Source organism: Grampus griseus (assembly GCF_964374135.1).
Source record: "Grampus griseus genome assembly, chromosome: 15".
Classification (NCBI taxonomy): domain Eukaryota; kingdom Metazoa; phylum Chordata; class Mammalia; order Artiodactyla; family Delphinidae; genus Grampus; species Grampus griseus.
This window is the reverse complement of record NC_139009.1, coordinates 7,535,123-7,679,301: the sequence shown is the minus strand read 5'-3', so window position 1 is coordinate 7,679,301 and position 144,179 is coordinate 7,535,123. Positions and strand designations below refer to the sequence as shown.

At 49.4% G+C, this 144,179-nt stretch overlaps 1 protein-coding gene across 1 annotated transcript; it reads right to left on the bottom strand.

Annotated features, from left to right (window-relative positions):
* Positions 1-130,291: 130,291 nt before the first annotated feature.
* KCNF1 (potassium voltage-gated channel modifier subfamily F member 1) lies at positions 130,292-131,976 on the bottom strand (the record flags this gene model as incomplete). The annotated part of the gene is made up of 1 exon (XM_082672655.1): positions 130,292-131,976. One exon carries the CDS (start codon positions 131,974-131,976, stop codon positions 130,492-130,494), a length of 1,485 nt encoding a protein of 494 aa, XP_082528781.1. The 3' UTR covers positions 130,292-130,491.
* Positions 131,977-144,179: the final 12,203 nt, after the last annotated feature.

The window sequence follows — 144,179 nt, the reverse complement described above, 5'->3', positions numbered from 1 at the left end:
TGAAAATAAACAAAGGATTCAGGGCCACGGTTCACACCTTTCCAACTGCTCCTACCAAGTCCCCAGAAAGTTTCTTAGTTTCCTAGGACAGCATCATGAAAGGTAATTTAGCTGCAGCTAAATCGACACCCCTTTGTCATCCAACCCAGCCCAACCACTTTCACTTTTGAAAACACTTTCCATCTTACTGCTTGTTATATACTTGCTGTCAATGTCCCCACCATTTTGTATGCAGCTTAAAAAAAAAAAAAAAAAAGTGAGCCTATTGGAAACATCTTTTCGTGTTTCTCTTTTCATACCTCTCACTTTAATCCGTTTCTTAGAGTTGATATACCTTAATTTACTTAGCCATTTTTTCTGTTCTTGGGCATTTATTTTGTTTTCAGGTGTGGCATTAGCTGTGATGAATATCTTCCTGCCTCTGTTCCTTTCTGTTGAATTGTTTCAACAGGACACATTCCCAGAATGGGATTGTGGGTCAAAGCACACAGACATTTTAATGACTTTCAGTGTATAGATTCAGTGTATAGATTCAACGTTGCTCTCCAGCAAGGCCTGATTGTGTCAGCTCTACTGGTCTTGCCAGAACTGGGAGCCGGGTGGTGTGTCGGGATCTCCAAGACCACCCCAGGTTGATGATCCGCTAGGAGGGCTCCCAGGACTCAGCCTATGGTGATACTCACGGCTGTGATTTATTATGGCAAAAGGAAACAAAGCAAAATCAGCAAAGGGAAACGGCACGTGATTTGAAGTCCAGAGGAAACCAGGCGCAAGCTTCCAGAACCCTCGTCCGGTGGAGCCACACGGATGAGCTCAATTCCCCAGCAGCGAGTCGTGACAACGCATGTGAAACGTTGTCCACCAGAGGGGCCCCTTGGAGACTCAGCTCCCAGGGGGCTGTCACGTAGGCACCCTCTGCCTAGCACATACCCAAATCCCAGACTCCCGGGAGGAAAGCAAGGGCTCAGCTTAAATCATATTGGGGCGCAAACTGGTTATGCACGGTGAGCCGTTCTTTTCAGGGGATGGAGGGAACCCTCCCGAAATCCAGGGTCCCAGACACCAGCGAAGGGCCAGTCTTATGAGCAGGCTTTCTGAGGACAGCAGTCTCAGGCCTGCTGTATCAAGTCTTCTGTGCTCGTGCCACATGGCTGCCTAACACTAACTACCCCCGTTTTCCCCAGGAGCGTCCTTGAAAATTTCCAGCAATTAGGCGCTCTACATTTTCAATACCAATCTAGGCTCTGGGATATCATTTAAATATTCCCTGATAGATAATTACATTAAAAATAGCATATGTATAGCACTTCAGGACTGAGAGTGTGCTCACCTGCATTTCTCCCTGACGCATCGTGACAGCCTTGTGCGGAGGGCTGATCACGTCTGGATTAGGGTGCAGAGCCTGGGGGCTCAGAAAAATCACCACTCTCACTGCTTACACGGGCAGGAGATGCGGTGCCGGGACCAGAGCCCCTGCTGACGGCCATTTTGGGTCTCGTCTTAAATTGTTATTTGCAGGGAACAGCATCCCTCATAAACAGTCTTACTTTGTGCAGAAAAGAAACTCAGTGGTTGCCACTCTGGAGGCTCTGGATTCCTGGAAGTTGGGAGCAGTGGAAAAACTATTCTGGGCTATTGTCTTTATTTTCTTTATTGTTTTCTATATTCTGTAACTTCCCACTAAGAGGCAGCCGAGTGCGTTTCAGGAGAAAGAAGTCGAATTGGGGATGATTGCAATACTCGTCTGGAGCAGCAGGGGGCAGTCTGTAGCTTTGCATCCTCTGTCGGGCCTAGAAACACCAGGTACCTCTCCAACAGTCTTCCCAGGGCTCCTGAAAGAAGCCAGGCGTCTTTCAGGTTTGAGGCACTGTGAGAATGAGTGTGATAAGGTGTCCGTGATGGAACCCAGCAGCGGGCCCTCGGTGAACAGTGGCTCAGGGCTGGGGTGAGGCTCTAACAACAGGTAGGGCCCTGGCCCGGCCGGTCGGAAAGGACTGGAGGCCTCCCGCATGCAGGTGTGCAGAGGTGAGGGGTGGAGGAGAAGGGGCAGCTCTTTTCCAGTTGCTCTGGGTGGATATCAGTATTTTAACAACTGCACCAGTACTTACAGTCTGAATATTAGCCCAGGTGCCTTCCAGCCCAAGGGCCGTGGTGTCAGTGGCCCATAGGATTGGTTTTTTTCCCAAGACAAGGGGACAAGCTACACTCTAATAGTGGACCAGACCGCCTTGGCTCTGGCCTTCCGAGCCCCCATCTGAGTCCACATGCCTTATCCCCTTGCCCCCCACTGACTCACGCAGGTCCGTGTCCCCAGGAGCCCGGGCTGGCAGACCTCACGCCTGCTCCAGGCTTGGCTCCCACGTGGTCTCTGACCTGGGCTGTGCTGGAGCTGGGAGCGCTTGGGCAGGTTGGGGGAGGGGCTGTGGAAGAGAGCATCTGGTCCGGTACAGAGCGCAGGATTTGTGTCAGGCCGACTCCATCCTAGCTCCGGCCTCACCCTCAGTGTGACCCTGGCTGAGCCACTTCATCTGTCTGCCTCCCCTGTAGTCCCTGTGCTGGGTGGCTTCATGCTGGTGTCTGATTTGTCTTCACCCCAGCTTACAGATGAAGAAACAGAGGCTCTGACAGCTTGCCTGCGCTCCTGAAGCCAGAAAGTTGGGCAGCTTGGGATCAACCCCGCATCAGCTCCTCCCGGGACCCATGTTCTCTGACCTCTCTTTACTCCCTCTCCAAGAGGGAATCTTCTGTCCTTTTCTAAAGGAAGGAGTCAGGGAAGCCTTGTTAGAGGAAAACATCTGACAGTGATTTTTGAGGACGAAGGAATATTTGAAACAAATGCTGGGGGATACAAGAGTTAGCTTTCGGGCTGCACAACCCAATTGGGTGGAAAAATATTTTGTTTACTGATACAACGTTCACGATTTCCTGCTTATTATTTTGCCAATATTAGCCTTGTTTTAATTACTGCAAAGGCCAACAGCTGCCTCAGACACGTTGGTTCTACAAATTAGCGGGGAATCTGTGAATCACAAGGGGTCCCCGGAAGACTTCACAAACTGAGCCCGGGCCTGGGAAAGGCCCCTTAAAATGCTGCAGCTGCTCGTGGAAGAAAGGTGCTTTGCTCCAGGTTATCGACTCTCATGACGTCTGAATTATGGGTGATTAGTGCCCTCCGGGGAGAGAGGATGCGTTTGCATTTGCATCTCGTAAATTCTCCCGGGAACAAGGGCACTAGAATGGGATGCCTCCTGCATTTTGCATCAGGTCTGAAATTCACTTAGTGACTTTACCTGCAGAAAGGTGGTACAATAATGGTGGTTATGAGCAAGCACTTAGCGGTCAGACCTGGATGCGAGCGCTAGCTCCTGCCCTCGCCAGCACTCAGAATGCTGAGAGCAGCTTTGCTGGTGAATCAGGCCCTGGTTTGCAGATAGCTGTCGGGCAAGCTTCTTTATGGGGCAGACTCTGCCTCAATCCCCTTTGCGCTACTTATAGTTTTCCTGTCTCGATCCCGATCTTACCCCCTCGGAGGAAGGTGGTAAGAACAGCAGTCACCCCAGAGGGTCACGGCAACCTGCAGTGTCCCAAAGTATGTGTAAAGCTCTTAGCAAACTTCCTGGCAGCTGTTGAGAGTGATGCTGGCTCATACTGTCGTGATTCCGTGGCAGCCTCCACGTAGAGCAGCCCCGAGAGCATTCCTGCAGCCCCAGTGCTGGGCTTACGGGGCTCGCTGCAGCCAGGAGCCCAAGGCCGTCTTGGAAAGGAGCCTCGTGATGGGCCTTGTGCTCCGGGATTCTAGGGAGTGTGTTAGTCATTTTGCGGCTGCAGGATGGCCTTGCCTGGGTTTCTTTGTTTTGTTGTTGTTGTTCGGTTAGCTTCGTCCATGTCCTGTTGGAAACCTCGCTTACCTCGGTTTGCCTGCCAGCAGGGCGAATTTTCACTTTCTCAATGATTATACGGATCTTAGCTATCAACGCCTTGGGTCTCATTGAAGCTAACACGTGATCATTTCTTCTAGAAAGTGGAACGAGACCTTCCCACAGCCTTATGACTGCAGCTGGGCTCCAGCTGCACCAGGCTGGCCCTACGCTACATCTCCGTGCTTCTTGCACCCTGGGACTCTCTCTGTGGTTGGCTCTTACTTGACATTCAGGTCTCAGCTCGAACCCCATCCCTTTCATGACTTCCTAATAACGAGCTCCCATCCGGCTCTCTGCCAGTCTGTCTCATCACTATTTTCTTCTTAGCATTATTATCTCAAATTATTTTGTTCACTGTCTGTTTCCTTCACTAGAGACAAAACACCATAAATGCATCTCTAGCTAGAATGGTGCCTGGCATGTAGTAGGTGCTCAGTAAACAGTTGTGGAAGGAAGGGAGGGGGAAGGAATATCCCTACGCATGATCCTTCCCTGTTTGATCCGTAGGATTCTAAGGGGTTGGAAGAGGGGCTTGACATCTCGGGTCTGGCATCCCTCTCAAGCCAGGGGTCCCTTTTGCAGCATGCTTCCTGTGCCTCTGTTGAACCGTATCCATTGCAGAGAGCTTTCCATTATGACATGCCTGGTGCTCTCCCGTTAGAAATGGCTTTCTTAGAGAGGGTCTGAACTTCTCCATTCTGCCCCTAGAACTGCTGAGAACAAGATTCACGATGGCCTTCTAAGTAACTGAGGGTGTCTCTCAAACCTCCAGTGGGTCAGCTGTTCTCCAAGCCAAGCCCCCAGTCTCTTCAAACATTCGTCCTATGACATGGGTGCTTCTAAGTGCTTCCACATCATCTCTATCAGGGACCCTGAAAAATTTGAAGGATGTCCTTCAGAGGTACAATAATGAGGAAAATACCTACCATCAAAAGGATGTTGTGAGCGTTAAGTGGGATAATACACGCAAAGGATTTAAGTATAAGGTAAGTCCTCAGTAAAGGTTAATCTTATGACACATGGCTGGGAGCTATCTTGAAAATCCCATATACTTTGGGCTGAGGGCATGTCACTCCAAAGAGAATTTGCTCTCGTTTCTGCACGTGGGGAACCATCAACACAAGGCCACTCATAGATACTTTCTTGACTTTGGTTTCCAGGCCAAACAGTGTCAATTCAAACCCCAAACCCAATGAGGGCAGGTAAGTAGATATGGATTCTCATGGGGGCCTCTCTTTCCCCCTTAGCAAGCGGGAGTTGAGACATAGGTTTCCTTGTCATCTCGTTTTGTTAATTCTTTCATTACACCTTGTCACTGAGGGTACGGGCTCCAAGGATCCTGCATTTCGAAGGAGTCTCATTTCGAAGTCCCTGCCTCGTGCAGGTCCGCCGTTTTGTTCTGGTTTCTAGAGAGCGTGAACATCAAGCCTCCTTGTTTCCGAACTTGGCAAATGTCCCCAAAGGGCAGGCGCCTGAGTTCTCAGCTTTGCCTCTGTTTTTGGCTCCCGGGGATTTCTTTTACCTGATTGTATGCGTGGCTATGCGTTTAAGAGGAGATTTATCATATATTACCCGGGATTTGTAGGTGTTTTGTGGCAATAGGCTTTTCAGATAATGGAGATTTCCATGTCGCTGGAGATAAAAAGATCTAGATCGACTTTATGACTAACTCAAACCCACGCGGTCTGAACAGAGCCAGACCGCACCCCCACCTCTGTTACACCCTGCTAACATGCAGGCTGACCTGTGGGTAAAAGCATGCTTCCCATTAGGCCTTCGGAGATACGACATCGGGCTCAGAGACCCTACCAGCACCTTCGTGGGCCTGTAGGTATGTGGACAACTTGGGCTGGGAAGTGCGGTTTGGTGACACCAGCCTCCCTTATTGTCACACTGAGGCCACCAATTGCCATCTGTCATTGTTCATCTCTAGATTCTGCTGCTGCTTCTTTTGTTTTTACAAAGAATTGTGGAATGAGGTGGACAATTTTTCTTGCTAAAATAAAGAAGATTTAGCTCCTTGGCCTTCCCCGGGGCTGTCATCCTAACAACCTCATTAAAGTGAAATGAGATTGGTTCCCAGTGACTGTTCACCAGCTCCCAGCAATTAGCTCTTTTTTTCCCACTAATCATTTAAAAAGTACACCATTCTGCAGGAAGAAGTATTTGCAAATGATGCAACAGTCAAGGGCTTAATCTCCGAAATATACAAACAGCTCATACAACTCAACAACAAAAAAACAAACAACCCAATCGAAAAATGGGCAGAAGACCTTAACAGACATTTCTCCAAAGAAGACATACAGATAGCCAGCAGGCACAAGAAAAGATGCTGAACATCACTAATTATTAGAGGAATGCAAATCAAAACTACAATGAGGTACCTCCCACACCAGTCAGAACGGCCATCATTAAAAAGTCTACAAATAACAAACACTGGAGAGGGTGTGGAGAAAAGGGAGCCCTCCTACACTGTTGGTGGGAATGTAAGTTGGTGCAACCACTGCGGAAAACAGTACGGAGGTTCCTTAGAAAACTAAAAGTAGAATTACCATATGACCCAGCCATCCCACTCCTGGGCATATATCCAGAAGAAACTATAATTCAGAAAGATAAAAGCACCCCTACATTCATAGCAGCACTATTCACAATAGCCAAGACATGGAAGCAACCTAAATGTCCATAGACAGATGAATGGATAAAGAAGATGTGGTACATATATATACAATGGAATACTACTCAGCCATAAAAAAGAACAAAATAATGCCATTTGCAGCAACACGGATGCAACTAGAGATTATCATACTAAGTGAAGTAAGTCAGAAAGAGAAAGACAAATACCATATGGTATCACTTAGATGTGGAATCTATAATATGGCACAAATGAACCTATCTATGAAACGGGAACAGACTCACAGACACAGAGAACAGACCTGTGGTTATCAAGGCAGGGGAGGGAGAGGGAAGGATTGGGAGTTTGGGGTGAGTAGATGCAAACTATTACATTTAGAATGGATAAACAACAAGGTCCTACTGTATAGCACAGGGAACTATATTCAATATCCTGGGATAAACCATAATGGAAGAGAATATGAAAAAGGAAGGTTTGTGTGTGTATAACTGAGTCACTTTGCTGTATAGCAGAAATTAGCACATTGTAAATCAACTATACTTCAATAAAAAACTAAAACTGAAAAAATTTTTAAAAAATTACATCATTCTGGAATTTTGCTCAGAACTAGTCAGTCTTGCTAGTTTGTTTCTAGATTGCACCGTTTCTCCATTCTTGAAAACTGGATCACATTTTCCTGTCCTCAGTCTACCGCCCCCTTTCTTCCTCTCTTGATTTGTCACGTGTTCTTGCATTTGATCTGTAAGGAGGGCTCAAGCTCTTTCAATTTCCTGCTATGAACTGTCTAGTTCTGAAACTGTGAAATTAATGTGACCAGAAACATTTATTTTTTTACCATCTCTCTCTTATCTGGAATGATGATAATGCAATGTCTACGACGTGAGAAGTCTGGTAACAGAGCGTGTGGATCAGAGTTGAAGTTGCATCAGTAGGCCAGATTAAGGACTAAGCTATTAAAAAAAAAAAAGCCCCCCATGTGGAACGAGTAGGATTCAGGTTAAACCTCAGGACTGGAAAGGGAAGGGGGTGGAGACTAACAGTTACTATTTAACTCCTTTCTTTCCCAGGCCACATGCCAGACCCTTCCACAAATCCTACAGCCACCGGAAGCCTCAGACATTGCAGTGTGGCCTGACTAGGATGGTGGAGAGCTGCCTACAGCTGGTTTTGTAACCTGTGGAATTTAATTATTTGTTCATTGTACATTCATATATGAACCCATCAATCTTTTAAATATATTTTATTTTATTTTTATTTCTTGGTATATACAAAGTAACTGCCCCCTCTAGTATGGGTTTCCAATCTGTGCCGAGGTGAAGGGGTGAGCTAAATAGTATCTTGGGGACCTTCTAACTCCAAGTTTTAACTCCAGCTACCGCAATGTGGAAAAACTAAGGTCGTAGAGAAAGGGGGCCCAGGTCAGCAAGAGGTCTGACTTCTGTCCTCAGCGGAGACAGGGCAAGCACTGGTGCTGATTTTCCACACTGTCATGTCTGTGTTGGGCTCGTGTGCACTTTTTCTTTTAACCTGGGAAGGTGATTTTAGGACGGCAGAGGTGAGCGGACAGGTCGCTTGGTTGTTGGTGTGTAAATCAGCAGCGCTGCCCTGGTCCTTCCCTCCCCTCTCTTTCTGTGCTGTTCCTTAGCCTTCCAAGGAGCCCAGAAAATCATTACAAATGTACAGCAAGATTCTAGCAAAGCAGAGAAGTTCTGTTAACAAAAATATTTCTTTTAATATTTTAGCTGGGAGTGCAGGCAGCTGTTAGAGGCTCTGAAGCTGAATTCCAAAAGTAAGGCAGAGCGACTGACAATCTGGGCACATTTTGACATGGAATTTCCCTTCACTGTTCACAGATGGCCATTGGCTCAGGGGCGGGGTGGTGACCATGAAACAATGTGATGCATCGGAGGGTCCCCGTAAAGCAGCGTGGTCCCCCCAGGAGCTCACGCCCAGGCTGTTCTTCCCTGCAAGGGACACGAGGGCTGCATGAGGACCATCCTCAGAGCTGGGCCAAGTTTGGAGGCACACCTTCTTCTGCGTGACCCCATAATGTCCATTACTATCCGCATCCCGTTCATCCACTCCCTGCCCACTGTGCCCAGAGAGCCGCCCAGCTGCCGCCAACCTGAACAGCGCACTCAGCTTCTAAGAGTCACTCCTCTGCCCGTACTTCAAGCCCTTTCGAGACCTGGCCCCTGCCCTCCCTCTCCACCCCCTACTGCTTCTCCATCGTCCTCCCTTTGCTCCAGACACACTAAACCGCTTGTCATTCCCAAGATACGTCAGGAACACCTGCAGTGTCATCTTCCCAGAAGCATCCTCCCACAGGACTCACCGTCTGGTACGCCAGCCCCAAGCTGGGTCCCATCCTCGCTTCTGGACAGCCCCTCTCCCCCGCAGACTGGGACTTCCCCTGCCACACGCCCCCCTGTATTCCAGGCACTTGCTCGTCTCTCCCTCCCCACCTGGGTTTGAGCAGCTTGAGGGCAGGGAGCTGCAATCCTGAGCTCCTGGGTGTCCCTGGCATGTAGCATGAGCCTGGCCTATAGCAGAGGTCCAACGAATCTCTCTCAAGTGGAGGAATGAATAAAAACTGAAAATAGCTAAAAGTCACCCAGACCAAGGCTTATACACCAGGAGATCACCAAAGTGGGATGAGGTATCAACGGGAGGAAGTTCCCACATCTGCTCATAAAAGGAATCGGGGCAGTTTCTGGAAGCTTCTGAGCAAGGGCATCACCCTTGGAGCAAGTGTGTCCTTTCACTATGCGACTGTAGGGGGGACCCTCCTTTGGCTGCCGTGTGTGGTGCGTTGGGGGCCCGTCTCCCCACGCAGGGTGGGTCCCCCAGGAAGCTCGTCCTGAGACAGAGAATGAGTTCAGGCAGGTTAGCGAGGGCAGTGCTCTGGGATCACCGTCTGTGGGAGGAAAGAGGGCCGCCCTGCTGGCCAGACGATGCCTAACAGTGGGCTTGGGGGATCTCAGCTACTCCCAGGGTTGCTCTGCAGCCCTTCCAAGTTCCCTAAGTTGGAGCAGGGGGCCAGGCCTTTACGCCCCCATGATGACCATCATGGGATGCAGGCTGCCCCCACCCCCAAGGAGGGGCATGTTATGGGTTCAGCTGTGTCCCTCCAAAAAGATGTGTTGAATTCCTAAGGCCCCGGCACCTCTGAATATGCAAGAAAATAGGGCTCACCGGGATCTCATGACTGTGGGGCAGTGTAGGTAAGAGACGTGCTGTCAGAAATGAAATCCAAAGTAGGCTGAGTGCTTTTCATTCATTAATTCATTTATTCACACAGTTCCGTCATTTTACAAATATTTATTGAGCACCTGCTATTTGCTGTATTAGCGGCACACCAGGGGCACACAAAGGAGGTGTCATGAGCCCCTCAGCCAGTCGCTAAATGGCTTTTCTGGGGTTACCAGCCAGTCAGGGCAGGGCAAGGACCAGAACTGGGGTCTCCCGGCTCCTGCCTTTCTATGCTTCTAGGGATGAACCTGCTTTCTTTCCCCATGGGATCTAGACTAGCAGCTTCATTCCCCACGTGCCTGCCGTGGCCCTGGCCACACGCACTAGGTGTAATGTGATGGCATAATGATAGAAATGGATAACACCCCGAGCTTCCTTAACCCCCCTGCTCTAATTATACACAACCCCAGAACACATTGTAATAATTTGTCATCCATTTTCCAAGGTAGAAGGCACTAACTCTTCATTAGAAGCCAAGGCTAGAGATGAGTAAATACATGTGCATGCCAGTCTGAATGCTATAATTAGAACTACCATTTGACTAAAGACAAATGGAGACGTTTTAATTCCAGGCCTCTGCTTGAATGTTGAGTTGCTGCTGGGGAATAGCCCATGTGTGTTAACACTTTAAGTTCCGAGCAGGCGGTAGCACAGTAAAAAGGCAGCTTCTTGTAAGTGGGGCTGGGATGTACCCTACATGGAACTAGGTATTTCGCTTCTGTGTTTATTTCCCAAAGCCAGGTTAACGTGATGATTAGTATTTTTCAGACATTTCTGACAGATATTTTGAACGATAATTTTGCATAAAAGTGTCTAACACTATTTGTATAACAGGTTGGCATCTTTCATTGGCAACAATGAGTTGGATGAGAACGGGGTGGACATACGAAATCTATTCATTTAATATTTTTTCTCAAGTACCCACTCTATGCCAGACACTGTTCTAGGCAGTGATGAACACAGATGACTTGGACCTAGAGATTGTCATACTGAGTGAAGTAAGTCAGACAGAGAAAGACAAATAACCTATGATATCACTTATATGTGGAATCTGAAAAAATGGTACAAATGAACCTATTTACAAAACAGAAATTTAGTCACAGATGTAGAAAACAAACTTATGGTTACCAAGGGGGAAAGTGGGGGGAGGGATAAATTGGGAGACTGGGATTGACATACACACGCTACTATATATGAAATAGGTAACTAATAAGAACCTACTGCACAGCTCAGGGAACTCTACTCAGTACTCTGTAATGACCTGTATGGGAAAAGAATCTATAAAAGAGTGGCTATATGTATATGTATAACTGATTCACTTTGCTGTACAGCAGAAACTAACACAACATTGTAAATCAACTAAACTCCAATAAAAATTGATTTAAAAAAACCACAAACGACTTGCTTTCGTGGAGCTTACTTTTTAGTGGATGGAGACATACAAGAACACAATAAACAAGTGTGTAGCTAAGCACATAATACATATAAAATGTTGCCTTTGATGAGTGCTACAAAGAAATATAGGTCAGGAACAGGGGATAGAGAGCGAAGGTGGGTGCTGTCTTAGGTAGGGTGACTGGGGAAGATTCAGATGAAGCGACATTGCAGCGGAGACCTGAATGAAATGAGGGAGCGATGGGGATACACGGAGAAAGAGTGTTCAAGCAGAGGAAACAGCCAGTGCAAAGGCCCTGAGGCAGCTGAGGCAGGAGTCTGCCCGGTGTGTCCCAGGAGCAGCAAGAAGGCCAGCGTGCCTGGAGAAGAGTGAACCAGGGGAGGAGGTCAGGAAATAAGGTCAGACAGGAAGCAGGGGACAGATGAGTAGCCTGAGGGCCACAGGGAGGACGTGGATTTTACTGTGAGCACGATGGGAGACATCGTGGGTTTTGGGCAAAGGAGTGATGATGTGATTCAACTTCAGTTTGAAAAGAATCCTTCTGGCTTTGTGTGGAGAATGGATTGAGGCGGGGAGGCAGGTAAGGAGACAGCCGCCAGGGGAGGCTGCTGCACCTCTTTTTTTTTCTTTTTTCTTCTTTTGTGGTTCGTGGGCCTCTCACTGTTGTGGCCTCTCCCGTTGCGGAGCACAGGCTCCGGATGCGCAGGCTCAGTGGCCATGGCTCACGGGCCCAGCCGTTCCGCCGCACGTGGGATCTTCCCGGACCGGGGCACGAACCCGCGTCCCCTGCATCGGCAGGCGGACCCTCAACCACTGCGCCACCAGGGAAGCCCTGCACCTCTTCTTGTTGGGGTGCTTCAGCACGTAGTTCATGAGCAGGTCAGGAGCCAGGCTGTCGGCCCCAATCACGGCTGTTTGGTCCTGGACAAGCTGCAGAACCTCTCTGTGCCCCATTTACTCACCTGTAAAATGGGGATAGTACTGTCACCTTCCTCAGTGGTTCTCAAAGTGTGGCCCTCAGGCCAGCCACATCATCTTCACCCAGGAAATTACCGGAAGTGCAAATTATCAAGCCCCACCCTAGACCTGCTGTTTCAGAAACCCGGGGGGTGGGATTGCCGAACAAATTACAGGGCATCCAGGTAGACTTGAATTTTAGATAGACGATGGATATTACCCATGCAATGTTTGGGGCATACTTACCTACGTCTGGGGGGACCCAGCAATCAGTGTTTGAAGATGTCCTCAGGTAATTCTGATGGACCCTGACATCGAGCATCGATGTTCCTCACGGTGGTTCTGGAGGTTTCTGGAAGCTTAGCACAGTGCCTGGCACCGGGCTGGCGTGCGGTAGCTGTCACTATCAGCCCCGAGCACTGGCTGATGCCAGGGACTTTGGAGCCTCGAGATGGAGTGACTTGACTGAGGGCACGGCAGGTGGGATCTCTTCCCTAGGAGGACTCTTCTGTGGCTCGGGTGCTGGAACGCGTGGAGACGTGCCAAGTGCCCTCAGCCGGTTGCCTGAAACCGTTCTTCTCCCTCCCTCTGTCGGGCTGATGATGGGATCTGAAGGGGGTGCACACCCACCCCCTAGGCTCAGGGGTTTGGAACTGTGTGGGTTCTCCTTATTTTGCAATGACAGTTTCTCTAATTCAGTGACCAAAAGGTACACAGTCTAAAAGTCAGCTTGCTAATGACACCGCTGGTGAGAATAGCTTTCTCTCTCTAGATTGTTTTGGTCAGCTCTGCCCAGCTCTTAGACTGAGGAGTCAGTGCGGGGCGCCTGAAACAATTACCCTCGTAAATGTTAACTTAAGTGGGTCAGAAAATAGGGGCGGCGTTTGTTCCCAAAGGCAGTGAAGAATACGCACTCCTCGGTCTCACTGGGAATGACAGACGCGTACATCCTGATTAGCTTCTGGGAGAAGGTGTGTCCAGTATGTGATTGATAAATTCCAATTAGGTGGGTTTGGAAAGAAAGATTTCGGTTACGAGGGGTAATCACCTGTTAGTGGAATCGAATTTTCTTTTCTCCTGGCTCCTCAGTGGCTAAGTGCACCATTAGACCCGGTAAGTGCCGCTGTTTGTTCGCGGACTTGCAGCCATCTGAAAATCTGGTGTCATAGCGGCCTGCACAGAGGGTTTGTATGGGGAGGTATTAAGATAGTAATGAGTGCGAAAGCCTCTCCCTGAGCCTGGCACTTAACAAGTACTTAATAAGCATTGTCTTCACAAATCATTAATCGGGACAGCCGTTCATTTGAGAATTGCTTTTCTCTGTAGTGGAAAGAATGGATGCTAGGTTATTGCCTGTGAAGACCTTGTGTTGCCCAGAAGCATTGCTTGTGGTAATACGACACTATGCATTGGAATAAATGGGAAATTAAGGCTTTCTTTTAAATCGCAGGAATATATATGTTTAAGCTTCTCAAACTTTAATGTCCATAGGAATCAGCAGATCTCGGTGGGGCTTGAGATTCTGCCTTTCTAACAAGGTCCAGATGATGCCGGGGCTTCTAGTCTGGACCCACACTTCGAGATGGGGAGATGTCCGGCTACCAGCATCACAAGGGCATGACTGGTGTTAGTACAGCGGTGCGCTCTGGAGGGCGAGGCCTGTCTGAAACGCCGTATGCTCTGGGGTGATGGGGGTGATGGATATGAAGTGACGGGATGAACAAGCTTGATGTCTGGTACCCAGTGTGCGATTAATAATTGTTCATTACTTTACATGACTAAACCAGGAGGAACCGGGTATACCTTAAACCCTATAATAAAAATTGAGTTTTATCCAACAGAAAGATCATAGTTGACTCTGATTTATAACCCAACCTCTTCCACGGTAGGATTCCCTTTAAGTAGTCAGCTCTCCTAAACACATTTCAAGCAGGATGCACTGATTGATTTTTCAGATTTTAGGAATCCACTCATTGCTTACGTGTGCGTGCACCTCCGTGGGCTCGGGAGCGTGTCCTGGTGTTTCCCCCGGGCGTGGGCTCATAGCTCTGCCGATGCGGGTGCTGCTTGTGTCAGGACAACTTGTTCTCTCTCATTTCCCAGGCCCCACGGGTACCTGTCTGCTTGGGCCCCTCCCGTGTTCTGATCCTTTCTCGCAGAGACACTGCTTTGAGGGAACTGCCTGCAGTTTGATGCGCAGCGCTTTCCTGTTCTCTCCTCCTTGGCTCCCCTTTACCAGGACAGCTCTCCCCAGCCTGTGTGAGCAGGCGTGGGGCTGAGGGAGGCAGAAACGGCTGCCTTTTTAAAAAAAATTTAGCTATAATGTACATACCGTAACATTCACACATTCACCCGTTTCAAGTATACAGTTCAGTGGTTTTAAGGATATTGATCAAGTTGGGCAACCATCACCACTGTCTTCTTTCAGGACATTTTCTTCGCCTCCAAAAGAACCCTGTCCTTATTAGCAGTCATTCCCCATCTTCCCTCCCCCCAGCGCCCAGCACCCCCTAGTCTTTCTGTCTGTATGCACTGCCTAGTTTGATCATTGCTTATAACTGGAATTCATACAACATGTGGCTTTTTGTTTCTGGCTTCTCTCCCTTAGCAAAACGTTTACAAGCTCATCCATGTTGCAGCCTATGTCAATACTTCATTATTTTTTTAAAAATAAATAAATTTATTTATTTATTTTTGGCTGCGTTGGGTCTTCGTTGCCGCGCGCGGGCTTTCTCTAGCTGCGGCGAGCAGGGGCTACTCTTCATTGCAGTGCGTGGGCTTCTCATTGCGGTGGCTTCTCTTGTTGTGGAGCACGGGTTCTAGGCACACGGGCTTCAGTAGTTGTGGCTCGCGGGCTCTAGAGCGCAGGCTCAGTAGTTGTGGTGCACGGGCTTAGTTGCTCTGTGGCATGTGGGATCTTCCTGGACTGGGGCTGGAACCTGTGTCCCCTGCACCGGCAGGTGGATTCTTAACCACTGCGCCACCAGGGAAGTCCCCAGTACTTCACTGCTTTTTATGGATGAAAACTCCCCATTATATGGATCGACACCCATGCTCGTAGCGGCATTATTCACAATAGCTAAAACACGGACGCAATCCAAGTATCCACTGACAGATGAACAGATAAACAAAATACGGTCTATACATACAGTGGGATATTATTCAGCCATAAAAGTGAAGGAAATTCTGCCGTATGCTACAACATGGATGGACCTTGAGGACGTGATGCTACATGAAACGTCAGTCACAAAAAGACAAACAACGAATGATTTCATTTATCTGAGGTACTTAAGGTAGTCAAATCATAGCGACAGAAAGTAGAATGGTGGTTGCCAGGGACCACAGGATGAGGGATGGAGAGTTACTGTTAAATAGAGACAGAGTTTCAGTTTTACAAGACAAAAATCTGGAGATGGATGGTGGCGATGGTTGCACAACATCATGAATGTACTCAGTACTGCTGAGCTGTACACTTAAAAATGGCCAAGATGGTAACATTTGTGTTAGGTGTATGTTACCACAATAAAAAAATTTTGAAAAAAAATTGAGGGGGGAAGTTGGCAGAGTTTCCAGGAGTCAAACAAGGAAAAGACATGGTAATGTTGAACTTGTTGGAATTTGCAGTATTACTTTTTTGGCCAAAGTATAGACAACGGATGTTTGAAGGAAGAAAGACAGGGAGGAATGGTGACATCTTGTTTTCTGCATAATTTCTGTTATGAAAACTAAAATGAATCTGCAGAGCTTATCTGTTACAAGTGCAATTTTGCAATCTTTTTCTAAGGGAGAGATTCACACTGTAGTTATACTGGGCGGAATGTGCTTTAAAATTCATTATTATTAATCCTTTGGAATTCATTCTTGCTCCCCTCAAAAGCCAGCATCCTGTTTGCTCTGGCACACCCAGTGCTTTTGTTTTTGCGGTACGCGGGCCTCTCACTGTTGTGGCCTCTCCTGTTGCGGAGCACAGGCTCCGGACACGCAGGCTCAGCGGCCATGGCTACACTACCACTTGGTAGTGTGTATATGTCCATGCACACACTACCACTCTCTCACTTTGTCCCAGCTTACCCTTCTCCCTCTCCTTGTCCTCAAGTCCATTCTCTAGTAGGTCTGCGTCTTTATTCCCGTCTTGCCCCTAGGTTCTTCATGACAATTTTTTTTTTTTTTTTAGATTCCTTATATATGTGTTAGGATACGGTATTTGTTTTTCTCTTTCTGACTTACTGTCTGTATGACAGACTCTAGGTCCATCCACCTCACTACAAATAACTCAGTTTCATTTCTTTTTATGGCTGAGTAATAGTCCATTGTATATATGTGCCACATCTTCCTTATCCATTCATCTGTCGATGGACAGTTAGGTTGCTTCCATGTCCCGGCTATTGTAAATAGAGCTGCAATGAACATTGTGGTACATGACTCTTTTTGAATTATGGTTTTCTCAGGGTATATGCCCAGTAGTGGGAGGCAATCATTCTTTAACTACTTAATTCTTCATTCTTATTCCTTTTGACCCAGGAAAGGAACAAACAGGTTAAGCAAGGCATTGCATACATGTAGTAGAGCAGATGTCAGGAGTCAGGCTAAATGTTACCTAGTGATTTCATTTTTATAATTAAGGTTTAAGGGCAACAGAAAAAGGCAAGCAGGAAAGGGGCAAAAGAGCTGCTTACGGCCCTTTTGGGTTGAGTCTAGCGCAGAGAGGGTACTTCCCAGGCTCATTTGTAGATGGGGTGGCTGTGGACGGAGTTATGGCAGTGTCTAGGTGGTATGTAGTGGGAGTCTCGGGGTGGGACTTCAGGTAAAGCTTCAGGTGAAGAGGGGGTTGACTCTGCTGGCTGACACCATTTGTGACCCATGTCCCCCTTTTTCTACCTGCAAAATACAGACAAGATGCTTGAGTGACAGCAGCCACCTCTCCTGGGACTCCTTGAGGATAGTTGAATGATGATAAGCCCCTAAGAGAAAAGGGCTCTAGGGAATTGATAACCTCGGGGCACTCACTGTGCCGGCCTTGGGCTGCCCCCCACTGGACTTTTCATGAGAGGAAAAGAAAACAGTATTTTGTTTGAGCCACTGTTATCTGGGCTTTTCTGAGAGTGAAGAGAACCAGTGATCTGAGAGCTCCTTCTATCTCTTGGGGTCTCAAATCCCAGGGGAGTCAAGTGGGAAGGCCAGAGGGTAGTTGGCTCTGATACCAGAGTCGGGTGTTATCACATCCTGCATCATAAGTATGGGAGGGACCTCGGAAAGGACGGAACAGAAGCAGATGTTGTTTCCAATGTGCGTGGATGCTTACTAAACAGCTGTATTGTCTATTCCTCCTTCCAGCTGATACGTGATTTGACGAAGATAATCTCTCTTTGTCACCTGGCCACATGCCCTACTAGGCCAGTTACTCTGCTGCCACCTCCTTACAGCAATGGGTTAGGAATGGGCCCATTGTGAACTTCTTCCCAATGAAGGATGGGAGAGGTTGCCTCCCACGGGCCTCAGTGGAAGTCTTACTCATCAAAAGAAATGTATAGAAAGACGTAGTCTTCTTGCCCTGTTCCACGGGACATGCTGGTGTGTCCTTGAGGTACCAGCACTGCATCAGCTATCTTGTCACTTTGAAGGGAGCCGAGCCAATGTGGTGAGTGAGCTGCACACAGCAGAGAGCAGAGCAGGAGCTGGGGAGAAGCTGTGTTAGCCAGCGCTGGAGCAGTCCTATCCTGTATTTATCATTATGTTAGGTCATAAATCTCCCTTACTGCTTAAGCCAGTGGAGTCAGGGTTTTCTATTACTTGTAGTCAAAAATTCCCTGATGAGTGTTTTTTTTTTAATTGAGGTATAGTTGATTTACAGTATTATATTAGTTTCAGGTGTACAACAGAGTGATTCAATATTTTTACAGATTATACTTCTTTTTTTTTTTTGCGGTACGTGGGCCTCTCACTGTTGTGGCCTCTCCCGTTGCGGAGCACAGGCTCCGGACGTGCAGGCTTAGCGGCCATGGCTCACGGACCCAGCCGCTCCGTGGCATGTGGGATCTTCCCGGACCGGGGCACGAACCCGTGTCCCCTGCATCAGCAGGCGGACTCTCACCACTGCGCCACCAGGGAAGCCCCCTATACTTCTTTTAAATTTATAATATTACAAAACAATAGCTATATTTCACTGTGCTGTATAATATATCCTGTTGCTTATCTATTTTACACATAGTGGTTTGAATCGCTTAATCCCATACCCCTAACCTGCCTCTCCCTCCTTTCCTCTCCCCACTGGTAACCACTAGTGTGTTCTCTATATCTGTGAGTCTGTTTTGTTATATACATTTGTTTTCTTTTTTAGAGTCCACATATAAGTGATAACATAGAGTATTTGTCTTTGTCTGACTTGTTTCACTAAGCGTAATGCTCTTTAAATCCATCCACGTTGTTGCAAATGGCAGAATTTCATTCTTTTTTTTTTATGGCTAATAGTCCATTGTGTGTATGTATATATATATACACGTATATCACATCTTTATTCGTTCATCTGTTGATGGGCACTTAGATTGCTTCCATCCCTTGGCTATTGTAAATAACGCTACGGTGAACATCGGGATGCACTGATATGTGTTTTAAAAGAGGGTATGAGAGATTCCCTGGTGGCGCAGTGGTTGAGAGTCCGACTGCCGATGCAGGGGACACGGGTTCGTGCCCCGGTCCGGGAAGATCCCACATGTCGCGGAGCGGCTGGGCCCGTGGGCCATGGCCGCTGGGCCTGTGCGTCCGGAGCCTGTGTTCCGCAATGGGAGAGGCCACAACAGTGAGAGGCCCGTGTACCGCAAAACAAATAAAAATTAAAACAATAAAAAAGGGTATGGTAATAACTGCCATAGACATGTGAAATAAACTTATGTCGAAGATTTTACTTAATTCATTTATTAATGGGGGAATCAGCAAGACGTTACAATAGTTCAAAGGAAAATTCATCGACAAACACAAACGAGTAATGCTAAAATAGAATTTATAGGTAGATTCAAACTTGCTTTTTTACAGGAAAGGGAGGGGGAAAGCCATTGTCCTCTAGATAGAGTTAATTTGCATATCTATGGACGAGAAACATTTGGATTGCTAGTGTTAGTTATAATTCACAGAGCTGTAAAACAGCTTAAATGAAATGAATAGCAAGTTCTTGTCAAACTACATGTATGAGAAAATCCACAGAATGAGAAAATCCAGGATAGACAATGCTTACTTTTCCCTTGAAGACACCCAGTAATCATTTTGGTCTATTTCAAAGTTTTTCACACATGAGTCGTACCTGTCAAATCTAAAAGATGCATTACCCGTGTTCCCCAATCCTTTTTCTTAGTCTGAATGCCCTGATGATTTTAGTTACTTCTCAGGCTGTTTTATGATTTATCTTTTTGTGGCTCTTGGCCTCCAGGAAAGCACTACTACTGTCAGTTCCTCATTTAAGCACAGCTGCATGCCAGTGTCTGAGCTTTACCTGCAGTGTCTGTGAATAAGTCATGATGGACAGTCCTTCCTTCCTCCTCGACGGAGACGATGTTTATGGATTAAAGATGGATTTCTACTTGGCTTCTGTGTTCTGTGTTGGATGCATTTTTGACCATAGATCAATCATTTCTGTTTCTAATATTTTCAAGTAATCACCCAGGCCAATGATTTCCAGATTCTTGCTTGATGTGATACTGAATCATAGATTTAGTTTGACAAGAACTTTCTACCTTATGTCCACACTGCCTCTAATAAAAGTTATGAACAACATCTATCTTTAAAGTGGCTTAAGGTCAGTTTTGCCTCTTTGCAAACATTCCTAATGGTGATGGAGGCCCCGCACAGACCCCCCAAGCGCAGCGATCAGTGGCAGAGAGACTGAATAATCCTGCCACAGCTCCCAGATGGTACTGATTTCCTCTTGGCCTTGACTCCATTGTCCAGACAGACCCAACTGTTACTCTCCTCCACTGACAGATAAAGTATTTATTCTTCCCCAGTCAGGTTTTTAATTCAACAAAGATTTAGGGAGCACCTCCTATGTGACAGGCCAAGTCCCAGGTGTTTATTCACCATGGTGAGTGAGAGAATCATGGTTCCTGTCTTTGTGAAACCTACATTTTATTATAAAAAGAGAAGAAGCTGGGCAGATGATTCAAAGGAGCCTGTCAGGAAGCAGTTCAGGTACAGGAAAGAGGGTTAGGACGGGCTTGTGCCTGGGAGACACAGCGGGATTGGAGAGAAAGGGAAGGATGAGGGTATTTAGGAAGTAGAATTGATAGAATTTTTTATAGCCTTTTTCTAGGAAATTCCATAGTTTATCTTTAGAAAAGATGCTGACATCATGTATTTGTTGGTCTGTAAAGGACTATATGGGCATGGAGGAAAATATGAACGTGTACATGCTAAATTCTTAATTTGGGCTTTGTGGGTATAATATTAGCCTGGGTTCTCAAATCTGTATTAGTTTGGGCTTTCCGGAGAAACAGACCAATAGGATACAGTTGTGGGGGGAGAGGGGAGCCAAAAGCCAAAAAGAGGCAGTGAAACAACAGTGTGGTTCATAGATTGATATGTTCCCACTTAAGCATTTTTGTAAAACTTTGATGTGTATATATGCAAGAGAGAAAGTTAAAAAATAGGTTTAAAAGGACTTTGGGACCACTTGTCTCATCTCGTGACTAGTTTATGTCATTGCTTAGACAAATGGGCAATGGCTTGATAAAGACTGGAAATGACTAACTGGATATCTAGGATGAGTATTTGATTCCCTACTGGTAGGAGTTCAAGAGTACTTAGTCTTCCTGTGTCTGCTCACTTATACCTTTTTTTTTTTTTTGCGGTACGCGGGTCTCTCACTGTTGTGGCCTCTCCCATTGCGGAGCACAGGCTCCGGACGCACAGGCCCAGCGGCCATGGCTCACGGGCCCAGCCGCTCCGCGGCATGTGGGATCTTCCCAGACCGGGCCACGAACCCATGTCTCCTGCATCGGCAGGCGGACTCTCAACCACTGCGCCACCAGGGAAACCCTTCTCATACCTGTTTTATTCCTGATAAGAACCACGTGTTTGTGTCCCTCCCTGCACCCCCATTCCCATTAGAATGAAGGTGGGACCTGCCAATTACTCCTTGGACAAGTAGCACTGGGACTTAAATTAGACTAAAGTGTAAATGACTACTATCAAATCTGTGTATGATTTTGGGTGGAGGAGTGGAAAGAGCACCAGGAATGAAAGGCTTAGAAGAGAGTCTGTGGTTCAAGGGTCAAGAAGAGGGGTTATAGAGAAACTCCTGGCTTTGCCAGCTTTGCTAAGGGAGGTAGCTGCGTGCTGTAAAGAAAACAAGTACCGATGTGGGTTCAAGTCTCACTACGTCACTTATTTGCTGAGTAACCTTGGGCAGGTGACTTAACCTCTCTGGGGATAAAGGTGCCTATCTCACATGGCCATTTAGAGTTAGATGTGATAACACAGAGGAGGTGTTTGGTTGGTGTCATGCAGGACTTTTTCCCGTTCCTCCTGCTCAGGTGCTCTGAGAGTCGATGGCAGCTGCCTCTTTCTCGTTATAGATGAACCCACAGTCAGACGGGTTCACTGGCAGATCTGATCACTTGCTGGCCGCACTTTCCTCACCCTGCAGGAGCCTGATAGGGACCTGTCTGGTGCTGTTTCTGCCTCAAACACCCCAAGCAGCTGGGAGAGGGCGAGCAGAGCTGAGTATCAGAGTGTGTGTGTGTGTGTGTGTGTGTGTGAGAGAGAGAGAGAGAGGGTGCTTGTGAAGCCCTCACCACAGTGCTTAGCCCTGGTAGGTGCTCAGCAAGTGGTAACCGATCATCGTAACGGTGATGATGTGGAAAGGGTCTGGGAGGGGGAGTGAATTTGGATCATCCCTTTGACCACCACCTGTCTGGAGAGGTGCTCAGCAGGCTTTCCTCTACAGGCAGGTCCTCTGCAGAGCTTCGGGACCCTGCGTAATCAGCCCACCTCTCTCAGCAACCACGCCCCCAGCAGCGCCTCTGGTCTGGCCCTGGGTCCCCTCCCAGTCCCAGGGCCGGGCCTCGGTTCTCCTTGCCTGGTCCCTGTTCCCCGGGTCTGGACCGACCTTCCGGCTCCCAGCATTCCGCGCTGTCCTTCCCAGCCCCCGCCAGCACCACTGCCTCCCCTCGTCCGGCATCGCCTATGCTCTTTCCTCCCTCGCAGCTCTATCCTGCCTTCCACGCGTCGCAGGAGATGCTCTGCTCCAGATGAGGATGACCACGAGCTTGCAAACAGGAGGCAGGGAAACAACTTTGCTTCTGAACGGTGGCTCCGTGTCGTTATGATGAAGGACCAACAGTTTAGGGCTTCCCTGGTGGCGCAGTGGTTGAGAGTCTGCCTGCCGATGCAGGGGACACGGGTTCGTGCCCCGGTCCGGGAAGATCCCACATGCCGTGGAGCGGCTGGGCCCGTGAGCCATGGCCGCTGAGCCTGCGCGTCCGGAGCCTGTGCTCCGCAACGGGAGAGGCCACAGCAGTGGGAGGCCCGCGTACGGCCAAAAAAAAAAAAAAAAAAAAAAAAAGACCAACAGTTTAGTGTTGACCTCACCTGCTATTGTGTCCCTGTGGTTGGAGTTGACGGTGGCAGCGACGTGGTTTCATCTGATTTCGAGGAAGAGGAGGGGCGAGGGCGGTCAGCTCCGCGAGCTGCTGCCGCCTCGCTGCAGCTCTGCTTGCCCGCTGCGTTTGTTAACTGTTTTCAATATTTATTGCCTAATGAAATGACAAACTTCATTGGACGCAGCTGTCTTGTCAAGGAGGAAGCAAAGTAATTAAGCGTTAAAATTACATTGCTTCAATCCCCCAGGCTGGGCTCGCTCCTTGTAAATTGAATGACTGTGAAAGATCCCAGAGCCGCCTGATAAACGGCCCGTCGCATCCTACAGGAAGGGGACTCCACGGTCACCAAGACCTTCTGGGCTTCTCACGTCAAAAGTGACAAAGGGACCACGCTTTCCTCCTTAATAATAATCATTTGTCACCCACTGGTGGCAGAGGGTCCGGGTGGGGCTGCTCATTTCCCTAATCTGCTAAAGATGCCTGGGTCAGGGTGGCCGTAAGCTCCTGCGGGGCTTTGGGCGTTTGGGAAACGGCAAAACCCAGGGCACAGCCTCTCCAGGTCTCCTCCAGACCCTGGCCCAGCCCAGGTGTCTGCGCCCTGTTGTGTGACAGGCCAGACTTGACCTTCCCACGCCGGCACCCCTCCCCCAGCACACCCACCCCTCTCCTCATTTCTGACGCCAAAACCCAGCCCATTCCTGGCTCATGAGGTCAGTTTTAGTTCTTGTTTTTGAATGTGGTGCAACACACATAACATGATAGATAGCAGTTTAACCATTTGTCAAGGGCACAATTCAGTGGCGTTGAATATATTCACAGTGTCATGCAGCCATCAGCATTATCTATACCCCAAACTTTATCATCCCAACACGAACCCTGTGCCCAACAAACAGTAACTCTCCCTTCCCCTTCCTCCCAGCCTCTGGCAGCCACCATTGACTCTCTGTCTCTATGATTTGACTGCTCCGAGGACCTCTTATAAGTGGAATCATGCCATATCTGTCTTTCGGTGACTCATGTATTTCACTTAGCGTCGTGTCCTCAAGGTTCGTCCATGTTGTAGCATGGGTCAGAATTGCCTTCATTTTAAGGCTGGCTAATGTCCCACTGTATGTATAGATCACATTTTGCTTGTCCGTCCACCTGTTGCTCAGGCTGTGGGGAGTGGCGCCCTGGCCCGGGGAAGGGGGCTGCAGGGTGGGCTTTGTTTCTTGCCTTTGGGCAGCTGCTGCAGGCACTTAGCCCCCTGCATTGGTTTCCCCTCCTGCCCTTCGCGTCCCCACCTGCTCCGGCTTTCCCTTCAATGCTTCTCCCTTCCTCTGTCTTCCATGTTCGTCCCAGGACTTGCCTGCCCCATCCGTTCCTCTGGAGCTCTCACCTGGCCACCTCTGACGCCATTTCTCACCAACCCCCACACCCTTTCTTCTTCTGGCTGCGTGACCCTGCCCACTCCAGCTCAGTCCCTCGGAGAAGGGAGGTGGATCCTCAAACACATGATCCCGAGTCACCTGCCGGCAGCTGTTCTGGGACTCCAGGCCCAGTCGCTGTGGGCCTCTTACAGGTGAGAAGTCTTACAGGTGAGGCCGCGAGGGGCTGAGTGACCCAGCAGGGCCATGGGCCAGCTCGAGGCAGAGAGGTGGCCACGGCACCTCTGTTCCTGGATAAGACAGCGGGAATTCTTCCCACGGCTCCATGTGCTGTCTCCAAACTATATACTTCCAGGGGCACGATCACCCATTATTGCTGCCATTTTAAATTTTACACCGGGTCAGAGCGAGACGAATGGAAAGGAAAGCAGCTGGGCTATTTATTTGAAAAGAGAGCATGCCAGCTGCAGACAAAAGCCGAGAGCCCCACCGCACACTTCCACTGGCGTGAAGAGCACAGTGGGTGACATAATTAAACCTGCCTGCATCTGACTAGGCTTTTTTTGCTCTCGTTTTGGGAAGGGGTGCTGGCGGGAGTGCTGTCTGAGCTGAACAGCCGCACAGAGAAAGTCACAAGACGATCAGACGGGTCTTATGTTGAACGTCTTGGGCTTCTCTCCACGTGGCGTCTGAAGGAGAAGCAAAGCAGGCCTGAAACTTATCCTTTCTTCCTTTTATTTCTTTTGGCTGTTGAGTCATTGCTAAGAAAGTTCTTCCCACTCCTGAGTATGGAGGAGTTTACCCATATTTTCTTCTAGTACTTGAAGGCTTTTATGTTTCGCATTTACGTCTCTTTTCCATTTGGTGTCTATCCTGGTGTTGATTAATGAGAAAGGGACCCAGTTTTATCATTTTTTCTTGTTTACCCAGTTACTCCTCTTGTTAAAAAGTTCATCTTTTCCCCACTGACTTGGGAGGCTGCCTTTATTTTATACCATGTTTGGATCTATAATTTAATTTTTCTGTTCTGTTTCATGGGTCCATCTTCATTCACTAATATCATACTATTTTGGTTGAAGAGATTATAAATGGTACATATAGAGTGACCCTTGAACAACTTGGAGGTTAAAGGCACTGACTTTTCCCAAAGTCAAAACTCCAAGTCCTGCTTTTTCTGCCTCAAAAACAGAGGGATTGACACATGACTCACCCAAGGGCGGGAAGCTGAAACGGTTTGGATAGACTCAAGATTCAAACTCCAGTTCTTTTGATTCCACTTACTGCAATCTCTAATGGAGCACAAAGTTTTCTCCCCACACTTAATTTAAAGATCTGTCTAATGAAAATACGGGTACTATATTGAAAAAACTCCACGTATAAAGTGGTTCCACACAGTTCAAACTGTGCTGTTCAGGATCAGGTGTGACTCTTTTTTGTTGTTATTCTTTTTAAAAAATTTTCCTGGCTGCTCTCACTTACTTCTTCTTCCAAATGAACTTCAGAATCAAGCCGTGCATTTACATCTATAACTTAATTTAGGGAGAACTAACATCTTTATGAAGCTGAGTTTCCCTGTCAAAGGACATAGGATGTCCTTCTGTTGTTTATGTTTCCCTTTGTTTTCTCAACGGTACATTCTAGTCTTTTTCTCATACAGGTTTTGGACTTTGTGAAGACAGAGAAACTGCTGCTCAGATAGATCTTCAGTTAGGCACAGGTGGTTAGTCGACAGCCTCCAGCAGGTAGCTTTGCCCAGGGTAAGAGTCTGTACCCAGTTCCAATGTGTGTATGGGTTTTCCCACACCATTGGGCAATTCTCCGACACGAGCTGGGTGTCCTATAATTCAACCCAGTTCTGACACTACCTTCCTGGAGAGAGCATCCCATCCCATAGGTTGAGGGCTCAGCCCTACAGACTGCTCCCCCGTCTTCAGCATAGACACAGATGCCAGGCGAGAGTCCAGTTTATCACCTGTGCTTTTGAATGGCTATAGATCGGAGGTTCCAACGACCTTCTCCTAGGGTTGGATTAATGTGCTAGACCAGGTCATAGAACTAAGAGACACATTCTACTTACTAGATTACCAGTTTATTATAAAAGGAAATAGCTCAGGAACAGCCAGATAGAAGAGATGCATGGCGTGAAGGAGAGGGCCCAGAGCTTCCATGCCTTCTCCAGGCGCACCATTCTTCCTGCACCTCCGTATTCACCAACCCGGAAGCTCTCTGAACCCAGTTCTTTCGGGATCTTATGGAGCCGTCATTAAAAAGGCATGATTGATCCAATTATTGGCCACTAGCAATTGATTCAACCTTGAGTCCCTCTCCTCTCCCTGGGGGGCGGGTCATGGGAGGTGGTGTAGGACTGGAAGTCCAGACCCTCTAATGACAGATTCGTTCTCCTGGCAACCAACCCCATCCTTGGGTGTTTTCCAAAAGTGCCTTCGTTGACATAACAAAAGAAACCTTTGTTGCTCTCATCACTTAGGAAATTCCAAGGGTTTTAGGAGCTCTTCCAGAAAGGGGAACTGACGAGACCAAATACATAGTCCTTATTATAAATCACAAAATAGCACACAGGATCCATCCAGCTTTTGTGCCAATTACAGTGTTCTCAGGACACCCCGGGGCAATCAAGGCCAGTATAAGAGCCTGGCCAGTTCTGCCCAACACAGGACAACTCCAATTCCAGGTCTGTGGGTTTTCCGCATCCCATCCTCTGCCTCGTCTGCTTTCAGCTTTTTCTCTTGACTCTATCTTGGCATCTGCTCTCCAGAGAACCCACACTGCAATGAACATTTATTTTTAAATGTTCAAGTTTACACTTGAGTATATCTTCTTTCCTTTTTTATTATGTGAATGGAATACCATTTCAAGTGGACTTTGTTTTAACATATGGAAGTTACTGATTTTTCTCTACAGTATTCATTTTATAACCTACTTTTTCTAAATTCTTATTGTTTGTAATTTTCCCATTGGTGTTTTGGGGTTTTCCACACACACACACACACACACACACACACACACACACACACAAATCATTAGTGGACAGTGAGAGTTTTACCTTTTCCTTTCTAAATCTTATGCCTCTTCTTGTTTCCTCTTGCCTAATTGCATTGGCTAATATCCCAACACAATGCTAAACAGTAATGGTAGTAAAAGGCATCCTTGTCTTCTTCTTAACTTTAGCGAAAATCTTCTAGTGTTTTCCATTTAATGTACTGTTGGATGTTACATATATATTTTCCCATATATATGTATATATAAAATCATATTAAGAAAATATTCTTGAATTTCTATTTTACTGATTATTTCACATGAATGCATTTTGGATTTTGCCAACTGCCTCTTCAGTAATTTTGCTTCTTGGCACTATTAATATTATGGATTATTAATGAATTTCCTAATATTGAATCAACCTTGCATTTCTGGGATAAACTGCATGTGATCATAATGTATCATTTTTTAATAAGCTGTTGGGTTCTGTCTGCTAATATTCTAGTTAAGATTTTTACACTGATGTTCGTGAGCGAGATGGGTCTGTGTGGCTTTTTTTCAACAAGTGCATCAGGTGTATGGCCTAATATTATGCTCATTTTATATCATTTGGAATAATCACTTCTTTTTCTATATTCTAGAGTAATGTAAGGAACATTTAAGAGGTTTGGTAGAATTTGCCCATGAAACCATCTGGGCCTGGTTTGTTTTGAGGGAAAGGGGAGGTGGTGTGGGGCTCATGAACTACTTTGTATTTTCAGAATTGTCTCCACTCCCATCCATTTTGGTAAATTGTAATTTTTGTAGACTATGATCCATTTTATAAAAGTCTTCAAATTTATTTGCATAGAATTTTGTGAAGTAGTCTCACCTTTTGTATCTGTTGTGATGTTTATATCCTTCTTGTCATTTCTGATTTTTCGTATTTGTGTTTTCTTTCCTGATTATGTTACCCAGTGGTTTGTCTATTTTCTTGTCTATTTTTTCCCTAAAATACCAGATTTTTGATTATTATAACTACTGCTTTATTCTAACTCTTTAAATCATGTTTTATCCTTAAGCAATTTCTCCTGTTTTCTTTTAGTTTACTCTGTTTTCAAGACTTTTAAATTTAATTCATTGTCTTTATTTTCCCCATTTATATTATTATTATAACTTAATATATTTTTTTTTCTGACAGTTGCTTTGGCAATATCCCATTGATTCTGATAGATCATGTTTTCATTCCATTATTTTCAAGATATTGTGTAAACTCCTTTTGTAGTTCCCATTAGTCCTAAGAATTGTTTAATACTATGTATTTAATTCCAGGTAGCAGGGCTTTTTTTGTTTATTTTATTACTAATGTTACAACTCTTGTTGTGTTATGATCAGAAGATGTTGTTTGTACAATTTCCATTCTGAGAGAGTCACTAAGATTTTCTTTGTGGCCTAAGGGAGTTAATTTATATAAATGTGCTGTCATGCTATTATTTATCATTGTTGGATAGCTGATGCCAATTAGATGAGAAAGAAAAATGAGGCATACAGATTAGAAGGGCGGCAGTAAAACTGTCATTATTGGGCGATGTTATCATTATTTAGCTGAAAAACCCGAAAGAACCAACAAAAAAACTATATAAATCAATACCCTTCAAATATATATATATAAACATAGTGTAGGACTAGTTATATAGTTTGTAAACATTTGTGTATAAAAAATACGCATCTACCGGATATGTTTAGCCATGCAAAGATTCTCTCTGGAGGGACACCCAAAAGAGGGGAACCACTGGTTGCTTCTGGGGGTAGGAATGGGAGACCCAAAGATGGGGTTTGATTTAGAGCAGGGGTCCCAACCCCCGGGCCGTGGACTGGTACCGGTTGGTGTCCTGTTAGGAACCGGGCCGCACAGCAGGAGGTGAGGGGTGAGCGAGCGAAGCTTTGTCTGTATTTATAGCTGCTCCCCATCACTTGCATTACCGCCTGAGCTCCGCCTCCTGTCAGATCAGCAGTGTCATTAGATTCTTATGAGAGCGTGAACCCTACTGTGAACTGCGCATGCGAGGGATCTAGGTTGCAGGCTCCTCATGAGAATCTGATGCCTGACGATCTGAGGTGGAGCTGAGGTGGTGATGCTAGCACTGGGGAGCGGCTGCAGATACAGATTATCATTAGCAGAGAGGTGTGACTGCACAGAGACCATCATAAATCAACTGCTTGCAGACTCATATCAAAACCCTACCAGTGAGTGGCCAGTGACAATTAAGGGGCAGCTAGCGGCAGGCTTTATGGTGGCAAGTGAGCTGAGGTACTTCAACTGTACAGCTGCATCTGGTGGCAGGCTTTAAGTCAGAATCCTACACTTATTTTATTTTATTTTATTATTTTTGTGTGTGTGTGGTATGCGGGCCTCTCACTGCTGTGGCCTCTCCCGTTGCGGAGCACAGGCTCCGGAGGTGCAGGCTCAGTGGCCACGGCTCATGGGCCCAGCCGCTCCGCGGCATGTGGGATCTTCCCGGACCGGGGCACGAACCCGTGGCCCCTGCATCGGCAGGCGGACTCTCAACCACTGCGCCACCAGGGAAGCCCCCGACACTTATTTTAGTCCCCGTGTGGCCCGCCCATTATTTTATTCACCACTTCCTTCCGTGCCTCTTTCCCACACTGCACACTCGTCTCAGTCACAGTTTTGGTAAGCCCACAAGCTAACCCTAGCCAAATGAGTAAAAAACGTCACTGGAGAGCTTCTGTGAAAAGGCGGAAAGACCCAATGATGAGAAGGCAGAAGACTCTAAGGCTGTCAACAAAATGAAAGCTGCATTTAAAAGAAAATACCAAGAGTCCTCCTTGAATTATGGGTTCATTGCAACAGGCGATTCACATTCTCCAAACCCGCTTTGTGTAATATGTGGCGACCAGCTATCCAACGAAGCCGTGAAATCTTCAAAACTGCTTCACCGCATGGAGACCAAGCGCCCTGCATTAAAAGACAAGCCTTTGGAGTTTTTCAAAAGAAAAAAACGTGAACACGAAGAACAGAAGCAATTACTGAAGGCCACCACTTCATCAAATGCGTCTGCACTGAGAGCATCATTCTTAGTGGCTAACCGCGTTGCTGAAGCTAAGAAGCCCCTCACTATTGGTGAAGAGTTGATCCCGTCTGCTGCTAAGGACATTCGTTGTGAAATTTTAGGAGAGACTGCAGTTCAAAAGGTGGCACGTGTTCCTCTTTCGGCTAGCACCGTAACTAGAGGAGCTGATGAAATAGCAGGGGATATTAAGGCACAATTGTTAGGGAGGATTAATGAGTCACCGTGCTACGCAATCCAGGGTGACAAGTCTATGATGTTGACAACAAGGCAACAATGCTTGTTTTTGTTCGATATATTTTTCAGGAGGATGTGCGTGAGGATATGTTATGTGCACTTTTGTTGCCAGCCAACACCACAGCTGCAGAACTATTCAAGTCTTTGAATGATTACATATCAGGAAAACTGAATTGGTCACTTTGTGTCGGTATGTGCACAGACGGGGCAGCTGCTGTGACTGGACGGCTTTCTGGTTTCACTACTCGGGTCAAAGAGGTCGCTTCTGAATGTGAGTCTATGCACTGTGACATCTATAGAGAAATGCTGGCTAGCCAAAAACCGTCACCTGGACTTAACAACTTTTTGCAGGATGTGATTAAAATTATCAACCACATTAAAGTACATGCCCTTAACTCACATCTGTTTGCGCAGCTCTGTGAGATGGACGCAGAGCCCACACGTCTTCTCTTTTACACAGAAGTGAGACGGCTTCTAGAGGTAGATCACTGGCCAGAGTTTCTGAGTTACGAGAGTCTCTCCAGAGATTTCTTTTAGAAGAACAGTCACCAGGGGACTTCCTTGGTGGCTCAGTGGTTAAGAACCTGCCTGCCAATGCAGGGGACACGGGTTCAAGCCCTGGTCTGGGAAGATCCCACATGCCGCGGAGCAACTAAGCCTGTGGGTCACAACTACTGAGCCTGTGCTCTAGAGCCCGCGAGCCACAACTACTGAAGCCCACGTGCCTAGAGCCTGTGCTCCCTAACAAGAGAAGCCACCGCAACGAGAAGCCCACGTACCACAACAAAGACCCAACATAGCCAAAAATAAAAAAAAATAAATTTATAAAAAAAAAAAAAAAGAAAAGAACAGTCACCACTGGCAGCACATTTCAGTGCCACAGAATGGTCACAAAACTTGCTCACTGGTGTGACATATTCAACCTGCTGAAGGAACTCAATCTGTCACTTCAGGGGAGAATGACAACTGTATTCAAGTCGGCAGAGAAAGTGGCTGCGTTCAAAGCCAAACTGGAATTATGGAGCCACGAGTGAACATTGGGATTTCTGACATCTTTCAAACATTAGCAGAGATTTTGAAAGCGACGGAGCCAGGGCCTTCTTTCTCCCAGCTGGTGCACGATCACCCATCTCAGCTTTCAAAGGAGTTTGAGCATCACTTCCCAGCCACAAAAGACCCCCGAACTGGGAAGGAATGGATCCACCACCCATTCGTGAATAAGTATGTTTGAGACAACTTCAAATCGCCTTACGTCCTGGATTAAAGTCACGGCGCAATATCCTGAGATCGCCACAGAAGCATTGAAAAGCCTGCTTCCGTTTCCAACATCCTATCTTTGTGAAGCAGGGTTTTCTGCAGTGACAGCAACCAAAACGAGATCACGGAGTAGACTGGACATAAAGCAACACACTTCGGGTGTCACTGTCTCCCACCATCCCCAGATGGGACCATCTAGTTGCAGGAAAACAAGCTCAGGGCTCCCACTGGTTCTGCATTATGGTGAGCTGTATAATTATCTCATTATATATTACCATGTAATAATAATAGAAATAAAGTGCACAATAAATGTAATGTGCTTGAATCATCCCGAAACCATGCCCCCGCCGGTCCGTGGAAAAATTGTCTCCCACGAAACCAGTCCCTGATGCCAAAAACGTTGGGGACCTCTGCTTTAGAGCTAAAACCTAGTCATGGTAGCCTTTCCCTGTGGTCCACAGAAATATTAGTGTGACCAGGAAATCCAGGCGTCTAGGAAGAAAAGAGGTCCAAGAAAAATTGTGAAGAATAGGAATGGAGGTGCTCTGTGCTTAGACTGCAGAACAGGGGGCTCTCAGGGTGGGAGGAGAGGCTTCAGGCTTCTGCCCAGGAGAGGAACCCAGGAGATGAGATAGAAGTGGGGTGAGTCCTGAGTTCCTTCTGCTGAAAAGAAGAGGTGACTTGAGATTGGATGACAGCAATCCCTTATAGCAGATTTCAACTCTCCAGTTGTCTTTGAACAGACGGTGTTTGCTCACTTGTTTTCCTGAAGGAACTGTGGAAAACAAGCCGATGTGTTTATGACTGCGGACTTAATGGCAGAAAAACCCCCCACATCATTTGGGGACCATTCTAAGGGCAGAGCTTTTGTTTGGGAACTTTTCTTTTTAAAGAGAGAAAAGTCAGGTGTTTGCTCTTGAAGCTTTGAAAGCTTTTTTATGCTCTTGCTTTAAACAGTGTTGTTAATGGAATGAGGGCTTTTTTTTCCTCCAGTAATGGTCTATTATTGCTTCAGAAACCCACGTCTTTAGAAATGCCATGGTTTCTCTTTGCCAGCCCCGATTCCATCACTGATGGGGCCACCTGAATTTCTGAGCGTTATTGCCAGACTTTCTCTTAAATGTTGAAAATGCACAGCCGCTTGGAATTATCCTGACAAATTATCCTTTCTTTGAAGAGAAAGCCAAGCCATAAGCCTTCCTGGTAGCACTGTGAGAGCTGAAATAATCCCTCAGGCCCGCCATAGGCTGTGCTCTTGTAGAAGGCCACTGGGCTTGGAGCCAGAAGTCTTTTTTTTTTTTTTTTTTGCGGTACGTGGGTCTCTCACTGTTGTGGCCTCTCCCGTTGCGGAGCACAGGCTCCGGACGCGCAGGCTCAGCGGCCATGGCTCACGGGCCCAGCCGCTCCGCGGCATGTGGGATCCTCCTGGACCAGGGCACGAACCCACGTCCCCTGCATCGGCAGGCGGACTCTCAACCACTGCGCCACCAGGGAAGCCCCCAGAAGTCTTTTTATCAAGGCCTGGATTCACCATTAGCTTGTTCTGTGAACCTGAGTGAATCACCCGACCCTCTCTTCTTAGTTTGTTCATCTGTTGAGGAGAATACACATCCTGTCTCATAGGACTGCTGGGAAGTTTGAAGACAAAATTACATGTACAATTAAATGGTACAGTGCTTGGCAGGTGATAAAGGTCCTGTGTCCATTTCTAGTTTCGGGCAAAGGTGTCCACACAAAGACCCGTGGAATCACCTTGGAAACTCAAACCAAAACAAAAACACACAAAATCCCAACCAGCACAGGTCCCTCAGCCTGCCCCGCACTCATTCTCGTGCTTCTGTGCAGTCTCTCCGTGCACTGGCGTTTGAGATCCATGGGCCCAGAGTGTTTAAAGTTACAGAACTGTGACCACCAGACAGGTCTCCAACTGTGCACATTGCCCACGCCAATATTCAGCCCCTAGCCACAGCATCGTCAGAAAAGCCTCCTTGGAATTTATCATGGCAGAATAAATTTCCTCAGAAAGGAATATAATCTCGAAAACGGAAACATCGGTATTCCCAGGAAGTAAAATTCAAACAGGAACAATTGATGTTCAACACCAGACAGGTTGGAACTCACGCTCTGTAACACCTTGTCAACACCTGAAAACGTTCTCCAGAAAACCTTCCTGGGGACGCTTGGTGTCCCTACTCTAACGGTCCCCACGAGGTAATGGTTACCTCGGCCAGTGCCCTGAAGCCTGGAGGGGGACCCACACTAACTCCACTGCGGGACACCAGACACCATGCACACGACTGGACCATCCCCAGACCTGCGCCTAAGCTGGAGCCTGAGTGGAGGCCCACAGTCCCTGGCCTAGTACCAGCTGCTCAATACAACATATCCTAGTCTCCTTCCTCGACACCTGTGCCTGGAAGGCAAGGTTTGCTTTTATATTTCTTGGGCAATTCTCACGGGTTTCATGAGAAAAAGTGGCTGTGCTATGACTGCTGGCCCCAGGCCTCACCTCCCTCTGATGTCTGCCCTTCTCTCCTCTCCCCGCATCAGGAGAGACCAGAGCCTGTGAATGAGAGACCCCAGCTGTCACAGCCTCCCAGGGGCCACCACTAAGCTTCCCCTGGACCTGGCAGTGTGCACCCCCAGGGCCCCCTTCAGGAGGGTGGGCCTGCAGCAGACCCTGGGCACCTGGCACCTGGTCTGGGAGAGGGGAGGCACGGGCTCCAGGTGGGCACAGCGTTGGCCTGAGCCACGGTGAAGGTCAGAGCGGCACCTCTGAAACATGGGGCCAAGGGCAGCATCCGCAGGCCAAGCTCACCTGACCTCAGGTGCAATGAGGGGTCATCCAGGACGTGGCGGGGTCGCCAAGTGCCTCTACACACAGTCGATGGCGGGGGCGGGGCGGGAATTAGGGACCAAAGATGAGTCAAGGCCATCCAGGCCAAGAGGGAGTGTTGATGGGGAGGGTATTTTAGACAGAGGGAAAACCTCCTTCAAAGGAGCAGAGGTGTGAGAAAATATACAATGTTCAGAGAAGCCACATCTGATTCTTGTGAACAAGATGTGAGCTGGGGTGGGCCGTTGAGGGCAGGGGGAGCGATCGCTTCGCAGACATCACCACGAAGGGGACGGGGAACCACTGTATTAAAAGCAACACTGAGAAATAGGAGAAGAGGTCAGAGCATCCCTGGGTAATGTATATTTTCACACACACACAAAGTGCTCTTACAACGTGGGCAGTTGTCACCGTATTTGCAAATTCTGTGAAGCAACATCTTATGCCCGAGCATGGATACTAAAACCATCTGATGCTTAAAGTTTAGATAGCACGTTAATTTTTATGTTAGTGTTTTGTTTTTTTTTAAGCTACAGAGTAACAAAGAAACAGTTCCTGCAAGAATTTTGTTTTTAAGAACTGAGTTTATTAGAAGATTTTATAGCACTGGGAGTTTTCACAGGCTTCATAAGCCACAATGTTTTTCCAAATAAGTAAATCCAAGTCCTGCCCCAGGATATTAAGAACAAATCGAACAGAAATCTTTCTTGTCCTCATTTTCATTTATGTTATTCAACAGGCTTTTAGGAATGCTTATGGGTGGAATGAATCTGAACAGAGGAGGTCACCGGAGGGGAGGAGAATGTGAGTTGTGAATATGACTTTTCTACCAAACAAAATGAAATGGAATTTAAATCCAACATAATAAACTCCACAGGGCACACCTATTGTCTTCGTGCAGCAGAATTCCTCTGTAGTGGCTGTGCTGTTGGCATTCACACTCCTTGCTTATAGTGACTAAAAATGAAATAGTACAGAAGGCCAAAAGAGGTGCTTGGAACCCAGTAGGGGAAAGTGGTCAGCTGGCTCCTGATTCAAAATCCATCTCTCCTTCATCTTGGCTGATTGTGTCTAGATATCCACTTCACCCCGTGGGATTCAGGGAAGGTCATGCTCCTTTTCTGTGACTGGTTTAGGTATGCGATTGAGAAACAACTCTTCTTCTAGCCCTTGTTAGATTTGGATGTGATGGCTAGACAGCTGCAGCCACCTTGCAACCATGAGGAGAACTAGCCCAGAGATAGGTCAACAAAGGAGAAGGTGCAAAGAACTGGGGTCTTTGAAGATGTTACCGAGTCACTGAATTAAACAATCCTGGACCCACCTTGCCTTGGAAAGCTTTATTAGGTAAGATAATACATTTTTTCTGCCTGCAACTGACAGCATCCTCACCAACAGAGAAGGCAATGAGCTTTTCTAATCTCCCCACATCTCTCTTCTTGTATCTTTATGCAGGTAGTAAGTTCAAAAGATTAACGTGAAAGTTCTGGTGGGATCTTTGGAGACTGGTGGAGGTCTTTGCCTTAGAGAGGATGAGGGGAATTCTGTAACTAATGACAACCGAAAAAAGCAAGAGAGGTCAGCTCAGATAGCTTATAATCTCACCCAATATAATGTTTATGTACATACATATATTCTTCATACCAGGAGCTAGAGTGGTCATATAAAAAGAGCACTGGACTTTAAGTCCAAAGACTAAATTCTAGATTCTGCTTTTCACTAGCTCTATGAGTGATCTTGTGAAGGGTGTTTTGCCTTCTCTGGGTCTCAGTCTTCTCTTTCTAGAAAGAGAGGTTTGTATAACACTGTCTCTGGGGTCCCTTCTGGCTCTCACAGTCAGTGACTCTAGAACCCTTTACCCACTTGTGTCTTCTGAGAGTGTGACAGCATCACCTGCCCCCTCTAGAGCAGGGGACAGGTTTTCCCCCTCTATTTGTTGCCGTGCTAATGGAGGCACATGACCTAGAATATTTGGACCAGGATTAAGTCCTAATGATATTCATCCCTTGGATTTTATTTTATTTTTAAAATAATTTTAAATTTTTGTCTGCATTGGGTCTTTGTTGCTGCACGCGGGCTTTCTCTAGTTGCGGCGAGTGGGGCTACTCTTCGTTGCGGTGCATGGGCTTCTCATTGCAGTGACTTGTCTTGCTGTGGAGCATAGGCTCTAGGCACGCAGGCTTCAGTAGTTGCAGCACGCAGGCTCAGTAGGCTAGCGGGCTCTAGAGCACAAGCTCAGTAATTGTGCCGCGCGGGCTTCAGTAGTTGTGGTGTGCGGGCTCTAGAGCCCAGGCTCAGTAGTTGTGGCACACGGGCTTCAGTAGTTATGGCTCACAGACTCTAGAGCGCAGGCTTAGTCGTTGTGGCACACCACGGCAAGTGGGATCTTCCCAGACCAGGGATCGAACCGGTGTGCCCTGCATTGGCAGGTGGATTCTTAACAACTGTGCCACCAGGGAAGTCCCTTCCCTTGGATTTTAAATCTGTGTCTTTCTGGGAGTTTGAGGTAATGCTGACTTGAGAAACTCAAGAGGGCTGAGACGTGCTGTATAAATAATGGCGGGTATATAGAGCGGTGCTCAAAACTATCATTAGTATTAGTCTTTCTCATTTATCTGTGCAAATATTCTGCCTGGTACCTTTACACAGGAATTTCCTACTTCCTGAGCATTTTGAATAAAGGCAGCAAAACCCTTGCGGGCAGGCCCAAATTGATTGATCTCTGTCCATATCTAGCACCTGTACTGTAAGAATTAAATATGTGCTAGTGGAACTGATCAAAATGAGGGGAGCTGAACGGGTTCACTGTCACTTCTTGGTTCTAGAAATGAGAAAAGAGCTTGATGCCCTGAGGCCTTCCTCACCTCATCTCCTCTATCGTCTGCACTTTCCTCTCTGCCTACCAGCCATGCTGAGCTTTCTTCCTTAGCTCAAAATAGTCATTCTCCCTTCTGCCTCAGGACATTTGCATAAGCCTTTGCCTCTTCCCGGACCACTCATCTCCCTGCCCCACATACCCCAGCCCAGTTAACTCCCACTTGTGTTTCAGGACTCAGATCTAACATCCATCCATTCAATATTTATTGTCTTGGTCAGTTTGAGCTGCTATAACAAAGTACCATAGACTGGAGCTTAAACAACAAACACTTTTTTCACACAGTTCCGGAGGCTGGGAGGTCCAAGATCAAAGTACTGGCAAATTAGGTGTCTGGTGAGGACCTGCTTCCTGGTTCATAGATGGTTGTCTTTTTACCCTGGCCTCACATGATGGAAAGAGAGGGTGAGAGAGCTCTCTGGGTTCCCTTTTATAAGGACACTAATCCCATTCATGAAGGTGGAAACTCCCAAAGGCCCCGCCTCCTAATAGCATCACACCAGGGTTAGGATTTCCACACATGTATTTTTTTGAGGGGGACACAAACATTCAGTCCGTTGTGTTTATTGAGCACGTACTATGTGCAAGGCCCAGGGCTCGTGCCCGTGACTCCTCTCTTGCCATCCTCACCTTCATCCTCATGCGAATCCTGGTCCCTTCCTTCACTGACTCCGTCATAGTTTGCAATAAGAACATTTGTGTGATTATTTGATTTCTGTCTGGGTCTGGCAGGCTGGACCGTCACCTCTCTGCTGGCAGCACCCTGTCGCTGTGTTCTGCACTGGGCTGTTGGCACATACGCACATCGTAGGTACTCGACACTTTTTATGAATGAATAAATTTTTGAAGAGATTTTGTCGTAACCTAGTCAATGCACAGGACATGAACGGGCTTGCCTTCCTCAGAACCTCTTTCCACAGGGACTTTTGAGGGTAGAGGGAACCCACGCCGTGTACAGATGTGTGTCTGAGGACTTGTATGTTCTTTCATGGTCCGGGGCAGAGATCCTGGTCTAAAATATCAGGGATCTGTATGTTTTAAATGCAAATTTCTTCAATCTTTCCTCGGTGTTTTGACCTTAAATAAAGCACCGGCCACTGTGGGTGGTCCAGGTTTGAGACCGAACCTGTGTAGTCCCTGTGTGGGAAGAAGCATTCCGGTTGGCTTTGTTCTCCGCAGGTAGATTGTTCTGGAACCTGAAGGGGAGACAGACAGGTATTCGATAGAATAATCACAAAAACGTCTCTGTCACAAAGTTTCTTCCTGTGATTGTTCACAGGAATCTTCCCTGTTTGAAAAGGATGAGTGAAAGAAGACATTCATGTTATTTGATTGAATGGAAACTGTTGGAGCTTCCTGGGTAAAGCAGTTATTGATAACTTTTTTAGATTTTAGGGGGAACATGAGGACATATTTCAATTAAATGGTGATGATCAACAAACTTCCTGGCCAAAGTTACACTGGAGACACCATTTCTTCTTACCTCGCTCAGCCAGGACCATGTGGCTGCCTTTCTCTGTGCGGCACTTTCTTCCTTTCATATTGCCAAGGATGAGTACCTATTTTACAGATGAGGCAATGGAGGTAGAAGGACAAGAGGTGACTTGTCTGAAGTCCCACACCTGCAAAGGGGTACAGCTAAGAATCTAAGCCTCAGACCTCTTTCCGCTGCCTCCAGATGCTTTCACTTGAGACCAGCGTGAGTCACAATGAGAGAGCTGGCAGGAGGGATGGGATGGATAAACCTAGGAGGATAGCTCAGCTCAGGTCGTAGGAAACCAGCGCCCGGGAGAGCAGCTGTTGAGAGCAAACTTCAGGTGATCGGACCCTGACTTTTGGGAAAACAAAACCACCAGCACCTTCGACGTCTATACACGGTTCAGAGCAGGAGGTGGGGTTAACATGGGGACAAAGGTGTTTGCGACTCATCCAGCAGGGGTCAGAGCCTTGCTTTAAATGTGCTTTTGATTGTGAAAGTGTTTCTACAGATTTCAATTTTAACGATTCTTATAGCACAGGGAACTATATCCTATATCCTGTAATAAACCATAATGGAAAAGGATATGAAAAAGAATAGAAATACATATAACTGAATCACTTTGCTGTATAGTAGAAATTAACATTGTAAATCAACTATACTTCAATAAAAATAAATGTGAAAAATTAAAATAAAAATTCTTCTCCTAAAAGCTTTGCATCCTGTCCAGGTGGGCTTTTAGGTATATAATTCATCTTCATCCATTCATTTGGCAAACTCATGTTCTACTATATTCACGCTGCCTTGGTAAACCCTCTAGGACTGAGCCCTGTGGTTAATCTGTATCCCTACTCGACTTCTTCTCCCCAGATGGATACCTCCTCTACCCATTCCACCCAGGAAAGGTCAGCTTTTGGTTTGCAGACTCCATTTAAAATTTTAAGAATAAAAGCTACAGTGAATGACATATTCCATGCACTTTAATGTATTTTGCTTCATTGTCTCCCTTAATTTCATTCTTACAACCCTGTGATTTTCTCTTATTCCCATTCACAGATAAGGAAATCAACACTCGAAAAGACGAAGCCGTTCGCACAAGGTCTCAGGGTCCTCTGAGGGCAGAGGCGGATCGAGAATGCGGGTCAGTCTGCTTTTTTCCAAGCCTGTGCTCTTCGCCACCACACTGTACAGGCAGACCTCACTTTATTGCACTTTGAAGATACTGAGCTTTTTGCACATTGCAGGTTTGTGGCGACCCTGCATCGAGCAAGTCTATGGGAGCCATTTTTCCGAAAGCACTTGCTCACTTCCTGCCTCTCTGTCACATTTTGGTAATTTTTGAAATATTTCAAACCCTCCATCAGCAAAAAGATTATGACTTGCTGAAGGCTCAGGTGTTGGGTAGAATTTTCTTAGCAATAAAGTAGTTTTTAATTAGTGGATGTACATTGTTATTTCAGACATAATGCTATCGTACACTTAATAGACTACAGTATAGTGTAAACATAAATTTTCTATGCACTGGGAAACCAAAAAATTCGTGTGACTCCTTTTATTGCAATATTTGCTTTGTTGTGCTGGTCGGGAACGAAACCTCAATGTCTCCGAGGCTTGTTCTATCTCCCACAGTGACAAAGAGCAGAAGATGAGCCTTCATCAGTATGTGCACCTCACAAAGTTTTAGTTCAATAATGCTAGCAATTCTACATCTCTTAGGCATTTTACAGTTTGCAAAGCAGTTTGAAGTATGTTATGTGGCTGGGTGCTTGTAACGACCCTACAAAATAGGTCTTAGCTTCTCCAGTTTATAAAAGAGGAAATGGGAGGTAATTTTTGCCTGACATCTAGCTAGTGGGTGGCAGGGTGATGGTTTGAACTCAGGTCTTCCAGATGTTGAGCCTGTGGTTCTCCGATACCATAAGCAGAGTCTCCTTGACACCCAATGAGAGCTGGGCATTGGGGAATAAAGACATGGGCACACACACACACACACACACACACACACACACACACGCCCTCAGAGCACCAGGGCCTGTTACTGCATGTTACTGCCTGTCCATGGAGTCCTTTTTCAGACATTTCAGTGTGAAAAGGGAAGATCCTAAGATGTTATGGCATTAAACACTACAAACAGTAAAAGTTGCTAATTATCTGAAAAGTTTAGGTGTGATGGATTTTTAAATCTTATTTAATTAAAGTTCATCTTGTTTTTGGATAGCCAGATAAAGATGCTTTGCTATTCCATCTAAATCTCAAACGCACGCTGAAAAACCTCAAACACACACATTAAGGACCAATACTGCTTCTCCAGGTAACGCAGCAAACATTACAAAATCCACTTGCACAAGAATCTATTGCCCCACGTCTACACACCTCTCCATGGGTCTGCCCATTATGTGGGAAAAAATACCTATTGGCACTTTTTTTTTTTTTTTTTTTTCCCCTACGCGGGCCTCTCACTGCTGTGGCCTCTCCCGTTGAGGAGCACAGGCTCCGGACGCGCAGTCTCAGCGGCCATGGCTCACGGACGCAGCCGCTCTGCGGCATGTGGGATCTTCCTGGACCGGGGCACGAACCCGTGTCCCCTGTATCGGCAGGCAGACTCTCAACCACTGCGCCACCAGGGAAGCCCCTTGGCACTTTTGATGCTTTCCCCCAAAGAACACCTCTAACCAAGCAGAAGCAGTCTGATCCCCCAGCTGGAATGATGTAAGTGGAATTAAATATTTTTAAATGATGTCTTGATAGTTGTCAAAATTCCTGGGCTTCTGCTGTGACTTGACAGCTTGGTAATTGCTAATTCGCTTTTATGCTAATTTAACTCGATCCTATTGGATGGTTTTCCTGTTAAACTCTAAGATTCTTTGATTGAGTCAGGGCTCCTCCCCCAGCCTGACTGGATGGAGGGTGTGGAGGTCAGCGGCTCCTGCAGCACCTGCAGCCCTGGCTCCTCACACAGGAAGATGCTCAGTACGTATGCATTTTGTGGGTAAAGGCTGTAAAAGGGTGTGTGATTTTCCAAAAGGGAAATCGGTGATTCTTCAGTCCTGCTAGCATTCATTTACAGCTGTCACAGGCAGACGATTTAATTGAAGGAATATAAGTTTTAGAGTAAGACAGAGCTGGGTTCAAATCACTTCTCTGCCATTTTACTAGCTGAGTGACTTTGGGAAAATTACTTAACCTCCCTGGGTGTGTTTCCTCATCTACGATATGCAAATAATGTATCTACCTTAGGGTGTGGTGTGTATTTAAAGAATTATGATATTTGGGGACTTCCCTGGTGGTGTAGTGGTTGGGAATCCACCTGCCAATGCAGGGGACACGGGTTCCAGCCCTGGTCCAGGAAGATCCCACATGCTGTGGAGCAACTCAGCCCGCGAGCCACAACTACTGAGCCCACAAGCCACAACTACTGAAGCCCACGCGCCTAGAGCCCGTGCTCCGCAACAAGAGAAGCCACTGCAATGAGAAGCCCGTACACTGCAGCAAAGAGTAGCCCCCGCTCGTTGCAACTAGAGAAAACCCACGTGCAACAGCGAAGACCCGATGCAGCCCCAAATAAATAATTTATAAAGAATTAATACGCTTAAATACCCATGGCAGTGTAACTACGGCACGTGGTATTCAAGAAACACTGGCTTCATTTTTCTTTTCTCCTTTTAAGCAATTGGGATGCTGTTTTCTGCTGTTTTGTTACATTCCTGCCTTTCCCCCAAAACACAAAGAGATGAGCAAGGACAGCCTCCATCCTCAAAGGTCTAATGGGCGATGGGGACACAGAAGTCCCACGGGGGCTCCAGGGGGCAGCGAGGTTGAGTCCAGACTTCCTGCAGAGCCCTTGGCACTTGGGTGGCATGTAGGAGGAGACCAGAAAGCATCAGTGGACCTCCCACCCAACGTGCACCCCTCTTTTATTCTAGAAACAATTCCTCTCCTTAGCTCCAACTCTCAATTCTGGACCCATGAGTGAGGATCTATGTCACCTTCCTTCTTTCCAAGTGTACAGTGAAAACAGTAGGACCTTAGAATAAAAATCTGTTGCATGAAGTGAAGCGTAGCAGAAAATGGTATACAAGAAATAAAGACTTCCTTCTTATTCTGTTATCCATGATTTTTATTTAGAGTTGCCATTCTCCTAAGGTGGTAGAAACTTAATTTTGGTCAACAGGGGTCTCCTCTTTCTCCTTGGGTAGCATCTAGGTACCGAGGGGCTTACGTCAGGTCAAAGCACCATGTGTCCACATGGACGCCCGCTGTCCACTGCTCCTGCGGCCGCTGCCGTGTCCTGCGTCCCTCCCAAGTGTCAGAGCCCATAGGTCTGCTCGTCCATGCTCGCTCAGGCCACGCCTGCCCGGTAATTGTCCCCTCCCCCTGCAGGCTCCCCCCATCAACCGCAGGGCCACGCTACTTTTTGGGGTCATCTATGACTGTGTCATTCTTGACGGCCAGGCAGCTGCCCCTCTCTGGGTCTTCCTGCCTCCTGGACACCCTTGAGGAACCAGCCTCAGGCTTCCTTTGCTTGGGGTCCCGCCTCTCTATCTGGGATTTTGCTCAGATCCTGGCCTCTTTGATTATGCGTACTGGGTTGCACTTTGGATGTCTCCTAACTCGGGACAAAAACAGACTCTAACCCTCTCTGCAAAGCCAGGCTGGAGAATTACTTCGAGACAAAATGTAGAAAACACAGGTCTTCTCTTCAGACCCTCCTCCTTTCACAGCTGGTTCCACCAGCAATACGTGTGTTCTAAATACAAGAGGAGGGCTTTCTGGCCAGTCCCCGAGCTCAAGGTGGGTGTTCCTTGTAGACAGATATGAGCACTGTATCTTGGGTGTGTGGGTTTGGGGCAAGATGAAGGAGAGTCCCCAGAACTTGCCTCCAACCCTCCCTCTGTTCTAAAGCAGGACACACACTGGTTTCACATTTTTACTTCTCTGGCCACTTGTTTCTTCTCGTTTTCTATTTTTAACAGGTTTTAAAAATGCTTGGGATGGTTCTTTTTTTAAGATGGAAATATAAATCTTCTTGACATGACGTGGAATTTTAACCACAGAAAAGAGCACAAGGTCTTCCCAGAACGTATTTTGAGAAGGTGCCTTTGCCTTTTCAATCACCATATTCCTGGGGAGCTCTTCCCTCCAGTCCTTCCTGACCCCCACCTCTCAGCTAAGGCTCTCCTCCTCCAGGGAGCTTTCCCTGGTTGCCCGGTCGGCAGCAGGGGCTCGCGGGTGTGAGTCTGTGCAGCACCTCCTCTATATCACTGTCTTAGTCGGATCAGGCTGCCATAACAAAATACCACAGACTGGGTGGGTGGCTTACACAACAGACCTTTATTTCTCACAGTTCTGGAGGCTGAAGTTGAAGATCGAGATGCTGGTGGATTCTGGTTTCGGTGAGCACGTTCTACCTGGCTTGCAGATGGCGACCTTCTCCCTGAATCTTCACCTGGCTTTTCTTTGGTGCGTGCACAGTGGCAGAAAGAGAGAGAGGGAGTGGGAGAGGGAGAGAGAGGGAAATCTCTCTCCCTTCCTCTTATAAAGCCATCAATCCTTTTGGATTAGGACTCCACCCTTATGACCTCATTTCACCTTAATTACCTCCTAAAAGCCCAATCTCCAAATACAATCACTTTGGGAGTTAGAGCTGCGACACACGAATTTGGGGGGGGACACATCTTGGTCCATAACAATGGCTCTCACATCTCCTCTGCCTTGCGGATCAGGCCTTTCCTGTGAGCTCAGTGGTGTTGGAGGGCCCAGCAGACAAGTGTCTGTCTCGGCCATCTTGACCTCCGTCCCGCATCTGGCCTCTCTGGGGTCTGCCCTCAGTGCTGACCCGGGCTCTTGGGTTGGGCTCAGTCCTCTGGCCCTGGCGCCTCTTCCTGTTTTTGGTAAGGATCCCCCCCATCTCCCCATCAATTGGCTGTGGATAATAAAGCCCATTCTCCTTCCAAACAGCTGGACTCCCCTCTCCTCCAGCCCCCTTCCCCACAGGTGGCATGGAGGGGGTTCTCACAACCTAGCATCTCAATTAGCATTGTGGGCTTGGGGGGCCAGCAGGTCTTCCCCCAGGGCCCGACTGTGAAGCCACTGGCTCAGCACACACCCCACCTGCCCATTCAAGCTGGGTATCCTCTTCAGAAAGTGGGTGATGCCCCCAGCTCACAAGGTCTGGGGACACTGAGCGTGAGGATATACAGCACGTACTCTGGGTGAGGTAACTTTTAACTACCCGTGTACACGTGCTTGCAGACATCCGTGTCCCGCTGCTGAGTCTCCACGGTAGCGGTCTGTCTCTGTCACCTCCTTGCAGGCTCTCCTAAAATGCCCATTTCCTGCAGGCCTTTCATTTTAAGCTTTGATGAGCAGGGAGGTAATCCCATCATCTCTTGACCCCCTTCTGTACTCTCACTGTTTTTACATATTATCTGCAAACAATCTGGAAATTGTTCCAAGTTTATCCATCAGGAGAGGGACGAGATGGCTGCTGGTCCACCTGCAGTGGCGCTGTTAACGTCACAGCTGGTCTCACAGTTTCTGGGCTGCTGTGTTTCCTGCTTGAGCAGGTAACCAGGTCAGGCCCAGCTGCTCGCCCTGCTCCAGGGATTTAATGGAGGCTAAGAAAGAGTGTCAGGTTTCCCCGGTCCCTTGTCACTGGAAGCAGGAACAATACTGGGGTTTCCATCCTGGAGATTTTCCTTGGGAGGTGTGTTCATTTGTGCAAGGCTGAGGATTTACAGACACCTGTTTTTAATTTTTTTTTTACATAAATTTGTTTTGGAATAATTTGGAGATTTACAGAAGAGTTGTCAAGATACAGCACAGAGAGTTTCTGTGTACCCCTCCCTGGTTCCCCTATGAATATCTTACACGACCATGGCTCCTGTGTCGCAGCTAAGAAACTGACATTGGTACATTCCTGTTAATGAACCCCTGCCTTTATTGGATTGCACCAATTTTTCTATTGAAGTTCTCTTTCTGTTCCAGGATCCAATCCCAGACACATGTTGCAGTTTGTTGTCACTCTGTCCCTGTCTTTTCTGCTCTGTGACAATTTCTCAGTCTTTCCTTCTCACTGCCCCCCTCCTCACTTTCCTTTCTTTTTTCTTTTTTGAACTTTAGTAAAATATATATAGCATAAAATTTATCGTTTCAACTATTTTAAGCACACCATTCACTGCCATTAATACATTCACGATGTTGTGCAAACATCACTCTTGTCTATTTCCTGAACTTTTTTTTTTAATCATCCTGAATAGAAACCCTGTACCCATTAAACAATAACCCCAGTTCTCTTCCCCCCACCCTATAACCTCTATTCCACTTTCTGTCTCTGTGAATCTGTCTCTAGGCACCTCATATAAGTGGAATCATAGAACAGTTCTCTTTCTGTGTCTGGCTTATTTCGCTTATCGTAATGTTTTTAAGGTTCATTTACATTGTATCACCCATCAAAAGGAATTTTTAGAGCCGAACAGTATTCCATTGTATGCATATGGCACATTTTGTTTATCTATTCATCTGTTGGTGGACACCTGGGCTATTGTGAATAATGCTACTGTGAACATGGGTGCACAAGCACCCATTTGAGTCCCTGCCCTCAATTCTTTTGGGTTTATACCTAGGAATGGGATTGCTGGATCTTATGATAATTCTACGTTTAACTTTTTGAGAAACCGCCATACCGTTTTCCACGCTTTCCTTCTTTTCTAGGACCTTGATCACCTTGAGTAACTGGCGAGGTATTCTGTAACACATTCCCCCAATCTAGATTTGTGTAACGTTTTCCTCGTGATTAGACTGGGGTTTTGTTATTTTGGAAAGAATACGACAGAGGTGAAGTGCCTTTCTCCTCACAGCACATCTGGGGCTGCATGAGATGCGAGATGCTCGTGACGTCACTGGTGCTATTAGCCTTCATCACGTGGTTGAGATGGTGTCTGCCAGGTTTCTCCACTGTAAAGGTACCATTTTCCTTCCCTTGATCTGTTCTTTAAGGGGGGTCACTAAGTCCAGAGGCTCTCAAGGGGAGGAGGGTAAGTTCCACCTCTTAGATGGGTAGTTTGTACTTATATTACTTGGAATTCTTCCATATGGGAGAGTTTTCTCTTCTCCCATTTATTTACTAACTCAAGTGTTTTTTTTAATACCAGGATGGACCCATGCCTATTTATTTTATTTTATTTTTTTGTTTTTGTTTTTGTTTTTGCGGTACGCGGGCCTCTCACCGCTGTGGCCTCTCCCGTTGTGGAGCATAGGCTCCGGACGCGCAGGCTCAGCGGCCACGGCTCACGGGCCCAGCCGCTCCGCGGCATGTGGGATCTTCCCGAACCGGGGCATGAACCCATGCCCCCTGCATCAGCAGGCGGATTCTCAACCACTGCGCCACCAGGGAAGCCCCATGCCTATTTATTTTACACTTTGGATTGTAATCCAGGGCTACGTTATAAATTTTGTTGCTCAAATGGTTCCAGCTTTGGGCGTTTTAAAGTGGCCTCTGTGTTCCTTGGACATGCCCCATTCTTTTTTTTGTTTTGTTTTTCATTTTTGAACACTGCATTACTTTCTGATACTATAGGATACTTCAGGCTTATCTTGAGTTTTCCCCTGCTTCATCTCTAGAATCAGTGATTTCTCCAAGGAACCCTGTTTCCTTTTTTTTGGAGAATCATATTTAGAAATGAGGCTCTTGGCTCTGGGTGGGAGACACCTGTATTTTGAATGAAGTTTAGTTAATATTTATCGACTGCCCTTATCACCAGCAGATGTAGCCTGAGGCCCCCAAAAACAGAGGTCAGCAATGATGAGCATGGACCAAAACTGTTATTACCTAAAGGAATAGGTGCTGGGTGCAAGGCTTGTCTCATTTCGGGGGATAGGTATCTAAAAGCCCCACTTTTCAAAGCTGTCTTTGCGGGTCAGGGACAGGATGAGGGCTTGGATGTCAGAGCCCACGTTGTAGAGATCTACTGCCAGTTAAGCTGAGTTCTTTCAGCCCGTGTAGGTAGGTCACAAACACCCAAATTTAAGCCATCCTGAGATGTGGGCAGCAGGAAGGTGGAACTTCCCATAACATGTCAGGTCAGGGTGAGAGTACAGAAAGGTAGACAGGCTGGAAGGAGAGATGACCAAACTCAAATCCCAAACAATGACCCTTCAGTGGGCCTCCTTATAGGACTGTGGGTCACACAGAACTGGAAACTGGGATCTTCTCCAAAGATCTATGTTGTTGGGTGTCAGGTCCAAGTGGGACCTGGCAGGTGGGTGGTAGATCAGACCTGGAGTGTCAGCTCAGGTGAGAGAGGTGTGCCATCTGCTCTCGCTAGTGTTTTCTGTCAGGTGTGGACAGAGGCAGGTGAGGCTGCATGAGACGGTGGATCCATGTCCTGCAGGGAAAGCCCTGCAGGAAACAGGTTCCAGATCTCCCGGCAACTCCAATTTTAGTATATGTGCTGCCAAAGCGAGCACTAACTTTACCCAATAATGAGAGATGTGTATGCATAAATTTGGCCGGCTTAAGCCCTAGGAATTTTCTAGTGCAATTGTCAAAGTTTCTTATTACTTCCCTAGAGTCACTGCCTTTATTTCATAAGTCTGGTCAGAAAATGTTTGATATTTGAAAGATTTTTTTCTTGGCCTGAAAAACAGCTTTCGGTACTAGAATGGGGTGGAGTCTCCCTGGCATTGCTCATGCCTGGGCTATAGCACAGCTTCCAGAAGGATTTGTCAATCATTTCTCAGCCGGGCTGGCTGGAGCTTGTGCAGACTGTGCTGTGGGACTGAGATAAGAAAAAACCCTAATTTCTCATAGTTAAAAATATTCCCTCCTTGATTTTCAAATGAGGAAGAAAAAGCAAGTCTTTTGTCCAATACATTTACAGATGCATTCTTAACATCTGACTATAAGGTTAATATTAACCCATTTGTTCAGTCATTCAACAAATATTCCTTTACAGAAAGCCACCCCTGCCTTTTGCACAATAGCTGCTGGAGGCCATGCCCTGTGCTTGGCACTGGGAAAAGAGAACGTCGTTCCTGCCTTCGCTGGCTGAGAGCCTCGTGGGGCAGGTACTACCCAGAGGGAGGAGAGAAGAGAGGAAAGAGGGATGCAGCATGAAAGAAGGGAGACCCATGATGCTATTTCCAATGCGCTCCTTGGATGACTTACTAGACGTTAACAGTATGGTTGGGTTCTGATTCAAAACGGTAAACCTAGCATATATATTCATCTCTCCTGCCTCCGAAATCACCACTGGAATAATATTAAAGAAATGTAAAGTTAACAACAAAGGGGAGAGTGTGTGCAGAAAAGCTACCAGAAGGCAAGAGATTTTTATGGGTTTCAAGAAAATGGATAGCAGACAGCACTGGGTAAAGCAGAATGGAGAAAGTTGCTCTCGGAATAGCCCAGGAAAGGGCTGCAGTGGAAATGGCAGCCGTTCTTGCCCTCCGAGCCTGGGTGGGGATAGAGGGTTAAACGCGGGGCACGTACAGACATACAGACAGTGTGCCAGCTGGGATTAAAAGAAGAGAAACATTTACTAAAAAGCTGAACTATCGACCAGGGCAGGGCTGGATCTTGTAGCCTGAGCTCTGCACACCAGAATAAAAGCGTCCTAGCCTGGGTATGAGAGTGGGCACTGCCACGTTTGTCTGCTTCTCACCCTTGAATCTCAAAATAAAGTCTGCCATACATGTGCTTTGACCCAGATCTCATATATCTAGTGCCCAGGCACCCAGGGAAGACAGCCACACAGAAGAGGAAGCAATTCAGAATAGTGATTTCCATAATTCAACCAAGTCCTTCATTTATAAATATAAGTAGACAAGTAAATATCACTAGGCATTTAAAGAAAACAAACAGTATAAGAGAAGGGCACCAACAGGAACAAATACTAGAGGAAACAGAAGTGAACCAAAGATAACTTCAAAGAAATATTTGGCATCTCAGTGTGATTTAATAAAAATACTGTTTCCCTAAAATAAGAACCAGAGGCCATGAAGAAGAACAGAAAGGAGATGGCTGAACTTCTGGGGAATCCAGACCAAGACCATTCTTTCCCTTTTCCTCTGGGAGAAAACTCCAGAAGAAAGTGTGGCTTATGTGAGGACTCACCAATAGACTCTATTCTGGGATACGCCAACCTCAGCAGCACAAGGATTGAAATCTAACGAGAGAGATTTCAGATTTTTGTTAAATGAGGTATAATCGGCATATTGTAAACTATATACACTGAAGTGTACAATTCAAAAGTTTTTAGCATGTTTATGAAAATGAGCAACGAGCACCGCTTCTAGACGTTTTCATTACTACTGAAAGGAACCCTGTCCCCACTGACTGTCGCTCCCTATTCCCCGGTCCCCTAGTCTCTGACAACAACTGATCTTCACACTGAGTTTAAGCAAAGGGTTTTGATTACAAGATATACTTTAATTTTTAAAAACCTTCATTTCTTCTGCCCCCAGAGAAATTCTATTAACGTAATTCAGCACATTAACAGAGTGAAAGAATACAGTGATCTCAACAGGTGCATTAAAAGCATTTGATAAAATTTAACATCCACTTATAATTTTTTTTAATAAATTTATTTATTTTATTTATTTTTATTTTTGGCTGCTTTGGGCCTTTGCTGCTGTGTGCGGGCTCTCTCCAGCCGCGGTGAGCGGGGGCTACTCCTCACTGCGGTGTGCAGGCCTCTCACTGCAACGGCCTCTCCTATCGCTGAGCACGGGTGGGGGCCTCAGTAGCTGCGGCACGCGGGCCCAGCAGTCATGGCCCGCGAGCTCCAGAGCGCAGGCTCAGCAGTTGTGGCGCACAGTCCCAGTTGCTCCGCGGCATGTGGGATCCTCCTAGGCCAGGGCCCGAACCCATGTCCCCTGCACTGGCAGGCAGATTCCCAACCACTGTGCCACCAGGGAAGCCCCAGGTTTTTATTTATAGCCTTTATTTGGAAAATATCCTTATTAAATTCTTTTTAATTTTCATATAATTATAAAAAGTCACTTTCAGTTTACAGTTATTACAAAATATTGGCCACATTCCCCATATGGTACAATACATCCTTGTAGCCTATCTCACACCCACTAGCTCGCGCCTCTCCCTTCCCCATGCCATATTGCCTCCCACCCCCCTCTGGTCATCACTAGATTGTTCTCTATATCTGTGAGTCTGCTTCTTTTTTGTTATATTCGCTAGTTTGTTGTATTTTTAAGATTCCACATATAAGTGATATCATATAGTATTTGTCTTTCTCTGTCTGGCTTATTTCACCTAGCATAATGCCTTCTAAGTCCATCCATGTTGCTTCAAATGGTAAAATCTCATTTTTTTATGGCTGAGTAGTATTCCATTCTGTGTGTGTGTGTGTGTGTGTGTGTGTGTGTGTGTGTATGCGTGTATATCTGTATATCTATCTATCTATCCTCTATGTATCCATCTATCTATTTATCTATCTATCTATCTCACATCTTTATCCATTCATCTGTTGAAGGACACTTAGGTTGCTTCCATATCTTGGCAATTGTAAATAAGGCTGCTATGAACATTGGGGTGCATGTATTTTTTTGAATTAGTTTTTTGGGTTTTTTTTTTTTTTCAGATATATACCCAGGAGTGAAATTGCTGGGTCATATGGTAGTTCTATTTTTGGTTTTTTGAGAAACCTCCATACTGTTTTCCACAGCGGATACACCAATTTACACTTCCACCAATAGTGCACAAGGGTTCCCTTTTCTCCACAACCTCGCTAACATTTGTTATTTGTGTTCGTTTTGATGATAATCATTTTGACAGGTGTGAGGTGATGTGTCATTGTGGTTTTTGTTTGCATTTCCCTGGCCATCAGCGATGCTGAGCATCTTTTCTGTGCCTGTTGGCCATCTGCATTTCCTCTTTGGAAAAATGTCTATTCGGTTCTTCTGCCCAGTTTTAAATTGGGTTGTTTGGTTTTTTTGATGTTGAGTTGTATGAGCTGTTTATATGTTTTGGATATTAATCTCTTGTCAGTCATGTCATTTCCAAACATTTTCTCCTATTCAGTAGGTTGTCTTTTCATTTTGTCTATGGTTTCCTTTGCTGTGCAAAAGCTTTTAAGTTTGATTAGGTCCCATTTGTTTATTGATTATTTTTGCTTTTATTTCCTTTACTTTAGGAGACAGATTCAAAAAAATATTGTTTCGATTTATGTTGAAGAGTGTTCTGCCTATGTTTTCCTCTAGGAGTTTTAGAGTATCTAGTTTACATTTAGGTCTTTACTCTATTTTGAGCTAATTTTTCTGTATGGTGTTAGAGAATGTTCTAAGTTCATTCTTTCACATGTAGCTGTCCAGTTTTCCCAACACCACTTATTGAAGAGACTGTCTTTTCTCCACTGGATATTCTTGCCTCCTTTGTCGTAGATTAATTGACCTTAAACTTGTGAATTATTTTTTAAATTAAAAAACTGTATTTCCTTAGACCATACATCAGACTGCTATAAAACGTCACTTAAAACAGAATACCATTTAGGATAGCTATAAAAGCAAACAAAAGTAAACCCAGCAACCTAGAAATAAATCTAAAAAAAGATATGCATGATTTTTGTGGAGAAAATGGTAACATTTACTGAGTGACATTTTGGAAAACCTAGAGGTATATCATGTTCATGGATAGAAAGACTCAATATCATAAAGATATGAATTCTCCCAAAACTGATCCATAGATTAAATATAATTTTCATTTTTTAGATTAAAATAATTTAAAACGCCAATAGGATTTTAAAGTTAAACTCAATGAGATTATTCTAAAATCTACACAGAAGAATAATAGACCAAGAACACTCAAGAATTCCTTGGAGGAAAACCAGTTTGGGGCGGGGGTAGTGGGGTGTGGGGCGGAGCTTGCTCTCTGGATTCCCAAGCATGTCACACAGCAAGGGCTACTAAGGCAGCTTTGTGTTGACTCAGAGATGGACAAGCAGAGCTCAGGGAGCAGAACAAAGAGGTTCCAAAAAGTCTTGCCCGTGTGTGGGAACACGATGTTGACAGAGCCGGTACTGAAGGTCAGTGAAGGAAGGATGAACTATCTAATGAATGGAGTTGGGGTAATTCTGACTCCCCAGAACTTTAAGATAATAAATCTGGGCTTCCCTGGTGGCACAGTAGTAGAGAGTCTGCCTGCCGATGTAGGGGACACGGGTTCGTTCCCCGGTCCGGGAAGATCCCACATGCCGCGGAGCGGCTGGGCCAGTGAGCCATGGCCGCTAAGCCTGCGCGTCTGGAGCCTGTGCTCCACAAGGGGAGAGGCTACAACAGTGAGAGGCCCACGTACCACAAAAATAAATAAATAAATAAATAAATAAATAAATAAATAAATAAATCTGTGTTTTTCAAAGCTGCTAGTTTGTGGAGATGTGTTACAGCAGCCACAGGAAAAAAATACTGTGGTCTTGCCCCTCCGTTTGGAATGTGGTATCTGTTTCTTTGGGTCTCAGTCAAAACTTCCATTTCAAATAATTCTGAAACCAGAATTCTATACCCAGCCAAATGATCATGAAGCTTATGGGAAAATGAAGACATTTTCCTACACGGAAGGCGTTAAAAACATTTATCTGCTGTACATTAAGAGAAATACATACAGACACACAGCTACATAAGGATGAACTCCAGCAAACTTAAAAGGGATCTACTAAAATCAAAGCACGGGCTCCAGGAAACTGGATCTAATTCAGGTGTATGAGGGAAATAAATGTCAGGAACACAGTTTTGCAGTGGGACTGGAAAACAGGAAAGAAAGGGAGATTAAAGAATGACTTTGAGAACAAAGCAGTCTCGTGTTGAGGTGTCAAATCATCAAGCAGGGAGCAAGAGGAAGTGTCCATGCCCGGGTTAGGTACTGTCAGGTTGTAGCTATGCAAAGATGGTTAAAGCTGATGTGCTACTGCTCTCCCAGTAGTTGGAGTAAAACATAGGGCCAAGAGGATTTGAAGTAATGCAAAGCCATGTCTGATAAAAATGTTAAATCAGGCGCTTCCCTGGTGGCGCAGTGGTTGGGAGTCCGCCTGCTGATGCAGGGGACGCAGGTTCATGCCCTGGTCCGGGAAGATCCCACATGCCGCGGAGCGGCTGGGCCCGTGAGCCATGGCCGCTGAGCCTGCGCGTCCGGAGCCTGTGCTCTGCAACGGGAGAGGCCACAGCAGTGAGAGGCCCGCGTACCACAAAAAAAAAAAAAAAAAAAAAAAAAGTGTGTCCCATTCTGGAGAGGGTAGTGAACAGTCAAGGAGCGGAGGGTGATCAGCTCGTGGACACTTGTGATTGGTTGGTGATGAGGTAATGGGGAGTCAGCATCATCCACCTTCTGGTTCCAAATGGTCTGGGGTCTACATACTTGTGGGCAGCATGCAGTTCACTCCTCCCACCTAATGCGGGTTTCAGTATCTGCAAAACAGCTCAAAGGAGATGGCTCAGTATATTATCTATAGTCCTTGGGGAGGAACTAAAGGTCCTTGACGTTGTTTAATGGCTAAAGTATTATTATTTTGTCTCGCTTGACTGTTTTCCTTTCTTTCTGCATTTTGTCACTTCTCCGATTAAATTTATTCTTTGAGTAAAGTTTTTCTACAGACAAAAGGCAGGCGGAGGACATGGGTGGGAGTCTATTTTGGGAAAGTCTCATAGGGTCCTGCTCGGTTACAATTTCAGAAATCCACAGGGAACACGCCCATTGCAGTTGGTTGCTGTGGAGTATTAATCATTTGACGTGTCAGATTTGGCCCATGTTATAAGCTTCCTTGCTTCCTTTCAGAAGACAGGGATGGCCTCACAGACAGACATGGGGTGACCATGAACCTGGTGTGCAGGACGGCAAGGGGGACCCAAGGATGCAGGCCTGCCAGAGGTAGCACCACCTCAGGGGGAGGAAGCTTCTAATAACATGGAATTATGTTTCCTTCTCTATGTATTGAATCACCCTTCTTTACCGAAGATAATATTTGTATAATTATAATATCAACTCCATTGACTTTAGTTTTTTAAAATGAACCTATAGGTAATTAAGTTGTTGATACAGGGTTAATTATAGATACATAATTATCTAGAAATAGATAATTAATAAACATAGTAATATTATAAGGCCTGATAAATTAAAAGTAACGACGGTGCTGACAAAACAGGGAGCCTGGAAGATGGAGCAGGGAGAGTAGCGTCGGAGAAACATTTCCTTCACCTTACATAGTAGAAAACTGACAAACGCTGTCTATAGTTGTTGAAACAAGAGATAGAGGTTTCTGTTTATTTTTAGAGTCAAATGCATTAAATTAATCCAACAAAAACTATTGTTATAACTAAGAAAATTCTGGAAGATAAGAGAGGTAAAAGATAGTTGTGAGCTAAATATTTCATCTGTAGACTCAGGAGTCAAATTGCAAAACAGTGATATTTGTATATTGTCAGGGGAACCAAGACTAGGTGATGGGGAAAGATAGGGGACATTTCATCTTTTAAATATCATGCTTGGTTTTTAAATTTTTTTTAACCATGTGTGAATATTTTTTTTCTCTTGCTCTGTCTCTCTCCCTTTTTCTTTCTCTCATAGATCCAAACACTCTGTGAATGTTAAAAAATAAAAAGCAGCTGTTCTCTTTCAAAACTTGGCCTCTTGAAATGTGAAGATGTGTGAATGGAGCCGCAGGGAGACCGGCGGCACAGCAGGTGATAAGGCAAAGGACCCTTCAGGTGGGCGGTGGGTGTGGTCCTGCTGGGGGCTACAGGACATCTCTCACTGAGGATGCATGTGGGATAGACAGCTGGGTCAGGAATCTGTCTCTGGTTCTGTGCACCTGTCTCACCCCGTCTGAGCGCTGAGGGCGGGGTCCCAGCTTGGGGTCACTCACAGCTCATCTGGTGTGGGAGCTTTCTCCCACGCTTTAGAGCCTGCTCTGGAAGCTTCTTCTCCTCCATCAGAGGGGGTGCAGGATCATTAGTCCCGTGTCTGAAAGCTTTGGGGAAAGGTTCACTCTCATCCATCCTGGTTATTTGCTTTGCTCCTGTGCCCCCCACCTCACCCCACCCCTGCCCCAGAAGCCAGGAAGTCATCCCTGGGAGGTCCCAGTGTGACCAGAGGCCTGAGGGGAGGGAGGAGGGAGAAGGGCCAGCTTGCCCCCTCCCAGTGGCACGGGCAGGAGGTGACGGGGCCCGCAGAGGCAGAGCTGTCATGAGGCCGAGGGACGAATCAAGTTTCCCTGGAATGGGGAGGACCGACTTCACCTCCTCCCGGACCCTCACGGCTGCCTTGGGAGAGATGCGTTCACAACTGCGGTTCCGGGGTCAGGTGTAAACGTGGGCTCGTGTACGGCCACGCACACCTTTGTCCAGAGAATAGCGACCGAGGGGTAGTGCGGACGGCAGGACACACCAGGCGCGCGAGATCTTGACTGGGTCCAAAGCTGGAGTCCAGCCCCACCCTCACTGGGTTCTGTGCTCTGACCTCTTGGATGAGTCCCCGCCCCATCACTGGAGATCTTCAGAAGTTAAATTCAAAGTTGCTGGTGGTTTTGAGTCACCTTTTCTTCTTCTTCTTCTTCTTCTTCTTTTTCAATAACGACTGCTGAGTGAAAATTAGGCTGCTGTGTGGGTAGCTGTTATGGGTGCCTCATTTCCACTCCGGAGAGCTGCCCACACAGCAGATTTTAGTAGCACTTGAAGTGGGACCTGATTTTGCCTCTCAGCTGCTGTATTAAAATAAAAAGCCCTTAAGCTGATTATAAGGATACCAATTTAAATGTACGGATACCACTTCCATGAGGGGAGAAATGTCTTCATTGATTCTCTGAGACCTCATGTCCTCTATGGGGACGCACATCACATCCACCTTCTGATACTTTCTGGCACAGAATGGTCTGGGGAGGGGAAGGGCAGCTGTGGAAAAAACACTGGCTGGAGAGTCCGGAGACTGGGGGTCGAGCCCGGCTCTGAGGCTGACTTGCTGTGTGAGTTGTTTTTTTGTGTTTTTTTAAATATTTATTTATTTATATATTTGGCTGCGTGGGGTCTTAGTTGCGGCACGTGGTGGGATCTTTAGTTGAGGCACATATGCGGGATCTAGTTCCCTGACCAGGGATCAAACCCGGGGCCCCTGCATTGGGAGTGTGGTGTCTTAGCTGCTAGACCATCAGGGAAGTCCCAGCTGTGTGATTTAAGGGGCATCCCAGCTCTGTTCTCGTGGGGACGTTCACATCTGCTCGTTACCCTGAGGCCACGTTACCCCGAGGACTGGATGAGTTAACAGAGGACAAAACTTTGTCCCCTCACTGAGCCCCGGTTTATCGCCATTCCTCACCCTGGAGGCCTTTTGTGGGTGGGGGGCTCCTGCTTTTGCCCCATCCCAAGTTTCTTCGGGCTCCTTTGGAAGATTCTATGCCTTCACCTCCTGTCCATCAGCCTGTCGTAACAGCCTCTCAGCTAGTCTTGTTTCTCTTTGGTCCACCTTCAGGTGACGGCCTGAGCGATCTCTAGCATGCAGGTCTGAGAGTACGAATCCCTTGCTTAAAAGAGAAGTCTTCAGGCTACGCTTGGAGCTCCAGTTTGGCGCTCAAGGCTCTCCTTGCTCTTCCAAACTGCCTACAAGCTTCTTCTCACCCTCTGGGTGGAAGTCTTCAAGTCTCCTCCGGGCAACAGAAGCGCTCAGACCTCTCCAGGCAGGTGGAAGTGTGAAGTCCCTCAGCTCCCGGGGGCACCGGGGCACTGCACAGAACCTCCATCTTACTCCCTTTCGTACTGAATAACTCTGACCCACCCTCTCTGCTCCAGGCTGTGAGGCTCGGGGGTGTCAGTGATGGGGCAAACCCTTCGCGGTAGCCTTGTGGGCACACAGAGGCGTTTGTTGAGCGAACGAATGAACGAATGATCTGAGGAGCCCCTTTTGTTGAGAATATTCTTTTCCTTCTGAGCTCTCTAGGTTTAGCTGTGAGCCACACCTTCTGGGGACGATTCCCAGGAACCCCGTCAGGGAGATGTGAGGACCCTCGAGGTCCCTGGGTAGATTCCTGTCTCAGCACTAGCAAGGGTTGATTTCACTGATTTTCTCATATGATCCTGGTGTCTCCCCACCTACTCCCATTCCTGTAGCATAGGGTGAGCCCAGCAGCTTGGTGGGGCAATCATGATGCTGGTCTTTTTATCTCTAGAATCTGGGCTTTAACCAGGGGCTTGGGGGAGTGTCCTCAGCTGCTGCCTGTAGCAGAAAGTCACCCACACAATCTGTAGAGGGCTGGGGGTGGTGGCCAATGCCCCACCAGTCTGTTCTCTGTTAAGGTTGGCAAAGGATGACTGCGCACGGGAGGTGCTCCTTCCTGAGGTCACCTGCCCTCCGCCCTCATCAGCCTGTACCAGACCGGCCCCTCTGGATGGCAAGGTGAGGGCGTGTTCTTCTTTCCAAGGGGGCGAGGCAAAGCGCAGAGGGTATCACAGGGTCAGAGCCCAAACGCTGTGCTGTCCCCATAGCCGCTCCCTTGAACTGCCTCTGGATACAGCTCATTCCACTTCTGACCTGTCTCTCTCGCCTCCAGCTCTTCTGTTCACCTGGAGGCCCAGGTGTGACAGGTGGGGTGATGGACTCTAGGTCCACGTGTAGGAGGAAATGTCAGTGCTAACGTCAGCACACCTTACCCAGGGCGAGCATCTATGTTTCTTAGAGGCATCACGGTCTAACCTCATATTGAGGAAAGGCCATGCCTCCTTTTGCCTCTGGGGTTGCGTCTTTGGGGAATAACATAATAATAATAATGTTATCGTGCCAAGGAGGTCCGGCTCGTTCCTGCCCTCCCTGGCCTGGCTGCCTTTCCAGAGAAATAACATTAGTTGTCCATGCTTTTTCTCCTTGCCTCGTGGATGACATGGTCCCATCTCTGGAGCATCTGTTCTGATGAAATTCTATTGGCTTCCCTTTCTCCTTCTAATGGTGGTGGGAGCGGACAATTGGCTGGTTTACTCTGTACCTAGTTGTTGCCTCTCCTAAACTTGAGGGTTGGTGCGTTGCATACTGGCCCCTCTGTTCCCAGGGACCAACACAGGACTTAATTCCGAGTATGTACTCAGTAGATGTCTGTGGCATGAGTGAACGAATGAAGCAATGAATGCAGGGGAACAGGGCTCAATTATCAGTGAGGAAAAAGAAAACGGAGGTGGGTCTGTGAAGGTGGGATTCCTTGCCCAGCCCAGGCGGCTGGGAAAGGAAGGAGACTGAAAGAGAGCCGGTGTGGCTGCAGAGAGAAGGGAGGGCCAGGTAGATGGAGAGTGCTTCGCAGCCTCCTTGATGTAGACAGGCAGCCTTTTCTGGCCAGCTTCTCCCCTCCCTCTGGCTCTTTCCCGAGGTGGGTGGCAGGCAGCCAGAAGAGCAGCGCCACTGGCTGAGCTGGGGCAGGGCTGCTCCAGGCAGATGCTAAGTGCAGGCTTTAATGCTCCCCGAGGTTTCCCACGGCAGCCAGTTAGCTGCCTTCTCCGCGAGGTGAGAGCTATTCTCCTTCCCCCAGCCAAGGGCAGGGGCTCTCCGAGAATCACTTGTAAATACGAGGGGCACCTGCAAGCAGGGGGGCCGCATTCCACCCCTGGCTGGGGGTCTGCTTGGACAGCGACTGCTGATCTGGTGCGATGCTGGGAGGAGGAGACAAGGAAGTAGGGAGAGCAGCAGGGTGAGACGGGGACGGGGTGACGCGGCCTGTGTCCCCACCACCGGGTAAGGACGCTTGAGCCTCCTGGGAGCTGAGCACACTTGGAGGAAGGTGGCTGGCCCTGATCCATCTGCCAGTGTCCTGCCCAAGAGAGCTGCCTGCTGGGGCATGGGTCCCCCAGCAAGACGGTCCTGGGGGTGGAAAAGGAGGCTGGAGACTGAGCTGGAGCCCCCAGCACCGTGTAGGGTGGGAAGGTCTTCATGGGAACCCAGGCATGTGCTGGCGAGAGTGCCCTTTGGACACCATGGGCACAGAGGGTAACGCTGGGCATTCAGGGTAGGCAGAGAAACTGCGGAGAGGCCACAGCCCTCTGTCCCTCTGTCCCCCCACCTTCCATCCCAGAGAGGTGAGTTGGGTCAGTGGTGGAGGAAGCCTGTGGGACCCTCTGCCCACTCTTCTCTGCCAGAGACCCTAGGACCACCTTGGGGTGGGGTGAGAACCAGGCCAGAGACCAAGGTATAAAATGGACAGGGGGCTTCCCCAGTGGCGCAATGGTTAAGAATCAGCCTGCCAACGCAGGGAACACGGGTTCGAGCCCGGGTCCGGGAAGATCCCACAGGCCACAGAGCAACTAAGCCCGTGCGCCACAGCTACTGAGTCTGCGCTCTAGAGCCTGCGAGCCACAACTACTGAGCTCACGCGCCTAGAGCCCACGCTCCGCAACAAGAGAAACCACCACAATGAGAAGCCCGCGCACTGCAACGAAGAGCAGCCCCCGCTCGCCGTAACTAGAGAAGCCTGTGCGCAGCAACAGAGACCCAACGCAGCCAAAAATAAATAAATAAAATAAATTTTAAAAACGGACAGGATTTGGTCCCTTTAGTGGACTTTTCCATCACTGAGAGTGGCTGAAAAGTTCTGAGATTTGGTCAGGCTGTAACTAAGGGAGCAGGAAAAGGAGGATTTGACCCAACACCGTTGATGGGAGATGATGAAGAAAAGTAGAACCGGTCCATGTTGATTCCTTTCTCTGCACGCGGCTGCACGCTGCTCATCAGAATGCAGAGATGCTGCATCCCCTGGCTGACCTCCCAGGGGCCTCGTGACTTGGAGATTATTGGCCCTATTGTCACAGGGGTAAGCACTGAGGTCCAGAGAGGTGAGGACCTTGGCCAGAACTGCACAGCATGGAAGGAGCCAAACAGAGATTAAACACAGAGCTGTCAGACTCCGGAGCCCAGCACCTGGGAATGTCATTTACTGAGCATCTTTTAGGTACCTATTGCTTTTCCCAGGTTCTCTCCCAACTGGGAGGCCAGCCTTGTTTAATTTTACCAGGAAAGATATTGAGTCTCAGACAGGTAGGTAACCACCCAAGAGTACTGTGCAGGCAAGTATGAGGCTGCAGTTTGCACCCCAGTTGGTCTAACTGCAGATCCAGTTCTTTCCCCAGTATTCCCAGCTGCCCCATCCAGAGTCCTGCAGGACTACTTAGCATTGCCCAGCTTGGAAGCCTCGGTCTAATCCCGATAGCATGATTGCTTTGACCCTCAGGCTCAGCTACTCTTCTGATTTGGGAAATTGCTCTTAACCCCAGAACTTTGTGGTTGGGTCTCACAGGGTACCATGACTGGAGAAAGAGAGCCTGGACCCAATCAGACGACTGCTGACCCTCCAGCACCCATGAGCAAACTCTCTCCGCAGGACCTTCCTGCCTGCCTGCCTTCTGAAGACGGCTCGGGGGTAGCATGGTTAAAAAGAAGAAACATTTAGTCCAAAGAATGCCACTTGAAAGTTGTTCAAAATAAACGCTGAGGCTCTTTCCTTTTGTAATGCCCTCATTTGAAATCTCTGTCACTTTGGGGTGCGGTGCCTCAGCGACACTGCCTCGTCTGGGAAGGGGAGGTGGATGTGTTCCTGGATGGAGGGGAGTGCACGCATGGATACTTGCTCATACGGGCTTTAATCACAAGTCTTCCGACCTAAAATGCTGCTTTTAAAAATTGGAAGCGTGACAGCAAATATATAATATTTGCTTCAAAGTACTAAATTCCCAGAATTAGTCTTCAGTTGTACCTTGGTCGACGTCTGGAGATTCTTGGAGTCCTTCTCGGTCCTCTGAGGTTCTACCTTCACTTCCTGACTTCACCTTTTCCCTGCTTTTAATTTTGAACAGAGTATCTGTGAAGCCAAAGAAACTGTCTCGTATCTGAAGTCAGAAAGGCTGGGTCTGTGTCCCAGCTCCGTCGTTCTCCGACCACGTGACCTTGGGCAAACCTACTCATTGTTTGGAGGCTTGTCCTCGCCCTCTCTAAGGATTCAGGGCAGCTTGGCAGAGTTGTGGGAAGACAAAAAGGCTCAGCTGGCAATCGTGCAGTACTTGGAGCCCATTAAATGCTTGTTCATTCATACAATCTGATTTCCTTTGAATTTTCTTTTGAAGTTCTTCTTCCTTGTTCTATTCCGAGTCTTTGTTATCTGTTGGGGATGTTTTGGGGTGCTGATTATTTTTTCTCTCTCTCAGGTGGCAAAACTAACCCCCTTACATCCTTCCTCCTCTACCTCTGTCTTGGCAAGTTTCCCTTTCAGTTCATCTGCTGCCCCTGTTTATTTCCCACTGTCTTCCTGTGCAATACTTATTCCTCCTAGCAGCCTTTGTAAATTATGTGGTTTCTATTATTTCTCTGTAACCAGCGTTTATCATTAGCCTCAATCTAACGGGCACATCTGAGATGTTTTCTCATTTCGGTACAACCATGTTTTTCTTCCTCCTACTTCCTTTCATCCAGAATATATTGAAATGTTCCAAAGAAGGAATTGACAATGACTAGATCGGAAAAGGTGGGCTGGAGGTTGTTTCCTTGCCAAAGGTTTTAGTAATTTCTATTTCCTCTCTTCCATCTTGGTATTTGGTTTAAGAGTGGGCGGTGGTGGTGAGGAGGGCCCTGGGTGAAAGAGCCGGAATGATTTAACTTGTCATCACAAAATGTGGAGGCCTGTAGGGAAAAACCCCTTTTCATAACATCAGGGAGACACAGGATTCGAAATCAGAACCTCATTTTGAACCTTACTGGTGCTTTGGAGTTTTGGGGGTTTTTTTGTTTTTTTAAAGATTATTACATTTCCTTCCAGATCTAAAGACATACGTTTAGATATCTAATGCACCCAGCATTTGTGTGCGAGATGTGAGGTAGGGCGCCATCTTAATTGTTTTCTAATTGGATAGCCCATTGTGACAATACCATCCGCTGACTTATCTTTTTCCTTCTGATTTGAAATAATCATCTTTATCATATGCTAAATAGATAATACATAGGTCTGTTTCTGGATTTGCTGTTCTCTTCCATGCATTTTTCCGTCCACGTGCCAGTTTCGCATATTTTAATTCTCATTGGAAAGCTTGAGTTCCTGAGCCAGAATAACCATGGATACTCGTAATTCACTTTTTTACGGTAATAAAAGGGTAGTTGCAGAATCTATTGTTCTCACAAGCCATCTGGTATTCCCCAACACTTGTAAAAATAATGTAAAACAATAATTTAGGCTTCTATTTGATTATTTTAGGAATTATTTTGAGTAGCCAAGTTAATAAGACATTCACTAAATCTTCTGAAGTGAAGTAGAATTCCAAATGATTAATTTATTAGATGTTTGTTCCATGGAGACTAGTTTATTTTCAGGTCTGGGAAAACAAGAGAAACTTGGGCAAATTTTCTCTTGCTCTGCAGCCCTGGAACTGGTAAATAGTGTTTACCCACCCTGCCTGGTACCACACTGAGTTTAAGCTGGGGCGCTGTGTTCTCCCATTTCTGGCCTGGAAGCCTCCTTCCAAATTCATAACTAGTGCCCTACAGCCACGGTGAAAGCCAAGTAGTCACGGCTTTCCTAGGGTCTGGAGTGGGCGTCACAGGCCATTGGCCATCACGTCGGTAACTTTCACTAACGTCTGGGATCTGTCTGCCCTCCGAGAATTATTCTAGAGCGCATCTATCAGCTTTCATGAATTTTTAAGAAGTCTCCAGCTCTGAAAAGTAGATAGAGTTCGGGTGCTATTTGCGGGGGCGGGGGAGGGCATCTATTGAGCACCTGGTCTATTCCTCAACACTGAGGTGCTTTACTTGTGCTATTTAATTTGATTCTTAGGAGTCATGGAAGTGGCTGGGACATCCTGTGAGAAAACCCAGGCTGAGAGTTTCCGCAACTCTCCAAAGCCAGCACCATAGGACCCTCACGTAATGAGGGCCCCACACACGCTTTAAACCTTGTGCTTTCTACCCACCTTGTTGTGTCTGAGCCTCGCTTACAGGTCCAGATTCTGCTTGGCCCAAGTGCCCACAACAGGCTGTGATTGTTTTGTACCTTATCAGTAGGAGAACCGAGGCCAAGGCAGATGCCCATTATTATTTCTGACATTTTTTTTACAACTGTTTTAAGGTAGTGAAATTGACTTGTCATTGTAGGCACAATTAGATAGCTGATGTCCCAGATTCAACAGCTCCCGTATCTTCCCACCTGCATTACAGCACCACCTCCCAGCCCGCCTGGCCTCCGGTAAATCAGGGAGAGAATGGAGCAGGCGTCTCTGTGAGCCATTCCAGCCAAGGCAGCCCCATCCAGAGAAGTGGCCTCGCGTGTGCTGGGCAGGAACAAGCCCTGGGGTTGGAAGGCTCAGACGATGACCCTCACAGAAGCGGCAAGGGAGAACTGCAGCCACCTTTGAATGGAGGAAAGGAAGCTGGGGGAGAGGGGCAGGGAAGGGGCAGATTTTCACTGCAGGAGTTGCAGCAGGAGGGAAGGAGGAAGGAGAGAGGCAGAAAGCAGAAACCAGGGCTCCTGCACCAGGCAGCAGGGACGCCTGTCATCTAAGCCAGTGTTGGTGGCGTTGAATAAACCCAGCGGGTTCCATCTGGACGTCTAATATCTGTCAAGAGACAGTTAAGAGCTTTCAGAGCTGCTCACCTGTTTGCTGGTTGAGTACACATCACACCCGAGGAGAGATTTACAAAGACATTTTCCTGACAGTTATTTAATTGGGGCTGAGCTATAAATATGCAATCAAACGGTGGCTGAAATTGCACGTCCCATCAGAGCTTAATGACATCATTTCATTTCTATTTCATTACAAGCAAAAGGGTATAAACTCTGACAGCAGCCACCACTGGCCACAAATCAGAAGTACTGATTGGAAACCTCCAGTTTGACAGATAGCAGATCGTGGTTCCCGGGGGACAGGGATGAAGAGGAGGAATGACAAAGGGGCCCTGAAACTATTGGGGTGACGGATGCTGGTCATCCTGATTGGGGGGTGGTCTCAGGGTCACACACGTCTGACACATCCAGGGGTGTGTGCCAAACACGTGAACTTCACGCTGCCTCCGTCGAGCTGCAGGCAGCGGCCAGCTGTCACGAGGGCTGAGGCTTCTTCACGCCTGCTCCTCGGTAAGCCATCTTCAAATATTTTGTGAACCCACATAAACCCTAGAGTTCTAGGGTCTTTCAAAGTTATATCCTTTAAAACTTATATTAGGGCTTCCCTGGTGGCGCAGTGGTTGAGAGCCCACCTGCCGATGCAGGAGACACGGGTTCGTGCCCCTGTCTGGGAAGATCCCACATGCCGCGGAGCGGCTGGGCCCGTGAGCCATGGCCGCTGAGCCTGCACGTCCGGAGCCTGTGCTCCGCAACGGGAGACGCCACAACAGTGAGAGGCCCGCGTACTGCAAAAAAAAAAAAAAAAAAACTTTTATTAACGTAAAAGTCAGGGAGAGGAAAGGGAGCCATGTTTCCTGAGCTTTCCAAAGCCGCAGCTTTGCCGACATCCTTTGATTTGACAGGCACGGCAGCTTGGGAGCCCAGGGGTGTCGTCTTCCCATTTTACAGATGACTCACGACGGTACTGAGAAGTGAGCGCCAAGTGGTGTCTGCTGGAAGCAGTCTGACAAATTCCCCCTGTTTTTGCAGCATCCCATTTTTGGAACTCCTTATTTTAAGGAGCTACAAAAGGTCACATTGGCCCCTCATTCCTCCCAGCTATTAAGTTCTCTGTTTCTTGTTTATCGCGTCAAGGCTGTGGCATATGGCCTTCATGGGGTAAGTGTAATTCTGCTTCTGCTGTTCGCGTTTCAGGTTGTTTGTAAATATTTCCCCATGTTGCTCATACGTATCACTTTGAAAACCTCCCTAAATCCTATTGGGCTGCTGCCTCATCATTTACTTAATCCTATTGTTAGACAAGGAGATGGTTTCCAGTATTTTGCTACTGTATTTGCGACCAGTTTATTATGCCTAAGACAATATCAGGGAGTGGGTGAGAATACAGTCCTGTGGTCACACTGCCTGGGCTTGAATCCCAGAACTGCCACAAAATAGCTGTGTGAATTTAAGTAGGTTGCTTAACCTCTCTGTGTCGCCGTTTCTTAATTAATAGAGACAATAATAGCACCTTTCTTGGAGGCTCTGGGTCGCTAGAACTGGGAGGCCTGGCTCTGTTCACAGAGTCCTGGGCCCACTGCTTTGCCCTTTCAAGCCGAAACACTTGGTGCTTTAGAACGTTCCTCTGAGATGGGAAAGTGAGTTTGATTTCCATAGCTGCTGTGACAAGTTGGCACAGACATAGAGGCTTAGAACAACACAAACTTACTATTCACATTCTGTAGATTAGGAGTCCAGCACGGGTCTCCGTGGGCTCAAAGGAAGTCACGTTCCCTCCCTGGAGGCCCAGGCGGGAAGCTGGCTCCTTGCTCTTTGCAGCTTTTAGAGGCCGCCTGCTTGTCTCCCGGCCCTTCCTCCACCTTCAGAGCCAACGATGCTAAACGGGCCCTTCTCACGTTGCCCCCTCTCTCTGCTCCTCTTCCGATTCCCTCTCCCATTTGTAAGGGCTCTGGACTCACTCGGAGAATCCAGGATCATCTCCCTATTTTAAAGCCAGTTGATTAGAACCTTCATTTCATCTGCAACCTCAGTTCCTCTTTGCCACATCACCTAGTGTAGTCACAGGTTCTGAGGATGAAGATGGAGCTCTCTCTGGGGACATCATTCTGTCTACAGACGGATGGTGCTGGCAGCCTGTCGACCACACGTCCCGGGCTCCCTTGCCTGGGTTCCATCTGGAGCTGGTCAACAGGAGGCCCGGGGGCCAGATCAGAAGGTGGGCAAAGGTGTCAACCCTCATGCTCCTGGGGGCGGCTCTAGGGCAGCAGCAGCCCTGGCAGCAGCATCGCGGTGAGTTCAGTGGTAGCCGCAGCCCAGGGTGCTGATGGCTTCCTCGTCTCTGCGTAGCACCCCCTGCCCCCTCTGCATCTCCACCTGGAAGTGGTAGCAGCTCCCTGGTCTCTAGGTCACACCCTCTCCTCTGACACCTTTGTTCTCAGCTCTTGTCCGCAAGGCTGGGACCCACGCAGCCTCCCCATCGCTGGTTAAGCAAAGGTAGGCACACTTGTCACGGGGCTGTCGCACAGATGAAACAGGGTGGCGTGTAGTTGCCTTGCACAAGACCTGATGCTTAATACGTGCTGAACACGTTACTGCCAGACATGGTTTTAGATTTTAGGGTTTTGTTGGCTTTTGCTGTACTAAGGATTTCAATTTTCAATGAGAATCAAATGCACTTTTCCGTTGAAATGTCTTCTATTGACTCCATTTTGAAGAAGCTAGACTCTCTCTGAAGTTGAGATAAATATTCAAACCTATCTTTAGCAGGTTTCCCTCGAATTTTACATATTTAAAATTATTTACCTCCTTGAAGCATCTGGAGTATATTTTGGGAACATGATATCAGACGCCGGTCTAACTTAAATTCCACATCCCTATGCAATTAGCCTAACTTCATTTAATAAATAGCCTTTGATTCCCCCAGTGTTTGGTGTTGCTTGTTCTGGCGTGTAATAGGTTCTCATATGTACTGGGGGCTCTGTGGGTTCTGATCTGTGGATCCACACAGCCATTAAGGACATTCTGCAGATCTGAGAGTGTCATTCTGCAGCCTCGGATATGAATGACCACTTGTTTGGGTAACTAATTCTCAGAGCACATCATTTTCTGCCGAGCTGGGGCTTATAGATCTATTTCTTTTTCTGTTGGGAAGTTAGATTATTGGAGAAGTCGAAGGCAGCTGTGATTCATACCCTTTCACTGTAACCTGCATTTTCTGCTTGGGTGGTTGCTGAATTCTATCTTTCCCCTTGTCTTTTAAAATTTTCATGAGACACAGTCTTGGTGATCATCTCTGATTGTAAATTTCCTCTCAGACCCTGTGAACCTTCTCCGTTTGCAGCCTCAGTCCTTGTTTTTCCAATATCATCCCCCAAACTAGACTCTTGGTTTTCTTTTCTAATTCAATTATTCTTGTGTTTTCTAAAGTGACTTCACTTGTTCAATTGTGATTTTTACTGCATGGCTTTCTTTTTTTTTTTTTTGAGGTATGCGGGCCTCTCACTGTTGTGGCCTCTCCCGTTGTGGAGCACAGCCTCCAGACGCACAGGCTCAGCGGCCATGGCTCACGGGCCCAGGCGCTCCACGGCATGTGGGATCTTCCCGGACCGGGGCACGAACCCGTGTGCCCTGCATTGGCAGGCGGACTCTCAACCACTGCGCCACCCGGGAAGCCCTGCATGGCTTTCTTTTAAATAATAACAATGATCCTGGTTTATTCTTATTTACTTGCAGTGAGGCCCTCTCTTATTTCTTTGAGAAGAGATGCCGGCAGCTGTCTAAATTCTTACCATGCTTTCTGATGGAAACGTCAGGATGTGCGACTTTGGAAATCCTACTGCCATGTGCCTCGGTGGGGTAGACACTTTACTGGCAGCCAGCACGTCTGTCTGCCCTGCTGTCCTTTGGTATTGCTTTGGTTCCCTGGCAGCCAGCATGTCTGTCTGCTCTGCTGTCCTTTGCGTATCGCTTTGGTTCCCACGCTTGCCTCATTCGCGCGTGTACCTCAGGCCACGTGTCCTGTACCAGGTGGGAAGGGCGAGGCAGCGGGAGCTTTCCCTTTCCATAAGGGAAGGGGCACAGAGATCTTTGCTTCTATTGCATTGTTCAATACTGCACTTGTTCCCTAGGGCTGTCACAACAAAATATTCAATACCACAATCCTAGCAGCTTAATACAACAGAAATCTATTCTATCACAGTTCCGGCTGAAAGTCTGAAATCAAGGCGTCAGCAGGGCCGTTCTCCCTCTGGACGCTCTAGGGGAGGGTGCTTCCTTGTCTCTTTTAGCTTCTGGTGTTGCTGGAAATCCTGGCCTTCCTTGCCTTGTAGATGTGTCTCTCCAGCCTCTGTCTCCGTCTTCACATGATGTTCTCCCTGTGTGTGGTTTTTTTTTTGTTGTTGTTGTTGTTTGCGGTACGCGGGCCTCTCACTGTTGTGGCCTCTCCCATTCGGAGCACAGGCTCCGGACGCGCAGGCTCAGCGGCCATGGCTCACGGGCCCAGCTGCTCCACGGCATGTGGGATCTTCCCGGACCGGTTCACGAACCCATGTCCCCTGCATCGGCAGGCGGACTCTCAACCACTGCGCCACCAGGGAAGCCCTCCCTGTGTGTTTTGATCTCTGTGTCTCTTCTTTTCTTGTAAGGATGCCAATCATACTACTCCCAATGACGTCATCTTAAGTAAATACATCTGCAGCGTCCCTGTTTCTAAACAAGATCGTATTCACAGGTGCCTGGGGTTAGGACTTCAGCATATATTTTGGGGAAGCACGATTCAAGCCACAGTAAATCCCATGTCATGTGGCCACCCCCAGCTGCAAGGAAGCCTAGAAGACTGAAAATCAAGTCTACTTAGCTAGACACACTGACATGACCCCCAACTGGGATTCTTCAAGTAAGTAAAATGAGGGACCCTGTGTCTAGTGGGTAACTTGTGGTATCTGCGCAACGGTTTAGTCACCCAGGAAGGCTGAGTGCTCAGTTCTGCAACCTCTTGTTTCCCCAGAAATCAGCCTCCTATGGCTCTGCAGCTTCCTGATTATGGACGCGAACCCAGAAGACCTCTGTGCAAACCTTGATGCCCTGGGACACTGTTCCGTAGGATGACCTCTCTGGCCCTCACTCCTAGGCTACCTTATCTTTCATATCTCTTGATTTCTGATGTTGCAACCTACATGAGCAGCCCACAAATCCCAGAAAGTAGTAACAATTGGCAACGGGGGAAGAAAATGGAGAGCCTGGGGGGAAGGCAGGTGTGTGTGTTTGAAGTCCTTTTTCTAAGTGATCCAGGGAAAGCAGGACAGTCGGGGCCCCTGAGCACAGGGTAGACCCCCGACACTCAGGAGACCCTGGAATGTGTCCTTCCCCCATGGCTGTACCGTGTTCATTACCGCTGAGAGTGCGGGTCACCCGTGAGGCCACGGGAAAAGTCAAACCCCTCTGTGATTTGTTCTACGCAAATTCCCATCGAAATTGTTAAAGCAACTGTTTCACTTCTTAAAAGGGAAAACCAGTCATTTGAAAACCTTAATTATGAAAAACTGTTCATTTTCTAAGTTGATTAGAAGTAGGAATGGGTTCAAACACAAGCTCTACCATATATTGGGGTGTGGCAAGTTACTTGACCCTACACCTCTCTGACCCTCCTTCCTGCGTGGAGGGAGTGGAGGTGTAACTGGCCCTCTCTTAGAAGCTTCAGGCGTTATGTTCCCAACAGCTTGCCTGACATCCCTGCTCTGATTCTCAGCAGCTCCCACACCCGTTTCTCTCCCAGTCGTCTTTGCCTTTGTGATGTCAACGTCCACCCAGAGCCCCGGGTAGGAGTCAGGACATGACTCTTCATTCCTCTTTCCCTCTTTTCATCCACCCAACTCATCAGCAAGCCCTGTGGAGAGGCCATTCTCCTTCTAAAACATGACTTTTCTCCATATTGACTGCCATGAGGTTACCCTTAGTTATTCATTGTTGCCTTAAATAAGGTAATTGATGAATGAAGGAGCATCTTAACCTCTCCCCGGGTCTCTGCAAGAGCCTCTTCACTGGTCTTCCTGATCCTTTGTCCACACGGCTGCAAAAGTGATTTTTTAAACGTTTAGCAGACCCAATCTAACCCTTGCTTAATCGTCTGAGATCTAGCCCCTTCCTTCCTCTCCCCCCAATCCCCTCCATGACTGCAGTCGCATCACATTTGTTCTTGAACACACCAAGTTCATCCTGGCTTCAGACCTGTGCACTGGTCTTCGTGCTGCCCTGATGTCTCTGAGATGAGCTCAGTAGGGAAGGGATGATGCTGGAGGATGGTGATGCCTGTGATGTGATGAGTCATCAGGCCTGTTCCGGCGCTCCCTGCTCACATTTAGTCATGAAATTAATGAGCAAATTAACTGGGAACTGATTATTCCAAAAATAAATTATAGATTCAGCTTCTTTCTTTTGGCTTCACGCCTTTGAAGTCCCACAACTTTTCCTGAGGAGAATGAAATGAAAAGAGACATTTGCAATTTTAATTTTTTATGCCACTTTTATAGAAAACTACAAAAGAGAGAAGAGCTATCAACATGATCAGAGGAAATAGGAAAATTACAAAGAGGGGGAACAGGACTATTTTGCCATTTTTTTTGAACAGACTCTTTAGAAGGACATGAATAATACATAAGAAATCCTACAGACTAGTTCAGGAAAACAGAAAGCTGGTACTTAATTATTGAGAATGCAGAATGTAGGTGGGATGGGAGTCCAGAGAAAAAGGTGCTTCATCAGTGCAAAGAAGACAGTTCACGGGAAGCGGCTAATCTACCGTGAACTGGGAAACCATGAAACCAAGCTGGTCAGATTGTGTAGGAAGGAGCGTCTCCTCTCTGGGGTGAAGTTAATGGGCGTCATGACAGATATTCCAGCTCTCCAGAGTCTTCTTTGCTTCCTTTTGGCTTTCTGATGGTATTCCAGAGGCTTGAGGTGGCTAGAATCTCATCTAGAGCCCCAGAATCCCAGAATTTGGGCCCTCCTTTCTCTTTCCCCTTTCTCACGTAGCGCATTTCATTCTCAGGCTTTTTCCCTCTTCCTTTTCTGTGCAGGGAAAGAAATGACCCCTCTCTCTGAAAATGAGACAGAGAAATCCAAGATTTACAGAAAGAGAAGCGTAGCAGAATGTGTGCAGAATGCACTAGAGAGGAAAGAGATCCCTGTGGACACAGGACCAGCTGGACTTTGAGGCTGTCTTCAGAGAGGTCTGTACATTCCATGTCACATGCATAACCTCATGGCAGGGCCCTCTCAGGAGGATGGTGGGTCACCACCTCCTGGGAGATAAATCAGATCCTGTTGGACGATGCCAGAAATAACAGTAGATCAAGACGCCAGCAGAGCAGATGACTCACTCTACAGCTCTCCTGTAATAGCGAAGAACAAATCTGACTCCATATTGGATCTGTTTCTTTTACTTTCACCTCTGTATTCTATTGCTATTGCTGTAAATTAGTCACTAAAGGGATGTTGCCTATAAGCTCAAATTATACATAATGGCCCACCTTTGGGAACCCTGCCTCCCCACCTGTGAATGACTATAGGAAGAAAGAAATGAACACATCCCCTCTGGAGGCTGACTGGAACCAGGAAACGTTTGACTCTAACTACCTCCTGCCCCCCGCCTCCTTTTTAGTATAAAAGGAGCCTGAATTCTAACTCAGGCAAGATGGTTCTTTGGGACACGAGTCCACCATCTTCTCTGTCTGCCAGCCCTCTGAATCAAGTCTCTATTCTTTTCCCTAACAACTTGTCTCTCGATCTATTGGCCTGTCAAGCGGTGAGCAGTACGACCTTGACTCTAACAGTCTCTCTGTCCATCCACCCACCCATCCATCCTTCCTTCCTTCCATTATTTACCTCCCTCTAGAAAAGAGGAGAAATCTTGTAAAGATACAAATAATACTTTAAGATAGATATGTCAAGTTAGTAATAAGAAAGACATGGAAAAGGTAAAGTAAGTATAGGAAAGTAAGTGAAGCCAGGAGTGAGACTGTCACACAAAATACAGGCCTCTACATCCGAAGCACCGACGAGGGATAAGCTACATCCTGGCTCTGAGCTTTCTAGCAGCCAATGGGAACAGGGAAACATGATAACATGATCGTTCCCTTAACTCGCAGCGTCTGTAAGGTAAAAATAAACCCGTTGCCAAGGAAAAGCATGGCTCTGACTGATTCCAAGCCCAGTGAGAGTTTTCCTGAGGCTTTTGTAGAAGAGGAGGGTTGAGGCTGAGCCAGAAACAGACTCCTGGGCTAGTGACTGATGCCACATACCCTGTTGAGGAGAGACTGTGGTGTTAAATTAATTAAACAAGGAGGCCATTGGACTGGGGTCAGTGGGGAAGGGTCGATGCTGAGGATGCGGGCTCTGACTTTGTGAGTCACCAGACTGGCTCCGGTGTTCCGGACGGTAAGGGGGAGGTCTGGGAATGTGAAGTTGCCCAGCACCCCGAGGTCATGCTCTCAGCATGATGGCCTTCTTTGGGGTTCACCAGCAGGACCATGGCAAGAGGCTGTATCACCTTAGTAGACCATGGAAGAAACCCAAACTAAGCCTCAAGGTTAAGAAATCGAAATTTAAGGACAACCCGTCCCAAACAGCCAAGGAGTCCTTCCTAAATAAGGCGACCGCTTAAGCTACAGCCAATCAGACAACAAAAGTCCCAACAAGGGGGCTTCCCTGGTGGCGCAGTGGTTGAGAGTCCGCCTGCCGATGCAGGGGACGTGGGTTCGTGCCCCGGTCCGGGAGGATCCCACATGCCGCGGAGCGGCTGGGCCCGTGAGCCATGGCCGCTGAGCCTGCGCGTCCGGAGCCTGTGCTCCGCAACGGGAGAGGCCACAACAGTGAGAGGCCCGCGTACCGCAAAAAGAAAAAAGAAAAAAGTCCCAACAAGAGCTGCTCTTTGGAGCCAAAGGACAAGGAAAGGGGCAGCCTGGCAGGACAGACGACGTCAGACAATAATCGTCCTCCTCCAGCAGACACCACAGGAGACACCGGCCCGATCCTACCCAAGCCAGCAAAGACCCCTGAGGCACCAGACTCCGCCTCGCGGCTGTAATGGGCGCCTTCCCTTCCCTGCGGGGAGAAGGACACGGAGGTCGCAGCGGGCGTGGGATGAGGGGGACGGAGCAGCGACACAAGGGGGAGCGAGTGGGGAGCAGGGGCTTGCGGCCGCCTGGGGCAGGGGAGCAGGGGTGCGTTGAAGCGGAAGGGACCTGGGGTGGGCTTTTCCCTCCTGCCTCCCGCCCTGGCATCATAGGGCAGGGAGAAAGGGTCAGGCCGGGGGAGTCAGTTCCTGGACTTCACCCGTCCCTCCTCCTCAGGGTTCCCACACACATCCCCCGCCGGGGGGGGGGGGGGGGGGCGTGGCGGGCACGCTCAGTAGGGGTGTGTCCGTGGGAGGGGGCTGCAGTCCTGCGGAAACAGCCATGCTTAGGGAGCCCAGAGTCCTCAAGGCCTCCATCCTAGGGGGCTTCCCTTTATTTAACATTCAGATAAAGTGGCCTGAGCCCTCCTCCAAGCCCAGTGCCCTCTCCTTACGTCCAAGGATTCTTGGGGTCGTCACCCATGTGACTGTTCCAGTCTTCACTTGCCCTCTTGCCTTCTGGGACCACTGCCCTCTCCCTGCCCACCATCACCCGGGAGACGTATGCCGCCCTTTCCCCTCCGCTCCCTGCTGGATTAAGATCTCACAGTGGCTGTTTAACGGCGACGTGGCTCAAGATTTAGGGGAAGGGAGGTATTTAGAACTTCAAATGGAGGCTCAGGGGTCTCTGTTTGTACAGACGGACCAGTCACCCCCTCACAAGGGGAATTTCTTGCTGGCTTGGGTACCCCTTTGCACCTCGCCTTCCCTTATGTTTCTAGGCCTCTCTTTCCCCCAGATTTCTCATTCGGAGCCCAGGTCTCTTCTCTGGTCACTAAGAAGCCAGCAGTAGACAATCCCCAAATCCCTAGTGCTTTGTAATACAGAACAATTTAGCCCTCCCTCTGCCTCACGCCTCACACCATCTTCCCTTGTGGTGCAGTGGTTGAGAATCCACCTGCCAGTGCAGGGGACACGGGTTCGAGCCCTGGTCCAGGAAGATGCCACAGAGCAACTGAGCCCGTGTGCCACAGCTACTGAGCCCACGAGCCACAACTACTGAGCCCACGTGCCTAGAGCCCGTGCTCCACAACAAGAGAAGCCACTGCAATGAGAAGCCCATGCACAGCAATGAAGAGTAGCCCCCACTCGCCGCAACTAGAGAAAGCCTGCGCACAGCAACAAAGACCTAACGCAGCCAAAAATTAATTAATTAATTAATTAATTAATTTAAAAAGTGATGTCCTGCCTCACAAACCCAAACGCCCTTCTGAATATTTTCTCCAACAAAAGAGTGAAATGCTCTGCCTTGCTTACGACACGGAAACATGGCCGTCACCACTTTCTTTTTCTTTTCCTCAGCATATATTTCTGTCTCTAATATTCATAAAATAGAGTGAGCTGCCAGGTTGACGAGTGAAGTATAGCAACAAGAAGCCTCCAGAATTTCTCAGAAGAACTTGGCTCATGGATCTCAGGAATCAAGAAAGGAGGGAGGAACCAGGAATTGAGAGGTGAAGACAGAGCAAGATGGAGTTGAATCTGAGGACAGGAGACCTGTTTCTTGGAGAGGCAGGGGGGCATCCAGGCTGGACAGAGGGGTAAGAAGCTTAAATCAGCTGACTCTGCCCTGGGCTGCACCTTCAGTGGGAAACCTCTGTGAAGAAGTAGGAAGGCTCCCTTTCTTGAGGGAGAGATGGCAGGATCTGAGCTGGAAAATCTCCACTTTACCTCTGGGGAAGATGTTCTGGAAATGGAGATCCTTAAGATCGAGCTCTTACTTTGGGCCAGGCCTGCCTCAGGGCCAGCTCCGTCCCTCTGACTGCGGCCCAGGCATCTTTGTGCCCTGACCCACTCCCGCCCCTGCCACACTAGGGTCTGCTGTGCCCAAGGGAACCAGTTTGAGAACTTGAACGTGGAGAGGAGATTGGGCGGAGGGCACCTATCTTCCGGAGGGGAGGTCATCCGGGGAGCCAGGCACCCTTGGTTCCGAGTGGATGTTGTGAGCACCCTCCCTCTGCCCCAACGTTGCTATATTTAACTTTCTGCAGCACACACTCCTTGAGCACTGCTGCGGGAAAGAGGCAGGTGTGTATGGACACACCATGTGAGCTTGGAGACAGTTCTGAAGGATGTCCAACAACAAAAAGGCTTTCTGAGTTTTGTTTTATTTTGCTTGTTTGCTTTCAAATAAGAGAACAAATTGACAGAGGCATCAGGCAGACACTGTCTTCCTAGCATTTAGCAAAATGCCAAGCAGCACTTAGATGCCCAACAGAGTCCCTGTTTTTGCAGGCGGTCTGCAGGGATGCCGCTTCTTGAACCGTGGGAAGAACGGGAGCTTTGTCCTCCTCTCCACCAAGGGCCCCCCAGGAGCATCTGGTTCACCCCCTGCTCCAGACCACCTGCCACTGAACCATCTTGGTCTCATCCTAGAGACACCCTAGTGTCTTCACGTGGACGGCTGGGATAGGGACCAATGAGCTCCAAAAGTCAGTGAAAATCTTTTGGGTATGCACCTGCAGTATAGTTCTACATGGAAATATTTATATATTCAGTCTTACTTTAGTAATATATTATGTACAAAAATATAAATTAAAAATGAATGAGATAAAAATCAAATTTAAGTGTACTGGCTTGGGTCATGTCCCCTCAAAATTCACCTCCTTCCCAGAACCTCAGAATGTGAACCTTATTTGGAAATAGGGTCTTTGCAGATGTAATTAGTTAAGAAGTAGTCCCTGGAGTCAAGTGGGACCTTAATTCAATAGGACTGGTGTCTTCAAAACAAGAGGAGAAAACACACACACACACACACACACACACACACACACACACACACAGTGCCACGTGACCACAGACACAGAGACTGGAGCAATGCATCTGCAAACCAAGGACCACCAAGGATTGGGGGCAGCAGCAGAAGCTGGGAGAGATAAGGCAGCATCCTCTCCTACAGCCTCAGAGAGAGAGTGCGGGGCCCTGCCGACACCTTGGCTGCCGACTTCCAGCCTCGCTGAGGGCCTCGTGTCCTTTGTCAGCTTGTCTTCCTCAGTGCTGAGCGTGGTCAGCACTGATACCATTCATGAAGGTTCGGAGGTCAGACATCTAGGGGTCCCTTGATGTTTCCATCCCCCCGAGCTCAGCAAATCCTATTGCTGGCGCTCCTCTAACTCATCCCCCCCAGACCCCAAGCCTCTGGCTGCCTGACAATCACTTCCCGGGATGACTGGAGCATCTATCTCTGTGGCCTCCAGTCATGTCCTCCTGTAGTCCATTCCACAGTGGCCATAGGCATTAGTGGGATAGACCTGTCACCTTCCAGAATACATGGGATGAAGTTCAGCTTCCTAGCTCAGCAAGAGACTATGGCAGACACTGTGGATTGGCCACACAAAAGCTCTTCCCAACTCCTTGTTGTGTTTTGTTTGTTTGTGTTTCTTTTTGCATTCTTCTTCTCTAGAGCCTGGGAAGCTAAAAACTATTTTTCTAGTTACCTTCCCATCAGAGGTGGCCATATGACCCTGTTGTGGCCAATAAGATACAAGTAGAAAACTACTGGAGAGGGCTTTCACTCCAAATTAAAAAGACAAAGCCTTGAAAGAATGAAGGGATTTTGCTATCTTCCTAAGTGGGAAACAAATGTGATGTCTGGAAGTGCAGCAGCCATTTTGTAACCAGGAGGGCAAAGTTGTGGAGGAGAAATACAGAGAAGAGACTAGATCCCTCTTGGCTTTGTGGAGCAGGCCCACTGCCCCTGGATAGCCTACTCTGAGTTACACGAGGAAGAGATACCCTTGCTTGTTACCCACTCTTGTCATGTTTTCTCTTGTTCTAAAATTAGCTTTCTCAACCAGTGCTGGGACATTGTAGCTACTCAGTAAATGTGAGTTCCTTTCCCCTACTTCATCGTGCTTTCTGCCTGACTTATTCATCCTCTCTGCTTTCTCAGGAATTTTCTAGAATTCTGGGGGGAATATTTATTATGACGGCAGACAACTGCATGGTAAACAGTAGGTTCTTTTTTTTTTTTTTTACTTTTTTTAATTAAAAATTTTTTATTCTTTTTTTTTATTGGGGTACAGTTGTTTTACAATGTTGTGTTAGTTTCTACTGTATAGCGAAGTGGAATTCCCTGTACTATACCGCAGGTTCTCATTAGTTATCTATTTTATACATATTAGTGTATATATGTCAACAGTAAGTTCTTTGTAAGCAAGACAATCCCTCTTTGAAACGCCCGTCTGACTCCTGATAAGGGCTCAGTAATGTTTGTGGATGCAAAAATCCCCAGCTATTTTCTCCCCTCTTTGGCAGAAATCATGAACAGCACAGCCTTGGGCAGACGTCTGTCTTTCATGAGCCCTCCACCCCCTCCCCGAGGAGTAACTGGGCCGTCTCACCAGCTCAGGACCCCTTGTCCTTCAGCTGTGTCATCTCCAGCTGCCTCTGTGGGATGCCAACCAGAACATAAGCTCCTTCCTTCCCCGTGCCCATCGTGCTGCTGCCTCTTAGCCTTCGTCCCTGGATTCCCACATCTAATAGGTGCTCAAGACCTGTTGACTGGACCTCCGACGTGGCTCTGGGGTCTGTGGTGCCACTGCCCCTACCTTAGTTCAGGCCTTTGCCTTGTCCCACCTGCAGTACCTGCTACTCCTTTCCCTTCTCTCTGAGTTTGCTTTCTGTCACCCATTGTCAGCTCTGCAGCCTTTCAAACAGGTGGCCCACAGGTCAAGTATGTTCTGGAGACAGACTTTGATCTATGAAGCTGCTTTCACAGTGCTTTAAAATATTTTAAAATATTATTTGCTAACGTTAAAAAAAACAGATCTTTCACATAAATATTCCAATTTCCAGGTTCTTTTGACAAATCAGCGGCTCTGCCAGCGATGGGCCGACCTTTCTTCCCAGCAGAGCGGCTGGAGCCGAGAAGGAGCTGCCGCCTTAGAAGGAACATGCGTCCTCTGCTTCCAATGGCCCGCCGCTCCCGGTCACAGACACAGGCCTGCTCTGATACGGAAGTCAGCCCACCGGGCTCTGCTAGCCTTCGGAGTTTGCAAACCCTGCTTTAAAGCCTTCTAATACAACCAGCTGGTAAGGCAATCTGGCTCGCCAGGGCTTTCACACTCAATGATCTTAATTTTCTCCAGTGTCTGGCTTTATCCAGTCTCTATCGTGGCAGATTTCATAACTTCCCAGGAACTTTCATTCTCTAGAAGATCAGAGTCCGGTCCAGTGTTTTTCACATTGTGTGTTGTGACCCATTAGAGGCTCATGAAATCTCTTTACTAGATCACAGCCCGTATTTTTTAAAATGAAAGAGAATAGGATAGAAAATATCAAATTGTATTGCATGTAGCAAGGTTAAGTATTGTTCTGTGAAACTTTCAATTTAGTTATTTATATGCCTATGCCTTTGTGTACTGGGTTGCAATGTAAATGTATTTCTTACTCTGGATCCTAGTGTCCTGGTCTCTCTTTAAAATGACCCCCAATTCCAAAGAGATGGAGAAGGGAAGGGGGAGGGCGCAGGGGAGTCAGCAGGGATGCGGGCTTGCCCTGCAGTCGGCAATACCCCAGCACCTTGGTGCCGGGCAGCTGCCGTGGTCTTGTCCAGGAATGGCTCCTCTCCCGATTCTTAAGGGCTAATTCCTCTGGGGTTGCAATGAATAAAAATTCTTGTTTTAAAAACTGAGGTCTTCCACAGCCTGGGCTGGATTTTCACCAACCTTCTGCACCAGAGCCATCTTATCCCATGCGCTGCATCACTTTGTTTTAGGTGTTAGTGGTTATTACTTGAAAGAAGTCCTGGGCTGTTGCAAGTTTGGGCAGCGCTGGACTTAACCAATAAATGGGATGCTTGTCTGTAGGTCTTCTCAGTCTAAGAATTCTTGATGTAGAAATCTCTAGAAAATGCTATGGGAAATGCACGATTAGAGGTTAAACTCCAAGGTTCTCAAAATCTGAAAGAAGTTTGAATTCGAATCTGGAAAGGAGCCTGCAGATAACTTGGTTTCACTCCTTCCCACCCACGCGGTGAATAATCTCTCTTTATTGCCTTCATTCAGCAAATACACAGGATAATTAGACACCGATTCTGCCAAGACAAGCTCACAGGCTACAGATGTTACTGGATGAAGGTGAGTTAGAGAGAGCCCTGTCTCAGAGAGGGGAGGTCAAACGCCAGAGGCTCTGCACTCGGAGGAAGGGCTCCTGCCAGCAGAGGGGACCAGTCGTTTATCTGGAGGCGGCTCGGTTAGGCCCTGAAGGCCGTTTGAGACCGCCACTCGTGCAGACGGGGTGGGTGTCTGGGAGGCTTGGCGGACAGAGGACCTGGGCAAATACAAAGGAACAGTGCCTGGGCCATAGTTGTCTCTCACAATGAACCGTTGAATGAATGCTTCCAGTGCAGAGTCTGAACAGAAGATAGGAACTAAGGCCCGGGCCAGATGTCGGGGAGCCCCAGATAAGGGCCTCGAGGCTTCCGCCTTTACGCTGCGGGGCAAAAGGGGCCACGGAGGGTTTGGGGCAGTGACAAGGGACTGTAAGACTTTGCCCAGCCTTGTGCAGGCGGGAGGCCCTGTCCCATGGCCGGATAACGTGGGGACGCAGTGGGCCCCAGACTGCTGTCCTGCATCTTAGCTCCCTGCGACGTGGCAGGGGTGGGAACAAGCCCCTGTGGGCCTTTGGGGGTCTCCAGCTCCCCAGCTCCCCAGCACTGGCCCCTGGACACTGGCAACACCGGAACTGCGGCTTTCTTTCTGAGGCTGGCCCGCCAAGATGTGCAGAACCCGGGGATGCTCTTCCCCTATGAATGGACACAGCTCCGGGCACAGTCACCGGACGCCTGCCATCAACCTGTCTCGGTGACCACGTGGGGGCTGCTTCCCCTCCTGCCAGCAGGCTGAGCACACGACTGTGCCTGGGACCGGCTCGCACCGCCCTTTGAAGCGGACGTCTCTGCTTTGGGGGCTGAGCACTCAGAGTGTCTGGGCCCAAGAGCACAGTCCAGAGAGACAGCTGATGGGGACCATCTCCCGGCCTGAGCGCCAAGTCCTCCCCCCGAGACCCTCAGGGGAGCAGATGCTCCAGCTAGACTCGTCTCTCCGGAGAGAACCCTTCTCGCTTCTTGGATTCCTGGTCTTCCACAGCTGGAGAGGTCCCCCAGAGATCTTTCAGTCTGGCTCCTTGTCTCCAGCAAGAAAACAGCTAAGCCCCCAGCTGGTGCTGAATGTCAGTGCAGAGCCAAGTGGGAAGCCAGGGGGAGGCGCCTGGGGAGGTGAGAAGACAGCATCTTGATCCCCCCCCCGCCCCCCACCCCGAGCTGAGCTCTTGCTGGAGGTGCAGGCAGCAGGAGCTAGAGCTCAGTGCCAGGTTACATTGGTCTATTTTTAAGAGGAAGCCAGTGTGAGAAGCCCACATTGTAGAAAGACCCCGGGATTTAAAATCAGCTTGGATCTCTGAGACGTTGGTACCCCTAAGCCATAAACTCCTTTAAGTAGAGCCCACTGCAAATCCCAGCGTTGTTTCAGATTATTATTTCAATCAGAAGGCATTAGTCTCCATAGATAAGAGCAATATTCTGCAATTTGATTCTTTATTGGTGAAAGGATTATTTGGCTGCAAAATCTCACGAGGCCAGTAATAACTGTGAAATCACCACGTACATTTTATCACTGAGCTGTCCCCTCACGCTGCATCTACTGAGAAATAAAATAGACTCTAAATTTGTTGTTCATATTATTTTATCCATAAATGGGTCCTGGGTTAGAAAAACACTCACATCATTCTAATGAGAAAGCAGCAGGGTTTATCAGCACACGGAAAAAGCAAAGCAAGGGAAAGAAACCCCGAAAGTGGAGACTGAGGTCGCCTGATCCAAGGCTCTGCAGACATTCCTGGTGGAAGGATCCTATTCCCTGTGCATATATCAAGCTGCCTGCCTGGCCGGGTCTCCCAGGGGCCTGGGGCCCACGTGCAGGCCACCAGACTCACACACCCAGACTCACAGGAGGCTGCTTGGAAAACCCAAACCACCGGATGCATTTAGGATTGACTAATGGTGTTACCCCTCCTGGCATCAGACACCCTGGTGCGGTTGTCACGTGAAAGTTGCCCCTTCCTCCCAGCCGGGATCTACAGAACCTGGCAGTGAGAGGTCCTCGGGGACTGTTGGAACAGGAGATGCACGGACGCATCTCCAACTTGGGTGCCAGGCCGTTCCTTCTCTGTGAGCTGCAGCGGTAACTGCCGGCTTCCAACAGATACAGTGGGAAGAACTCAAGTTTTGGTGTCTTGTCTGGATTCAAACCTTGGCTTCTCCGTTTACCAGATGGATGAGCTCCAACATGCAATTATGCTCACTGGGCCTCAGTGTTTTCACTCGTAAAATGGGGTTAGTATGGGAGACCTGAAATAATGCTTAGAACATGCCGAGAGTAGGAGCACCTCATAGGCCCTCTATACAAGGAAGTATCACTCAGGCTCTGAGTTCGAGGAGCCAGCTTCCCCAACACTGGGAGAAGGATGCCCGGACTTTCTTTGGTGTCCACTAGACATGCGTGGTGGCTGCTGTCCGTTCGTCCTTCTGGGTTTCTTCCCTGTGTCTAATCTATGCAGAAATTCAAAGCAAATAGACTTGATAGACTCCTGAAACCCCTGGTAGGCACCAGTAATAGAGGCATCCTTCCACAACCCTTACACATCTGAACCTTTTCTGAATGCTTCCAGCTGTCACGATGGGTACTGGGAGCCACTGGTCTGGAGATGCGCCAGAGTGGGAAGCCCTGGCCCTGGTGATGGATGTGACTTCTCAGGTGGGGCAGAAGCCTGCAGGTGGACCCAAGGCCAGGAGCTGGGGGTAGATTGGTGGGTTGGTCGGGAGGATGAGCGCAAGCAGGGGTTCTCAGTCTTGGCCTCACACTGGAGCCACCTGGAAGGTTTTCAAAACTTGCTGCCTGGGTCCTGCCCCCAGGGCTTATGATTTAATTGGTCTGAGGTACGGTCTTTGTAGCGGAGTTTTTAGTTTTCTAGATAATTCTAATGGGTAGTCAGTGTGAGACAGTGATGCAGAGAGCAGGGCACCTGGGGATAAAAATGTGGGCGGGGGTGTGGCAGCATGTCAGCATCTAGATGTGAGAACATCCAGGTGTGCACAGGACAAATAAGACCAGCTTCTAGGCTGGAATACGAAACCTTCGCCAGAGAAGACTGGCAGGCGCCCCACTTCCCGGGATTTGGTCCAAAATTAAAGGGAAATTTTTCTTCATCCTCTGGGCTCCCCAAGTACCCTGTGTGGCATCTGAGCCCTGGCCTCCCCACTCTGTAGTTTTCTGACTATTTCTCTCCCAGGCTGCCAGGAGATTCCAGAAGGCAGAGGTGCTGCCGTTTATGTATTATTATATCTAAGCATCCCCAGTAATAAGCCTCATGCCCAGCCCCTGGTAACGGAGCAGACACCACCATGGTGACTTATTTGATGCTAACCCCTGGTAACGGAGCAGACGCCATCATGGTGACTTATTTGATGCTAACCTAATGCTTCTCGATCCCCCTAGACAGAGGCTGTGTTGGTCCTGCTGCCTGGGCTGAAACTGAGCCTCTATCAAGAATCAACCGATTTCATTATGAGAAGAAGAGGAGCCTGGGGCCCTAGAGGACCTGATACCCTCTCTGATTATTTGCCTAAAAGAAGATTTTCTATAATAAAAAGTAGGATTTCTGGTCGCCACAGACTGTTTCAGTTTTAAGGACGACATCAAGCAGCTATTACATTTTACTGAGTAGTTCCTTAATCTGGTTTATTTTTTATTTTTTTGCTTATGCTTATGAGCCATTAATTGCTGTGCTAGGGTGACGTTAGCAGCCTTCCATTTGCGGGGGGAGGTGGTAGGAATAAAAGGAACTTCGAACTGCTTTTCTGATTATGAGTCTAGTCTGTCAGCTTTGACCTTTCCATTCCAACTCAATGCCTATTCAACAGAAACCTTGACATTTAAAAAGGCAGCACATCCAGCCCACATCTTTATCTTATAAGTCGACCACTTTTCAGATCCTTCTTTTCTCAGAGCTCAGCCAAAAAAGTAGTTTGGCATTTCTGCTTCTTCTGTTCCCTAGATTTCCGAAAAATACAGGGGAGACAGGAGGTTGAAAGATGAAAGTGTCTGTTAGCCAATGTCCGTTCCCCAAATGCGCTTGCCTTCGCTGGCGGGTGTCTGCGTGTCTGCACACAGCTTTATTTTGCTTTGAAAAGGATAGGACTGCAGGTGTCAGGAAGCAAGATGAGACAGGTGGAAACCCACTTCAGTACACCTATTTTTAGTTCAGATTCTATTTAAGTGGAAGTGATAACTCCAAGGTAACTGGCAAGAGAAAATGAGTCTGTTTGCACAGTAATTGTTTGCCCAAAAAAGGAGTGAACATCCTTCAGGTATTCCAAAGGCTGAGTGAAGGGAAAAACCGAAGCAGGTTACTTAGAGAAGAACCTTTAAAGAAAAAGGAGGCTCTTTAAAGAAATCAGTGGAGTCAGAAAAAGATCCAGTGATGAATAATGAAACCTCTGATTGACTCAGGACCAGCTGTAGGACTGCTGTGCTATCTTCCTCTCTCCTGTGTCCCCTCTTGGGATTCTAGGTGCCCCAGCAGGGAAACGTCATTAGTTATGGAGTCTGGTCGGTGCTGGAACTTACCACCACCAGAGGCATACCTCCCCCCAAATCCTGAAGCCTAGGGTCCACTCTGACCACAGTGCCTAACTCCCTGATCCCTCTCTCTCACTGCTGTCACACCTGCACGGGGACCTTTCGGAGACCTCGCCCCTCTCTCCCTTCTGTACTCTCCACCCTCATCTTGACTTCCTTCCCTCACTGGTGTGGCCCCATGGAACAGTGCTCAACCAACTTCTTGCCAAGACTCTCAACTTCCTTGTCCCCTGGGTCATTCCAGCCACCTCCCTTCTAGTGGAAAACTCCTTCGCGGTACAGGCTGGTGTCCACAGGACACACTCTGTGCAGCTCTCTCTCTTTTTCTCCTGGGTGAAGGATGGCAAGGTAGCAGAGGTCTGTCTTGCCCACCCCGGGGAACTCCCTCAGCCTAGTCCAGTGCCTGGCATAGAGCACATGCTGGTAAATATGTGTGGAGAAGCATTTCCCTTTTCATAGTAAGTGGACACCAGGGCAGAATTGAAGAGTTCTGTTGTCTCTGCCGATGTTTGCTGTATGGTCTGGGATAATTCATCAGTGTGTCTTCCCAGTTTGCTTGAGTACATCTGGGAACGAAACAATGGCACACGGGTGGGTTAATGGTGTTTTCTGGTTTTTTAAAATTATTTATTTATTTATTTTTGGCTGCATGGGGTCTTCGTTGCTGCGCACGGGCTTTCTCTAGTTGCGGTGAGCGGGGGTACTCTCCCTTGTGGTGCGCGGGCTTCTCATTGCTGTGGCTTCTCTTGTTGCGGAGCACGGGCTCTAAGCGCATGGACTTCAGTAGCTGTGGCATGTGGGCTCAGTAGTTGTGCCTCGCAGGCTCTAGAGTGCAGGCTCAGTAGTTGTGGTGTACGGGCTTAGTTGTTCCGTGTCATATGGGATCTTCCCGGACCAGGGCTCGAACCCAGATCCCCTGCATTGGCAAGCGGATTCTTAACCACTGCACCACCAGGGAAGTCCCAGGTTAATGGTGTTAATGGTGACACGGGATGAGCAAAGACAGAGCATTGACCACTCGACACAGTGGTCGATTGTAAGGGTGGATTGAATACCTGCCATACACAAGATGCTCTCGTGGATTCCAAAGGGGATAAAACCCCAGCCCGTTCTAAAGAGGGTAGAGCCCCAGCCAGTCTCCAGGGCTCGTCATGTGGTTGCAGGGAAGAGTATGAGGGAGAGGGATGGAGGAAGACGAGCAGACGGCCGCTCTAGAGGGGAGGGCATGGCGAAGGATGGAGTGAGAACACGGAGCTGGGAGGAGGGGCCTGGGCTCCCATCTTGGCTCTGCCAATGCTCTGGGCAACTCCAGCAAGTCACTTCCCTTCCTTCAACTTCTGTTTTTTCCCAATAAACTATGGAGTCACTCTGGTCCCTTTTCGCTCCGACCCTCCACGAGTGAAGTCCCATCAAGCTGAGGGGTGGCCAGAACTTCTTCCAGGGAATCAGAATATGTCTGGACCACATGGCTTTCCCTGGCTTTTCCCCCCAGAAAAGAACATTCCAGGGTCTGAGGGGAGAGCAGTGAAGAGAGCATTAAATTGACCTTAGCAAATGTTCTGCACCGGCTCTGCATCAAGTGAGGATGCAGAAGGGCAGCCTTTTTTTTTTTTGAGGTACGCGGGCCTCTCACTGTTGTGGCCTCTCCTGTTGTGGAGCACAGGCCCCGGACGCGCAGGCTCAGCGGCCATGGCTCACGGGCCCAGCCGCTCCGCGGCATGTGGGATCTTCCCGGACCGGGGCACGAACCCGCGTCCCCTGCATCGGCAGGCGGACTCTCAACCACTGCGCCACAAGGGAAGCCCGAGGGCAGCCTTTTGAGAACGGAAATCCGGAGAGCTGAGGCCGAGCAAAGCAAGATGAATCTTACTTTTCTATTTGGGATTTTCTTTCTGACAGAAAAAGATGTTCTCTCCATCCCTCATTTGTAAAATGGACCTAATAATCGTGTCTTTGAGCACTATGAGATGACACATGAAAAGCTCTGGAACGTGCTAGTCTCAGTGGAGACTGTTATTCACTTCATCATCCTTCCTGCCATTTAACTTTCTCATCTCCACGAGTGCTGAGAAAAGTCCCCTAGGGCCTTCTAGTTCCTAGCTTTTCTCTTGGAAAAAGCCACTTTCATTATTTTTGCTTTGAATTCAATTGAATTAGAAAAAAAAATTATTTCCTGTTCTTGCTACTGTGTCTCTTTCTTTCAAAAAACTTCACACAAGTGAATGCAACCTTGGCAGCCATGTAATATCTCAAAAAAAGTTAAAAAGAAGAAATGTTATTTGAAAATTATAGAAAATTGGCAGGTAATGGGGCACAGCTCTGATTCACATTCAAAATAGATTTCCTATCTGGCTGGAATAGGCTTGGGTGGGGGAGGGCAGGCAGAAGGATCTGAAAGACAGAGAATTGCCTAGAAATGCTTCTTGCCTTCCCCTTCTTATCTACCTTTTGGGACAATTGATAACCCCTTTCTTTCTTTTATAGGGAAAACATAATATTAAAATAGTATGCCTCCTTCTTAGGAATGTTCTAAAGCCCTTGGAATAGCAGATTCTCTTTTGAAATGACCTGCACTTAATACCATGAAAAGAACAAAAATGGAAACCTCCAATTTTCAAAAGATAAACGGTAATCACTCGTTATGAAAGCATTGGCTGTTTTCGGCATACAAGCGATCAGTTTGGGAATAGTTGTCATTTGTGAACATAATCATAAAGTTAAACTTCAAGCTTTTCAGTGAATCACAGGAAAAGAATACTTTAGCCCACATTGACTATTTTAAGGAATTTCTCTCAACCTTGAGTGAGGATCAGATTTGCCTAAATGGATGCATTAGGTCCAGAAAGATAGAAAGGTCAGGCCCGTTGGTGAGCAGGAGAGATTTTTTGTTTTCTGTCACTTGATATTGGATGGTGGCTCTTGGCCTCCTTCCGTGGGGAGGAAAGGCAGTGTTGGATTCTCCTCCTCCGGGTATGTTTTGTTTTACCATCAATTTTAGGTTTGGGGCCAACCCTTCAAAGCTTGCAGTCACCACGTCAACAATTCTTGTACTTGTCACTCGGGGATGATGGAAACAAGATGGGGCTTCTGGCCCCAAACCAGCTTTCTAAAGGTCATGTAGCACACAGCTAACTTTCTCTGACAATCATGTACTTTCTACCCAAATACTCTCTGCACTAAAATGACAAGTCATAACATGAACAATTTTTAGAGTTTCTGATATATCTTTAAATAACTTCCTATTGTTTCTTTCTCTGTTTGCTTTGTACTACAAAGGTAATGTCATGTTTTAAGGATTGTTTAGCAAATGCAAATTTAAAAAGGAAGAAAGTAGAAGCTGCTGCAAATCTTTCTACCTGCGGATAAGTGGTATTAGTATTTTGGTGGATGCTTTGTGTGTGTGTCTGTGAATATACACATATGAGCCATTAGGTCATCTATTCATCTGATAAGTATTTATTAGGACACATTTGTCATACGCTTAACCTATTAACAAAACCTGCATGGAACATAGTGTTGGGAAACATAATGTTTTCACTTAACATCCTTCCATAAGAGTAAACAATCTCTTTCAAAATCGTTTTTAATGGCCTCATAGCATTTCATTGGTGCAGGCATACCTATTGGTTTCGAATCAGTATGTTTCTTGAACTAATAAATGAACACATACAAATTTGTTACTTCATTATGGCTTAATATCCTTTCCCACTCTAACAATATCTAACAATATCTAACAATAACAATATCTAACAATATCTAATATCTAACAATATCTAACAATACCTAATATCTAACAATATCTAACAATATCTAATATCTAACAATATCTAACAATATCTAACAATAACAAATTATCATTTGTTTTAAAATACTATAATTCTAACAATAGTAAGATCAACAATGAACATTTATTTGGTGCTTACTGCGTGTCAGACACTGTTTAATGCTTTACATTAAATATTGTATTTAATTTGCACAATAATCTTGTGAGGTATCTGCTATTATGAATATTATCCATCAGATCATACCACGCAGCCTACATTCTCCGTCCCTCTATGCGCTGGGAAAACTGGACTTTTTTCTCCGTGTCTTTTAACTCTAGCTCAGATTCTTCAAATTCTGGCTTTCTAAAGCCAGAGAGAGATGATAAAATACCTATCATTTTAAATAGCAATAAATGTACAAGGAAATACAGTTAAAAAGCAATAAATGTACAAGGAAATACAGTTAAAAAGCAATAAATGTACAAGGAAATACAGTTAAAAAGCAATAAATGTACAAGGAAATACAGTTTCAAGCAGTACATAATAGTATACATTTTAGAAGTAAAAACAAAAAATTGCCTGTTTTTGTTTTGCTTTATCTTAATAATACGTTTAGGCTGCTCTTTTGCTATACTAGTTTGAAGCAATATTAATTGACTCACATACACGAAGGCTAATAAGTCTGGATCACTTTCACTACCCTCCGCCTCCTTACCTCAACTCCTCCTTGCAATTTTAAAGTGATATTTATACTCCTTCTGTGGTTACCTGAGAACCTAATGGTTACCTACATAAGTTTAAATACTACAGGTAAATCTTTATTCATTGTTCCGTGAATTAGAGTAAGCGTCTCTTCCTCTCCCACCGTGTGAGGTGGACAATTAGTGTCCCTGCGTTTCTACCCATCTCTGCTTTCTGCACCCACACTCCAGCTTTTTCATCTACCACGGCTTAATATTGTCATTCTTCAAACATGGATAAGAATATCCATGGATAAATCTTGTACTTCTAATTTTTTCAATCTTCCCCGATTTTCCTACATGTTGAACATTGAAGTCAAACAAACAATGCCTGTAACGTGATGATTGTGTAAATGATATTCAAGGTAGAACTGGTTAATAGGAAAGGAAGTAACAACGATGTTGCTAATTCTGTGATACTGGAAAGGAAATACTCTAATAAATGAATTCTCTTTTCTCAAATTCTCTCAGTTGCTCAAAATCACGTTTTGTTTCATTATTGCTTTTGCCTTGCAAGATGGCTCACAGTGAGCCTCACTTTCCGGTTCTCATGCCCCATGTAGTCCCCCAGCCCTCACTCAACCACAGTTGACCACTGTGACCAAGAAAATGCCACGGAAGTGACAGCGCGTTGTCTCCGAGGCTAAGCCGTAGAAGGCACGGCGGTTTCCTCCTCGACTTCTCTGGGTTCACTTGTTCTAGGGGAAGCCAGCTACCATGTTGTGAGGACGCTCAAGCAGCCCTGTGGCAAGGCCCACAGGGAAGGGAACTGAGGGCTCCCACCAGCAGCCGGCACCAACTTGCCCGTCATAAGAGAGGGGCACCTTGGAAGCTACTCCTCCAGCCCCAGAAAAGCCTTCAGATGACTGCAGCCCAGGCTGACACTGAAATGCAATCTCCTGGGAGATGCTGAACCAGAACCAACGCGCCAAGCCACTGATTCCCTGACCTGCAGACACTATAAGAGAAAAAGAAATGTTCATGATTGTATTAAGCATTGAAGTTTTAGGGTAACTTATTCTGTTAATAGAGACTTTAGGACTCAGAGAAAGAGTGTGGTCATAACAAAAAAACTAAAAATATAGTGAGATGAGACTTTGGGGCAGCCTTAAGAGGGGTGAATATACTTTGAGTGTGGGAATAACCTGGATCACTGGAGGCAGGAGAGCAGCCTCCCAAGGGCCCCCAGTGACCTTCACTTCTTGATGTCATGCCCTTGTGTAGTCTCCCCCCACGGTGAATCACGGCTGGGCTCTGTGACTGGTGTGATACTGCAGAAGTGACAGTGTGTGACTTTCAAGGCCTCTCTTGGGGCACTTGCCCTGGAGGAAGTTACAGTGTCATGAAGATGCTCAAGCTACCCTTTGGAGAGACCCACATGAAGAGGAACTGAGTCCTTCTACCGAGAGCCAACATTGATCTCTTAGCCGGGTGAGTGAGCCACCCGGGGAAGTGGATTCCCCAGCCCAAGGCAAACCTTCAGAGGCCAGTGTTCTGCCTGCAACCTCCCGGGAGCCTGCCAACCAGAACTGCCAGTGAAACTGCCCTGACTGGCAGAAACTTGTGAGTGACAATAAATGTTCATTGTTGATTTAAGCCATTAATTTTGTGTCATTTGTTAGGCAGCATAGATCACAATACACCTTTCTATTTAGGTCATGGCTTTTTTTGTGAAGTGTATTGTTTTTGCTGGCGTTTATAAAATACTCTTCATTTGATGTTAACAGGCGAAACATGCTTTCTTCACTATGGTGTTTTGGCTTCTTCGTCAAATTCTTTTTGGAATGATCAGCTCTGGACTCTTTAGTCCTGCTGCATAGCTATTGCCATTCAGTAATTTACCCAAGAAATATTTATAAATTCTAAGTGTCAGGCCTTAGGAACACAATAGTGAACATGATGCCTGACATGGGAAGTGCTCAGTTAATGATGGTTTCATGGCCAGGGGGCAAGATAAAGTGTGCCCGAGGAAGCGATGAAGCTGACTGGGTATGAATGACAGGAAGAGCAGAGGGAGAATTCCAAACAAAAGATAGAGCTTGTGAAACCCCCTATAAGGGATTTTGAGGAGCAGCAAGGAGGCCGGAACAAGTGACAAGGGCAAGGGGAGAACAGTAGGTGGCAGGGCAGAGGGATGGGTGGCGGGCAGATCAAAGTTGAGCTGCAGAGGCCGCCTTAGGATTTTAGCAGTGAGAACAGGCATTTTTGCTGTACTTTGTTCAGGGCTCCTGGAACAGTGCCCAGCATACCACAGGTGCTGGTTAATGTTTGTTGAATGACTGAAAAACCGGATATATTATGAATCTTTACTAATCCCCGCAGCACTCAACCTCACTTCCAATCTTTTTTCTTTAAGAAAAAGGGAGGGGGAAGGTGTGGTCATCAGGCTCCTCTCCCTTGAGCCCAGCATTTCTTAGAATCATCTTCGTTATCGTCCCCCAAGGGCTTTTTAGACTTTTTAGATTTTCCTATTTGCACCAACCCCCATGAATCTTTAATACCACAGATATACCGCATATCTGTTTATGCTCTGTATGGCTTCACTCTGTGCTTTATACATAAAAAGAGTAAAACATGTTCACCCTGAGAACCAATTTTGGCCCTCTCGAGGGTCATATCGCTCATGTTGGGAATTTGTGATCTAGTGCAGCAGAATATTCCAAACCAATTTTAAAAGAATATAAGTAGGTTTCAAAAAACAGAGCTATGCAGCAGTGTTGTGCTAGAAAGGGGAACTCAGTCATCTGAGGACAAGTCTGAATTCTGTGCCATTAACCTTACTGTCGCCCTTGTACCGTTAGCCCCCTCCTGAGAGCTAAGCGGAGCAGAGAGTCAGCAAGTACTCCTGCGGATCTCAGGGGAGCTTTGTCCCACGACCGCACCCTGGGAGCATGGAGGCGAGACCGGTGCTCAGCGTCTGCTCAGCCCTGGGCCTCCTGGACCACACTGTGAGCTGGGAAGCCAGGGTCCCACCCCAGGCAGGAGCCAATTCACAGATACGGGTGGCCAGTACCTCAGAGCACGTGACTGCACACGGAGATGAGGGTCAACCAGGAGAGCACTGATCCTTCAACCTAAAAACACCCCGTCCACCTCCCCTGAGGTCCCGTTGAGGCCCCAGCCGGAGGCGACTTCGAATCCTGAGCTCCAGCGTCGCCCCCGACCACGGCATCCAGCACCGTCATCGCCTTATGAAGCACTGACCCTTTCGTGCACGTGTTTCTCCTTGTGGAGGGCGTGAGCTGCCCTCCCCTGCCTGGCCTAGCGCTCTGAGCACAGTGGGCTGTCAGCTCAAGTCTGAAGCAGGAACCGTGGGGCCTGGGCCGGTGCGCCACAGTTAATGACCTTGTCTGCCTCCAGGAGAAGGTGCTAATTAGATAGGTGGGGATGCAGGCAAAGAACACCCCCCCATTGAATCAGGTTTAGATGATCTAAGTATTATGGAGGAACAGCTGGACAGCTAATTGTCCAGGGAATAGCGGTTGTATCAAATTACGCGCTAATTTGAAGGAACTGATAGTGGCTCATTACTGAGGTCCCCCTGCAGGAGGTGAGGGACTCTCGCTGTGTCTTTTAAGTGACTTTCAGAGTCTCTGTACCAGCTGCTTGGCTCAGTCACCAAGGTTCCCCTGCAGCCTCGAGTACTCAGTCCCACCCGGCGTCCCAGGAAGCCCGCCCTGGAGTCTGAAGGAGAGGGAGGTGGGGAGAGCGTGCTTTCTTCCCATCGCCGAGCTCCCCCAGTGGATTTGAAGCCACTGACAGGTGGTCTTGGCCTTCTAGACCCACCACTTGAGATGCGGCCTCCCCTTCCACTCCCCACGAAGAAAAGCGTCGGCACAGCCTTTAGCAACAAGAGGAATAAGGAATAAGGCTGGCTTGTCTGGGCCTGAGGATTACAGCTGTGGCAAAGCCTCCGTGGGCCAGAGGAGCTCGCGTGGACAGGAGCAGAGCTGGGTGCGCAAGGGCTGCTGGGCCGGACTCCTGTGCCGCTGGGGTCCGGAAAGAAGAGGCAGAGCCGCTCTGGCTGCCTGGGAGCCTGGCCCTGTCATCTGGCCCTCACCTTCCTCGGCTTCTCACTCTCCATCCAAAGTCACAGAGGAGCCGGGATGGGGGCAGCCCGGGGGCCTACGCAGTCCTGCCAAACGTGCTGTGGTGCAGGTCCACCCTTCAGATTGGGGGGCCCTCCTACCATGTGTCTAAATATTACCGAGCTAACAAATTCTTAGATAAAATACATCCCATTCTATCACCTTGACCAATACCTTTATAATCTCAAAATGAAAAAACAGGTGCACAGCTTACACACCTGGAATGTGATACAACATGAAGATGTCAGAATTTAATATTCTGTGTGTCCGGCTTTTGATGGGGTGAACCCATTCTCCCTGGGGCCCCCCATACATGCACGGCCCTCTGCCTGAGATTCTGTCTCATGGTCTTTTCTGGGCTAGGTCCCCCTCATCTTGAAGCCTCACCCTGATCACTCCACCCTACCTCACCCCGTCATCTTTGGTCCAGTGACCTCACTTCTTTTCTTCTTAGAACTATTAGAAATAATAATCATATATGTATTTGTTTACCTGTTTGTTGTCTGCCTTCTCCACTAGAAGGAAAGATCAAGGAACGGGGACTTGTAGCTGAATACCCAGCAGCAAATGCGGGGCCTGGCTAGTACTTATAAACATGTGTTGAACAAATGAATGAATGAATGACGTACAATCAGTGGTACGAAGACCTTAGAAATTGCTAGGCAAACAGAAAACTAGTCCAGATGAAAAACATGAGAAACGTACAGGCAAATGTAAACTGCTTAAAACAGGTTTTGTTCTCGCACTCAAAATAAGTGTGGGGAAAAAGAACATTTCATTGCACTTCTCATTCATTTCATTCATTCATTCATTGCATGGTGGACAACCTGGGGACAAGAAGGGGGTGACATCCCAATGACCACTATTTCACCTTCTCTGAGAAAGACCCCAACATCCTCAGCTGGGCTCCCTCTAGCTATATGGTGAAGGTGTATGCCCCTGCTTTCCAGACAGAATGACGGGCCCAGGGATGTACACCTGTCCCAAGCTGGGCCGCTCACAGCACCTGCCCCTAGGCCACAGGTAATTAATTGGTCCCAGGGCATGTGACCCACCAAGAAAAATTGCAAAACTCTGAAATGGGCAAAAGCTGATTGGATATCCTTTCAGTGGGCTGCTAGATGTGGCCTAGGGAACATTTTGGGGGTTATCTGATTCTGCACGGGTCTGTGCCTTTCATTGTCTTTGATTATTATTCAGCTTTTTAAAGATTAAAGCTCATTGTGGAGAGATGATGTTCATGCCAGTTATTTCTGTTCATAGAAATGCAAGTAATTTTGTCCTGCCAAGTTGCAATTGATCACCACCCCCTGTGGAAGAAGACAGTTTTACATCTATTAGCAAATTCATTTCTGCCTTCCTGATTGCATACACACACATATAGAGAGATATGTCTTCTTTGGATTTTTTTTTAATTAATTAATTTATTTATTTACGTTTGGCTGCGTTGGGTCTTCGTTGCTGCGCGCAGGCTTTCTTTAGTTGGGTTGAGCGGGGGCTACTCTTCGTTGCGGTGCGCGGGCTTCTCACTGCGGCAGCTTCTCTTGTTGTGGAGCACGGGCTCTAAGCACATGGACTTCAGTAGTTGTGCCACGTGGGCTCAGTAGTTGTGGCACACGGGCTCTAGAGCGCAGGCTCAGTAGTTGTAGCGCACGGGCTTAGTTGCTCTGCGGCATGTGGGATCTTCCTGGGCCAGGGCTCGAACCCGTGTCCCCGGCATTGGCAGGTGGATTCTTAACCACTGTGCCACCAGGGAAGCCTTGGATTCTTTTTTAAATTAGTTTTTTTTTATCTTACTGATCTTTCATTAATTAATTAGTTAAATAAAATCTTTGACCTGTATTGATTTCATATTTCTAGGAGAGTCACAATTTTACTCTTAAAAAATACTAATCCGGGCTTCCCTGGTGGCGCAGTGGTTGAGAGTCCGCCTGCCGATGCAGGGGACACGGGTTCGTGCCCCGGTCCGGGAAGATCCCACATGCTGCGGAGCGGCTGGGCCTGTGAGCCATGGTAGCTGAGCCTGCGCATCCAGAGCCTGTGCTCCGCAACAAGAGAGGCCACAACAGTGAGAGGCCCGCGTACCGCAAAACAAAACAACAACAACAAAAAATACTAATCCTTTGACAAACCCAAGCAGGACCAACTGGAATTTGGGAATGTTGGTTGCCATATTGCTCTGAGGCAGAAGTCAATCTGCAGTTAGAAGGAAATAAAACCGACATTTCAGGAGCGTCAGAGATGAGAGAGAGAAAATTTGGGAGGCTCTTGGCATCTGTGAGGTCTGGCTGTAGCCCCACTTCGCTGACTGCCTGAGTCTCACCATCAACTCGATTCTCATCTAACCGACTTCAAGTTGGGTTTCCATCAACTGCAACCAAAAGGGGGCTTGTCGATGTAGCGCTCACACTGACAGACTGATTTAAGAAGCCAGGTGGTGTTTTAAAAATCCACCCTGAGCTGCTTGAAAGTAATAGGCAAAGGAAGCAAAGCCAGGTCCCGCCGCATAAGGAAAGGGCGAGGAGAAGGGGTGCTTCCGCTGGCACTGAAGGGGCAAAAATCACTCAGAGTCTGGGAATTCACAACCTGGTGGCTGGCAAGTTTGAGGAGGCCAAGGGCAAGATGGTCACTGATGTCCTGAGGGCAAAGGCCTTAGAAGTGCACCCCCAGCAGCTCTGCAGAAGCACGATGAAGTCCATCCTCTAGCTGTGCCTGAAGGACAGACCCCTTTCCTGGGGACTGGAATTCCTGGGTGAGAGGAATTCCCAGCCAGGACAGACCACAGCCAGCATGACTGCCCTGCCCTGGACGTAACCACGGGGGCTTTATTGACAACTAATCATTTATACCCAGTGTTTTTTTTTTTTTTTGGCGGTATGCGGGCCTCTCACTGCCGTGGCCTCTCCCGTTGTGGGGCACAGGCTCCGGACGCGCAGGCTCAGCGGCCATGGCTCATGGGCCCAGCTACTCCGCGGCATGTGGGATCTTCCCGGACCGGGGCACGAACCCGTGTCCCCTGCATCGGCAGGCGGACCCCCAACCACTGTGCCACCAGGGAAGCCCCCTACCCAGCGTTTAAATATAAAATTAAAGAATGAAAGGAAAGTGTTCCTCTTGAGGAAAACAAGAGGAACACTGCCAGGCTCTTACCATCCTGTTATTCTTAGAGCAATTATGAATCTTTAAGAAGGTTCATCTTTTCCCCTTATAAAGACACCAAGTGGTTCATGTTTCCGAGTTACTATTTTTTCTTTTTCTGGCCACATGGCATGCGGGGATCTTAGTTCCCCAACCAGGGATGGAACCCGTGCCCCCTGCAGTGGAAGTGTGGAGTCTTAACCACTGGACAGCCAGGGAAGTCCTGTCCAAGTTACTTTTTTTTTTTTTTTTTTTTTTTTTTTTTGCGGTACGCGGGCCTCTCACTGCCGTGGCCTCTCCCGTTGCGGAGCACAGGCTCCGGACACGCAGGCTCAGCGGCCATGGCTCACGGGCCCAGCTGCTCCGCGGCATGTGGGATGTTCCCGGACTGGGGCACGAACCCGTGTCCCCTGCATCGGCAGGCGGACTCCCAACCACTGCGCCACCAGGGAAGCCCCCAAGTTACTTTTTAAAACACTTTTTATTGTGCTTCAACATGGTGCCCCTAAAGCTGCCATAATGGAAACCCGCAGTGTAACGACAAGCCAGTGGACCCCAAGTCCAAGAAAGCTGGATTTGAACCCTGATTCTGCCATTAATCAGCCAAGTGACCTTAGCTGAGTCCTGTAATCTCCCCGAGCCTCAGTTTCTTCATCCAGAAGATGGGATGCCATGCAGTTATGATGAAGCACGCCAGGGCCCGTGGGGATGAGGGTCTCCATGTAAAGTAGAGGAAGAATACTGGGGTCTCTGCAAGGAAACGGGGGTGCTAAATACTCAGTCTTTTCCTGATAGTCCCCTCTCACTTCAAACTTCAAATCCTGGGGGGCAGGAAGGAGGATGCAATTCTTCAGACATATCCTTTTTGATATTTTAACTCAGTGTAAATTGACTTCAGTCTAGAACAGGACCAGCTGGAAATCTATTCCAAGGGCTGGTCCCACGCAGCTGTGAACAGGAAACAGCCCATGCGAGGTGATTTCAGAGGCGCCTTGGGAAGGCTGCCCCTGCCCCACTCCTGCTTCCAGAAATTCCACCTTCCTGCTTCCTCCCTCTGTTCTAAGCTCGCTCCGTCCCCACCCCAGTCAGAGACGAGGACTCACCTGAAGCTGTAGCGATCGATTACGGCTCAGAATCGATTCATTTCAGAAACAGCAGGAGCTTTAGAGCCAGACGTCCAGGGAGAGGGTGCGAGCTTCACCCAGCAGCCCCGAGCCGAGGGCAAGTCTCAGCCACAGAAGGAAGAAAGAGTGGCCGTGAGGGTTCAGTGAGATACTGCACGGAAACGCCTGCCCTGTCGTCGTTTCTATTATTATTATTATTTAGGTGCTGTTTACCTGACCCAACCAGAGTGACAGGGGCAGAGGACAAGAACACCGTGCATAGGGAGAAAGGCCTAGAACACGGCGCCTGGCATTCTGGGGAGGTCTGGCCCTGCCAGGGCCACGCAACCTGGCATTCCGTGGGCCCTCTGGCTTAGGTGTCCCTCGTCGGGGGGCCCAGCCTGGTGTTCGTCACCTGCCCGTGAGCCTTGGGGTGGGGGGCAGCCATGGCACAAGCCCTGTGAGGAGGTACCCGCTTCCCCCTGGTGCGCCCAAGCCATCTTCCTCCCCAGAACGCCCCCAAGTTCCAGCTGCCGCTGGGGCGCCTCGTTCACCGAGCCCAGCCGCCCCTCCCAGGAGCTGAGCTGTGTGGGTTTGAATGACTCAGAAAGCAGGCTGAGCAGTGGAATGAGCATCAGCTCAAAGGGAGATTCGACCTGAAAACAGTTTATAAGCACCCCGCCCCCCAGACTCAAGGAACGGCATTTACTTGCTCTTACGCCTGAGAGGTGACGTCTCCGAAACGCGGTCTCCACAGGAAAGCAGCCATTTCCTGCGTGTCCCGGAACTACTTTCTCCTGTCGGGATGCCCTTCCCTGGCGCGTCCGCGGGACGCAGCTCCGAGGACCAGCTTCCGGTGCCTTCCCTGGGCTCGAGGGCTGCTGACCTCTGCTTCCATGACCCACTACGAAGACCCAAGCATGTCCTCACCTGGCTGCCCCCCTCCAGGCCATGAGCTCTAGGCAGACAGACCCCAGGCTCACACAGGCCACGTGCTGAGAAAGGGCAGGTACAGAGCAAGCGCCCAACACACCTGTCTCTATCTTTTCTTTTCTCCATCCTTCCCTCTCTCTTCTCTCCCTCCCTCTCTCTCTCTTCCTCTCTCTATCTCTTTCTCTCTCTTTCCACCAAAGTAACAGATACCTACTAGCCACACGTGTGACTGAGGGATGAATACACGTGGACCAATGGAGAACAGCAGGGAGCCTGCGCCCTGCACAGCGGTGGGCGGGGCTCCGGCTTTGCGCTCATCCTGGTTCGACCCTGGCCCTTTCACTCATGACCAGCGCCACTTAGAGCAGGTGTTCAGTCTCTCTGAGCCTCAGTTTCTATGTAGAATTGAGTATAACAGTATCTACCTGTGCTCTCGTGAGGATTAAATAAGATGCTGTGGGAAAAGGTGCAGCGACACGCGTGGGTCGTGTAACACAGGCATCCTAATGCTTCCGCCCACACCGTCTCCTACACTCACACCTTCTGCTCCCGAGGATGATGGTATTATGGGTGCACATGGCGTCAGGGCCACGGCTTCCATGCGGAGGTCACGGCCTCCTTCTCCCAATGGCTCTCTTCCCCCCACCGTCTAAGGCCCCTCCCGGTAAGCACCGTGTCGGGTGACAGTGGGCGGATCATCTCAGCAGCCAAAGGTCCACCAGAGTGGAGAGGGTCCTCCCTGACCGTGGCAGGCCACAGCTCTCCTGGCCTCAGGGCCTCCCTGTAAACTGACGACATCAGATCAAATGGAGGCCAGTGTGTGCGTCAGGCTCTTGCGGACCGAGCAGAAATGTAAAAAGGTGACATTCTCAAGCCTGGGTCGGGGTGGCCCGGAGGAGGGCCCCCACTACATCACAGTGCTGACAGTGGGATGGGAAATCAGGGCAAACTCACCTGTCTAGGGTCCTCTCTTCCTTTTATCATGCAGCTATCCTAAGAAGAAGCCCTTCACACCTCTGCTTTCTATCCCCATGTTCGTGGATATTAACGGACCACTGAAGGACAGAAGGAGATTTTGGCCCAGGCTGAGGTCAGAACCTTGTCTGCCTATGGTCAGAATCTGGCTTTTCTCCTACGCTTTACCTGAATTGAACTTAGCTCTCTCCCTGCCCCCAACTGCCACATCCCTGCTGACCAATCAGGGGCACGACCCTGGGAGACCTGTGGGTAGTGTCACACCTGCTGTGACCACAGGACCTTCCTCCTGAAAACTCTGAGAGCGATCAGAGTAAAACTAAAATAATAAGCATGAGAGCTGTCTTTCGGGAAGAACTGCCCCAGGCAGCCCCTGAGCTTGAGGGCATCTGAGTGTGGGCGGACGGCTGGGCTGTGGTCATGCAGTGGTTAACTCTGGGTGTCCGGTGACATGTGCCCTGAGGGCGGCTGTGTAACGTTTAAGCATCTGTTGATTTTCCATGTCTAGACACGCCACACCTCAGACAACACTCCTGGACCCTGTGACTTGGTGAGCTGACCTCTTTCCCTCTCTCAGGTCACGTCTATCTTGCAGTCCCCCCACCCTGCGGTGATCTTCAGAAACCTCAAATCTGTGAAGGACGTCTCTGGGGTGCCCCATCCCACCACGTGATATTGTCCGAATCTCTCACCTGAGTGTTCCAGGCCCTTCTCTGCCTGGTTGGTGTCGGCTCCCAGCACATCCTCCTGCATCCTAGGGTCTTCTGCGTGGTCTGCAGTCCCCTCGCCCCGGCTCTGACCGTCCATCTGATTTAGGAGGCCCTTCCACCAGCCTCATTCTGGAACGAGGGTGCCAGAATCAGAACCCTGTTCTTTCACTTCCAAGCCATGTGACCCTTGTCAAATGGTGTCACATTCTGTGCCCCAGTTTCCTCATCTGTCAAATGATAGCTAATAGTATCCACCTGATAGGGTGATGGGGGTTAAATGACTTAAAAAGCGTTACGTGCTTGGAACAGTTCTGGGCACAAACGTGAGGTATTGCTGTCGTTATTAGTCTCGACAACTGTTACCATGGTTCTTCTTCTTCAAGGACCAGCCCGAATCCCACCTCCTCCAAAACACCTTTACAGATGCCCTGGCCAGGCTCCCGACCGTGGTTTGTCTCCCTCTCTCGGATCCCATGGTCTGTGAGCCTCTAGTTTCGCCTCATCACCATCTGGCCGGTCCTCGGTTATTTTGGTGAATCTGACACCCTCAGAGAGAGCTTCCTGAAGGCTGGACCAAAGCTTATCCCCCAGCGCCTGGCACAGAGCGGGCAGCCCCAGCAGGCAGCCCAGAGGGTAGAAACAAGCCGGGCTGAACCGGACAGGGCAGATTGCAGCTGCAGACATCTGGGCTCCAAGGAGTTAGGGGTCTGAGTACCTGACACATAAAGAAGGTGTCAGTGACTCTAGGGTCTAGCGAACTCGCTATACAGGACCACTAAGCACAGCGCCTGATGCTCAGTAAGGCATGATGGGTATATCCTTCTTCTCTTCTTCTCTCCCATAAAACAGCCATGAGATTTGCAGCTTTTCCCTCCTTACTTTTTTTTTTTTTTAACCAAATTCAGTGTCAAGCACAATGTATCTCAGGACTCTGAGTTGGCTCCCGGGCAATGTCTCAAGAGAGTGATGGGGGCTGGAGTTCATCTAAGGAAGCCAATCCCCAAAGGGGGCAACTGAAGGGGCTTCCAAGGCCCAGACTGCAGGGAATCCGGGAGGCCTTTCCCCCAATACTTGAAGCCTCTCTATTCCTGGATGTTGGAGGTGTGGCCAGGCCCAGTGGGAAGAAGTCTCGGGCAGGTTTGGGCTTTGTCCTTGTCTGGAATCTTCAGAAGTGACCCTGGGACAAGGCTCAATTTGAGTGACTCATTAGGGAAGCGATCCCAGGAAACGGAAAGCCAGCGTGGACTGAAGAAGGGAGGCATTTACCCGGTGTAGTACCACTGTGGGCGACGACGGGCATCCTGGACCCTGGAGCCTTGCAGAACACACGTCTGAGCTCTCCCATCCGGAGAGGGAGTGGGGGTATTTATGCCACTCCTATCAGTCATTGGTTGGGGCCCAGGGAGACTGCATTCCTGGAAGCTAGCCATGGGAGTCAGCAGAGTGCAGTGCCCTGGTAAGACCTGAGGGCCGGGGACAGGACCGGAGACCGCTAGCACCTGCTCCAGGTCCCATGTGAATAGGACTGTCAAAGCCCTTAGGGTTGCTGTGAGGGAGTGAGCTCCCAGGGGCTAGAACTGTTCCCGCTACAGCAGGTAGTCTGTTGCTTCGTGGAGACATCCAGGTCTCTCCCGTCCTGATTCTCAAGACAGGTACATTTTGATTCAACATTCTGATTCTGAAGAGTAAGGTAAGCCCCACCTCTACTCCCCAACATCCACTCCCCGGATGTGATCTTCCTTCTCTGCCCTCTTTTTATCCCTTCTTTCACTTTTAGACACCGTTCCTGCTGCTGGGTATCCTCTTCTAACAAGAATAAGAGTATGAATATAGCATTTATCAGCACATATAGCTGATATTTGAGGCAGGTACAAAAATTGCCCTATTTTCACAGTTGAGGGCACTCAGGCACAAGAGGGTGAGTGACCAGCCCAAAGTCACACAGCATGTCCACCTGTAGAGCCTCAACTCCCATGTGCTCATCTCTGATAGTCAAGCCACAGCACCTGGAAGTTTCCCCTTCCTCTGGGCTCCGTGTCGGGCCCTCCAGGCAGAGGAAGCAGAAGCTGAGCCTGACGGAAATCCAGGACCAAACAGTCATGTGGCTCATTCCCACCATCTCAGGACTTTGGGGCTTAGTCCTGATCTGAACTGCAATGGAAGCTTCTAGATTTTATTTCTTCTTCTCCAAAATCTAGCATAGCTGGGAGATACACTCATGTTTTTACTTATTTTTACACCAGCAAAAAGACAGAATGAATGAGTTAATAAGCAATTTGGTGCATTTCATTTCACTGGAAGATGCTGCCGGCCCCAGCAGAGGGAGAGGGTTGGTGGTCTTTCAGCACCTGCAGGATCTTGGGTGGTCGTGCTGAAAAGCCTTCCTTGTAATATTTTGTTAGAAGAAATCACATGTTCTCCATGTGTGCCAGAAACACAATGTTGTCTGGACCACAATCTGAATGTTGTGTTTTTTGTTTTGTTTTGTTTTTTTGAGATGCTGAAAGTCGCCAAAGGGCAAAAATGCACTGTGTTAGGCTTAGGAAGAAAGGGACTTACTTCTTCGGGTCTAGTGTCCTGTTTTCTTCTGTGACTTTGCCTCAAACAGACTTTGCCTCTGATGAGGCCGTTGAGGTTCTTAATGAATCCATGGCTGAGTGAGGCAAATGGTTCGCTTTCCTCCTGAATGCGGAGGAAGTCTCAGAATTACGCTGTCTAAGGTTTAATGGATAAATCAAAAAATAGTCTCAAATATCAAATGAGCCAGAACAGTGCTGCCCAAAGGGAAGGATGTGGATGGGGTGATGTTACCCAAAATAAAAGCCCAAAGCAGAAACTAGCACCTTTGGAGAGGGTTAGAAAGGAGATGGAAATGGTAAAAGGCTTAATATCTGTGTTCTTTGGGGGGTGAAAGACAAGAAGACTTGCTCATGCTGGCTGAGGGGCAGCCTGTGGGGAGGTTCTGGATGAGGGAATAAGGGGGATGAAATCTTGCAGACATCCAAAGTCAGGGGTACAGCTCAACAAAAAAAAGACAAACGTCAGTTAACAGATGGGCAAAGAGTCTGATAGATGCTTCTCCAAAGAAGATCTACAAATGGCCAATAAGCACGTGAAAAAGTGCTCAACGTCATTAGTCAGCGGGGAAATGTAAATCAAAGCACTAGGATGTATGCTATAATCAAAACAATGGAAAATAAGTGTTGGTAAGGATGTGGAGAAATGGGAACCCTCGCGTATTGCTGGTGGGAATTAAAATGGTGCAGAAAACAGCATGGAGGCTCCACAAAAAGTTAAGCATACAGTTTCCGTGTGACCCAGCAATTCCGCCCCTCTGCATAAACTTAAGAGAAATGAAAACATATGTCCAAACAAAAACTTGTATACAAAGGTTTGTAGCCGTGTTCTTCACAATAGCCAAAAAGTAAAAACAATCAAAACGTACATCAGCAGATGCATGAATTAACAAAATGTGGTGGATCCATGCAGTGGAATATTATTCAGCTGTAAAAAGGAATAAAGTCCTGACATAAGCTACAACAAGGATGAACCTTGAAAACAAAAGTGAAAAAAAATGAATAGTAAATGCCAAAAAATAATTGTTACTGAGTACAAAACAAAGAAAAAGAAAACACATTGAAAAAAGCCACACAAAAGACCACATATCGTATGATGCCATCTATATGAAATGCTCAGAATAGGCAAATCCAGAAAATAAATGAGGGCCTCGGGGGAGGGAGGAATATGGAGCAAATACTTAATGGAACGGGGTTTCTTTCTGAGGTGAAGAAGATGTTCTGGAATTGGATAGTAATAATGGTGGTATAATATGGTGATTGTACTAAAAGCCACAGAATTGTATACTTTAAAATAGTTGAAACGGTGAATTTTATGTTATAAGAATTTTACCTCAATAATAATTAAAAAACAAGGGCTGTCTTCATGATTTATCATTTACAGGGCCCAGTGCAAAATAAAAAAACGAGGACGGATTTCAAGATGGCAGCAGCAGAGCGGTAATCCGAGCGTGGGGCCCCGTGTGACTGCACAGGTCACTCCTGCAGAGGCAGGAGCAGGCACCCGTCCTGGGTCCGCCTGCGGCCTCTGCACAGGAGCCAGGATCCCAGTTCCTCAGGACACGGCTACCGGGTGGTGCAGGTCTGCCCTTCTGGGGGCCCCTCCTGCTGCTGTTCTGACCCCAGCTCTGTCCCAGGGCTTGTCTCCCCTTGGCTCCTTTCACCATCACTTCCCACTGCTAACTGTGGATTCTATTTACATGACCAGATGCACATTCCTAAGAGAGGGATCTAATGGGCCAGCTCATTTGTGTGTGGCAATGTTCCCAGGGACTGTGTCATACATCGCTCGTACCTTCCTCACCTGTTGCTGACATGGGGATGGTATGGTCCAAAGCCTGAGGCTCCTGCAGCAGAGGGTGGAGTGGGACCATATCCCATGGATGAGACAGGGACTCCATTGGAAATGTCTGCTGTTCCCAAGACATCACTCTCATGTTTAGTTTTATCCCCCTAAGAAAAGACACCCCCTTCTCTTGGATTCCAAGTATCTCTTTGCTGTGGTTCAATCTGGAAATCCAATCGTATCGCCAGTGGATGGCAGAAGAATCACCATCAGAGCTGCTACCTTCCTGGACCTGGTGCTCAATGACCAGCTCCCCAACCCATTTTCATCTCCAGTGCAAAGCATCTCTTCTCACATCCAGCTCTCTCTCAGTGCCGCCGTGAGGCTGAGTCTATGGTGTCTCCGAGGGGATCCAGCAGGATTAAGTGAGCTCTGGGGGCCCTGGGGAGGAAGCCAAGCCATCCGCCTTCCCTGGACAGGCTGCAGGATGCAGTGAACAGAGCCCAAGCCCTCACTGTGACTCTTCCCTTTCCTCTGAGACCAACAGCTCTTCCTGGGCTGGCTTCCCTTTCTTCGCCATTGCTGCCGCCTGTCAGCTCCCACCCGACCCACCAAGCCTGGACCGTGGCCACCAGACACTTTCACTCTGTGACTGCCCATCTGGACGTTGACCACAGCCAACAAAGCCACAGCTGGGGAGAAGACAGAGAACCTGAGATTTTACTCCCCAATGGGACTTTGAAGACCATCCGGCACTTCACTATAAAATATGTCCCCGTTTCACTCATTTTTTCCAGAGTGGGGATGTTGTTACCGATGCTTTGCTTTAGTAACTTCTGTAGGAGGTACTTTCATCCATAAACTGGCATCCCCTTTGTATCTATTACCTTTATGAACTGACATTTTGGAGATAACCTTAGGGCAGTAGAATCAGCAGTAGTCAAAGTGGAGCATCCTTTTCTTTAAATAAACATTTCTTAAAATAGAAATTTTGTCTTGTTGCAAAGTAATAAATATTCATTTCAGAGAAAAAAATAGAAAATGCTGAGAACCAAACAGTAGAAAATAAAAATGATCCACTTGAGATTACTGCTCTCGACATACATATGGTGTTTCTTTCTATGCATACATGTACTAAAAAAAAAATGAATCAAGGCTTATAATGAATACATTGCTAATTTGTAACCTGCTTTTTAAGCTAACAATATACAATAACTTCTATGTCACTGAATATTCACCTATATATTATTCACATATTATGAATGTATGAATATATATTTATTCAGCTATATGACTCATATAGAATAAGTACAGCTATATGACTCATGTAGATATACATGTACTCTCCTATATATTATCTCTCTACTATACTTTTTAATAATCAGACAATATTCAAGATAGTAATAAAGCAATCCTCTATGTTATCTACTTTTTTGCTTTGATGAACAATGCTGCTGTGAATGTCCATGTAACTAAGTCTCTGTATATATTCATGATTATTTCCTTGGAATAAATTCCTGAAGACGGAACTACTGGGTCAAAGAGTATGAAAAAATTAAGATTTTTGAAATGTGTCACCAAAATGCTTCCATAAAAGTTATACCCATTTATAGACTCAAGAGTAGTATATGAGATGCCAGTTTATCTGCACCTTTGCGCGTCAATTATTACCACCTGAAGAATAAGGCGAAATAAGGCTTCATTTAGCATTTATCTGACTAATATGCAGTTGAGTGTTTATGCACATATTGACCAGTTACTTTTCTTTTTAGTGATAACTTTCTATGTTCTTTTACCATTTTTTACTGGAGTATTTTTCTCTTTTCTATTGATTTTTAACAGCTACTTACATATTACGGCTGCTGAAACTCTTACTAGCCATATATATGATAAATATATTTTCCAAGGTTGTCGACTGCCTTTGGTTGTATTTATGACTGGTTTGGGAAGTAGAGCTGTTGTCTTTTTTGATCAAATCTATCCATTTATATCTTAATTTATGATCGAATATGTCAATTTTATCTATCAATTATTTATTTTATTTTTGATAGTTTCTACCTCGGTAGGTTCCAGTCTTTTTCCTCGATGGTTGTTTTGAAGATAGTTGTGATTTTGGTGTGCTCGTGAGTGGAGGTAAAGCTCAGGGTCTTTTTACTCTGCCATCTTGGCCATTTTTTTTTTATTTGTGATAGTTTCTACCATTGGCATCATGTTTTAAAGGTCTTTTTTCACCTTCACGATATATAGATCATAAAAGATGCTTTCTCCTAGTACTTTAAGCGCTTTTTTTACACTTAATTTTAACCCAACTTGAATTTATTTAGTTCTATGGGATGAGTTTACTTTGTTCTACCATTTATTTGAAACAAAAATAGCATATTTGGGGTTATGTGTCTTTTTCACCCCCTGGCTGTCAGGTATCTTCTGCTCTGACTGCATATCCAATTTTCTGTTATTGTTTGAAAATCAACTGTGCTTTATGCAGCCGAATCCCCTTCCTCAGCAACCTCCTGACCCCTGCTCCAGTTCTGATATGAACCACGGCCCATGTTTGGAGCTACACCCAGATGGGCATGAAAGGGGAGAAGTTGCATGGTTTATTGCATACTATCTATGCGTTAGCCCCAGTGCTTTGGGTCATTTTGGGGTTTCAATCCTCAGACAGCCCAGAAAAGTGTTGTTATTCCATTTTATGGAGAGGAAGCATTGGACTCGGCAAGATCCCATAACTCACCACAGCATCACTTCACATAAAGGGCAGAACTGAAGTTCAAATCCAGTCCTCCTTGCTCTGAAACCCACGACTTCACAGCCCACCCAGTGCCCGCAGGGGGAGGGAGCAGGAGAGTCTCCACCTGGCGAGGAGACCCCCGGAAGGCTCCTTCCTGCCAGGAGGAAGGGGCCCATCTGACCCCAGAAACTGACACAGGCTGAGAGCTCTTCAAGACAGAGACGGGCCCCGCAGAAGAAGGAAATGTCATACGAAGGATGCAGTTTGTTCCTCAGACCTGATTTTCCTCCGCAGGAAAGGAAGATGTCTATAAATTCTGTATCGCTGCAAGGTGACAGAGAGAAATGGCATTCCAGCGGGGAAGTGAGAAAGGATCGGGGAGGCCATCTGCTTGGTGATTTTGTATCTGTTTCATTCTCTCGGAGTGAGAAAGTTTCTACATTCACTTTGCAATCTTCTTGGCGAATCCTACCAAGGACACATTCCTACTGTGAAATGTCTGCGCATCCCCGTGGACCTGGCGATTAGCTGATTTGATTATCTCTGATTTCACAGTGGTCCTTCCTTGTCCCCGAGGTGGAGCACACAACAGGGTCCCCTTGCATTGGGGAGGGTGAGCACAGAGGCTCGAAACAGGTGAGATGCAGGAGCATCTTACACGTTCGTGAAAGGTTGCCCTCAGAGCCGTCTCTGCGGCACCGCTGCACCTTTCCATGTTTCCGCAGTGAAGATGACCGAGAATCCCTATAAATAAAGAAATGTCCTCAAAGAAAAAGGGCGGCTTGTGGATTTCAAGTTAGTAAAATCCAGTGCTTTTCCTTTTGGTCATTCAGTCAGTCAACAAACACCTACCAACCTCTACTCTGGACCCGGCTGTGGTCAGAGACAAATATACATGACTTTTGTCCTCAAGGAGCTCACAGGCCGGTTACTCGTGTACACAGAGGTGCTGCCAAAAGCCAGGGGACAGGTAAGCAGGGGGGACTGGGGGGGGTGGCAGAGGGCACCCGAGGCAGCAATCAGGGAAGGCTTTCTCAAGGCTTTCTCAAGGTTCTATAGGAGCCCCCCGTTAACTGTGCATTGGGCCCGACTGAGGAAGGGAGGGCAGGGTGGGCGGAGAGCCCTGTGCCTGAGAGCGAGGAGGCCAGTGGGGAGGGTGTGGTGAGCTCGAGAACAGCCTGGATCCGTGGGGCCGGAGCCCGGGGCCAAGAGAGGGAGCAGTGGAGGCGAGGCTCGTCTGGTCCCTGGGGGTGACCCTCAGACAGGACTGAGGCCAAGTGGATCGGAGCACAGTGGGGAAAACCGAAGGTGCCCCAGTGGAGAGAGGGCCTTGGGAGGGGCTGGGGAGGGTGGGAGGATGCCTGACAGGAGGAAGCGGGTCTGGCCAGCTCCTGAGGGAAGGAGGTGGATGTGGGGACATTGAGAGAGCCCAGATGGTAACCCTAGTGACAGTGGCTGGCCACACCACTCCTCCTGCCTTTTCCCCAACACCCCGATAAAATGGCCCCGGCCTCCATCCCAGGACAGTGGGTATCTCCACAAGGACGTCCTCGGACTCCCAGGCGGCTTGGACGGTCTCGGTGTGAGTCCTCGGCCTGAATCCCTTGCCATCCGGCTCATCAGCCCTTTCCTGTAACCCTGTCTGCACCCTCCCTGCTTCCTCCACATGGGGCGGCCCCTCCTCCCTCCCCAAAGCTCTGCTAGTTCAAGGGTGGTGAGCAGGCTTTTCAAACTCTCTTTTTCATACCTTTAGAAAGATAATATATGCAGAGGAGGGAGAGGTATCACCTCCCAGATCCCCTCTACACTCTCCAAGTCACTCATTGAACCACTGTTGAGTAAACACCCATAAGAGCTTGACACCGGCAGTAAAACAAACACAGGCTGTGCCCTTGGGAGGTTCCTGGCCTAAATGTGGAGACACAGAAGCACACGTGTCCGTGGCACCGTGGAGAAATATACGAAATGCACCTGGATCAGCGGAGGGAGTGGCAGGTTGGAGTCGGTGCAGGAGCCATTCACGGGGAACTAATCACTTACCTTTCAGAAGACACTTAGCCAAGGCCTTAACTAGTAAATTAGAATTTCCCTGGTGAAAAAGAGGAGTGACAGGCAGTCCGGGCAGGAGAAGCCGCAGACCTAGAGGCACACGGGAACCCGGCGAGTTTGGGATCAAAGGGTGTCCTCTGAGCCCATGTCCAGGGCCTGAGGGGCAGGCAGCCAGCCAGCGAGGGGGCAGGTCCTGCGGAGCCTTGTTTGCCAACCTGTTGGCAATGGCTCTACAGCTGAGAGGACAGGTAGGGATTCGCCCTGGGGAAACTGAAGCCCAGAACATAACATTTTCATGATCAGTGGCTGGGGGAGGTCGGGTGGGGCTAAGAGACGGTCCCACTGGGCAGTGGCGGAGACCCTGGCTACCTGTTCTCCCCAGGAGAGCCGCTGAAGACGGAGGAGGTGCAGGGGGGCTGCGAACAGGACTAGAGCTCTCTTGCTAACAGATTTTCCAGGGAGATTCTCAGCACAGATGGGAGGAGACAAGAAGTCTGGCGGCTAGAGCTAGGAGCACAGTCCATCCCTGCCTGTCAGTGGGAGGGAGAATGTGTCATGCAACAGGGGTCCTTCTGGAAATTACAGGCAGCAGGAGAGGAAGGAAAACCACAGCCATCTCTACCCTGCCGGCTCTGAGATAAGCCCACAGAGGCTGCTCCCCGGGCAACAAGCAGAGAGTAGCTTAGCAGGGCTCTGGCTGGCAGGTGGGAGAGGCGGGTGACGGGGGTATGGTGAGGGAGCAGAAGATGCAGAGGAGGGCTTTTCTGCCACCTGAGTGCAGCCTCAGGACCCACCTGCCCAGGCCTTCTCTCCACCACCCCTGGCAGCTTGACCTCAAAGAGCTTCTGGGTTCCGAGTTCTCCTGGGGACTAAGCCCTGGCTACTGCAGCTCAGGAAATGCTGTGTTGGTGATGTCGTTCCTGCCATTCAAATCCTTCAGTGACTCTCTTATTCGACCTCAAATAAGAGTCATTAGGTGTTCAAGGCCCTCTGTCTTAATCCGGGTTCCCCCAGCAGGCCCAGAAACATGGACTAAAATGCAGTAGCTTATTGGGACGGTGAAGGGAACACTCGTAAGAAAGGGGGATGAGACAGGGAGGGGAGAGGCTGGACCCTAACCCCCCTGGGAAAACCCGCAAGCGGCAGAGACACCTGATCCTAGGGCAAGGGAGCTGGGGCTAAGTACACCCAGGAACGGAGGGCTGCTCCCACACAGGGTTAATTCCTGGGAGCTGCGACCTTCCCTCTGAGTGGTAAGTGCACCCCAATGGGCAGAGAGAGCCCAAGGCCAAGAGGGGCAGGTGTTGGCAGGGTGCCTTGGGCCCCTGAGCCCTGAAGCCTACAGGGGAGATGTGTGGGGGAGCGCCAAGTAGAGTCGACACTCACGTGCTGTGGGGTGATATTTCTGTCGACAAACCCTGGTTCCCACTGAGAGTGACCCCCTCCCTCTGGACCAGATCCAACCACCCTCACCCCCAGGAAACCCACTGTAATCTGTCCTGTCTTTGAACTGACATAGTACTTTTTGTAACATATTTTGTCCTGTTATTTAATTAAAAGACAGACACTGAGGGACTTCCCTGGTGGTCCAGTGGTTAAGACTCCACGCTCCCAATGCAGGGGGCCTGGGTTCAATCCCTGGTCGGGACACTAAGATCCCACATACGGCAACTAAGCCTGCGTGCTGCAACTACTGAGCCCGTGCACTCTAGAGCCCGCGTGCTGCAACTAGAGAAGTCCACACGCCCAACGCAGCCTAGATAAATAAATAAACTTATAAAAAAAATACATGGAGGAGAAAGAGAGCGAGCATGGGCAGCCAGTCCACCAAATTTAGTTACCAATACTGGCTCCACCTCCTTTTAGCTGCGCAATCGAGTTACTCATCCACTTAGAGTCTCAGTTTCCTCACCTGTGAAATGGGGACAATCTTACCCGATGTGCATGATTGTTGCAAGGATGACAGGTGACGTATGCAAAGCCCTAAGCATCGCGTGGCACATGGTACACGCACACACGTACTTCCTCACGTCTTTTGTCTTCCTCAATAGAACACTGCTGTGGGGTGAGGACCACCTGTTTGGCATCCTTAGACTTCCTTCTCGCCACCCCTAGAGCTTGTAGTGCTGGGCACCGGGCGGGAACTACGTGAACATTCGGCAGATACTCCCACACCTCTGTCTCCGGCTTCTCCCTCTCTCCTGTGCTCTAGGGCTGTAGGAGGCACAGCCCAGATGTACCACCAATATCTCAAGTCCAAGGTGACTGAGATGGAACTTGCATCCTCCTGCCTTGTGGGTTCTCCTTCCGCCCCTGGCACACCACACCCACGCAGTTCCCCCTGACCGTTTCTGGAGGCTACGCTGCTGCCGAAAGCTCTGAGTGGCCAGCCATCGTGGGTACCAGAAGGACTGCTGGCTTGGTTTCTAGAACCCTGATGTGCAGTATAGTGCTGTCATATGATAGACCATTGTCACGCCATCACTAAAAGTAATGTTCCTGAAGAATTTTCTATGACCCAAGAAAATACAGAGTTCAAAATAATGCCTCTAATATGTCAATTATGGATGTTTTCCTACATAGGGATATTATATACATATTCTGTGTTTATGCAAAATATATACAAGAATATTGTATAGATGTTGACAAGGTTCAAAGCCACGTGTGAACAGCAGGTGGCTAGTTGGCCCTGCTTTCTTCCTTGTACTTTTCTTTTATTAAATGTGAATTGCTTTTATAATCAGAAAAATAGGTTGTTGTGTTTTTTTGCGGTACGCGGGCCTCTCACTGTCACGGCCCCTCCCATTGCGGAGCACAGGCTCCGGACGCGCAGGCTCAGCGGCCATGGCTCACGGACCCAGCCGCTCCGCGGCATGTGGGATCTTCCCGGACCGGGGCACGAACCCGTGTCCCCTGCATCGGCAGGCGGACTCTCAACCACCGCGCCACCAGAAAAATAGGTTTTAAAAATATATTTTCTCAGTGGTTCTCCAGATGGCATGCAGGGGCAGGGCCGGGAGACGGGAGAGGGCCAGGCTGGGAGCACCCTGAGTCAGGGTGCATGTGTGAGCTCCCTTGTCAAGACTCCAGGAAAGGAGGGGCCTGTTGAGAGGGTCCCTAAGTCCTTCCTGCAACGTGGGTGGCCCAACTATACCATGTCTGGAGGAGTCTTTACATAACTGAGCAATAGTCAGTGACCATCTGGATTTATATCCACCCAACACACATATAATCACATGTATATGCACCAGACAAACATTTCCTGATTGTCCGTGAAAATACAGACTGGTCTGCCGCTCTGCTGTGCAAACCTTTCTCTGCCACCAGCGCCGCTGTAGAGAGAGAAAGCCCCCAGCCCAGCGGCTGCTGGCTCGGGGCTCACAGCCACCCGCTCCTGGCACCTTCTCAGCATGGTCACCCACCTCCTGCCTGGAGATGCTCAGAAAGGGGAGGGCTGGAGCGGACAGAGCGCTCACCTCCTCCTGGAGCTGCAGGGCAGCTAGGAGGGCTAGAGCAGGGACCAGGGCCAGGGACAGGACCTGGGGACGTTCCCAGCACAGAAGCCAGCTGCAATTCTACCTTGTTTTTGTGCCCTCACTTTCTGGAGGTGGACCCCACACTGGAGACGTCCTCCACCCTCCCTTGTCTCCCCACCCGGGTCTCCCTCTCTTGCTTGCTCCTCTGAACCAGATTCTGTACCTTGGAGGGTGGGGACTGGAGGGTGTGTCCTCAACTCCCTTCCAAACAGTAGGCAAGTGGGCTTGTCGGGCTGTGGCGCCCATGCCCCGTGCTGCCAACTGATATGCGCCGTGTTGGTGGTTAGCCCTGGGCAGCTGCCAGCTCTTAGCAAGAGCCTAGGACTGGAATCACGTGTCCTGGGGTCCCGCCCGGCTTCTTTCACTCGCTCTGGTCTTGGCTAAGCTACCTTCCACCTCTGAGTCTTGTTCCCCTTTTCCCTGTTTGTAAAATTCCCACCCTGCAGAGGGGCTGGGCAGCTCATGAGGTGGTGGGAATGTACCTGCCCCCGGGGCTGTTGATTAAGAGCGATTCTCCCCACCTTTTTCCTTCAAACATCTAGCTCTGAAGCAGGCATCTGTGACCCTGCCATCCCTAATCTCACGTAACTGTGAGAAGGGCTTCCTGAAGCACTGGTTTTTCTCTTTCCACTTTCTGTGTGCGACGGTGGGATCCCACGCTTTTCCTTTGGGAAGATTTTGGGTTATTGAGACGGAAATGCAGAGGCAGGAAGGCGATATCCAGCTCTGATACCCAGTGTAGGATTCTGAGTCAGCAGCAAGACAACACTCCCGAAACCCAGGATTTGTCCAGAAAGAAAGACTTTCTCAACCCTAAGCTCTTACCAGCAAACACATCAAGAGCTAGACCTGGCCGATGATATGGGAAGAGAAGTGGTAACTGGGAAGTTACTGTGTTGGGGTCCTGGGAACAGACACGCTCCCCTCTGGCCTGGAGCATGGTGAGCCAGAGGAGGGAGGAGGGAGAGGGGTGAGGTGTGCCCCCCGCCCCTGCCCCCGCGCGCAGCTCAGGTGAGGGAGGTATGCAGACATGTAGGAAGCCGTGGGGAGACCTGTGCCCAGCAGAGTCCCCTGGCCCACAGCCCTGGCCTGGGAGAGGAGCCACCTTCCTCCTGGTGTGCAGCAGCCAGAGTGTGTCCCTGGGGATGAAGGGGTCCAGGTCAACGACGATGGAGCTGACTGACACCTGTGAGCTCTGCAGAGGATCTGGAAGCTCCCGGGCTCCCTGGGGAGGGGACACCCCGGTGCCAAGGAGGCCAGTGGATCAGAGAAGGCCAGAAGGGAGAGGCTGCTGGGGCATCGGGCACACTGGAAGGTCAAGCGGTCAGACACAAAGCCAGGGCCTAGCAAGAGCTACCGGGGCGCCAACACCAGAAGGGGCAAGGGAGCTGCCACCATCCCCACGGGGCCACGCGAGCCTGCACACACTCACCCCCCCGCTCACAGGCACACACTCGCAGACACAGCACACTCACACACCCCCAAACACAGGCACACACTCACAGACACACACTCGCAGACACACACACCCCCAGACACAGGCACACACTCACAGACACACACTCGCAGACACACACACACACTCCCACCCCCCCTCACAGGCACAGACTCACTCGCAGACACACTCACACTTGCAGACACTCACACTCACACACACACACCCGAACACAGGCACACACTCGCAGACTCGCTCACAGACACACACACACTCACCCCCCCACTCACAGGCACACACTCGCAGACACACACACACCCAGACACAGGCACACACTCGTAGACACAGCACACTCACACCCCCCAAACACAGGCACACACTCGCAGACACACACACTCACACTTGCAGACACACACCCCCCCAGACACAGGCACACACTCGCAGACACACACTCGCAGACACACACACACTCACACACCCCCAAACACAGGCACACACTCGCAGACTCACACACACACAATTGCACCCATGCCCCCGGGTCTCATAGGAGGAGCAGCCTGAGAGAGGATGACTAGAAATCTGAGAATTCACCCAAGAGAACAAGTGAAGAAGTCAGGCCGGAAGAGGTGAGACTGTTTATTGGCAAATTCGAGTTTCTTTCTCCTGCTGCCCTCAGGGCAGGGCTCTGGACGAGGCAGACCCGATCGCAGCGGGTGGGCTGAGTGCTGTAGACCTGCACTCCCCAGTCCCCCAGGTCTCCCCTCACTGCTGTGACCTTTCTCCAGTTCAGTCCAGTCACCAGCAGGGCCTGCCTTTCACACCCCACTTACCCAGCAGCCAGCATAGAAGAGCCTGCCAGGAGCAGAACAGAGACAGAACCCCCCGCACCCAACCCCCAGGGCTCACAGTCCAGTATGGGAGCAAGACCCAACTGGGCCAGATGTTATGAGAGCAGCTAGAGGTCTGCTGTGGGCGGAGTGTGCTCTAGAAGAGAGGGTCCTCCTATGCAGAGACATTTTTGTGGGACAGGAGAGTGAGGAAGGGCTTCCTGGAAGAGGGGGCACCTCTGAGAATTAGATGATGGAGTTAGATGATGGAAAGAAGAGACAGAGGGTATCCCATGTATCCATCCACCCATCCATTTATCCATCCATATGCCCAGCCAGCCAGCCAACCAGCCACCAGTGGTCCTCTGCCCACGGTACACCTGTTGCAGCGATGCTCATGTATAGAGGAAAGAGCTGAGGCTGGGGCCAGGCAGGTGTGAGTAGAAGCCTGGCATTGCCACTTACTACTGCGTAGCCTTGGGCGTGTTTTCCCTGAGCCCCACTTTACTCACTTATGAAATGTGGACAGTTATGCCTTCCTAGATGAGATGTAACAAGGACCCCTCTGCCCCAGGCCCTCTGAATTCAGAAACCATTCCACTGAGGGTGGGTTGTAGACCGTGGAGTCATGGAGAGCCAGCCCTGGAAGCTGGAGCCCAGAGAGCAGATGCAAGTCGCCCGAAGTGCAATAGTGAGTCGATGCCAGGACCGGGAGACGACCGAGTCCTCCCTGCGTCTCTTCCTCCTCCCTGCCTCTGTCCAGGTTCACCTGAGACAAGGTCCCGCATCACTTCTCCAGCCCTCCCGACTCCTCCAGCCAGGATGGGCCCCACCACCTCTCCCCACCCGCTGCATGGTCAGGACCGCGTCTTCCCTGCAGCCCCCCTTGCCCAGGGCCCTCCCTCCTTTGACAACGCATGAGAAGCCCCCCCCCAACCTCGGGGAGGGTGCATTCCCTCCGGTTACCTGCCTCCACTTTTCAACCTCCACTCAATCCCCATCCCCAGTCTGGCAAATGTCCCCACCAGGCCCACACAGGCACCCCAACTAGTCCTCAGAGTCTTCGTGTATCTCGTGTACCTTCTGCACTTGACACTTCCCATGACCCCGCTCCTGGCTCTGCTCACACGGCTCTGAGGGCTCCTCCTGGTCTCCGTGGCTGGTATCCCTCTCCTTCTGGTCCCAGGAACCCCCTCTGCTCAGTCTTCCCACTCTCTCCAGGAAGGCCATGCATCGCTGGGGCTCCACTTACCATCCCTGGTCCCCACAAGATGGAGTGAGTTTTGGGGGGTGGGAGACAGAGATGTCAGGTCACCCAAAATCACATGGGAACAAAATCCAAACAGCTCTCCGTTATCCATCCTTCCGCTGAGTGCCACCGGGAAGGTCAGCGGAGGTCTGTGACTTGTCTGTCCCCCTGGCAGACCTTGGACAGTGCCCCCCCCATCACTGGCATGGCCTCCTAAACAGTCTCCCTACCTGCATCTCTGCCACTTTCCAGGGCATTGTCACCCTATCTTGAAAATTCTTCTTCTAACCAACAATCCGATCTTGCCGCATCCTTGGTTTAGACCCCCCAGTCATTCCCTACGGCCTTGGGGATGGAGTTCATCCTGGCAGGAGATCCCAGGTCCTCCATAACATGGTCCCTGCTGGTGCAGCCCCATCTCAGGCCCCTTCCCCACACATGCTCCCTGTGCCCGGGCTGTCTTCTGCTTGCAGAGCCCTCGCTGTTCATCTCAACCATCCCCCATCCATGAAGCACCCCAATATCCCCTCCCCCACCCCAGCTATTGGCAAGGGTGCAACCATCACAGCTGGACATGATGTGGGGTGACCAAGGTGAAAATGGGATCGCTACCTGATGGATGAGGAAAGTGAGTCTCAAAGAGATTGACGTAGCTGGTGAGCAGCCGAGCCCTGGGCCATCGGCTCCAGGATTTAAAGGGGTCCAGAGAAATCCCAGGGGGCTGGTGTTTCTTTTTGCAGAAAATAGCTGGAAGGGCTGGCTCCAGTCATGACCATTTCTTCTGCTCTATGAGGGGCTGCTATCTTTGGCAAACTAATTACTAATAAGGTTTGCTCAACAGCTAGGGTAATCGCTAGAGAAAACTGTCTTTAAGGACTTATTCTGCCCAATTTGAGGCTTGATGTCACAAGGGAGTGTTCTGAGAAAACCATTCTGAGATGCAGAGGGTCAGTGCAGGTGCCTGGGCTGGGCAAGCCTCTTTGCACCTGTCAAGCAGCCTCCTGCGGTCCATTCCTCCCTGGGGAGCCTACATGGCCAGAGAGGGCTGAGGGGGGCATGAACGTGGCCAGAGCCACCACCATCACCTCTAACAGGGCAGTTTTCCTCCCTTTGGGGCTGTTTCTGAATTTTCTTTTTCATGAACCCTTCACCTAGTAGCAAAAGAGTCATCCTGGTTTAAATCTCACATCTGCCACAAACCTTAACTTCTTGATATGTAAGATGAGGACAGTAATCCATGCTTTTGAGGCTGTGTGAGAACAAATAAGCCTGTGGATGCAAAGTAGTTGGCACCATGCTGGGCACACAGTAGGCTCCCAATAAGCGTTTCCCCCTGTCATGGACTGAATATTTGCATCCCACCCCTGCAAATTCCTGTGTTGAAACCCTAACCCCAAAGTGATGGTATTTGGAGACAGGGGCCTTTGGGAGGTACTTAGGGTTAGATGAGGTCATGAGGGTGGGGCCCTCATGATGGGGTTAGTGCCCTTATCAGAAGAGACATGAGAGAACCCACTCTCTCTTTCCCCACTTGCACACATGCAGGAAAGACCATGAGAGCACATGGTGGGAAGGTGGCCATCCACAACCCATGAAAAGAGCCTGACACCAGACACCAAGCCTGATGGCACCTTACCTCAGACTTCCAGCCTCTACAGCTGGGAGAAAACTAAATTTGTTGTTTAAGCCACTCAGGCTACGTTATGTTGTTGTGGAAGCTCTAGCTGACTAATACAACTGCCTCCATCCCCCTTCCTTTGGGAGACAGCAGCTCAGCTGTGCCCGCTTCTTTTCTCAGCTCACAGGTGGAGAGAATTGTATGCTCCCCGTGTGTAAAACTGTACATGCCTGAAGAAGGATCTGGAAGGTAGTTTACTGCAACTTGAACCACAGCTGTCTCTGTGTGGTTGGACTTTATACTTTTACCTTGTACCTTTATGAATTATTTTAAATCTTTATAATAAGCATATATCATATTTATAATAAAAGAAAAGCTCAGAAAGTTCTTTTTGAGTGAGCTACCCAGAGCCTTCTCCCAGCACCCCCGCTTCTTTGTGCCGAGGGGCCCGTCACAGTCTACCCTGGGCTGGAGAAAGTCACCAGGGTAGGCTGGCGCTCCACCCGGCAGCTCAAGAGATGGAGAAAAAAGACACACGTGCAGGTGTCCAGAAGGTGATGGTTCCCAGCTGCCTGTGGGCAACAGCTTGTATCATTTTTATTAAAACATGTTCCGCTCTCCTTGGTACATTAGAGTATTTAGAACCGAACATCGGGCTGATGGGCTGTGCCTTCTGCATCGTTGGTCACAGGCAATCGGTGCAGCCGTCACGTGTTTTCCTTGTCAAATGCTCAGAACCAAATGGAGATGACTTACTTTTTGTCATATGTTCCTATTTCTTCCCCCAAATCAGTTCCATTGATCTGTTTCAAACAGTTGGTGTAAATATTCTTTTTTAGTTGCTAGTGCAAATCATAAATATGTATTTAAGGGTCTTTTTTTTTAAAAAGACTTGGAAATATTTCTACGTCCCCAAAGTTCCCCTGACGGAAGAAAGGTCAACCGTCTTCCTGTCGAGCTTTGTCTCCCGTGGGGCTCAGAGCTGCAGACGGGCCGGACTCTGGGGCCATGTGCCCTCTGCTCTGGGTGACCTGGGAGGACTCCTTGTTCTCTGGACCTCAGTATCCCCAAATGCAAGAAAAGCAGTGAGCAGATGAGCTCTCTGCCCAGCCCTTGTCCACAGCCCGCGCATCCATGTCTGTGGGGAAAGTCACTGGTCAGCCCTGCCCAGCCAAGAGACCTGGTGGGCAGACACGCACGGACCCTAGTCAGGGAAGGTAGGGGCGTGATGGTTCCCGTGTGGCTCCAGGGACAGACCTATCAGGTTGGAGAACTGCTGGCCTCTAATAAGCTATAGGACAACATTGTGTGTCCAGGTTTCCATCTGCAAAGCAAGGAGGGGTCAAAATAATACTGCCGCGGGAGTGTTGTCAGGACAGGAGTGATGGGGGCTGGGGAGAGGTGGGGGTGGGCTTGGTGCACGTACTCTCCCTGTCTGGAGCTCACTGGTGTTAGCTGTTAGCATCCCAGGAGGGGCCTGGGGCAGGGGCGGGGCTGCAGGAGGCCCACCTCTGCATCACCTCTGCCTGTCCTGTCTTGTTCACATGGCCGGTTCCTCCAATGTCTTTGCATCAGAGGCTTAAGATCCACCTCAACCCTTCACCTTTCAAGACGCAGGAAAGGCAGCGCCTCTGGGGGATGTGCTGAGAGAGGGTAGCTCTCTCTGGCTTCTTCCCCTCAGTGCCACTCAGGACCTGAGCAAACTCAGTCCCTGGTTCCCTCCCAGCCAGGTCAGAGCCAGAGCCCCAGGCCCTGGCCCCTGTGTGGCCCTGCTCTGTCTCACTGCCTGTCCAGCCTGGAACTCTTCCTTCCCGCCGCTGGCTTCTGGTCTTCGGCTCCACGTAGCACCCTTAGCTTCCTGCCTGGGGCTGGGGGGCCTCTCGTTCCACCAGCGACTCATTAGTCAGGGGTAAGCAGAGTCCACAGACATTTCTGTTGGGCCTGCAACGTAGTCCAGGAGGGGAGAGGGCAGGGAAGGGGCTAGAAGGCAGGCGCGAAGTGACCATCTATGGAGTGGCCGCCTACCCTGCCTCGGGCGTGAGGCCTTGTTAACTCCAATTCGCACCAACAGTGGGAGAGGGGTGTTACTTCCCAGCTCAGGGACATCAAGCGATCCCTCCAGCCTAACAGAATCAATACCAGTGGGAACTGAGGCCAGCTGACTCTGATGGCCCTTGTGCTTTCCTCCAGACTGGGTCTCATCCAGCAACCCAGAGAATGCCGGTTCAGAGCCGGGTACTCGGCCTCAGGCCATGGCTTTGTTTTGCAGCAGGAAGCTTTGTGGGCGCGCAGATCGGACAGCTGCCGATCCCTAGGACAGGCGCTGTTCCCAGTGATCTCATTGCCTTCATAATCCGTGAGGATGTCTCCCTAGGACAGGCGTTGTTCCCAACGATCTCATTGCCCTCATAATCCGTGAGGATGTCTTCCTAGGACAGGCGTTGTTCCCAACGATCTCATTGCCCTCATAATCCGTGAGGACGTCTTGGAATTCCCGGTCTCTCTGTGCTCAGACGGCTTCTGGGTTCCCTTCTGCGCGCATACGTCACAGAGGTTTATCCCCAGCCAGGGCCCCACCATTTAGCTCAGGGCTCTGAGCATCTCGAGAGTCAGGGGTCTGTTTTGACATACTCCCTCGGGATGAAGCGGCACCCCACCCATGTGACGTTTCTCTCCCGCCTTCCTAAGGGCAGGGGTCTGGCCTCATTCATCTCAAAACCCCCAGAACAGGGCAGGGTTGACCAAGGTGCTTCATGAGCATTAAACATGCTCCCCTCACTCCAGAAACGACAAGGGTTTTAGGAGCGCTGTGTCGTAAACTGAGGGCAGAGACCCAGTGTACATTTCTTACTTTGTCACAGTCTCCATCCTCCTTGGAGGCCCTGTCCTCTCAAGGAGGGTCCACGAGGCTAAGTGGCTGCTCTCTGGTCTCCGGGCTTAGTTCTATAAGTCACTGTTTGCTGACCATCAGAGCCGGTGGATTGATGGGTCCCACAGCTGAGTGGCCAGGAGCCCAGTCCTGATGCTGGTCCAGGCTCCCACAAGCCAGTTGTTCTCAAAATGTGGCACCCAACAGCAGCGTCAGCATCACCTGGAAAGCTATTCAAAATGTAAATTCTCAGGCTCCACTGCACACTACTGAATCAGAAGCTCTGGGTGGGACCAGTGGCCTGTGTTTTAACACACCCTCAGGGGACTGCGAGACAGGCTCACGTGTGAGGATGCTGCCCTACGCTGCCCCTTTACACACATGGCCAGAGCACAGTCTCCATCCCCAGGGACGCTGAGGGGACCATACTCATCCAGACTGCGTGCCGGGTGCTGTGAGAGTGTGAACCAGGGGGCTGGGGGCCCAGAGGGAGAGGGACTCAGGGTTCTGAAGGTGGGATCTGGGCCGATCCCTGAAGGATGTGAATGAGGTGCCTGTGGATATGGGGGAGGAAACAGAGGATGTCCCCCCAGGAGAAGGGTCAGAGCTTTTCCCCGGAGGTCAGGGGAGATAGGTGTTCTGACAGCACGTTTGCAATTCAGCTCCTTCCCGGACAGGAGTCCCCCAGACCCCGCGCTGGGTATCTGTTGTTTGCTCTCCTTGGAGCCTCTGGAAGGAGGAGCTTCGATGTCCAAGTGCAAAAGCACCTTCCCCGCGGACTTGCCTCTGCCGGGCTCTGGTGTCACAGGCTGGACGCAGATCCCCAGGCTGTGGAGCTGAGAGGGGCACAGCCCAAACCAGAGGGGGCTCCGCTGTCCAGAGAGTCATGGTGGGGGTGGGGCTCCGCTGTGAGAAGAAGTGGGAGGAGGAGGGAAGGGGCGGGGGACTGGGGGGCGGTGAATGGTGGAGGGGGTGGAGCCTTCCGGTCAAGCCCCTCCCACTCCCGTAGGCCCCCTCTCCCTGCGGCAGAGGCCATTCCTGAGTCTGAGTCCCACTCTGGGGCTTTAATTAGGATGACGTTTTGGCATGTGGGACCCCAAGCCGGCGAAGGCCCCACCAGCCCTACGATTACAAGGTTGTTTCTCAGTTTCGGGTTCTGCCTCTCTAGAGCAGCGATCTGCATTCCAGGCTCCAGTTCGGCCTCATTCATTCCACAAATGCGGCTGAGCACCGGCTCTGGGCAGCCACGTGGCCCACTACACGTGATCTGAGACACGCTCTGCCTCCCCGATATTCCTCTCCTGATGTCCCGTCATCTATAGAGAGGATGATTAGCAAGGACCAGACACTGGGTGAAAAGAAAAACAGAAACCCGGACGATGGAAAGGGCTCCCCCAACCCAGCCACTTAGTCCCCGTGAGGCTGGAGGGCGGAAGTGCATCCGCGTGTTGATCTCCTTTGGCCTCAACAGGCTGTGCGGGAGCGGAGACAACTGCAGACTGGGATGATGCTGCTATATTAAGATCAGTTACACTGTGCAGCAAACATTTGAATCATTCCCAGAACCCTAACTGCTTGGATTTGAATATGCATGAGAAGCTGCCCAGAAATGACTAAAATACATATATACGTATATGTAGTCAAAAAGCCAAACAGCTCTGGGGTGAAGAGTAACAAAAGGCAATTTTCCACTCTGGTGAAAGGGTGTGGGTAGAGTACAGGCCTCGTGTTGCATTAATTGATGAAGACTCATTCACAACCAAGGTGCAGATCCAGGGGCCCACAGGAGGCCTTGCATCCGCACTGCAAGCCTGCGAGGTAGGAAGTGCTTTCCCCATTTACAGACAGGGAAGCTCATGCTGTCCGAGTGAAGCTCACACTGCTGGTCAGAGCTCCAGGGGGAATGTGAGCTGCGTCTCTGGGCCCAAAGCCCCGCCTTCCCATGCAGACTCTGTCTCAGACACTGAAGAGATCCCACGCTTATCCACTGCGGTCCTTCGGGTTCAGGCTTTACAAAAATAACATTGACTTCTGCTTCCTGAACTTATGCGCACAAGGAGTCAGATGGGACCACAAGCAGCTGTTGCACAGGAGGATCAGGAAAGAAAGAGTTCTTGGAAATTCAGTGATAACTCCGAAAAAAATCAGACAACTAGAAGAACAACAAAACGGGCATAGCCGAACACCAAATCGATAATATAGACAATAAAACCAAGGAAATCGGGCTTCCCTGGTGGCGCAGTGGTTGAGAGTCCGCCTGCCGATGCAGGGGACACGGATTCGTGCCCCGGTCCGGGAAGATCCCACATGCCGCGGAACGGCTGGGCCCGTGAGCGATGGCCACTGAGCCTGCGCGTCCGGAGCCTGTGCTACGCAACGGGAGAGGCCACAACAGTGAGAGGCCCGCATACCACACACACACACACAAAAAAAAACCAAGGAAATCTTCAAACACAGGGCAGAAAGGCAAGAGAAAACAAAACACACACACACAAAGCAAAGTTACTCTTAATACACATGAAAAATGGGTCCTCAATTTCTTTCTTTTAATTTTTATTTATTTATTTATTTTTGGCTGCGTTGGGTCTTCCTTGCTGCACGCGGGCTTTCTCTAGTTGCGGTGAGCGGCGCGGTGCCCAGGCTTCTCATTGCGGTGGCTTCTCTTGCTGCGGAGCATGGGCTCTGAGCGCACGAGCTTCAGTAGTTGTGGCTTGTGGGCTGTAGAGCGCAGGCTCAGCAGTTGTGATGCACGGGCTTAGTTGCTCTGCAGCATGTGGGGCCTTCCCAGACCAGGGCTCGAACCTGTGTCCCCTGGATTGGCAGGCGGATTCTTAACCACTGCGCCACCAGGGAAGTCCCTGAGCTCCCCCGACTTTGAAGTGAGGCTTCCCCAGGAGCAGCAGAAACAGTGAGGCCTGCAGGCAGGGCTGTGGAATCCGTCTCTTCCACCAGGCCCTGCTTGGGCGAAGTTGGCTGTAAATTTCTCCCTGTTTACACCACCCAGAGCAGGCACTGGCTGCCCTCTCAGAAAACCCCCAGCGTTAGGTCCTCGGAGCTCATCCAGGACGCCGTGGACACGGCCCGTGTCTGCATGGACTGGGCAAGGGGTCAGGAACAAGAGTGGGACTTGATGGAGGGAGGTCCCAGCTTCCCTGTAAACACTTAGGGAGTGCCTCTCTGTGCCCGCAGGCATGATGCGAGGCACTGCTACAGAGGGAGGGCGTGGTCCCCACCGCCAAGAGACCAGAAAGCCCTTCACAAAATGTAGAGAAAAGAAGCTCTAGGTCTGGCCAAGAGCCAGGCTGCCATGGCACAGTGACATGCACATAGTGGGTGACAATAAGTTCATCCCACTGTGGCCCCACAGTGGACCAGGCACTGCTCTAGGTGCCAAGGGACACATCTGTGACCCAGGTGCAAACCTAACCTCAGGGGACTCACAGCCCCGGTCACTGTCCCACACCAGCAGCAGTGAGAAGAGGCCGAGGGAGGCTGGGAGAGCAAAGACCTCCAGCCCCAGGGAGGGGGCTGTCCTGGCCCAGCTACTCTGCACACCCCCCACCCCTGCCCCGTTAGAGGGAAATCGTGGACAAGTTGATTAAGCTCTCCAAGCCTCGGTTTTCTAGAAATGTGCGAAAGGGTCAATTATCAGGAGAGACTGGTCCCTGCCTGCACACCCCCTTCCTGTGCTCTGGGCAGCCAGCTAAGAAGGATGTTTGGGGCTCCTGTCTCTCACGTGCCATGCCTGTCTGATCCAGGAGCAGAGCATGGCGGGTGCTTCCGGGGCTGGAGAGTAGACCTGCCTGCAGTCCCTGCCTCTGTTGGCTGTGAACCAGGTTCAGGGAAAGACAGGAAATTAGAGCGGGAAGGGGCGGCTTCGGGGTGCACCAGCAGGCCTAGCATCTTCCTCCTTTCATTTAGAAGGCAGGCGTTGATTTGTTTTTGCATGTGTGTGCGCGCGCGCGCACACACACACACACACACACACACACACACACACACACGTCCTGCACTTTCACCGTGTGCTTTATGAGAAGCAGAATGAAATGGAGCCCTCATTCTGAATGCGAACTTCAAGGCTTTAACAGGCCAAGAGGTTTTAACAAAGGTTTGAAAGGACGTCTGCTAAGTACTTCCAATCAGTCAGCCCCGGGCTCTGCTACAACACCCTGCCAGACCACCTGTAGCCAGGAGTGGGTGAGGAGTGGACAGAGAGGGGAGGTGAGCACAGAGATGGGACCAGGGGTCTGATCCTGACTGCTGCCAACCCCGCATGATTTTAGGCCGTCACGTGATCTGCCCCAGGGGCCGCTTCCCCGAGGACAGAGTGGGACGGCTGACTCCACGATCTCTCCAGCACCGTTTCTGCCCCCGGGGCCAGGATGCCCCTCCCCAGACCCTGCAGGAGGCGACCTCACCTCTGAGAAGGGAAGATGGCATCACAGCCGGGTCTGGATGCAGGGGTAGAAGCCGACAGTGGAAAAGTGGGAGAAGGGCAGTAGGGATGCTAGGAGGCCCCCGTGCACAGGTGGGGAGCACAGGCTCTCCAGCGTGTGGGGTAAGAAGAGCCACCTCTGGTGTGATGTTGGGGCGGTGGGAGATAAAGCTGAAGGGGTATTGGGAGCCGGGCCATGGAGGCCTTGAGGGCCCAGCTCAGCAGTCTGAACTTGGCCTCAGGTTGGGGAGACACGGAAGGGAGGGAGAGCCGGGTTCTGGCTCACACCTCCCACTCCCACTCAGGTGCAAGGTGTGGACAGTGGCCGGCGCTCCCGGGGGCTCCAGGTTACCTGCGATCTGGCTAGGCCACCCTGGGGCCTGTGCTCCAAGGCCAGGGCAGATGCTCCCCGCCAAATCTAGCAAAGACCCAGACAAGTCGAATATGGCAGACACAAGGCCCTTGGCTTCAAGCAAACAGCTCCCAACCTCTTAGCCAACATGTGCAGCAGCAGAAACCAGCTGGTGTGGTGATATTTGCACCTTCTCCCCAGTCTGGGCTGCCACCATAGCAGGACAGGTCCCATTTTCCCAGCCAAGCCCTTGTCAACGGCGTGATATTCTGCATTTGGGGACAAGATGTGGCTGCTGGCAGCTCCCGTTCAGGGCGAGTCTTTTGCCCTGAAGGAACCCAGAGGCTAAGCTGGTCCCTTGGGATGGGACGCTGCCCTGCCAGGTGGTGGGCACCAGGTCCAAGCTGGAGTTCCACACTGACCTCTCTTTAGCTGTGTGACCACAGGCCACGGGTCTCACCCGAAGCCAGAGCAGTCATTCCCTTCTGGCTCGTTGTCGACAGAGGGAAATAAAGTCGTGGCTGCAGCAGCCGCAGCTCCAAGTATGGCTGAGAGTGTCAAAAACAATGAAACGATGGAGCATCACGTCTCCTAACTCTCGTTTTCATTTTTTTCCCCTTTGGATCCCCACAGCATCCCTGCAGCTACGTCTTAGGCCGCTACAAGTGGACAAAAGCATTTACGGGGAGGTTCCTCCTCAGATTACGGCTACGGCTGAAACCTCCTTGCAAATCTGCTGCCAGGTGCAGTCCCATGAGCACAGTGCACGGAGCTGTCTTCTCACAGGCGGCAAGGTGGGAGGCCTCTCTGGAAACACCTGTCTCTTGTCTCCCTGGGAGATGTCAAGAGACTGGTGAGACATTGAATTATCCTCTTGTGGGGGACCAGGGAGGACCAGGCAGCCCCTTCCCAGACAGGGGGAGGCAGGGGCTCCCGCCTCGAAACCGTTCCCCACGCTGGCTTGTCATCTGCTGAAATTGCCCCATTAGTGGGACCCCTTTAAATCAGGCAACGTGCACCCCTTCCTGTCACCTCCAGCGATTGCTAGGGTCTTACCTGCCTCTGGCAGTTTTCCTCAGGGAGCGTGGGTGAAATAATTCCAGGTCTTGCCGTTTTCACAGATCGTTTCTTACCCATTTTCTGGGTATTTCATTTCGTTGTTGTGTGTGGTACCTCCAGACCCCAGATGGTAAGTTTTAATCTCCAGACACCTCCTACCATTGCCAGGATGGATCCTGAATCAGCATGGCCTGAGCATCTGGTCCAAAGCTGCTTGCCCAAGAAAACGCTTTCCTTTTCCTTCTTTCTCTTTCCTTAAAAACACCACCGGCAGAGCCAGTCCATCTGCAGAGATGCCTTCCCGGGAGATCAGATGATGGCCTCCTGCACCTTATTAGGAAGCTCAGGGTAAACGTTAAGTGGAGGCCGTGGGGCGTGTCACTGTCTGGCTCAAATGAGCGTGGGCTGCAGGCTCTGGGCTCAGCTCCTGCTTCTGCCACCAAGGAGCAGCGTGGCCGCCAGCCTGTTGCTCTCTGGGCCTCAGTTTCCCCATCTGTAAAACTGAGGCTGACTAGCTCACCACATGATTTGTTTGCACACACACACGCACACACACACTCCCACATGCCCAATTCTCTATTTTCAAAATGAGTTCATTATGTGCTCCCAATGTTATGAGAAGCACAGCAAGCTGGACCCCTCAAGCTAGCTGTGACCTTCAGGACTTGAATTAAGCCCCTCTCACTCAGCTGTGCGTGACGTGGGGCCACGGTTTTTCTGTCAGTACGAGGCAGGGGGCCGGGGGCAGGGGACGCTGGACTCGATGATGCCTAGTTTTCTTTTAACTTGGATATTCTGTGATTCCAAGAACCATACCTTTCTTTCTCTCTCTCCCTCTTTCAATAGAAATTAACAGCTCACAGGAGGTTTGTCAGATCCTCCTGAGTCAGAGAAGAGGGTGTTAAGTGATGGTCCTAGGATGGGGGCGGAGGATGTGATAAGAGGAAAGCTCAGGAAAGGAGGGAGAGAAGCCACCTCCCAGAGCAGGAGCCGGGACCACAGAACCTCATGCAGGAAACCAGGAGTCGGGGCTTCTTTGGGGAAAGAAGGAGCGGGGCTGAGACCCCGAGGCTCGGGGAGATGGGCACAGACTTGCCTTCTCTGAGGTGGTCCCACACTCCATGTCTTTGCTCATGCAGTTCCCCTGCTTCTGCTTCTCCCCACTCATCATTCAAGGCCTGACATAGTGCTGTTTCCTGTAGCCCAGGGTTGGCACACTTTTAATGTAAAGGGCCAGTAATAAGCATTTTTGGCTCTGAGGGCTATGTGATCACCACAGCTCTTCAACTTCGTCCTTGTCACTCGAGAGCGGCCAGAGACAACCTGTGAGCCAGGGGCGTGACTCTATTCCTAAAGAACTTATTTGAATTTCAGGTACTTTTCACTTGTCACAAAATGTTATTCTTCCTTTGATTTTTTTTTATCATTAAAAAATGGAGAAACCATTCTTAACCTGTGGATGTACAAACACAGGCAAGGGTCCACAGTCTGCCAGCTCCTGCCCTGGCCTCTTGCTACGCAAAGTGCAGTCCACGGGCCAGCGGCATCAGCTTCACCCGGCAGCTTGCTGGAAACGCAGAAGCTCAGGGGCGCACCCCGAGTGACTGATTCAAAGTCTGCATTTTAGCAAAATCTCTGGATCACCCGTGTGCACTTTAAAGTTTAAAAAATACTGATGCCTGCGTGTCACCCGGGGGTTCTGATGTAATAAGTGTGGGTGCAGCCTGAACACTGAGATTTCGTAAAGCTCCCCAGCTGATTTTGTTGTGCCCCAGGAAGATCCCTAGGGAGAGAGGGCAGCCCCTCCACCTGTCTCCAAAAGCTCTCTGGTCACTCGTCCACAACAAAGCACGTCGCTCTATATGCATGTCACGCTCTGAGCTCCTCTGGGACCAGGACCCTGTATAAGCCTAATTCACGGAAGAGCTCAGACACACTGCTCACCCTCTTGGGAGTCAGTCTCCTCCTAAGGGTGGATGAGATGGGCTCTGAGTGTTTTTGTAGCAGTAAAGACACTCTCCCCGGGGGAATTCCTTGGTGCTCCAGTGGTTAGGACTCAGCACTTTCACTGCCGAGGGCCTGGGTTCAATCCCTGGTCAGGGAACTAAGATCGCATAAGAAGTCACTGGGCGTGGGAAAAAAAAAAAAGACGCTGTCCCCTGACCCCAGGTGAATAGTAGGGAAGGTGCCTCACCTCCTGGACTCTCTCCAACCCCGAACTTCTTCCCTGCTCTGGGCTGAGAGTTCTCAGGCCAGCACAGACTTGGGGCTTCCCGAGGACTCTGGGGGCAGGGGGACAGAGAGAGGCAATCCCACCCAACTCAGTCGCATTCAGCAGGCCCCACTGAGCCCCAGGGATGCCAAACAATCCCCTCTTCCCGAGCCTCTCCTCCCTCCCACTGAGTCCCACAGCCCTGGGCCCACCTCTTCCTCTGCCTTCCGTGGTCACCTGACCCAGTATTCCCTGGAGAAACGTGTGAGGGAGGGGTGCACAACATTGGCTCAGGGCCCCGCACCTCACAGGGACAGCTCTGACTCTCTCCTCCCTTCAAGGCCCCTACAACATGGCAGCCTCCCATCCCCTGGAGTCCCCAACCCAACACGTCCGCAGCCCTAGGCTTGCAAATCCTGGAAGGGGCCCCGGGAAAGCATCCCTCTTTATACATATGGGAAAACCAGGGCCCAGAGAAGGAAAGACCTGCCCAGGATGGTGCAGACCAGGGACTACGTCCCCTCCCCCTCCTCCTAGACCTCCCCCTCCCCTCAGAGGGCTCCTGTACCAGCTGCCCCAGGAGGGAAGGAGGAACAGAGCTCTGGGGTTTGTGGAAGGTGGAAAGCCAGAGAGAGGGGGCCTGCTGGGACCAACTCCGTGCCAAGGGGACTGCCTTTGACTAAGACCAGTGTGACAGTGCCCTGTGGCCACCGCTCCCCCATCTGCATACCAGCCCAGCCCTGTGGAGGCCAGAGTGGGAAGCTGTGCCCCTCACCCCTCTCCCAGCACACAGTAATGGAAACACCTGCCGTTTACTGAGTAGCTACTATGTGCCAGGCACTGTGCTAAGCACTGTGATTCCCTGAAGTAATTCTTCCATTTAATAACTGATCAGAATGAGGATCAGAGAGGTTAAGCAACGGGCCTAAGGTCACACAGCAAGTAAGGGAGTGGTAAGGGAGGGATGGTAGAGAACAGTGTTTAAGCTAGAAGGCATCTCGGAGATCACCTCCCCATTCCTTGGGATTCAAATCTAGGCCTGTCTGTGTCTGTGCCCCGGGGGCTCGCAGACTAGGCTGGCAGCGGGCCACCCGGAGCGGGCTCAGGTTTGTGCATTCAGCTGATACCTCAGAAGTGCTGGTTCTAGGAGAAAGGATGAGCTGGAAGACAGGCACGTCCACCCCGAGGAAGCTCACCCCCTCTCCTGGTCTGCAGACCCTCCCCTCATGGCCCAAGCACACGCCTCTGTCCCAAGACCTCCTCACATCAAAGAGAATGAATGTGCTTTGGGGGTCATCAGACCCGGGACTGAATCCCTGCTCTGTGTGCCCTGGGGCCTCAGTTTCTTCTTGTCTAAAGTGGGGGGGCCTACCTAGCTAGCAGGATTGCTGGAAGGAATGGAAAGAAGTTGTGAAAAGGGCCTTGCACAGGTGATTAAGAAATGATAACCCCATTGCTTGGTGTTCCCAGTTCTGTGAATTCTTCCTCTCCCGGGAGTAAGCTTTTCCTCAGAAGGAAACAGGACGCACAGAGCCTCCTGGATTGTGGCAAAGCTCCCTGGGCTGAACCTACGTATGAGCCCTTCTTTAACCCTCAGCTAAAAATAAACCCTCTGGGCTGCACACCTACCTCCCAGGAGGGGCTGAGCCACATTTGGGAGTGGGGGGGGGTGCAGCGGGGGACAGGGTGGAGAGCGGCCAGCCTGTGACAGAACCTACAACACAGGCGGGCGCAGAGAGCAGCAGGCTTTATTGAAGGAGATACAGAACTGGGCGAGGGCGCCTGCCATCAGCCAGACCACAGCCCTCATCACCCCACACTGTCAGTGATCCCTGGACGCCCCTCCCCGCCCCTGCCCCCGCCCCCGGCCCCTGGACAGCCGGAAACACAAAGGGATCTTACCCGGCCTCATCAGAGGTGCCCAAGGGGGCCTTCAGAGTTCTGTTCAGGAGAGGGCTGGGGGACAAAGGACGGCCCCTCCCGGGCAGTCACTGGCAGGCCTGTCACACCCGTCCATCCGTCTATCCACCAGCCCAGTCCGTCTGTGCGCAGGTCGTCCCTTGTCACTTGCAGCTCTGGAGCCGGGTCCTGTGGTGCTTCTCCTCGGTCAGCAGGGGGATGAAGGTGTCGCTGCGGGAGATCTTCAGCTGGCTGCTCCAGCTCAGCCCCTCCTTCCCGGCGGGCTCTGGCGGGAGGTTGTCCAGGTCGCCGCGGGAGCCCCCTGTCTTGCCCTCGCCCACACTGCTGGAGTTGAGCTCCATCAACTCCAGCTCGTGCTTGGCTGCCGTTTCCAGGACTCGCTGCTTGTTGTAGTATCTGACAAAGTTGTTGATGATGGGGTGGATGGGCAGGGCAATGGCAATGACCCCACACAGGAAGCTGATGGCTGCATTGAGCTTGCCCAGGGTGGTCTTGGGGTAGATGTCACCATAGCCAACCGTGGTCATGGTGATGATGGCCCACCAGAAGGACTGCGGGATGCTCTTAAACAAGGTCTCCGGGTGGCTCTGCTCCATGGTGTAGCCCAGGGCCGAGAAGACGAAGATGCCCACGGCCAGGTACATGAGCAGCAGCCCCAGTTCCTTGAAGCTGCGCTTGAGGGCATAGGTGAGGGTCTGCAGCCCCGAGGAGTGGCGCGCCAGCTTGAAGATGCGGGCGATGCGCATGATCCGCAGGGCCTGCACCGCCTGCTGCACGTTGGTCAGCTCCATCATGCGGGCGCCCAGGTGCGTGAGCGTGAGGCTCACGTAGAAGGGGAGGATGGCCAGCACGTCCACGATGTTCATGAAGGACAGGGCGAAGTGCAGCTTGTTAGGCGAGGATAACAGGCGCAGCAGGTACTCCAGCGTGAACCAGCCGATGCACGCCGTCTCCACGTTCTCCAGCGTCGGGTGCTCCACGCGGTTGCCCTCGGCGTCCAGCACCTGCAGCTCAGGGATGGTGCCCATGCACATGACCACCGACGAGACGAGGATGAGCAGGAAGGACAGCACGGCCACCACCCGCGCCGGACACGAAGACTCGGGCTTCTCCAGGAACTTCCAGACGCACTTCTGGCAGCGCTGCCAGCGGCCCTCGGCCGTGTCCACGCCCAGGTCGTCCAGAATGAGTTGCACGCGGCGCGCGATCTCCTCCAGCTCCTCGCGCTTCTCGCTCAGGTGGCTCTTGCAGCAGTCATCCAGGAACTTGAGGTCCACCTTCCAGAAGTCCATCTCGTTCTTGAAGCAGATGGGGCAGATGCCCTTCTTCATGTGGACCTCCCCGAAATAGTACACCTCAATGACACACTTGAACGCGTCCGGGTCCCTGTCGAAGTAGAACTCGCGCTTCCCGGGGTCGTAGTCGTCGCACAGGGAGAAGATGGTGTCGTAGCCCCCGGCCAAGCAGTCGATGAGCTCCGCTAGCCGGGTCTCGGGGTACCGGCTGAGGAGGTCTCCGTACAGCACCCGCCGCACGCCTCCCACGTTGACGACGATCTCCATGTCGTCTCCCGCCCGGGAGCCCCGGCTGCCCGGCTCCGGGAGGCTGCGCTCCCCGGCCCCGTCCATTCTCCCGGCGAGTGCCCGCGCGGCCTCGGCTCCGCGCCCTGCCGCCGCCGCGGGGTCCGGCGGGTCCCGCCGCTGCGCGGCCCTCGAGGAAGCCCGGCAGGCGCCCGCCTGCCTGGAAGCGCGGTCACAGCGGGCGGCAGCGGGCTGGGGCGCGCCGCGGGGGAGGCAGGCGCCTGGCGGCGGGGCTCCGGGCGGGCATCCGGGCGCTGGGGCGCGCCGGCGGGGGGCTCTCGCGGCCACCGGCCTCGCCCCGAGCGCTCACCCCGGCTCCCGGGTGGCGCAATCCGCCGCTTCGGCTCGGCCTCCGGCGGGAGTGGGGTCCCCTCGTGGGCAGCAGGCACCGTCCTCCGTCCCCGGGCGCGCGGATCCCCGCGTGCGACCCCGGCGCGAGACGTGCCACGCGGCCGCCGGCCCCACGCAGCCCGCCGAGGTTTGCGGAGAGCAACTTGGGCTTGCTGTGCCCGAGCCGGTTCCAAACACAATAGGAATTCCAGCCTGACGTCAGGAGCTTTTCAAACTGTACCCTCTTCTGGTGAAATTCTGCAAGGCACGCGCGGCAGCTGCAGGGGAACGGGTTAACCCTTGGGCAGACGGGCACAGCTGCGCGCCGGCCACCGCCGCTGCCGCGCGACTGCCCGCGCCTCCCGGCGCCGCAGGTCACCCACGGGCCCGGGACCCCCGGGCTTGGAAGCGGCAGGCCGGCCGGCGCTGGCTGGAAAGTTTCTCTCTCCCTGCTGTGTCCAGAAGATCGATGGTGAGTGAACACGGCCGCCTGTTGCTCCGCCGGAAAGCGTGCCCAAGAAAGCCCTTCAGACGCGGCTCCCGCGTCCGGGCCGGCCGATCCTGCCTGGTCCCGGCAGGTTCCCTAACTCCCCCTAACGCCGCCCTGCCGTGGGCGGCACTTTGGCCTCCACCCGAGCACTGTCCGACCGGGACAGCCAGTCCAGCCCCGGGTAGCAGAGAAGGGACTGCCCAAGGTCACACCGTGAAATGGGAGTAGAGCCCAGCGTGCCCTCCTCTTCATCCAGAGCTTCCCGCCGTCCTGGCCGATTGACAACGCGCCGGTTAGCGGATCGAAATTCTGCCTTTAAGTCCTCGGGGTCCGCTGCTTCCCATTTCTCTGCAGACAAGCACCACCACCACCGGCCTCCAGAGCCTTGAGCCCCCAAGCTCCCACCTCCCCAGCCCCCCGCTCTGCCCTTCCCACACAATGTTCCACACCCTCCCCTGTCTTCCAGACTTGCAGCCACTGCCTGAGCCATCGCAACAGCTCCCAGCGGCATCTTCTACACTGCGAACTACTGAGCATCATCTGTGACCCGGGGACTGTGTTTAAAAAAATACCCTAGAGAGAGGCATGACGAGGCAGAGCACAGAGGATTTTTAGGGCAGTGAAACTACTCTGTATGACACTCTAATGGTGGATACCTGTCATCACACATTTGTCCAAACCCGTGGAATGAACAACACCAAGAGTGAACACCGGTGTAAGCTATTGGCTCCAGATGATAATGATGTGTCAGTGGAGGTTCAATGATTGTAATGGAGGTATCTCTGGTGGGGGAGGCTGAAGGAATGGGGGGCACGGGCGGGAGTATTTGGGAACTCTCTGTACTCACTGTTCACTTTGGCTATGAACCTAAAACTGCTCTATGCCGCAACTAAGAAGTCCGCATGCCACAACTAAAAAATGATCCCGCCTGCTGCAACTAAAGATCTCGCATGCCGCAATGAAGACCCTGCACGCTGCAACTAAGACCCACCCCCCAAAAGAAAAGAAAAAAATACATATATTCTATAGGCTGGGTCACTGACAGTACTCTTTTTTTTTTTTCTTTAATGAGATCATATAAAACTGAATATGTTAGAGTACATCACATGAAGATAGTTTGGAGAAACTTCTTTTCACAGATTTTATTTTGTTTCCATTTAAAATCAAGCTCTGATGTGTTACTACAGAATAAGAAATTGAGATCCAGAAAGGTTGAGTAAAAATAACAGTTATTATAAGTGCACCACGAGCTGAGCACTTTCTGAGCGCGTGCACTCTTCTCATTTCATCTTCACAACATCTCTCTGAGGAAGGAAGATGTCAGGTAACCTACCAAGATCACTCAGCCAGCAGATGGCAAAGCTGGGGTCGGAACCCTGAGAGCCTGCTGTCCCAGCCTACACGCTTCGCCTCCCCTGTCCTGGTCACATAGCTGAAGAGGTGGAGCTGGGATTTGACCCCAGGCCAAGTCTTCTGTCTGATACAGTGCAGCAGGCGACCCCCTGCACACACCCCATATCCATCTTCCAGGCCTTACTCACATTGCTTCCTTTCTTAGCTGTCTTCGGTTGCTCCCTAGTATTTCCAGGGTCAAATTCAAATTGCATCTTAGTCTAAGCTTAATGAGCAATAGTTGGTTGGTTGTGCGGTCGATTTACTGAGTACTGACCAGCATTTTTATTGAGATAATATAGAACAGAAAACATCGGAGTACGTCAGACATGGTAAACATAAGTATGGCTTAAATCTCTTCCAGCACGCCGTCCATTCAGCAAATCCCAGACCGCTGCAGGGAAGGAAGCTAGTCGCGAGCGACAGTGGGACAGGAGGGGGATGCAGATGCAAAATACAGCAGAGAAAATGTCCCCCAGTAGCCCAGAACGGAGCACGACTGCTGACGACCGGGGCATGGGAGAGAAACAGCTGTAAATCATGGATCAAGGCAAGTTGGAGGGCTGGTAACCAAAACAAGGCAGGGAGGAAGGCTCCTGCTGGAGACAAGAGACCAGGCTGAAGCCGGAAGGCAGAGGAGAAGGTGGGAGTGTAAACTCCTGCTCCGTGGGGAGCCACCCAGCATCACTGAGTGAGGGGAGCTGGCCGGCACTCACTTGCCCCTCCAAACCTGCGTGCCCTATGCCCCAGACTCCTAGACTCCTTCTCAAACCCTTGAAAGCCTCAGAACTTTGGCGACTGCCATGCCTGAGCCCCAGATGCCCTTCCCCTTCATCCCACCAAGCCTCCCTCATCCTCCTGGGCCGCCTCCACTCACCTGGCCAGAGCAACACTTACAGGTCAGGTCTGGGGCTCCTCTTCAGCCAGTACCCTCCCCAGGCCCCTACTGCCTTCTCTGTATGGACTGAATCATGTATCTCTAAAAGTCATATGTTGAAGCCATAACCCCCAACGTGACTGTATTTGGAGACTGGGAATTTAAGGAGATAATTAAGGTTAAAACAAGTGAGGGCCTAATCTAATAGGATCAGTGGCCTTATAAGAAGAGACACGAGAGATTTCTCTCTCTCTCTGCACACACTCACAGAGGAAAGGCCATGTGAAGACATAGCAAGAAGGTGGCCATCTACGATCCAGGATCTGGTGATCCTGCCTCACCAGAAACTCTAGTAGGAATTTGATCTTGGACTTCCAGCTGCTAGGAGTATTTTGTTATGGCAGCCTGAGCAGACTAATACATCCCCCTTCTTCCCTCACACCTGCCAAGTCTTCCCTAGACCTCCCCCTCCTCAAGGCTCTGGATACAGCCCTTCATCATCTGAACCCTAGACCCTGTCTGAATTTTGCGACGGCTTAGCTGAGATACCATAGGTTTAAAAAAATCTAGTTGTGCCTTTTCATTGAAGGTCACTGATACATAGAAATTTGAGCCTAGATCCATTGAGAATTTCCTGAAGGATTAAACCAGGGGCAAAAGTCTGGATTTTTGGCTAAAGATGGAAAGTTTCTCTCTGTGCTTTGTTCGGTCTCGCATAGGACTCCTATTAGAACTGTACATTCTGTGATATCATGGGGGGCTGGGGGAGCACAAAACCTTCTGTGAGACACAAGATGAAGCAGCAATTTGATTCATGTGGGTTTTTCATTTAAACAGGGAAGGGAAAAAAACAGAATCTATTTAGGCATTATGGGAAGTAATTGTTTGAGTTGTATTTTTCTTTATTAAATAAATATTTTTATTTGTTCATCAATAACATTTCAGGCTACGGAATGCTTAATTTCCATGACGCTAATTAAAACCAGCACATGTGCATCTAAGTGATTTGTCTAGACACCGAAATAGGCAAGCTGCAATCTATTACCTTTTAATGGAATAATCAGTTCTGTTCAGTTAAAATTTCTTTGTGTTTTGCTGAATTTAATAATGCCTTTCATTAAGATTCAGTTCTGTACTCCATCAAAAATTTACATTTCATTATTGCTGTGCACCCAGCTGAGGAGTTGATTGACCAGAAGTTTCAGCTCTCCTCCTCCTGCCTGAATAAACTGTGCCTGGAAGGCAAGTGCAGGAGGCCAGCGGGGTGGGAGGAGGTGCTGGATGGAGAATGGGGTAGAGAAGAGAATGATGAAAAATGGATTCATCAGGAAATTTTTTTCTTTTGCCCCAGCTCCTGAGCTTCTTTTTTTCTTTTCTATGCCTCAGTTTTTCCACCTGCAAAATGGAATTCGTGACCTTTCCTTCCTGAGTACAAGATCTTATGAGGAACAAATAAAATAATGGGGATGAATAGGCTTTACGGACTATAAGATGCTGAAAATGTGAACGAGGAAGGAGGGAAGGAGCAAGGAAGGGGAGTTTGACTTCCTGGGTCCAGTCCTGCTGTGGGCATGTCCCTTTGGGTCTGAACACCCCTGCCCCATCCCCCGCCTCTCTTCAGCTGTGACTTATCCAGCTCAGGTCGTGGGTGGGAAGACTGCGTATGTGACAGAGCCGCTGCATGTCCCGGGTGTGTAGAAAGATATCAAAGACTTTGGATGCACGATGCTGCCCCGGAGGCTGGGATAGGACCACCTCTGGGCCTGAGATGAAGTTGCTTTGACTTTCTTAGGGAAATAAAAATGCAGTGAGAACACAAAGGGGGACTCTCGGGCTTCAGGCCTCGCTGTGTGCATGGAACAGTCACAGGGGGTGGGGGTGGGGGTGGGGGGATGCTGTCTGCTTTTGCGCTTGCTTTTTAAAAGGAGTGTAAAAGGAGAAGGAAATTCTTTTGAAAACAAGTCCTTTCGCATTTTCCTTTTGTTTAACGGCAAAATTAATACATATTCATTGTAAAAATTCAAAAAATGTGAGAGCCTCATCTTTGCACACCAAACTTCCCTATTTCCCAAAAGCCAGTGCTGTACATGGTGTATTTGTTCTGCTGCTGTCTAACGGAGTACCACAAATTCAGCAAACATTTGTTATCTCACAGTTTCCATGAGTCAGGAATCTGGCCAAGGCTTAGCTGGGTCCTCTGCTCAAGATCTCACAAGGCTGCAGTTAAAGTGTTGGCTGGGGCTGGGGTCTCATCTGAGGTTCAGGACCCTCTTCCCTGCTCATGCGGCAGAATTAATGTTTTTGCAACTATAGAACTCATGGAGGTTTAATCTTCTTTGAGGCCAGCATTAGAGCCTCTCTGATCTCAGTGAAGGCCTAAGTCTTCTTTTAAGAGGCCTACCTGAATAGGCCAGACCAGCCCGGAAGAATCTTCCCTTTGATTAACTTAAACATACACTCTTATATTACTATTTAAATTAGCACCCCCTAAATGAAAAACTTAGGTATAAATTTGACAAATATTTGTACAAGCTCTGTATGAGGACAACTATAAAGTTCTGATGAAAGAGATCAAAGAAGAACTAAGTAATTGCAAAGGTAGTTCATGTTCATGGATAGGAAGACTCATTTTGTCAAGATGTGAGCTCTTCCTAACTTGGTCTGTAAGTCAGTGCAATCCCAATCAAAATCCCAGCAAGTGGCCTGAACAGACACCTCCCTGAAGAAGATATACAGATGGCAAGTAAATACATGAAAAGGTGTTCCACATCCCAGGTCATTAGAGACTTGTGAATTAAAACCACAGTGAAATACCGCTACACACCTAGAAGACGACCGAAATCCAAAACACCGACACCACCAAACGCTGACGAGGATGTGGAGCAATATTCGTTGCTGGTGGGAAAAACAGTGCAGACACTTTGGAAGATAGTTTGTCAGTTTCTTACAAAACTGCTCCTTGGGGCTTCTTCCCTGGTGGCGCAGTGGTTAAGAATCTGCCTGCCAGTGCAGGGGACACGGGTTCGAGCCCTGGTCCGGGAAGATCCCACATGCCATGAGCATCTAAGCCTGTGAGCCACAACTGCTGAGCCTGCGCTCTAGAGCCCGCGAACCACAACTACTGAAGCCCTTGTGCCACAACTACTGAAGCCCGCGCGCTTAGTGCCCGTGCTCCGGAACAAGAGAAGCCACCACAATGAGAAGCCTGCGCCCCGCAACAAAGAGTAGCCCCTGCTCACTGCAACTAGAGGAAGCCCGCGTGCAGCAGCGAAGACCCAATGCAGCCAAAAATTAAATAAGTGAATAAATAAATTAAAAAAAAAAACTGCTCCTTGGTATTTACCCAAATGAGTTGAAAACTTATATCCACATGAAAACCTGCACACAGATGTTTATAGCAGATTTATTTATAACTGCCCAAACTTGGACTCAACCAAAATGTCCTTCAATAGGTGAGTGGATGAATAAAGTGTGGTACATCCAGACAATGGAATATCAATCATTGCTGAAAAGAAATGAGCTCTCAAGCCATGAAAAGACATGGGAGAAACTTAAATGCATATTACTAAGTGAAAGAAGCCAATCTGAGAAGACTAATCCTGTACGATTCCAACTCTATGACATTCTGGAAAAAGACAAAATTATGGAGACAGTAAAAAAAGTCAGTGGTTGCCAAGGGTTGGAGAGGAGAGGGATGAATCAGAGCTCAGAGGTGTTACAGGGCAGTGAATCTCCTGTGTATGATACTATAATGGTGGCTACATGTCATTACACATTTGTCCAAACCCACAGGGTGTATAACACCAAGAGTGAACCCTAATGGAAACTCTGGACTCTAAGTGATAATGATGTATCAGTGTAGGTTCATTTTTAGGAACAAACGTGCCCTCTAGTGAGAATCTGGACAGTGGAAGTCTGTGCCTGTGTAGGGGCAGGGGGTATGTGGGAACTCTCTATATTTTCCCCTCAATTTTGCTACAAGCCTAAAACTGCTCTAAAAAAATAAAGCTTATTAAATTTTTAAAAAGTAAATAGCTAGTGATTTTAAAACAAATCTATCTGGGTGTATATGTCCGAGCCAGTGCTTTTCATTGAACTTGGCTGCCGTGTAGGAAATCTGTGATCGCCCGCACAGCACAGGGGAAAGGGAACCTCAGGCGTGGAGACAGCCAGCCTCTCCTTACACCCCCTCTTCCACCGTGGAATTCAGCAAAGGGCCACGGGCCTCGGCTCAGCTCCGGACATTAACACGTATTCGAGCTGCTCAGGGCCCTGTCCTGGAAACATCTGACCAATGCTTGTCTCTTGGTGCCCCTGGCCCCATTTCTGCTCCTGGCCAGAGACTGGGAAAGAAGGGGACATTACGGGGTCAAACGAGGAGAGAAAGGGCATGATGTGGGAAGTGCAGAGTGGTGTGGGCTGAATGTGAACTGGAAGTGGAGCGGGAAGAGGAATGGAGAGGGGCGAGGAAGGGGGATGGGAGGAAGGAGAAAAAATTCAGGAACACCTTCTCACGTTTTGAAGAAAGTGTCATGACAGGCAGGACTTGATAACTACGGTCATTCGTGGGATGTTTCAGTACAAGAGAACCAAATAATCATGACGTCATGAGCTCAGTGCCTTCCTCCAGATCAGCATGCAGTCACCAAATGTATATGGTTTGAGTGTCCTCGGGAGCTTCCTGTGCCTTGGTCACACCAGGGCCCTTTGGGGAACAGAAAGTTCTTCTTCATGTGGTTATGACAAGCAAATAGGACCTCACGTGTGTACAGATGGACCCTGGGAGGTGGCAGGTTTCCAGAGAGCTTGGAGCCCCAGAACCTCAGAACTGGAAGGAAACTCAAATTGTTTAGGTCAACCTTCTATCCACTGTATCCCTCCAAGCAGGCGCTCAGTCTCGGCTTGGATGCCTCCAGTGGTGGGGAGCTCATGACCTGCAGGGAACAGGAGGGAGTGGTGCAACAGGAAAACTCTCAGGAAGAAAAGAGGCCTTTTGCCACTTCCTGATAGTGAAGTCATTCCACGTCCCGAGACCATGAGGGCAATATCTCTCTAGGCAAGAGGTTGGATCTCTCTCAGAAAACTAAGCTTTGAGTCCCACCTCTGCCATCTTGTAGCTGTGTGAACTTGGACATGTCACTTTGCCTTCTGAAGTCTCAGCTGCCTCTTCTACGAAACAGAGAAAACGCCCGCTAGACCTCCAGCAGGTGGTCATGTGGAGCAATAAGGAAAGCACATTGTGAACCAGGATGTAAAGAGTTGCTATCATCACACCCGTCTTTCATAATACTGAGATCGAAATGCGACCTAAGAAAGCAGATTCAAACTGGTTTGCTTGCCAGTGCCAGTAGATGAGTTCTCACGTCCTTGTCTATAACAACGTGCTCACAGTCAGACAGAGAAAGTAGCAGGGAGAAGTCAGGAACTGGGGAGATGCTTACGTCCAGATTTTGCTCACGTGCCTTCGTAAGTGCCCAACACGGCATCACTCGCTGCGTTCACTCTCCAGCTCTCATTCCACACCCACCACCAGGAGGTAGTAACTGTGGAGTCTGGATAGGATGACCCCACCCTCGGCCTCAAAGTGGAGTCCCAATCATTCTAACCCACTAACATCCCCCCCTTGACACATACATCTCCCTCGTCCCCATTATCGTTTCAGGAGGAAAAAAAAGCGGCCCAGCTCCAAACTTCTCAGAGTATTCCCCTGGCCATGGTGATGAAGACTGGATGAGACCTAAGTTGTTCCAATCAAGGGGCAGCAAAAGATTTTTGCTTGATTGATGAGGCAAGAGAAGCTCCCTCTCCTTCTGGACATGGATGTGGAAGCATGTTCCTCTGCAAGCTGTTGGCATTCACCTTGCAACCATGAGGAGAGCCAGCCTTCAACTGAAACAGACATGGTCAATGGCAGAATGGAGACAGACACAAATGTCCTTGGACTGATGAAGTACTAGATCAAACTGATTCTGAAGACTGAACCATCTGGATTTGCTAGTCCAGTGAGCCAATCCACTTCCTTATTGCTTAAACCGCTTTGGGTTTGCGGGTGACAGAAGAGGTGCCCATGAATGCCGTGTGGCCCACAGTTGGGACCACCTGAGATGCCCCATATCTATCTTCTCTGACTCTCTCCAAGGCCAAGGTTTGCTCCAGGATTCTGAGCAAAGTCTGGGAGCAGGGCTGTTGTATATAATTTTGCATTCTGTGCCCAGAACCAAGGCTCCTGGCAGAGGGGCTGGAAGCCAGCCCATGCTCCCCTCGCCAAGCCATGATCCCCAGGGCAGGGCTGCCTCTGCCCAGGGGAGGGGGCACCATTTCTTTATTCAAAAGGGCTCTGTACACACCAAGCCTTGTGCCTGCGGGGATGGGTCCATCCAGGTGGGGAGTGGGAAACAGGTGGCGCCTTCTCCTAATTTGCATAAATGTTCCCTATTGCCTAGCGGCAGCTGAGATCCTCTCATCTCTGGCTGACCTCCCTGCAGCCAACAGCACCCAGCACTCCCTCCCCGCCCAGAGCCCCTGACCTAGCTCATCTGCACTGCTCTTATCACTAACTGGCTCTTTCAACAGACTGGTGGAGGCCATCACCCCTTCCACATCTGGCTTGTCTCAGGAGGGAGATACAGGACCTGTGACAGCCGTGATGCCTGGTGGGCTCTGCTGGAAGTCCACTGGGGATAGAGGCCTGTGACCGGGGAAAGAACAGAGGGCGAGGTCAGCTGCTACGCAGCCCGGCAGAGCCCAGCCAGCCCCAAGGGGAGCTCTGGGGTGTATTCACCCAGCAGAATCGGGCAGGACGGCCAGACCGTGACGCCCCTTCTTGATCAGGCACTGACCATGCATGATCCTGCGATGCCCTCGCTGAAGAGCTCCCTGTAGCTGCAGCAGGCCCGGGAGGGCTGGACAGCTGTGGATGAGCCCTGGCTGGTGGGGGACCAGGGCACTGCTCCTGTCAAGGCAGATTCATCTCACCCCGTCTCTGAGCCAAGGAAGGGCAGCTGCACCGTGGCTGTTTCCTCTCAGGGTTTTCAGACTGCAGGTCTGTGCTTCCATTTAAGGAATGGCGAGCACCTACTTGGCACAGACTCTCTCCCATGTGAAACTGGGTGCAGGCCTCGGGAGGGGCTCACGCAGGGGCTGGTTTCCATCTGAGCCCTTTCCTGGAGCCAAGCGGGAGGGTGCGGCAGGTCTGTGCACCCACCCGGCGGCTGGTATTTCCAATAAGCCCTGAGATCAACTTCGCACATTCAAAATGTCCACAGACTAATGGCAGCGAGGTGTTAGCAATCCAAGGAAGCGTTTCCAAAACAGAGTCAAGAGAGTTGGAGACGGAATCGGTCCAGATCTGCTGCTCCGCTTGACCCACCCTCCTGCTCTGGGCCCTTTGCAGGGCTGCACCCGGGGCACCTGCTGGCCCCAGGGAGCCAAACTGGACGGCATCTCGGATGCTCAGCCGCCCAGCCTGCAGCGGCGTGGCCCGCAACCAGCCTAGACCACAGGGTCTGGGCTTGTCCTCGACCCCAGTGGCGGTCGAGCCCACGCGGTTACGGCCAAACCAACCTGGCTCCTCCTTCCACTTCTGGGCTCAGGTGAAGCGCGGTGCCTGGTTCCGTTTTGCCCAGTGGCTGCCCACGGGCTCCGCAAGACAGCCCATAATTGTGGAGCAGTTTACTCTAACCAGGAGAGACGGGAGACCGGGGAGGGCTGGCTGATGAATGTCTTGCCCTTCCTAGAGATCACCCACCCTGCAGGCTGTTCTTCGATGCAGTGGTTCACACAGCTTCTCCAGAAACAGCGAGCGACCTTGAAATCAGCTCCATTTTTCTTAGGGTCTTGGCCTGCCTGGTCTCGTACTGCTTTGTATTTGTTTCCTTCCTTTTTTGTCTCATTTCCTTTTCCTTCCACCCTTTTGCCTCCTGGCACTGCAACATCTCCCTCCCTCTCCCCAAAAATCTTGCCTCAGGGTTGGCTTCCTAGAGAATCTGGGTTAAAACAGAGCTATTCTTAAAGAGCTGAAGGCCTCATCACATAAACGCCCATAGCCAAGGGCAACATCGGTGGGTAACCTGGGACTTCATTTTATTGGCCACCCATCCTCACGACATAATCGGAGACACAGGCTTGCTCCCCTCGATGTCCTGAGGCTGTGTTGCAATCAGTGACTGCACAGTTGTGTTACCCTCCATAGTATGACAGGTTATAGAACCATCACTCGTATCACAGACCTCATTATTTATAGTGTGTTACGGGTTGAATTGTGCCCCGCCAAAAATATGTTGAAGTCCTAACCCTGTGAACGTGACTATGAGGCTTCTGATGGCAATTCCAACGTGTGTGGGTGCGGGCGTGCGGTGGTGAGGGTCCTCGCCATCCGTAAACGATTCCTTAACACTAGCTGGGTGTCCTACAATTCAACTCAGCTCTGACACTCCCCTCAGAGATGGACAGCATCAGATTCCACAGGTTAAGGGGCTCGATCGGGACTACCATCCTCCCCACACTTCGGGGACCAGTCCCAGGTCCAGATTATCACCTGTGCTTCTGACCAACTGGCTATAGATTGAAGGTTCCTATGACCCCCTCCTGGGGTTCGATTAATTTGCTAGAGTGGCTCACAGAACTCAGAGAAACATTGTACTTGATTATTGATTTCTTATAAAAAGGAATGAACTCAGGAACAGCCAGACGGAAGAGATGCACAGGGCAAGGTATGAGGGAAAGGGCGCGGAGCTGCCATGCCCTCTCCAGGCACACCGCCACCCCAGCGTGTCCAACCTGGAGGCTCTCTGAGCCCTCTCCTTTGGGGTTTTTATGGAGATCCATTACAAAGCATGATTGATTAGATCATTGGCCACGGGTGATTTTAACTCAATCTCCAGCCCCTGTCTCCTCCCCTGAGGCCTGGGGGGCGGGACTGAAAGTTCCAGGCCTCTAATCTCTTGGTGGGTTCTCCTAGCCACCAGTCCCTACCCTTAGGGGTTTTCCAAAAGTCCCCCCTCATTAACATAACAAAACCACCTTTATTGTTCTTCTCTCTTAGGATTCCAAGGGTTTCAGGAGCCCTATGCCAGGAACTGGTCAAAGACCAAATATATGTAACCTTATTTTGAAGGAAGGTCTTTGCAGATGTAATCAATTTAAACATGAATTATGAGTTAT